Below are 144,179 nucleotides of genomic sequence, written 5' to 3'. Positions count from 1 at the left end.
AGATCGAAAGAGGTCATTGGGCCCCTCTATGCATCACTCATCAGACCCATCATAGAGTACAATGCCCCATTTGGGATGTACCTTACAAGACACCTGCAACAACTGGAAAGACCACAGACGTTCTTTACCAAGAGGATCACTGGCCTCAAGCAGATGCCCTATGCAGCTCAACTGAAGAAACTCCAGCTGTACTCGGTTGCATACCGCCTACTCAGAGGTGATCTCTGCCTAACATACAAGGCCATGTCCAGCCCAGAATTGATGGGCATGCTCCACCTAAAGAAAACCATATCCCCTTGAGCCACACACTCCAGGGATCTAAACCTCACCACAACAATAAATAGGACATGTTGGAGGGATAGATTCCTGTCCCAGAGACTTCCCATGCTCTGGAACAAGATTCCAATCTACATTAGGCAGAGCTCCTCGCTAACCCTCTTCAAGAAAAACCTTGACGAGTGGATGGGAAACAGAAAGTTTACCCCAGGGATCACTTCCATGGCTCTGCTGGACAGAGGCACAGGGAATTAATCTAAGGGGGCGGCAAAAGCCAACACATTCCGGCTAGGCTTATAAATGCTTTTGGGCAGATAGCCTAGTACCTACCTATGAACCTATGAAAACTCATTAATCCATTCATTAATTATCTCCATAATCCACTTCAGGGGGAGCCATATGCTGTCTGACCATTCACTGGGTTAAAGCAGCATACCTAATCCTTGCTGTGGTGCCAGCCCATCACAGGATCTATGTACTCACTCTGCTGTCATGTGGTATGCAAATGTGTGGCAGTTTGGAGGAAGTCCAGTTCACCTACTTACTTCATGTCTTTGGCATGTAGTAGGAAACAAGAGCACTTGGCAAAACCCCATCCAAACCTAGGGAATATGTGCAGACTCCAAACAGAAGGCACAAAGCTGAGAAATGAAGTAGTGAGCCAAGCACTGGGAGTCAGCAGCACTAACACTGTACTGCAGTGCTGCACACTTGAAACTCAGTCTGCTAAAATATATGTTTACACTGAGAAATACAGTCAAATTAACATATAGGTTAGGCAGAGCAGAAGACAGAAATTAAGTGCTAATCAATCAGAGAAATGTGTTGAATACATAAACAGACAGCTGTTTGACAACTAAACACTAAGGTCGGTATTCATAGTAATTTCTGCAAATGCGATAGGGGTATTCCTGATGTTTACGAATCAGCATAGCAAAGGCAAGATTCATAGAGGCCATTTACAGTAATGTGAAAGGCCCTAAGTATAATGAGATGCAAATGTGAAATTTTGTAATATAGCGTATGCTAATGAGGTGTTCTTGTACTTAATAGTCTAGTATCCACACAGTACCCACAACCCTTGTTAAACACTTTGCTTTACCTTTCATATCTGAGTTGCAGTCCAAGAACTTGCCTCCAGCCTTCCCTTCAGTAGTTATTCCAAGTATGCACAAATACCAAAATGAAACCGTTCCCCCACCCATCCCTTCAGCAGTATGTCCAAGTATGCACAAGCACCAAAATGAAATATTTCCCTAAGCGACCCCTTCAATAGTCTGCTCATCTATGCAGAAGAACCTCCCTGACATCAAAATTAAACATTTTCCCCAACGGCCCTTTCAGTGGTTTGCCCATGATGCACAAGCATATCCCAGGCATCAAAATGAAATATTTCCTCCGTCAACCCCTTCAGTAGTCTGCCCATGTATGCACAGCCACATCCCTGATTGCAAATGAAACCTTTTCCCTTCCCCTTGCATCTCTATATTCTTCTGTTAAATTGCTGCTTACTGCATAAATTCAGGGCCATTTACATGTTTGGCATGCAAATAAGCTCATTATTTATTTATTTATTTGCAGTTTGTTTACCAGGATAGTCCATTGGGCCTCAAGAAGCCCATTTTCAGTGGCATCCTGGGGAGTAAAGCTCCAGAAAAATACAAATACATAGTACAGAAAAAGTACAAATCTTTAGTACACATTTCTAATAAACATTACAGTGATGATAAAGAACAAATCAGCGTAATTTTGAATTACAAGAATCGCATCAGATTTTTTTTTTGTAGCATAAGGTAATTATTAGTTGTTGGTCATATACATCCCTAGTGGTGGAGAAACTAAGGAGGCAGAGGTAGGCACAAGAGTATGAAAATGTAGGAAGAAAGTGTAGTCAGGATTAGGTAGAATGGGAGTAACAGCATTTCCATTGTGAAGTAAGGTGTGAGTGCAGTGAGGTTTTGAACAAGGAGAGACTGCTAGTGGTGCAGATGGGAGAAGGGAGAAAGTTCCAAAGGTGAGCTAGAGAGAAGGACATGAGGTGGTTCCCAGCTGGACATGTGGATTTGTGCAATTTAATAAGGTTTTGACAATTTGATCTCAAGAGTCGATCTGGTTTGTGCATTTCAAAGGTGTTTGCTAGGAAGGGGCAAAGAGATGGGTTATGAATGAGTTTATGTGCTTGGGTGAGTTGAGTATAAGTTAAAAAGTTAGGTAGCTCAAGCCAACCTAATTGGTGAAGGGAATTACAGTGGTGAGAAGAGGCTCTGCGACCTGTGGCAAATTTGGATATTTTGTTATAGCAAGATGAGAGTTTTGATTTGAGGGAAGATTGTAGGTTGGTGAGGATAGTTGCTCCATATAAAAGGGATGGGATAAGGTATGTATTGGCTAGTGTAATCCTGGTGGAGGGAGAGATAAAGCGACTGTTACAGTAAAGCATGCCTAGTTTTTTGTGGGTCTTTTTGATATTTACATGTAGATGCTTGTCAAATTTTAATTGATCATCAATGGTTATTCCTAGTAATTTTGCATCAGAGGCCATTTCTAGGGGAGTATTATTTTTGCTGGTAATTACAAAGGATGGTTTATCTATGGAGGAGGTTTTGGAGGCATTGAATAGCATACGTTTTGTTTTGGTTGCATTAAGGGACAGATGGTTGTCTTGCATCCACTGCTCAGTGGAAGAGAAAGCGGCTTGTGTAAGATTGTTGAGAGTTGTGATGGAAGGGGAGGAACAGATAGTAGTAGAATTGCCCGCATGTTGAATGACGCTGGAGTTTGGAATAGCTTGGTAAATATAATTTATAAATATGTTAAATAGTAGGGGGCCTAGAATGGAACCTTAGGAGACACCTGTGGATGTATTAAGGAAGGGTGAGGTAGCTTTTTTCCAGTTTACTGTCTGTTGCCTGTTTGTGAGATAACTTGAGAACCACTAGGTAGAGGAAGGGGATAGGTTAAGTTTAGAGAGTTTGGTAAGAAGCAGGTTGTGGGAAATGGTGTCAAATGCCTTAGAGAGGTCAAGGAGAAGAGTGGATACAAAGTGGCAAGAATCATCAGCTTTGTTGATTGTTTCTAGGAAGGAGAGAAGGGCAGTGGAGATACTATGGCCTGGTCTAAAACCATGTTGTGTGGGGGTAAGAAGCTGATTATTAATAAGATAGGGTAAGAGCTGCTGGTGTACACACTATTCAAATATCTTAGAAATAGGGGATAGGATGGCAATAGGGCAGAAGTGTGTAATGTTATTATTATTGCCACCTTTGTGGAGAGGAATAATAAAGGCTTTCTTCCAGAGTTGGGGGACCTGGCATTCTAGGATGGACCAATTAATTAGTATACTGACAGGGAAGGCTATTTCTTCTGTGGCTACTTTTAGGAAGTAGGAGGGGATTTCATCAGGGGCATTGGAACCAGGTTTTAATTTTAGGAGAAGTTTTTTTTTTTATAGTAGATCTGGAAATGGGATTGATGGAGAAAGGTGGGGGTTGGGGGCAGGGGCTGTTAGGGTAGGAAGGGGTGGGTGTGGGCTGATGAGAAGCCACTGAATTGTTGGTGAAGGATGTTGTTAGTTTGCTGATAGAGTCAATGAAAAAGGAGTTAAATTGGGCAGCTAAGTCCTGGTCAGTTGCATCTGGCTTAGGGCAAGGGTTTTCTGTTTTATCAGGGTTGAGGATAGATGAAATTCCCTTCCAGAATAGTTTGGGATTGTCATTATAGATTCATCTGTATGAATCCTACTGTTACGAAAACGTGTAATGCACCTTGTCTATGTATCAGCCCCCCCCCCCCCATTGCTTATGCCTTAAGCATATTACACTTTCACAATAGATTGGTGGGTTTATAAAAAGGCCTGTGAATTTATGTATTCTTCCTGCAAGTACCAGATTTGCATATCCACTTAGAGCCACTCTTCATGGATTACTGCTATGAAAATGCGAAGTCCCAGAGTATGAATACTAGCCTACATTATAAAGAAATTGTTAAATACAGTGCTTTGCCTTTCATATCTGAGTTGCAGTATAAGAACATGCCCTCCAGCCTTCCTGCTGCATAGATCAAATCTCCATTTCTGGATAAAGTTGCTTATGTCCATGAATATTCATAATATCACTGGTTATGCAATAAAAGTTGTTGATGTTTTTGCGCAGCAAATTCACTTAAAATGCAGAATATGATAAAACTTATACATTGACCTGCAGTGTCCCAGTGAAATTATCTAGATGTTTAGGTTTTCAGAATACATTTAGAGTACTTAGACCATTTAAACAGCAACTGCAATCTTCTCTGACTTATTTCTCTTTTCTTAGATTGCTCATACCTTTTAGTCAGTAATAGTCAAAATCCAATGAACTGGATTCAACAGATGCTTTTGGGTGTGCTACTGACAACACCTTTTATAAAGTATGACATAATTGCAGTTTCTTTTACTGTTTTATTTTAATTGTTCTTAGCTGCAAGGTAAATGCAAAAGAATGTCATACCTGGGTGGTGGCAGGCTAAACAAAGGAAGGTGCTTAGGCAAAATGCCATGACAACATTAAAGAGGTGTGGGTAGTAGACCACATAATTCCTCATACAACCAATTGCAAGTATAATAGGTTGCAGTGACTGTGTCTGAATTGAATACTGTCAAAACTATCTGTGGAAAATTAGCTTAATTGCTGCACTTTGCAAGGAACACAATGTGTTCCTGTTAGAAATGTCCAGACATGTAATTGCCATCGTTGGAACAGCATGAATATGAGGAAAATAAACTACATTTGAGTGTGTGAAGAGTTTTCCTCCTATGCTGTAGTGCTGTACTCTTTAAGTTAGTGTTTGTAAGCAGCAAAGGTGTGGGGTGTGGTACTCCCCTGCAGAAATGCCGCACTACATTGCAGTATGTTTCAAGACTGTATTTCTATTGCAATCACACTTTATTTTTTGGACTTTGGACTTATATTTTTCATGACTTGCAATTCTTATTTATTTATGTATAGTACATTCGCTAATTAAACTACTCGGTATAATATAGATTACTCAGAGGTGATCTGTGTCTTACCTGCCCTACTAGAGATGCTCCATATCCGTAAGTCTAACTACTCGCGCATTACCTGCTCAAAAGGCCTGAATCTAATATGCAACATCAACAAAATCTGCTGGAGAGACAGGTTTGTCTCCTACAGGCTGTACCATCTCTAGAATAGACTTCCCATAAACGTCCAACAGAGTACCTCGCTGAAACATCTTCAAGCGAAAACCTTGATGAGTGGATGGGAAATCATACATTTGTCCCAGGGGTTCCAACCATGTCCCTCATTGACAGGGGGCAACAAGTGCTGACTGAGGTTTCTTTTTGGGATAAAAGTCTTGGCTAGGCTTGTAAGGGCCCCAGGGCCATTAGCCTAGCAACCTCTTATGATCTTATGAATAGCAGTGGCTGGCCACAGAGACCCTTTTCAGCCTTATCTCAAACTGCATGGTAGATACAACAAAGAAAATGAAAATGTTGTTACAAATGGATGTGGAATTGGTACAGTGCAGGTCAGTTTTACATCCACACAGTGTTAACAGTATAGTATGGGACAGCTCAGTAATTGATTCTCTGTTGATGGTTTAATACTGCAAACTATCCTGATAACATCAGATACACTTGGCTAAATTTTCAGACTTTAGGTAAAACACCCAGGACATGACAATTGTACATTAATAATAAAACATTTACATAGTGGTTTATAGGAATTAGCAGGAGGGGATGAAGTAAGTTACAAAAGAAAGCAGAATACAGTTTTTGTACTAGTTATAGTTTTTTTTATTCATTATATGTGCTATGTGCTATATAGCTTGGCTGACATACTAAAAGATAGTTTCAGAATCAGAAATAGAAATGTTGTAGTTTCCTGGATGGGTTCTCACTTAGAAGCCTGCAATTCCATTACATTTGATCTCTATTTTAAGTGTTTTTCAGCTTTTCATTAAAAACAATGTATTCTATTACTGTTCATAATTGAATGCCTACAGAGTTCCATACTGCTGGCATAATTTTAGAGTAGCTGTTTTCTCCTTTGATGAGGTAAAGAGGGTCTCTGTAGCAATGGTCCATCATTTGTATGATCACAGGTCATCTAGTGATAAGGTTTCAGTAGATTAGACATAGAGGGGCAGTAAATATTATTTTTCATTCTTGGATGTTAGGGATTTTAACAGAAAAGTCGCTCTGGTGGTCAACAGTAGTTGGGAGGGGGTAGCTTTGGTTATGATGTACAATGATGGTCACAATGGTGGGTTAGATGTATAAATCCAAAAAACAATCGTGGCTGCTGTAGTTGAATGCTATAATACTTTATTATGAAGCGCTTTTCATTCGAAGCCTATACTTGAACTTCTTCAGATGTTTTTACAATTTAACTGATGACATTTAAATAGTAGTACAATTAGATCAGCTGATACACTTATTTAAAGTGGCATTCGTCCATTTCAATATAAAAACTTTCATTATTAAAAAATCTTACTTATGTTCTGCCCTATAAATTAAAATGTAATCAGACAATCCTCAATAATACATAAATTAAGATTTAGAATTTAAAATTGCTATGTTAAAACAAACAAAAAGCAACGAAGAAAACAGAAAGTAACAAAGACTGACCGTATAATCCTAAGCAGCTTACATATCTATGTTAGCTTATATCTCTCACTTGAAGTGAGTTTCTATACATGTGCAAATGTATGTTTACTTACATAGGTTCATAGGTTCATAGGTTTATACTAGGCTATCTGCCCTGGGGCAATTATAAGCCTAGCCCGATTCTGTATGGCTGACGCCACCCCTTGATTTGAGTATACTGTGCCCTTTTTAAGGTTTAGTTTACTGTGCCTCTGTCTAATAGTGACATGGGAGTAATCCCTGGGACAAACCTATGATCCTCCATCCACCTATCGAGATTCTTCTTGAAGAGATTCAGTGAGGTGCTCTGCCTCACATGAACTGGAATTCTATTCCAGAGCGAAGGGAGCCTCTGGGTTATGAACCTGTCCCTCCAGCAAGTTCTATTTATTTCTGTGCTGAGGTTCAAGTCCCTTGAGCGTGTGGCTCTAAGGGATTTAGATTTACTGAGGTGGAGCATGTCCATTAATTCTGGATTTGACATAGCTTTGTATGTCAGGCATAGATCGCCTCGAAGTAGGCGGTATGCAACTGAGTAGAGCTGGAGTTTTTTTAACCGAGCAACATGGCATCTGTTTGAGACCCTTGATCCTCTTGGTGAGATTGCTGCAGGTGTCAGGTAAGGTACATCCCAAAAGGGGCATTGTATTCTATGATGGGCCTGATGAGGGATGAATAAAGGGGCACGATTACCTCTCTTGATCTAGATGTGAAACCCTTCATGATGAGGTGGGCTATGTAGAAGGTCTTCCTAACCACTTTGGCAATGCGGCTTTGAAAGGAGAGATTGCTATCAACTTGGGTCCCCAGGTCCCTAATAACTTTCTCTGTACTTAATGGGTTTCCACCTATGTGTTAATTTGTGGGCACATTGTTTTTGCCAAAGGGTATGACTATACATTTTTTGGCATTCAGCTTTAAACCATGGCGCTGGCACCAGTTATCTGTCCCTGTGAGACCTTTTTGAAGGATGTTTGTGTCAGCTGGAGAGTTGATTATGGCACCCAGTTTGCAGTCGTCTGCGAACTTGCTGAGCCATAGTCCTCCCACGTTTGCCTATACCTCGGAAAAGTATATACCAAACAAGAGTGGTCCCAGGACAGAACCCTGTGGGACGCCACTTGTGACTGGTTTCAAGTCTGACATGGCTCCAGCAACTCTCACTCTGTGGGTTCTGTTTTTGAGCCAGTTTGCGACCCATCTTGTGACATAGGGGTTTATATTTAAGCTGGATAGTTTATCTATGATGCCCGAGTGGGGTATTGTGTCAAATGCTTTTGCAAGGTCCAGATAGGCTGTGTGGACTACCTTCCCTTCATCTATGGCTTTGGTGACTGTTTCGAAGAAGTCAACCAGGTTCAAAAGACAGGATCTGCCCTTGACAAAGCTGAACTGGGTAGGATCTAGTGTCTGTAGGTCCCCAATGTCTTTGTTTATGAGCTCCATGATGATCCTCTCCATAGCCTTGCAGACTAAGCTAGTCAGGCTTATGGGGCGATAGTTTCCAGGGTCCGTAGAGGCTCCACCTTTGTGGAGTGGGACCACTGTTGCTGTACGCCATTCTTTGAGCACATATCCTGTAGTGAGGCTGAGATTGTATAGCTGTTTTATTTGAGGGATTAGTTCCTCTTGGAGTTCATGTAGGACACAACCTGGGAAGCCATCTGGTCCCATGGAAGCAGTGTTTTTTGCTTTGGAGAGGGCAGCCTTCACCTGAGCATCAGAGATGTTTGGGAGGCAGCCCTCTGCCGGGATAGATACTTGCTCTTTTGTGGGGGAGGGGTGGAGAAGTTTGCACTGAACCTGTCTGCCAGGATATTGGCGATGTCTGTGGGTTCAGTGTATTTTTTGTCATTTAGAATCAACTCAGAACAAGTCTGGGAGTTGCATCCCAGGTTTCTAACATAACTGAAAAAGCCTTATGATTGTCTTTGGTGTCCTGTGCAATTTTTCTCTCCAAGCTGGCCTTGGAGGATTTTATGAGGGATCGTAATTTTTTGCTAGTACTGATCAGAGATGCCTTCCCTATTAGGGATTTTGCTCTATCATGTAGTAGCTTCCTCCTTCTGTTGTACAGTTTATTTATGGCAAGGGTCCACCAGTCTGGATGCCTGCCTTTGGATGATTGGGTCTTGGTTTTGTTTGGGATAGCATGATCCATGCATTTCTGGAGATGTCCGTAGAATGCGTTTATATAGGATTCTGCAGTTTGGGCCGTAGTTTCCACTGGCCCTGGGGCCTTGAAGGATTCCACTTTGGTTTTGAGAAGTGAGAAGTTCGCTTTTGAGAAGTTTTTCACTGTGGTTTTCTGGGCTGGGGGTGGGGTCGGGATGTGGACATCCAGTGAAATTAATTTATGGTCTGATCTTACCAATGAGGGATATACTTCTGGTGTGGAGCATAGAGTCCCCATGTTGGTAATGATCAGGTCTAGTATGTTGTCCCCTCTTGTGGGAGTGGTGACTAGTTGTTCCATAGCATTTGAGTTTATAATTTCCAGGAACCTTTGGGCTAAGGTGCTGGGGCTTGAGTAGTGCTCCCAGTCAATGTTTGGGTAGTTGAAGTCACCCAATATAATGGTGTTCGGAGAGATCTTCATGTTCTCCAATGTTTTCAGGAAAGCCGAGTGGGATTCCTGACTTTGAGAGGGTGGTCTGTAGGATGCTATAAACTGAAAAGCAGTCTTGCCCACTGTTAGTTGCACATGGATGGTCTCCGATACTTCGTGCAATGCCACTAACCTGGAGGTGTGGATATCCTTGATAAATATGGAAACTCCCCCTCCTTTTGTGGTTTGGTCCAGGTTTTGGGGCCGAAAAGCACAATATGAGGTATAGCCTGGTAGTGCTGGGGTGCTCTCTGCAGCCTTGAACCAGGTTTCTGTCACTGCACAGATATCGATGTTCTCCATACTGAGGAGAGCTTCGAGTGTGTGCATCTTGAGGTTAAGACTTCTGGCGTTTTGCAGCATTACCCTTAGTTTCTTATTCCTTGTGCTGTCTATGGGGGTGGGTTGACTTTTGAGCCTTGCCTAAAAAAGGCACTATGGGGGTGGCAAGAGCCTTTGCCAATATCCGAAAGCCCAGTGGTGACAGGTGCAAGCCATCCCTAGCGAAGCAACGTGGCTTGTCGAGCATGTCATCCCAGGCTGACAGACACTGGATCCCCTTTGAATGACACCAAAATTTTAGCCAATTGTTAAAATTTATCATTTTGTCTTTGTACTGTGGCATCATTCTAGGTGAGGGTAAGATGCTGCTCAAGGTCAGGGTCATACCAGCCTGGGCTACATGATCAGAGAGCTCCTCTATGTCTCTTTTCATGTAGTCCAGGGAGGTACGTCTCAGATCATTCACACCAGCATGTACAATGACTGAGTCATATTTGTATTTGCTTTGGAGTGACCTGAGTGCTTGCGTTATGTGGCGGATCCTAGCACCCGACAGGCAGCTCACCGTGACCTTCTCTTTATTCAGCCTGGTGAGCAGGACGTCAGTGTGTCTGACAATAGAGTCACCTATTACAAGAGTATCAGGTGTGTTATTCAGCCTTAACGGCTGTGGCTGCTTGGCACACTGACTTTGTGGGTTATGTGTTGTGTGTGTTTTGTTTTGAGGTAGAGTTTGCTTGGATGTCTGCTTTGGAGGTCTCTGTTGCTTAGGTAGATTTAAATTTAGAGCCTCCGAGTATGTTTTTGTGTATTTATGTGTTTGGTTCGCTGATGTGGTGGGACTATGTGATACTGGAATTGTGTTGTGTGAGGTTACCTTCTCCTCCTGACTGGTTACACCAGTTTTGAGATGAGAGAGCTCAGCCTCCAGTTTGGCTAAATAGTTGCATCTCTCACATATATTTGAACCTGTTTGGAGGAGGAGAGGGTTGTCCGTGTACATGAGACAGTTGTAACATTGCCTCAAAATTCCCAGATTCACCAGCTGGACTGGAGAGGAAACTATTGACTGACCTTTGGACATGCTAGAGTAATATAGGGAAACTGAATTTAAGATGGACCAGTAGAGGACAGGGTAATCGTAGAGAGTATAAGAGTAAGTAGTGCTTATGGTTTAATAGTGCTAACTTGTAGGATTACTTAATTGGACCAGTGAAGGGCCTTAGAATGAGAATATGGTGTTTAAATTGAGAGATAGAGCAGTTCTAAGGGAAAAAGTGAAGAGCAGACTTTGTGGAGCCAGGAATAGTTTAAACCCAATTAGGCGGCGCTGCCCACTCTTGCGCTATGCACAAAAACGTGCAAAAGAGGGTTTTAAGAGAGGAAGATGAAGGAGTTTTGGAATTGACCCAAAATGGCCAATAAAACTACAGTTTCAAGTCAGTAACCACTCCCACAGGGGCAGGCAGGCTGCTCAATGTTTTTCACTGCCACTGATCAACAGAGAGACTTCCCTTTAGCCCAAGCAATAATCATTACAAACATATTACTTAAATTAATATATGCAGGATATATGTAGATGTGTATCTAAATAAGCATATACATTATTTTTATCTACATAAACTTTTAATTTTTAGAATAGGCATTATAGAACACATGTCATTCAATCCAGGTGTATTATATGCATATAATCGAATTTGCCATATTAATTCTGCTCTTTCGAGCTCTGTTTCTAATGGTCCCCCTCTGATATCGTTATCACCTGATTTAGAATCCAGAATATGAATTCATGGTTGGAGTATTCTAAAATGTGTTTAGCTAATGCATTGTCTTGTTTAAGTTTACCTATACTATATATGTGTTCATATATTCTGTCTCTTAGTCTATGTATTGCCTTGCCAACACAGAAGCAAGGGCAATATTGGCACTTAGCAAGGTAAACCTCCATTTTTGAATTACAATTATGTTTCTCTTTACTTATCAGGTCAATGTTATTGATAGATAGTGATCTTCCGACCTGGATATATTTACAATATGGGCAAGAGCCACATTGTTGCATTCCCTTCCAATTAGTGTCCCTATTGTATATACATTCAAACAGATTTTTATCCCTTCTTGTAGTAAATTTTGGTGTATTGCCTAATTTTTCCAATAGTTCTTTATTTTCTGTGAGTATGTTCCAGTTCTTACATACAATGTTCCCTATATAATGGTAGTCCACATTGAATATAAGAAAGAAACTAGACACAAAAGATGAAGTGTCACTAGTTTTCATGCTATTTGGAGATATCTCCACTGGGGCTACTGACATGTTAGAATTTATTACTTCCCCACTATAATTTTCCTCCATGACATTTCCAAGAATGGGTTTATATATACCCCTAGATCTTTTATCTATTACTTCATCCATGATGCTATCTATAAAAGTACTAGGGTATGGCCTTTTAATAAACATTTGTTTTAATAGCTGGCATTCAATATTGAAGTCCTCCTCCTTTGAAGTCATTCGTGCCACTCTTACCAATTGTCCCTTTACCACCGATTTCTTTTGGTGGTTGGGGTGGGCACTTTAAAAAATGTAGGAATGTGTTTGAATAGGAGGGCTTTCTATATATTTTTGCCTCATATTTTTTATCAGTAGTATTCTTAATTAATAACACATCCAAAAATGTATTTGCTTTTCATCAAAATTGTATGTAAATTCAAGAAATTCTGTACTTTGAATGAAGTATTGAACTAGATCCTTTGCTTGTTCTTCTCTACCTTTAAACAATATAAATATATTGTCTAAAAAGCGTGTAAAATACACTATTTGTCCATTAATTTCTTCATTATTAAATACAAAAGACCTTTCCCAATAATTCATGACTAGATTTGCAAAACTAGAGCCGCATGGAGAATCCATTGCCACTCCACTTTTTTTATGGTAAAAATTGTTTTTAAACATTATATAATTATGTGACAATACAATATTTTATAGTTCTTCCACTAGTACTATTTCTGATGGTGGTGCACCTTTTTCTGTAAGGTTCAAAACAACCCATTCAATACCTAATTCTTGTGGTATTGAGGTATATAAATCCCTTACATCCACCGTTATTAAATTGTATTGCTCATTAAATTCTATATCATTGATCTTTTCTAAAAAGGACCAGGAGTTTTTACATATACCATTTTCTGATACTACATATTTCCTGAGAATCGAATCAACCACTTTTGCGCATGCATATGTTGCACAGTTCCTGCCATCCACAATAGGTCTAAATGGTGGATCAATTAAAATTTTATGGATTTTAGGTACGCCAAATATTACAGAGGCAATGGGTGCAGGTATGATCACATAATTATACATATCAAGATCAATTCTCCCTTCAATAAACAGATCATTAATATATATTGATATTTTATGATTAGCTTGATTGTATTTATTCAAGGACACTTTAGTATATGACTCTGATGATAACATTAGTTTTATTTTATTTTCATAATCAACTGGATCCATAAAGACCAGACCGCCCCCTTTGTCTGGTTTCATAATATGAACCTTTGTATCCTTCAGGTACCTGATACATTCTTGTTCTTCCCTTGCTAGGTTCCCATTTGTTACCTTCTCCTTTTTCCATAAATCAAAATGTCTAAAATCAAGTTCACATACTTTCTCAAAAGTGTATAGGAGATTGTGCAAGGGTGGATTGTATGTTCTAGCAACTCTAAATTGATGTTTATATTCAATATGCATGTTACCAAACAATATTGCCAGATTCAGTTTTCTCACATACATATTTAAATCAATTATACAGTTAGTAACATTCAATTTTTAATTTTCAATTTTTTCAAAGGGACAAAAGTAAAGCCCTTAGCCAGAAAATTTGCTAAGTCAACAGGGACATCTACTGAGGAAAAGTTATATATGGAAAAGTCCCCTTCAGAGTTTTTGGTAACTGAAAAATTGTTATAAAAAGCACTTTCAGTCACCTCATTTATTTCCATTTGTTGTGTTTCTTTCGTTGATTGCATTTGTTCTGTGTTCTTCCCCTCTGAAAACCCTGCTGGTTATTGGCCCACTGATTATTATTATTATTTGGCCTCGTATTAATATTGGTATTATTGCTATTCTGATCCTGTAGACGTTGGCTTCTGCATAATCTGTCTTCATTTACTCCACCATTCGTGGGATTAGTCAGTTGCGGATTTAAAAGTTTATGTAGATAAAAATAACATATATGCTTATTTAGATACACATCTACATGTATCCTGCATATATTAATTTAAGTAATATTTTTGTAATGATTATGTAAGTAGGCATACATTTGCACATGTATATTAACTCACTTCAAGTGAGAGATATAAGCTAACATAGATATGTAAGCTGTTTAGGATCATACGGTCAGTCTTTGTTACTTTCTGTTTTCTTCGTTGCTTTTTGTTTGTAATACGAGGCCAAAGGACTAGCCATGGAGACCTGATCTAAGTGACAATGACAATCTCACCTTCTTTAAGGGAAAGGGAAATACTGTTCAAGTCCCACTGCCCTACTTTATGGACAACATAATTAACACAAGGGAACAGGCTCAAAAAGGTCAGAGCTCTGAGCTCTGCTCCTACAGAAATGTGAGCTGCCTGAAATCAAGGTCACTGATGCTTACCTAGATGGAGGAGGTAGGAAGGTGAACTATGAAACCAGCTCTTACCCCACAGTATGCTGGCATTTTGGAAACCTATTGACAGGGTCTCATCATAAATATGGAACAAATAACAATATATAATGCTGAAATGAGACAATTTACAGCTGAATCAGTTAGGGGGCACCAAATTCAAAGTAATACTTTACATTCATTTAAAATAACACTAGACACGGTTTACTCTAAGTGTAACTGGCAAAGTGAAATATTTTACTTTAAAAACTGGTGATTTTTTTGTCCTTGTAACAGAGTAACTGGATTATAGACAAAGAAAAAAGAAATAAGGGCATTAATTTGTCAAATGGCTGACAAACCCTTATCCAGAAATGTATTGTACATGGGTTGGCTTGTTTAATGGAATTATTCTTATTATTTTTAAACTGCATAGTTAAGGAATACAAGAAGGTAAATTATCATCGCAGGCATGGGTTGGGGGTGAAGTGTTCTGTTTTAACCTATATTTTCCTGACTGATTTCACAGCCTGATCTTATTTCCAATCCAGATATAAGCTTAAGTTCATGTATGAAACAGTGCATAAGATTTACAATCACTTATTATACATTTCAAGTCTCTCTTAATAATTTATTATTATAAATACAACTGCCAGAGTCTGTCATAAAACTGAGTTTTGTTGACCTATTTTTGATAAAATATTATAGGTAAACATGAACTAAGTATATATTCAATTCAAGATGTGAAGACCTGTCTAACAAAATTTCTAAATTTACACCCAGCATTTTCCATCAATAAACCACTTGGATAATTGATGCCATAACTTTGAATTGAAAATGGTTTATTTTGCAGTATAATCCCCCTAAGTGGAAAGGAATTTAACAAAGGTATATGGCTGTGAAGGAGAGCAGAGTGGTACAGCAATTAGTGTTGCTGCCTCAGTGCGTGTGGTTTTCCAGTTCAGTTTTCAGCTGGAGTGCCTTTTATGTAGACCCTGCATATTTGACTTGGAGCAATGGTTTACTTTCCCACCCTAAATATGTATGGTACGTGAATTTGTGGTCAATAAAATGCCCAGAGCAGCATGTGCTACATTTGGTGTGTGTGTGTCTGTGTGTATGTCTGTGTGTGTCTGTCTGTCAAGTTGCATGTGCATCCTAAGAAAGGCTGGAGTCACATCCAGGTTTAGTTTCTCTGCCATGTGTAACTGAGTAATAGTAAAGCTTTGGTTCCACATCACCCTGAAACAAATTAATCAGGAAATCAGAAAATGAATGAATCTGGTTGGAAATCAACCATATAAATTTATTTTATATGCCTGCATCATCCAGGAGTAATTTGATTAAGGCTTCATAATATAACCAGTAAACATACTAGGTTTAGAATGAAAATCTTATTTCAAGGAGGTATTTTAAGGTTTTCTGTAATTTTAAAAATAACCAGAAAGCTTTTTTTATCTGTGCAAATTATGCATACATTTTTTTTACATTTTATTTATTTAATTTATTTATTTAAATTTGTTGACCAGGAGTGTCCGACTGGACATAGGTCCATTTTCAGCAGAGGCCCAGGGAGAAAAGCTCCACAGTAAAATAAACAGACAGTAGTTACATTGGATTACATAGCGATTAACAATTTAACATAGCAATTACTTACAACATATTTACAGATGAAGAACATAGTACATCAGTAGACAACTAGAATCTTTATTTGTGAACTACATAACAGACATTAACAAATGTTACAAAGAGAAGCTCCTGCAGTATAATATGTACTAGGCTTATGAGCATCTGAGCTTGCTATAATCAAGGTAATTAGTGGAGTGGAAAGAAAGGTAGTGGTTGGATGGGGTGGATGATATTAGAGTGGGAGTTGCAAGGGCATAGCCAGCATGTTTTTAGGTGCGCTTTTAGTAAAGTTTTGAAGTGGGTGCATGATGGTACGGAGGTAATTGTGGGTGGGAGTGAGTTCCATAATTTGGCTATGGCGCAAGAAAATAGTGCTTCACCAGCAGAGTTATTGACTTTAGTGATCTGCAAGTGATTTTTGTTGCTGGATCTTAGTGGTCTGGTGGTGCGATAGGGTTGGAGTAGATTCTGGAGGGATGGGACATTTAGTGGATTGTTTACTAGTTTGTGGGCGAGTGAGAGTTGATACCACTGAAGGAGGTGAGGGAGTTCAAGCCAGCCCAGTTCAGCAAGTGAGAGACAGTGGTGACTATGGTAGGATGCCCCTGTGGCGAATTTGGCGATTTTGCTGTAGCAGGTCTCTAGCTTGTTTAGATCACATTGCCTTAGGTTTTTATATATTGGAGAGGCATTAAGTAGGGTGGAGATAAGGTGGGAATTTGCTATTGAAATTTTAAAGTGGTGGATATAGATTAATTGCTAGTAGTTTATGACTTATGGTATTCAATTTCTAAAATATTGTAGGGTCAATACTTATCTTTGGGCCTATGTCTGAAATATGTACCTCCCGGATTTCATTTAATAAAAGTTTTTAAATGTAATTTTTGACTGATTAGTAACCCAACCTGCTAAACACAAACTAAGAATTGCTGCACTCAATGCAGCTTTACTGATGGGATGCAGCTTGGAAGTGGATGACATGATGGTAAGAAGGAGGCTGGACATTCATTCTCTGTATCCAGGAGACAAGATGAATGGGCAGTGCAGCAAAGCCACTTGGCTTTGGTCCCAGAAACTACTACTCAGGAGGAGGACACGCTAGAAATGGGGTGGGAACTGTGGTGAGGGAGAAGCTTTAAAAGAGAGTGAGGGATGTCATTAGAATTAGTGACAGACTCATGGCAATCAGACTCCAGCCTAATGATAGGACAGTATTCATAATCTCAGCCTATGCCCCTCAGCAAGATTGTGATAGTGAGGAAAGAGTGCATTCAGACAGCAGTTGCAGGACCTACTAGATAAAGCAGGACAACATGAATTGGTGTTGATAATGGGTAACTTGAATGCACATATCGGGATAGACAGAATAGGATAGGTGGACTGCCTGGGCCCACATGGGTGGAGCAACAGGAATAAAGAAGGAGATGTCATTATTGTCAGTCACAAGATCACATACAAGAGTGGTCAACACGCATGTCTGGTAGACTTCCTCCTAATAATGAAAGGGCACTGTGATAGGATCAGCAATTGCAAAGCCATCCCAGTAAAACAGCTGATCCACAGCGTAAATCTCTTGTTGACACAATCAGCTGCATGCAGGTGCTAAGGTCAACAAAGACCAGGCTGAAGACCTGGAAGTTGACTAGAGAGAAAGCACAATAGTTCAAGGAATTACTCGGGGCTCAACCACCTCAAGAGGAAGAGGAGATAGGTAGAGTTGAAGAGAACGGCAGGCCTCAAAACAGCATGTGTGAAAACTACAGAACAGATATGTACTCAAGCCAGGTATGGAAATATGGTACATCAGAAAGCTGGTGGTGGAATGCAGAAGTTTAGGAAGTCATCACAAGAAATAAGTAGTGCAGGAAAAAATAGAAGATAGAAAAGATGGACCAAGCTAGGAAGGAATACTGGTTGGCTAACAAAAAGGCTAAGAAAGGAGTTGCAATATCAAACATCAAAGTATCAGTGGCACTCTACCAGCTTCTGTTAAGTGACTCAGTAGGTGACACAAAGAAACTATATCAGGTTGCAAAGCAAAGACAGAAAGGTAAAGAAGATAGTCAGACACCCTTCATAAGGGATGCCAGCAACAACCTTGTAGAACAGAGTGTGTGTGCTATGTCACAGTCAGACAGTGAGCATGTATGAATGAATGTAGCTAGTTGTATATAAGTTACCTAAGTTAAAGTTAATAATCTTCAATCAAGATGCATTTGCGCATAATAAAGCTGCTTCAACAGAACCCACAAAGACTTGTCTGTTATATCCTGACTATATGAGCGACAAACCTGCTCACCAATCCACAGGAAATCAAAGACAGATGGAAGGAGTACTTCCAGCAGCTTCTGAATGAAGAAAACCAGAAGGGAGAAACCTGCCATAGAATAAGTAAGAACAGCACTAAGGAAAATGAGGTCAGGGGAGCAGCAGGCTCAGATGAGGTCACAGGACATGACAAAGTTACTGGGTGAGAGGGGACAGATGGCTCCTGAGGGTGCTCATAGCAGTGTGGAGAGAAAGGTGTATGCCAGACATCTGGAAAATAAGCATGTTAGTGCCAGTGTTCAAGAACAAAGGGGACATACACAACTATGGGCAGTAGAGAGGGATCAAACTCCTGTCACATTGCATGAAAGTTCTGGAGAGGGTGATTGATAAATGAATATGCAGAATAGTAGAAAATAAGATGAGAGATGAGCATTCAAAATTCAGATCAGGATGCAGCACAACTGACCCAATGTTTGCAGTGAGACAGATACCTCAGAAGAAGCTAGAGATGTGGAAAGAGTCCAACTGGGCATGTCTAGACTTGGAGAAAGCATATGGCAAGGTTGCAAGACAGCTGATTTTGACAGTCTTGCAATGGTTTGAAGTCCCAGCAGCATTCATTAAATTAGGGCAAGCTATGTACAAGGACCCAGTGACTCAAGTAAAAATAGTGTTCGTCCTCACTGAAGGGTTCTCACTGGGAGTGTGTTTGCATCAGGCTTCAGCTCTGAGCCTACTGCTGTTCATACTGGTGATGGACTACATCAGCAAACAGGTCAAAGGGGACAGATGAGCAAAGTTGCTGTATGCAGACAATGTGACATTACATGCAGACTCTGAGCAAAACTTTAGTAAATGTTAGGGGAATGGAATGCAAAACTGAAGGCACATGGGTTGAAACAGAGTACAGATAAGACAGTTGTATTGACAGCAAATAAGGGAAATCAGAAGAAGCCGAGAACTAAGATAGAAGGGAAAATATCAGAACAGTTTAACAGCTTCAAGTATCTGGGATGAGTGGTTGAGGGGAAGGGAAGTCTGAATGAGGAGGTCAAAGCTATAATCAGAGGAGCTGTAGCCAAATGGCACAGGGTGTCAGGTGTAGACTATGACAGAAGAATTCCAAGGAAGCTGAAAAGTAAGGTGCACAAAACAGTGGTACAACCAGTACTACTGTATGGTACAGAAACCTGGTCAATAAAGTGAGGAAGCTAGAGGTGATGGAAATGAAGTGCCTGAGATGGGTGGTAGGATGCATACTGTAGGACACATGAAGAAATTATGGCATAAGAAGAGAGATCAAAGTTGGTTTCCCACCCCCCGTTCTTGTTGTGGTGTTAATCTTGGTGGCTTTGAAACTGCATGCCACTCTTGTAAATTTGTGTTTGGACACACCTTCTGGGCCCATCTCATTTGCTCACTCAACTGAGTACAGTGAGATCATATTTTGATTTCAGACATTCCTACTAGTCCTGTCTCTTCAGCTTTATCTACTGTGTAGAGAGAGCATTTGGGAAGGACAACCCCGTAGCCTCTTAATCCTGCTCTTTCCCCCCCAGAAAAAATATATACTTTATTCAGCTGTTCTTACTGCAACTGTCTTAGTTTGCTGTTTTGTGTCTTCTTATCTGTTCAATTGTTCTTACTTTGCACTTATTACTGCTTGTTAGTAGCCTCCTAATTTACTGCCTTCTGCACTTGTTTTTAGTCATTTGTTAATTTAATTGCAAAAAAAAACCTAATTCTACGCTTGTTTGCTGCCTTTCCTGTAACTAGTCTAGTCCAGATACAGATTTCCTGTATCCAGGACTGTTTGCAAGCTTCTAAGCTCCCCAAGCCTTTTTGTGTTGGAGGGAAGCCTTCTAGCTTATCAGTGAGAGTGGTAAGCACTAGGTAGCCTATCTACCACAAGAGTGGTTTCTGGCCCAGAAATTGTAGTTTATTGGCTGTTTGGGCAGTTTTCCTATCTCTTTCAACTTTCTGGTTTAAAAGCCCATGTTTGCGCTTGTTTCCCACCTTTCCTGTAACTAGTCTCATCAAGATACAGATTTGCTGAATCCAGGACTGTTTGTAAGCTTCTGAGGCACTCCAAGCCTTTCTTTGTTGGAGGGAAGCCTTCTAGCTTATCAGTGGGAGTGTTAAGCACTGGGTAGCCTATCTACCACAAGAGTGGTGGATTCTGGCCCAGAAATTGTAGTTGATTGGCCATTTGGGCAGTTTTTTCCATCTCTTTCAACTTTCTGATTTAAAAGCACGCATTTGCACTTGTTTCCCACCATTCCTATAACTAGTCTATTCCAGATACAGATTTGCTATATCCAGGACTGTTTGTAAGCTTCTGAGCAGTGCCAAAGTCTGCTCTTCAATTTTTCATTTAGATCTACTAGTTCTCTTCTTTCCTGCACTTTAACTAGCTTATTAGTCTAGCACTTTACCAGACTTCTTCTAGCAATTATTGAAGCACACAAAAGTGCGATCAGCACTAAACGTTTTACAAGGAAACAGCTCCAGTACTTATTATTAATGCTCACCCCTCCAGGCATGTCTAAAGGTCAGTTCCCTGTGCTTTCTCTTATTAAATCTGTTGAACTTGGGCATCCTGAGGCAATGTAGCAACTGCTTCATGTACACCAACAACCCTCTCCTCTTACCTCCCAACACTCAGACTTGTGTGAGATGCACTTATATATCCAAATTGGAAGCCACACACTCTCCAGCCAAGACTGGAATAGCTGGTCAAGAGAAGAAGGGCAACACTTGCACCACACCACATGGAACACATAGCCCTCCAGAACACACACCAGCACTGCCTTTACATAAAAACGCAAACCACACAAGCACTTTTGCTGAGGCTCTCAATAAAAATCTAACCAAACAGCAGAGACCTTCAAGACAGAAACACACTCGACCACCACAACACAACACTAATCACGAGACACATAACTCTCCTAAACAGTGTGCCACTCAACCAAAGCCCCTAAGGCAAAACAGCATGCCCAACACAGTAGTCATAGGTGACTTGATAGTGAGGCACACTGATGTCCCACTCACTAGGTTGAATAAGGAGAAAGTAACAGTCAGCTGCCTGTCAGGTGCCAGGATCTGCCACATAATACACGCACTCAAGTCCCTCAACAACAGGTACAAATATGACTTTGTCATTGTACATGTGGGTGTGAATGACCTGAGATGTAACTCCCTGGACTACATGAAAAAAGATATGGAGGAGCTCTCAGATTATGTAGCCCAGGCAGGTTTGACCTAGCCTTGAGCAGCATCCTACCATCACCCAGAATGATACCACAGTACAAGCAGAAAATTATTGATTTCAACAATTGGCTATGTTTCTGGTTTCACTAAGGGGATCCAGTATCTGTCTCTCTGGGATGACATGATTGACAGAACTCAATGCTTTGCCAGAGATGGCCTGCATATGTCACCACTGGGCTTACGGATACTGGCCAAGGCTCTTGCCACCCCTATTGTTCCTTTTTTAGGTGGTGTTCCAAAGACCAAATTACCACAGTAACAGCTACAAACAAATACAATCTGAGGGTCATGCTGCTCAGTGCTAGAAGTCTAAATCTCAAAATGCACTAGCTCGAAGCACTCCTTAAAATAAAAAACATTGACATTTGTGATGTAACAGAGACCTGGTTCAAAGCAGCAGAAAGCACCCCTGCACTACCAGGCTATAACTTTCCACACCTTTTAGCCCCAGAACTTGGACTGAAGCTCCAAAGGCAGTGGTGTTTCCATATTCATAAAGGATGCACACACCTCCAGACTGGTAGCCCAACATAACGCATCAGAGATACCTCAGGTGCAGCTAACACTGGGTAAGACAGAGATTCAGGTCATAGCCTGCTATAGCTCCCCAACCATGTCCCAAGACTCACACTCCACATTCCTAAGCACCCTGGAGAATATTAGGGTCCAACCTAACACTCTCATACTTGGCAACTTCAACTACCCCTCCATTAATTGGGAAAACTACTCATGTACCAATACACTTTCCCAAAGTTTCCTGGAGTTCATTAATTCCAATGCCCTGGATCAGCTTGTTCTTAGCCCCACTAGAGGTAGCAATATCCTTGACCTGGTCATTACTAACATGGGTGACTGTTGCTCTACACCAGTAGTCAGCTCCTCCCTAGTTAGATCCAACCACAAACTAATCACCTTGGAAATCCCCCCCCCCCCCACAAAGGTAACCACCATGAAAAACTCTCCAAAGCTAACTTTGTACTCCTAAAAACAGAGGTGGCTAACTTCACGGCACCCATGCAAATGGAGAATAGTTGCATGACTGCCGAATCATACATCAATGCGCTGTATGCTACTTAAACAAAATATAACAAAATATATGATTGGTTGTGAAACAACGGAGACAAGATATTTAAAAGGTGGTTAATTCAGTGTTCCAGTAACAGTCTGATGAAGCATTCATGTGGAATGTGAAAGCGCTTACTGGAAACTCATTATTTTTCTGTAATTTATTTTAATAAATAATAAACGGTCAACTTCTCATTCTCATGGTGTGTCCTCAACCAGTTTTGCTTTTGGGCACTGCTACAGTCATCCCTCTCCACAAAGGAGGAGCAACTACAGACCCTGGGAACTATCGCCTCATTAGCTTGATGAGTCTGATATGCAAAGCTATGGAACACATCATCATGGACCTAATAAACAAGAATATAGGGAATCTCCAAATTCTGGCTCCCACACAGTTTGGTTTTGTAAAGGGTAGATCATGCCTTCTCAACTTGGCAGACTTCTTTGAGTAAGTCACCAGAGCTGAGGATGAAGGCAAGGTGGTTCATACAGCCTACCTTGATCTGGCCAAGACCTTTGATACCATTCCCCACTCAGGAATCACAGAAAAACTCATTAAGCTGGGCATCAACCCCTATATCACTAGGTGGGTTGCAAACCGCCTCTCAGAACCCACAGTGTGGAAGTAGGTGACTCCAAGTCAGACTGCTGACTAGTCACGAGTGGAGTCCCACAGGGTTCGCTCCTGGGGCCTCTCCTGTTTGGTATCTACTTCTCTGAAGTCCAGGCCCAACACAAAGGGACTCTGGCTGACAAAGGTTGCAGACAATTGCAAGCTATTATTAACTCCCCAAGTGATGTTGACATCCTACAGGATGGCCTCACTGACACCAACGACTGGTGTCAGAACCATGGCCTTAAGCTCAATGCCAAAAATGTGTTGTTATCCCCTTTGGGAAAAACCTGGTTCCCATGAATTACCACATTGATGGTAGTCCACTGAAGGCAGAAGGCGTTATAAGAGATCTGGGAGCACAGGTTGACAGCAACCTCTCTTTTGATCACCACATTGCCACTGTGGTCAGAAAGTCCTTCTGTGTGGCATATCTCATTACTAAGGGTTTTGCATCCAGGAAGAAAGAGGTCATTGTCTCCCTCTACTCTTCTGTCATTAGGCCAATCATCGAGTACAGTGCCCCATTTGGCATGTACCTCACTAGACACTTGCAGCAACTGGAGATGCCGCAAAAGTACCTCACAAAGCGGATCCTAGGCCATAAACACTTGTCCTAAATGGACAGACTCAAAAACTCCAACTATTCTCTGTCTTATATCACATACTTAGAGGTGATCTGTGCTTGACTTACAAAGCCATATCTGACTCAGCTCTGTTAGAAATGCTACATCTAAAAAAATCCCAATCCCTCCACACCACACGCTCCAAAGACCTCAACCTCATTACCATAATCAATAGAATGTACTGGAGGGACAGGTTCATAACCCAGAGACTGCCCATGCTATGGAATAGACTTCCCATACATGTCAAGCAGAGCACCTCGCTGACCCTCTTCAAGAAAAATCTTGATGAGTGAATGGGAAATAGAAAATTCACCCCGGGGATAATTCTAGTGGCTCTACTTGACAGACGCACTGGGAGCTAAGGTTGTGTGGCATGATACCAGGGTAATCTTAAGGCTAGGCTTGTAAAGGGCCCAGGGCATTAGCCAAGGGCACACCTATGAACCTAACTTCAATTGCAGAAAAGGTCAAAGAGAACAGATTATAATGATTTGGGTACATGTACAGAAAAGCAGAAGACACAGGAGAAAACAAGGACATCCAGCAATGAGGTGGATAGATTGTTTGAGAGAAGACATGACAGTCAGGCATGAGTGTCGAAGGCAGGAGGATGGCATTGAATAGAGAGAGAGATGGATACAGTTGACTGGACACCCTGACCCCATGTAGAAAAATAGGAAAAATGGGCTTGATGATGATGATATAGATGTGTGTGTTGTACAAACACATACATATCTGTTTATTTCTCTCTCTCTCTCTCTCTACATATATATCTATACCTATATAATATATATATATATATATATATATATATATATATATATATATATATATATATATATATGTGGGTCTACCTTGTTTTATAGACGTTTTAAAACTTCGAAACCCATATGGCCGAGACCATATGATCGAAGTTTTGAAACTTCTAACACTTTGAATTGAGATCACCATACTATGCGGAACAGGAGATTTACCATTTTTATCGCTGTAGTGCGATCTCAGAGTTGGTATATTTAAGTAGTAGGGGGTTTGGGGGTGCAGGGTGGTTTGACCCCCCCCCTGCAAAAATGTAAAGGTAAAGTTTTTTTGTTTTTGTTTGGTGTTTTTGTTGTGTTTTTGAAGTTTCAAAACTTTGATCATATGATCTTGGCCATATGGTTTTCAAAGTTTTGAAATTTCGATAAACCAACATAGACCCATGCATGTGTGTGTGTGTGTGTGTGTGTGTGTGTATAGATATATATATATATATATATATATATATATATATATATATATATATATATATATATATATATATATATATATATATATATATATATACAGATATATAGATATATAGCTCCTACAACATTATCTGACTAGTAGATTAACAGATAAATAACCAATAAGCTTCTTTTTTCTTTAAAATAAATGCTCAACTTTAATGTTATAGGAGAAATTATGGATTCATTCATATTGTTGCAAAAACAAACTCTGAGTGATAAAATGATTTCTGCTATTATATTGTAGCCAAAATAGGTTTGCAATGGTTTGATCAGCTGCAGCCATGTAGGGCATGGTTGTTAATGAGGTGTTCTGCTTTGAAAAGAAGGCATGAATAACCCAAAACAAAAATCATTTAGTTAAAAATAATGCATATAAAAAGGGGATGTTGTTTTTCCTCTGAAAATGGAAAGTAAATTACTTAATCTTGGAGTAAAATCTGAGATTAATATCTAGATGAAGACCTATCTTTACTACTAGCCTCACTCTAAAACATTTGTATCACTGTAACTGATTAGCTTGTCTAACCTAAACATTATTATTGTTCAGATTTAAATTTATCACCAATGAAGTACCAATTAGATTAAGGTTCCATCCCAGCTCAGAAATGGAAACCTTTGTCTTAGCTGCAGACCATTACTTGAATCCATAAAATGTGTTTAAAAGACTTTTTATGCAGCAGTGATGGCAAGAGCTGGTATAAAGAACTGCAGGAAATTTATTTAACTTATGGTTCTTGCAAGTGAGTGGGTCTATGTTTCAATATCAGTGCTGGTTTTGGGACCATCTCATAATTCAGTATTAATGCTACAGGAGAGATTAAGGACCTCGTAAGAGGTCATTAGAAGCTGTATTCCATAATATTAATTAATTCTGACATACTTTTCCCCTTCTCCATTTGTAGACCTATTTGTCTTCCATGACTGCCTCTAGTCTCTGAGCACTACCCTTCCATTTGCTGTAATACTGTAATTTTTAGCCAGTTTTTATTTGCCAATAGTAGCAACAGTAAGGTCTTACTTTGGTATGTGCATTAACCAGTTCAGCCTGTTTCATACGGTAAGGTGCCTTCCTTATTTTAGTCCACAGATTTCATACTATTACTTAAGGTAGTCAGTAGTAGAGACAGTAGCAGATACAGATTTGGCACCCCACTGTTGTTGAAAGGGCATTTCTTTGAGACTGCTCCTCTCACATTTCCTTTGCCTTAGGAATAATAAAAAAAAAAAATAGCATCCTGTCTGGTTGGTGGGACAACAGATCATGCTCATTGGAGTACAGCCTGCCTTATTCTCCAGTCTGAATAATCTTCAACTATCAGTTGGGTTATACTTACGGCTACTTTTGTTAAGGCCAGAATAGCTACTTTATATATGATAGCAGCATATTAAAACCAAAGAAGACCAGACCAAGCCAAAAAACGAATGAAAACAAAACCGAACTGGATCCTTAGCCCACGGAACAAACTGATGCAAGCAAGTAGCTTAACGCAATTTTATTAAATGAAAAAACAAATGCGTTTTCGCTGCTGAACAATTCAGCTGCTTCTTCAGAGCAAAGAATAGCAAAACCGCGCCAAATTTTAAAATAAATGTTTAAATAGTGTTGTCATGATGACATCACAGTACAAAAGGCAATTCATTAAAGAAACACAATGCAAAATACCAGCTCCAATACATGTAAACCTATTATGTAAGAAATATATGTAAAAACAAACCAACTCCACAATGAAAGTATAGGTAAATTGTTATATCACTAATAAAAAATAATAAATAAACATTAAACATTGAAAATACCAGATAAGTTTAATTCTAAATGACATAAATTAATCTTCTAGTAAATAAAAATTCCTATGTAAGAATAAAAAATAAATCATGTATGTTGTGTTATAATTTTAAAATAAAAAGGTTATCTCAGGTAGCTTTTAAGTTTTAAAACACAGGCAATGTTGCAGCTTTCATTTAGGGCAGGTAGAGAAAAGGCATTCAGTTTAAGCTGCCATTCTAACTCTCTATTCTCCAAAAGGAGAGAAGTAGGTCCTCCCCTGATGTTGGTTGGAACATGATCAATTGCCATAAAATGGAAACGGTGGCCTGGAGCGTTCGAAATATGCTTGGCCAACGCGTTATCCATTTTATTATTCCTAATAGCTTAAATATATTGGTAGATACGCTCTTTAAATTTGCGATCAGTCTTACCAACATAAAAAGCTTGACAACAATCACACAGAGCTACATAAACTATGGACTTAGTATTACAATTGATGTTGTGATGGATATCGTACTTTTTGCTTCTGACAGAAATAGAGCTACCAGATCTCAAATAGTGACACCAATTGCATGCACCACAGGGGAATGTGCCTTTCAATCTAGAGAAAAAAACAGTTGTGCTGTTCCTTTGTAATAGCTCTTTTAGGTTGTTACCTCTTTTGTAAATAACAACAGGACTTGTGCCAAGTTTTTCCACCAAAAGAGGGTTATCCAAAATAAGTTGCCAATTCTTGCAGATAATCTGCCAGATATGTTTCGAATTCATATTAAAAGTTGTAATGAAACTCATATTGAAATTGTTTGTAAATTTAGGAGACAATGTTACTGGTGTAGTTGTAACAGTAGAGGCAGAAGGGGCGTCCATAGACTGATCAGTTAAAATGAAGTCAGGTGAATGAGGGACATTATGTTGAAGAAAAGGTTTGTAAAAGCCAACAAGTCTCTTTTGAACAATTTCCTCGATGAGGTCATCAATCAAACCAGGCGGGTACCCACGGTTGATGAATAATTTTTTGAGGAAGGAACATTCCTTATGAAAAACCTCTAAAGAGCTGCACATGCGTGCTGCTCTAACAAGCTGGCCTTTAACAATCAAGCGTCTTTGTTTATAAGGATGTTGACTACTGAATAGCAGCATATTATGTCTTGGACTTGTTTATCCCAGATTTATCTGCTATCTCCCAGCAGTTCATCAAACTGTGCCAATGTCTTCCTACAAGTCATTTTATACTCCTTGCTGAGCTAATAATGAAGCCAAACATACTAGTCATTGACGACTCAATTGTGAGACACACCGATGTCCCCATCACTAGACTCGACAAGGAGAAGATGACAGTAAGTTGTCTGTCAGGTGCCAGAATCTACCACATCACGCATGCACTCAAGTCTCACCACAACAGGTACAAGTATGACTCTGTCATTGTTCATGTTGGTGTGAATGACCTGAGACATACCTCCCTGGACTTTATGAAGAGAGACATGATTGAGCTGTCAGAGTATGTGTCCCAGGCAGGTATAACCCTAGCCCTAAGCAGCATCCCACCTTCATTAAGAATGATACCACAGTACCAACAAAAAATAATTTACTTTAACAATTGGCTTAGTTTCTGGTGTCATTCCAAGATGATCCAGTATCTGCCTGGGATGACATGGTTGACAGACCTCGATGCTTTGCCAGAGATGGCCTCCACTTGTCACCTCTGGGGTTCAGGATTCTGGCCAAGGCTCTTGCCCCCCATTGTGGCTTTTTTAGGCAATGTCCTACATACAAATCTTCCAACATAAAAGATCTGTCAGAAAGCAAATTGAAGGTCATGCTGCTTAATGCTAGGAGCCTTGAACTGAAAATGCACTCACTGGAGGCTCTCCTCGCACTTGAAGATGCCGACATCTGTGCAGTCATGGAAACTTGGTTCAAGGCTGCAGACAACACCCCTGGCTTACCAGGCTATACCTCATTCCACACATTCTGACCCAAAAATGAGGTCAGGAAGAATAAGGGTGGTGGAGTTTCTATTTTCATTAAAGACAAGCACACCTCCAGACTGGCTTGCCAGCATGATGGACTAAAGCTTCTTCAAGTACAGTTGACAATTGGCAAGACACCCATCCAAGTTATAGCCAGCTATAGACCTCCCTCCATGACTCAGAACATCCTATCTGGGCCTACTTGAGTCCATCAAGGTACCCCCAACACCCTAATCCTTGGTGACTTCAACTACCGCACCATAAACTGGGTGAAGTATTCCTGCTCTAATGCACTCACCCAATGATTCCTTGACTATATAACACACTAGACCAGCTTGTCTCATACCCCACAAGGGGAGATGGCATTCTAGACTTGGTTCTCACCAACATGGGGGCCGCAGCACCACCCCCATAGTAAGTTCTTCCCTGGTGAGATCAGACCATTGGTCTGTCTCATTTGAAGTGTCTACCCTATTCAACCCCCCCCTAAAAAACTTCTCAAAAACTGACTACAACCTTCTAAAGGAGGGTATCAGTAGCTTTACACCACCAACCTCCCTCAGAGGATGCAGACAAATATGCTGAACAGTATGACAGTGCAGTATACAAGCAGCTGTAGAATTGCATGGACTCAGCCATATCCAACAGAACTAAAACCTGCTCCTCAAGTAAACACAAACCTATGTGGTGGACATCCTCTGTCAACAGGCTTTACAACAAAAGGAAGAAACTATTGTCCAAGCGTAAAGAGTCACACATTCCCAATTGGAAAAATTCCCTGCTTAGCCTTAACAAGCAAATTAGATCACTAGTAAAAACCTCCAAAGCCAATTATGAATCGAAACTAGCTTCCAAAACAAAGGCTAACCACAGAGCCTTTTTCAGTTACGTCAGAAACTTTCATGGCACAGGTTTGTTCCGAATTAGTTCTTAACAGGACCGCTTACACTAATCCTGTTGACATAGCCAACCTGCTTGGAGACAGGTTCAGTGCAAACTTCACCTCCCTGCTCTCCCCAAAGGCCCATTCAGTATCCCTGACACTTGCTCTGCACCTCACATCTCCATAGATCAAGTGTTAAAGCCCCTATCCAAGGCAAAGAACACAGCTTCCATGGGGCCTGATAGTATCCCAGGCTGTATTCTGCAACATCTCCAGCAAGAACTAGCATCTCCATTGAGCACCCTATTCATCCATAGCCTAAGTATAGGCTTCATTCCAGCAGAGTGGAGAACTGCCATTGTCATCCCTTTGCACAAAGGTGGTGCCACTACTGACCCTGGAAACTATCACCCCATTAGCTTGACAAGTCTGATCTGTAAGGCCATGGAGCATATTATTATGGACCTCATAAACAAGGGCATAGGCAATCTCCAAGCACTTGACCCCCACCCAGTTTCGATTCATCAATGGTATATCTTGCTTGTTGAACCTGGTTTCACTTTTTTGAGACTGTCACCAAGGCACTGGATGAGTGAAAGTCAGGATATTCAGCTTACCTTGACTTGGCCAAATCCTTTGACACAATCCCCCCCGTTTGGGCATCATCGAAAGCTAACAGAACTTGGCGTAAATCCCTATCTCATCAGGTGGGTGGCCAATTGGCTCACTGATAGGACCCACAAGGTCAAAATAGGTGCCACTACCTCTGACAGCAGACTGTCACTAGTGGTGTCCCCCAGGGATCTGTCCTGGGACCCTTATTGTTTGCATCTACTTCTCAGAGGTCCAGGCAAAGACAAAAGGCCTGTGGCTGACCAAGTTTGCAGATGACTGTAAGTTGGGTGCTGTCATTGACTCCCCAAATGATGTTAACATACTTCAAGAGGGTCTCACAGCAACAAATGACTGGTGCCAAAGTCATGGCCTTAAGTTAAATGCAAAAATCTGTATTATCATACATTTTGGCAAAAACATGGCCCCTAATGATTACTACATTAGTGGCAACCCCCTAAGCACACAACCTGTGGTGACAGACCTGAGTACACAAGTTGACAACAGCCTCACATTTGACCATCATGTAGCGGCAGTGGTCAGAAAAGCCTTTTATTTGGTTCATCCCATAAGTAAAGGGATTGCATCTAGAAAAAAGGAGGTTATTACCTCTTTGTACTCCTCCCTCATTAGGCGAATAATTGGGTACAACGCCCCGTTTGGAATGTACATCTCCAAACACCTGCACCAACTGGAAAGGCCACAGAAATACCTCACAAAGAGAATCCATGGCATTCATCACCTGCGCTTTATGAACAGGCTCAAATCACTATCACTCTACTCTGTATCATACAGATTGCTCAGAGGTGATCTGTGTCTTGCCTACAAGGCAGTCTCAGACCCTGATCTACTAGAGATGCTCCATATCTGTAAGTCTAACTCCTCGCATAGTACTCAATAGAAAGGCTTAAATCTAATATGTGACATTAACAAAACCTGCTGGAGAGACAGGTTTGTCTCCTAGATGATGCCCTATCTCTGGAATGGACTCCCCATTCATGTCAAACAAAGTACATAGCTGATTCTCTTTAAGCACAACCTTGATGAGTGGATGGGCAACCACAAATATGTCCCGGGGTTCACCTGTGTCCCTCATTAACAGGGGCGACAGGTGCTGATTGAGGTTTTATTTTTGGGGATATGCTCTTGGCTATGCTTGTAAGGGCCCCAGAGCCATTAGCTTAGTAATCTCCTGTGATTCTATGAATTATATTAGTTCTCTAAGATTGATATGTTTTCTAATGTTGTCAGTACTAGGCTACATATTACAGAATTTTTTTTCTTGGTGACAATCATTTATTTACTATTCTCCAGCAGTATCTCTTGTAAGTGGTACTTATTAAATGGCAGGATTTTATTTTCCTATCAGTAGGTGTGGACATGCAGCTTAGTGTATATGTCACACTGAGATTTTTTGTTTTTTTTTAGTTATCTCCTTATGACTACAAGGCTTGAGAACTCCAACATGAAATAGTTATGCATCTTAAAATAAATACAAACAATGTTATGAACAAAATGCATTGACTTCTATTCTTATGGCTCTTGCAACCTCCCTGACTAAAATTGCTTCTACAAATGGCAGAGGATATTTACCCTAACTTATAACCTCTGCAAGCTGTCATGATCCCCTCCTGGCACAATCTAGAGTATATGCATTAAAAAAGTAAAACGGCAAGCATTCCTTTGCACATATATATATATAAAATCTCAGAGAATTTAGGTACCTCATGTTGTGACAGAAATACTCGATGCTAGCTCATAAATACTTGTGTATGACTTTCCTAATTCTATAAAAAAGCAATACTATGAGCCATTTTCATAGTGTTTGTAAAAATGAATTTCACTGGATTTGTGTTTGCTGTTTCTCAGCCATGTTCCAACACTTTGGTTACAACTCATCTCTCTGTTTTCAAAAAAAGTGCATTGAATGTGTATTCTTTACTACCTATGCAACTAACTTTGTTTCCCAGTGACTACTTTCTTTTGTCCAATAGTCTGTTAGAATCTGGATTGATAAAACAGTTTGAAAACATAATGTATGAGCACAGACTGCAAAACAAACATTTAAATGTACCACATTTCTGCACATTTATTGTTCTCTGGAAAAACACATGTAGTACCCTGAATTTGGAGTATATTCCAAAGCAACCAAATGGCATCATGATGCACTGTTAATGATTATTACAACAGCAACCTTTCAGCTGGATTCTGGTGCCAGTATTTTCCCAAAGGCTTTCTAAGTAGCGTAAACATTAAGAATGTTTACAGCATACCTGTGTCTTATAAGCTCATCAAACCCTTCAGTTCATAGATTGCTCAGTAAAGCTTTTACCTATCCTCAAGTCTATGCACAACTTTTATTAATTTACATACTTTGCTTGCATGGTTATCCAGATGAATGTACCCCATTTTCAGTGGAGACTGTTTGAAGAGATGTACAAAGATCCCATATGTTAATATTTTGAATGTTACTGTACATGTGAGTAAATATAAAGTGAGTTAATGATAGCGTGGGGTGAGACATGCAGTGATTGAAACAAGTGAAATGGTATGTAATTGTAGAAGTAAGGGGAAGGAACAAATACATTAAGTGGCTTGAATGTGCAAAAGATCAAGTGATGGGCTAAATATAATTATAGAAAAGAAACAAACACATAAATTACAGGGTGCAATTCCAATGCACAGAAGATCAAATGATGGGCTAAAATAAGTCACAGAAACTGAAATGTAATCAGCTATGTTAATTATAAGGTGTGGCTGTATATGCAAAAGAAACAAATGATGAGATGCAGCCAACAAATAACACCAAACAATATATCTATTGTTATGATTTACTGTTACAGTGACTATCATATTTCAGTTGTTATGATCATTAATGGTCAGTGTTGTGAATAGTTATGGAAAATTTTTTTTGAGAAGTCAAATATCATATTGATTGTATTGAAACAAAGTTGTTATACCACTATTACAAATTGTCTGCATAAGCAGATGATTTTCAGACAAACATTTACATTTGTGTTGTGATATTGTTTGTCTGACTTACAGATGTCAGTTGTTTGAGATTAAGGGTGTAAGATCTGTCACTGAATCTATTTTTACTTCTAGTAATTGTTACTAGCCAGAAACTGGAGGGGCTTATATTTGTACACTAGGTCATGTCATCTGAACATATTTGCACATCCGGGGCCATTTAAGTTGTACAATATTTTGTAAGCACAATGGAGATATGTCAGTTTGTCTATTATGTTTTGTTTTTCAGGACAGTTCATTTCATTTAATGATGAGGAGTTGTCGTCTCTAAAGTTGTGACAAGTAGCAAATTCTGCTATATAATACTTTGATGATTCTAATTTAGCAGTTTAGAGCTAAAGAACAGTTAAGGCAAAGTCAGCAAGCTGGATCGCTTGTCCTCAGTGTGGCTATAGAGTGTCAGACTGCAGGATGGTCTTTTGTTACAGTTTCTGTGAAAGTGTTAAATGTACACTTTTAGTTGAATAAGACTCATGGCTATTTATTATAGCTTATTACTTTTTAACCTCCTCCCCCCCATGATGTATGACACTCAAACTGCTAAAGACAAGATGGGACTGAACAATAATAGGAACAATAATAGGTCAAGTTCAGTTGGCATTATATATAAATATACAATAAAGGATACTGTGAGAAACTTCACCCCATCCACATGCTATTTATTGCATTTTATTAACCCCTAGGCATAAAAATGTACTTGCCTGAAGTTAGGTGGGTGGATGTTCATTTCCATGGAATAGAGAGAGAGAGAGAGAGAGCCCTGACTATTACTCAGATTTTTAGTTTTCAGCTTGCAGTTCTGGTTCTGGATCCAGTAGCTGACTGAATGAAGGAGTGAAAGAGTTATACCTGCATGTCAGTTCTATTGGGCAGGGATGGAGCATATGATCACTATTGTGCATTCATACAAATTCCTTGGTGGAGACCAGAGAGCCTACACTGGTATTTTTTCACAGTGGAAGGGTATCTATATTTACAAAAAGTGTCAGTCCCACACTACAGCCATTACATACTACTCTGGGAACACTAATTGGGAAATGTCAGAATTTACAGTAAAAATTCTGTTTTATGTATGGATGACAGCACTACATTTAGAGCACTCTTGCTGTAAGATGTGAGGTAGCAAATGGACTAGTAGAGTGGCAATATGGCCAGAAGGGAGACCTGATGGTCAGAGGTGGGGATTGAAAAAAAATGGTCAGATGGATCTCCCTGTGGCTGTTTGCCATATGGGCAATAATGTGTTTCCTCCTCATTGCTGACCATTAGTTACTGCCAACACCTTTCCTCATTCACTGGGTCTAGCAAACAAACCATATTCTTGCATGGGCTCAAACCAACCCTCTTCCAGGGATGATTAAGACATTGCTGATGTTATGTCATAGTGATGCTGGGAAGTGTGCCTTGACCTTACCAACCACCCTGTGGCAGTCTTGCAAGCTTCACAATGGCTGCCTTAGTGATGTGCTTGCACACCTGCACAAATGCGACCTCCTGACCACTTGTGGCATGGAGCTCGCCAGGCTCTTCATGTTGTTATTGGACCAAGCTTAAGTACCCTCCCTCCCTTCCTCCCTCCCTCCTGGATGGACTAGCTGGCATCATTCAGTCCCATTGTGTCCCAACCAGTCCCTGCAGCACTTGTGACGATAGTCAAATGGGTTGTCTGGAGCATAATCAGAGCTTTATCCCTTTATGTCATGGAGTCCAGATAGGTAATCAGTATTTATTGGAAATCTATTGAGGAGGATATGTTGGTAAAATTTCTTCCCAGAATGATATTTGGGAAAGTTTATGTTTAGCACTTTGTACCTTAGGATTGATCTATATGCAGTTAACTTTGAAGCATTAATGAGAGAAATGAATACGTTGGCAGGAATGGAGGTGAGCAGTGCTTTCTTGGCAGTAAGCTTGTGTTTTTTACCAAGTACAGTAAAGCTGAATATTTGTACTGAAGCAGCATGGAGGCACCACAGAGTGTGCATATGCTATTTATAGATATATTTAAAAATAAGAGGGGCTGTATATCAGTACCTGAGGCAGTCTTGGGATAATCACGATGGGATGAAACCTGTTTCCATGTGATGATTTGCCATTTGCCATGGAGATAACTGCATAATCAGCCAATGCATCCAGTCTAACAAAACACTGACACATTCTAATAATTTTTATTTTTTATTATCATCATCTCATTATCATAAGAAAATGGATATCAGCAGCACCAGTGACCTAAGAAAAATAAGAACGACCCTGGCTTGTATTGCATTATTTAGCTCAGTCTAAATTTATTCAGAAACAACAAATAGAGCTATATTGGCACCAAAATAATTTGTAAAGCTGTGTTTTGGATCTGTACTTGTAGAGCTATTTCTGCATTATTTTCTCAAGGAGTTTAGCTAGCAGTGGAAGCTTGACAAGAGGTCTGGCATTTGCCATATTTTTGTCTTACTGTCTTATCGCCTTTCTGAAGAACTATAACTACAGTTTAGTCCCATGTGTTAAAGAAACAGCATTTTCTGATTTTTTTTGAATAACAGAGTTATCCATGCAGAGAGCAATGACAGTCAGTTATTTATAATTTGGGGGTTTACATCTCCTGTTGGTGAACTATTCTTCAGCTTAGAAAGTGTTTGAAATGGTAACCATATAATCTTACCCACTAGTTCCACACTACAATACACATAGCTTCAATCATACCTCTCAAGTATACCTCATTATGAGGAAAGTACCTCAATTTGGGACTTAAAAATTTCATGGTCCTCGAATTTCCACATTGAAAGGGTCTGACACATTCTGTGTTAGGAATTTTTTAACTGATATCCATGGTAAATCGAAATTAATTGTGTTAATTCATTTAAAATCTTTTTTTAAGTAAAACCAGAATATTTTAACCATCCTATGACCTTCCTAGTTGAAGTTGTTAGCAAGCCGCTAGTATGTGTTCCAGATTTTGCCCATTTGTTTCACATTATGAGGGCTAGTGTTCCTCATTTTGAGATGGAAGGTTGAGAGCTATGGCTTCAATCTCTTTTTCTGGCTTGTTTTTAAAATCTACAGTTAGTATCATTACCCTGTATTGTCTTACAAAGTGAATGTAAAGGGATTAAATGGAACACATACAATTTGTTGAAAAAGAAAATTTATTGCAGACCTTATCAGTTTAGATACCCTTTAACAATGGTAATACTAGCTTTTGTCTAGCAGTTCACATTTCTCAGATTTTATTTTTAAAGAGGTAGATCATATTTTAGATGAGGCATGGAGATTGTGCATGAGCTAACTTTCAAAGACTTGATAAACAGTTATTGTAGAGTATAAACTGCCTCATACTCGCAGAAAATATGTTGCTTATAGACAAGACCTTAAAAATCTGTGAGATGTTTAAGTATACCCAGAGTACTGAGGCTATATTTTCAGCACATCCGCATCAGCCTTACGCTGTGAGTATGCAGACAAGCCTACGAGTACAAACTTAAGGTTCTGAAAAATATGTCTATAGAATGTTCACTTGTACCTCAATAAGCCATATGTTCAGCAGAACCAGAACTGGATACCCTTAATGCATTAACATGCTTCCCACTACCTGTACTAAACTACAAACACACTATCAGCTTAATGAGCTTAATGGAGAATCTAGAAGACAAAATATCTAGAGTAAAAACTGATCCAAGCAAGACTCAAAAACCAGCAATATAGTCACTGTGACCTGGCAGACTCCAGAAATATTGTATTAATTGGTGTCTCCATTTTGTTTAAAACAGATCTATACATTAGTGGATTTTGTCAAAAGTTTGTAACAGTATAATGTCTGTTTGGCAACTAATTTAATCTGGGTCATCTGGGGGAAAAGTCTGGCTTTCATCTCTCTCTGTACCTGGCAGCTGGTTGTCACCTTTGAAATGTAGCTAATTTGCACTGAACATTTCACACTGTAAGGACATCGTTTGTTTGTTTGTTTATTTACTTGCATTTGCTTACCAGGATAGTCTGATTGGGCGGTGCTCCTTTCTAGCTGAGATCCAAGCAGACAAGCTCCAAGTAACCAGTAGTATAATAGAAGACATAATTATATAAGTAAAAATAGTAACGGTAATAAAAATTTGCAGTTCCACAGAGAGGAAAAAAAATATATATTTATAGATGAGTGTGGACGGGTATTTACATGTTGGAAACAAGTATCCACGCATATATAGCTTGCACAAAATGATTTTGTACAGCAGCTTTAAAGTAAAATAAACAGAAATATGTGAGATTTGTTAGAGAGTATTTATTTTAAAATTATAATAAGGTTTTACATTTAAGAAGAGTTTTTGAAATTGTGAGTGATTACATGCTGTAAAAAAGTGTAATCGGTAAGAGGTGAAATAAAGCTTGTTTTATTATTTTACATAAACAGTTTTAGCATCATTTCTTTATACTGCTTTGTTTGGTAGTGACAGTCAAGTAAGACAGTAGTATTCGATAGGTGAAATGGTAGTAAATGAGAGGTAAGGAAGAATGGTAAATGAAGGTTAGATAGAATGGTGAGGATAAAAGCACTGTGTAATTGAGAAATTAATAATGTACATGTGATATAGTGTGGGCAGCAGAGTGGTAGAGAGGTTGCTGTAGGATTGCTACAGGAGTCAGACGTGATCTCCGAATGTGATTTCACAGGTGCAGTGTAGATTAAACACAGAGATGGATGATTGGCCCTAGATAATTGTCACTGTTGGGATGGCACCCTGACCCCATGTGCAAAAATGGGAAAATGGGGTTATGGGAGGATGGATAATGATAAGTAGATTTTATTTTGATTTTATTGCTTCAACCATATTTATCAGTGTGGAATGTTACATGAACAAGATCATTTGGTTATTAGGTAATTTAGTTGTAATTAGATTTTTTTGAGATTTGAATATTTTGTAATGTCCTTAGATATTGTGTTCCATATTTTCATACACAGATGAAGATTAAAGAGTCTCCATGTGGTTGCTTGATTAATGTGTTTGTAGAAATTTTGATTTTTATATCTCAACTGTATACTTAGAATATATGCTTGAATTAGGTGTTTAATAAGGGACATTTTCAGATTTGTATAAGATATTCAAAACCATATTTATTTGGAGAGTGTTAGGGTGTTTTGTAGTTTAAGCCAGTTTATTTTTTAATGCAATGTAGTTGTAAGTCATGTTATACAGACTTGTGACAAATTAAGCTGTTTTGTTATAAGACTGTTCAAGCTTTATTAGGATAATAGGAATAAAGAGGAAATTGGGGAAAGGGAGGGAATTAATATGTTGTTTGATCATTGAGAGCTGTATGATTTAGCTTTATATACAGTAATAGTCTGGGTATTTGGTTGGTCTTTTTAATAATGTATTGGTATGCTATTTGAATTTTAAATAGTGGTCAGTCATTATTCCCAACTTAGTCTGAGTTGCCTGTTCACCAAGAATATTCTGTAGTGACATAATTTTGATTTCATTATGATTTTTTTTCTAATATTGTTTGAACTGAAGACTGTCAGCTTTGTTTTTCTGATGTTTAGGATTAGCTGTATATTTATTACCCCCATCTTCCAAAGAGAATAAATTATTTTGTGTTAGTTTTTCATGTTGGGTAATATAGGGTACATGGCATATTAATGTTGTGATATATTTTATGGATCTCTGCATTTCATCTACTGAGATGTTAAATAGAAGTGGTCTTAGCTCCTTAGATTATGGCTACTGTTATGGGTGTACAAAAAGAAATGGATACTGTGATGCCCACCACTGCTACCAATATGTGATGGCCACCACTGCCACCAATATGTGATGTCCCCATGCTGGGCCAATAATCAAGGTGCCTGAATTCTCACCACTGACATGGGAGAGAGATGTGCACTTGGAATAGAAATGGATACACTCATTATTTCCAGATGCAGACCTCTCTGCATCAAGCACAATTTCCATTAAGAGCACATAGGAAACACAGTCAGTCCAGGGTCTGGATTTCTCTCTATCTGTCTCCCTCCAGATCCCCAGTAAGACTCCCCACTGGTACAGCTGTAGGATTAGCTCCTCAGCCGAGTGTCCAAGCCAAGTCCTCCAACACCCTCTCTGTGCATCCAGTACTTTGTGTCCCTACCCAAAGTAACTGACACATACTCTTTAATATTTAATTTTCACACACACACACACACACACACACACACACACACACACACACACACACACACACACACACACACCTGGGAAAGGCTGGCAGAGATTACCCACTCTACCAACTTTGCCCAGACTATAAGGTAGATTCACTGCCACAGTCAGTTACTATAGGGCTCTTAAAAAGGGTATCCAAGTATGCTGAGTGAAGTTAATATTAATACAAATGATAGTAGTTGACCAAGACAGCTAGACCTTCTAGAGTGGCCCACACAGTGTCACCAAATAAATATAAGTACTCTCAAAGGTTAGATACTTTCTACAATGACTAGCCACAATAAGTTTTAAATATATTTAATAATAAATAATAAATGAAAAATGTAAATATTGAATATATATTTATAGTAAACCACAGAGTTCAAATCACAGAAAATATTGAAATTAACATTGATGGACAGACTCATACAAATAAAGAAAAACACCCTCTAAACTCAACTTCACTATATTCCTGATCAAATATAAAAGAATTTACTGTTCCCTAATAACTGACTTGAGCAAGGCAAGATGAAATACATGAACAGTCTTTCTAGTCAGGCCCATAAACAGAATACTCAATACTCTGAGATTTTTTTTGTAATATCTAAAATATAATTTCCAAGAGGGCTGGCAGAATGACCTCATCTGGTCACTTGACTCTGAGTTCTCACAGTATTCCCCTTTGAAGCTGAGACAGAAATTTAGCATAGACTGCTACAATACACATCTAAATGTTTATGGCAATGCCTGGGATTTCCCCTCTTTTTACTGAGCTAATGAACAAAGGCTTTTTCCCAGACCTAGCATCTCCAGTCCTATTCAGCTCTGTGGGATGATGTTTTAATGATTTAACAGATCATTTACATTTCTCTTATTTTTCTTAAAGTAAGCCAGATGGTACATTTAATTCAGTTGCAATAATACATGTACATTTCTTTTCATTCCAGCAGGATGCACTGTTGATACATTTTAACACAGTTAACACAAGCAAAACTCACAAATACATTTTCAGCACAAACATCTGTAAAAATCAGTTTCATATACAAATGCCATACAGTTGTAATACATTTGTAACAAAAGCATCTTGTATAAATCAGTTTGCTGTTCAAAGGACATATCATTCTTTACAAAACTCCAGTTAGCTATGCCAACATTTGTCATATCATCACAGATATTATGACAGGAGATGCTCTTTGCTTGTGGAGTTAGATAGCTTTTAAAACATTGTGATATGAAATAATTCATACTTAGTTTAGCTAGTCTTATAAGAAGTATTGAGTGGGAAATAGTATAAAATGTTTACTATTTCTTCTTGGTTTATATTTTGGTTAACTGGATTAAGAAACAATGCTAAAACTGTTTCTGTGCTATGTCCTGTTCTGAAATGATGTTGTGCCGGGTCTACTTCAGAAGACTGAAAAACCAAAAGACTGAAAATTCAACATACTGAATGATGGAATTTGTCCCTTCTCCACTGTTGTGCAATCTTGGAGTTGGTATATATAGTTAGCTTGGGGTATGTGAGGGGGGTACAGGCCCCACATGAGGGGTGTAGGGAGGCTTGCCCCCTGCATTAAAAATGTGTTCAGTATTTTGAATTTTCAGTCTTTTGGGATTCAGACTTTTGGTTTATCAGTCTTCTGAAGTGAATCCACTGTGTTTGGGACAGTAGATTTGCTGGTGCTCCAGGAATTCAGAATATGTGTACATATGCATCCCTCTAGTACTTTTGATAGAGAAGGCAGAATAGCTATTGGTCTATGTTTAGTGAATTCTATAGAGAGATATAAAAAAATCATGTAGAGGCTACACCAATGCTTGGATTATAAATAATGTTTACTGTAGACAGTCTTCAATGTACTGTAGTAGAACACAGATGGTAGAAGTTCATTGTTTCATTGTTTTGACTTTAGGTAATAGATGTGTCTAAATCATTTTGCTTATTGATGTTCAGGTCATGCTTATTCCAAGTTATAGTAGAGCTGTCAAGCCTGAACAGGTGAAAGCATGGCTGGCTCAATCAGCGCCATTTGCTGTTACAAGTGTCCCATCTCCTCAGGGATTTATATCGAGTCATCAAAGGTAATTTTGGAGAACGGGGAAAAAAGAAACATTCACTGAAACAAACTTTGATGAACAACTCAACAATTATGAGTTTGCATGGGGGCAAGCCCCCCTGCACTCCCCATGTTGGGGAGAGCAGCTACATACCCCAGACTTAGATATACCAGTACCAGATCCGAGGTTCTACAACAGTGAAGTAAAAAGCAAACTTCACTGTTGGTGAAAGTAATTTCATAAAGCACCACTTGTTCTTTTGGTGTTCCCCCTCCCTCAGCAAGTGAAGACCAAACAACTGCTCAAATTCAATTGGCTGATTTCCTACAGACAGTGAAGAGCAAAAACAAAAAAAAAAAAAAGAAAAATGACTGCTCCTTCTGCACAACATGCCCACCTCCCTCCTAGCCCACCAATCAGGTCCTGTTTTGTCTTCTCTGTTCCTGACCCTCCTTCCTGTTGTTTTGCTTAAAAAAATCTTTTAAACTTTAGCAAACTGTTTGCAAGAAATTTAGCAACCAGTTGCTACAGTTTTATAGACTGGACTGAGTACTATAAGGCTCAAGTCTTAGTGTAAAAAAGACAATTGTTTGTCTTTTAAACTGTAGTAAATTGCTTGCTTTAAATGTAGCAAGCATTTATTATAGTTTATACCCCCATGAAATGCTACAGTGCTTAGCTTTCATTAAAAATATACTTTTTTAACCTTTAAACTGTAGCAAAGTGTTTTATACAGTTTAGGTCATACACACAGCACTACAGGGCTTAGGTTTGAATGCAAATGCAATACTGACTTTTAAAAGCCCATATATATTAAAGATTCATCAGGACTGGCTGATCTCACCCACCCCTAACACTTTGTGTCTTTAGCTGTTGCTTCCTTTACCCCACTCTAACTACCCTACTGTGACAGGGCTCCTAAATCTTGTGAAGTTTTTAGACAAAAAGCAATAAAAATAAGATTATAGTTGAGTTGCTGATCATAACCAGTTTTTTATGTGTTTGTGAAGTGGATTCTGATCTACTTAGTTTGAGAGTGTAGCTTGAGAGGTGAGTTTCTTGAAATCAAGTTATGAGAACATATAAATTTGTTATGATCTGAGACTCAATCATAATTCTTTGTAATATACAACCAAGTTAAAAATGTGAAAAAGGATGAAATGTCTTAACGTGTTTGTGATGCCCAACCTCTGGGACAGTAATCAAGGAGCCTCAATCCTCACCACTGGCACCGGTGGGGGATGTTCACTGGGAGGATAACAGGTACACACACGTATCTTCAGATGCAGCTCTCTGTATTAAGCACAATCTAGCACAATCTCCCTTAAGAGCATATGGGAGACACAGTCAGTCAGGAGCTGGTTTCTCCCTCTTTCTCCAGCTCCCCAGTAAGGCTTCCCACTGGCACAGCTATAGAGTTGAGATGTCTGCTGAGTGTCCAAGCAAAGACCTCCAGCACACTTTCTGTACAACCAGTGCTTCATGTCCTGCCCAATTAGCTGGCACCCACTCTCTTTGAGGTTTGATTTACACACACACACACACACACACACACACACACACACACACACACACACACACACACACACCTGGAAAAGGCTGGCACAGGTTTACTACCTATGCCCCCTTCTAGACTGTAAGGTAGTTATGACTGCCACCAGACATTCCTTCCAGCTACCTTAAGGCTCATCAAAGGATACCCAATTTACTGAGTGAAATTAATATAAATAAAAGATAGTTTCACCAAGAGCAAGGCTATTAGGAGTTGCCCACACAGTGTCACCAAATGAATATTCAAATGCTCTCAAAACTTAAATATCTCTACAACGATCAGCCACAATGAATGGTTTAAATATATTTAATAATAAATAATACAATAACAAGAAAATACTAAGTATATATTAACTGTGACATCAGAGTTCAATACCACAGGAAATACTCTTAAAACAACATTGAGGGACAGGCTCAGACAAATAAAGAAAAACAATATCTAAACAAAGCTTCACTATATTCCTGACTGAATCTAAAATAATTATTATTCCCTACTTACTTAATGGAGCAAGGCAAATTATGTGGTGAATGGTCCTTCTTGTTATCAGGTCCAAGACAGAATACTGAATGCTCAGTCTCACTAAGAGACTTCTCAAAATAATATCTAAAAAATGACTTCTGGGATAGCTTGTATAATGACATCACTTCTGATCATCTGACTTCTAGTTCTCATGCAAACACCAGTTGCTGGAACTGGCAGGATTTAGCACATACCTGTAAAAACACTCACACAAGGGCTTTTGCTCAGATCTGTGGCACGTCCTGGAAGTCATAAAACTTATGGTGTAGCCTGTAAAGTGATTTAATTTCAGATATATTTTAAAGTTTTCTGGACTGAGGTTAACCTTCCAGTTTCCTCTGTTAAAAAATATACATTTAAACAGTTACAATAGTGCATGCACATTTCTGTTCATTCCAGTAGGGCACACTCTGGATACATTTCAAACACAAGCACTTTGCAAATACCTTTTCAACACAAACATCTGTACAAATCAGTTTGATATACACATGGGATACAGTTCTAATACATTTGTAATGCAAGCATCATGCATAAATCAATTTGATATTCACAAATGACATATAATTATTTACAAAATTCCAACTAGCTGTGCTGGCATTACCTATCATCACAGTGTTTATAAGCTGTAGCATACATCATGATGCAGTGCTAACACTGATGGAGGCCTGGAGTGAAGTGCATCTCTTATTAACCAACAGCTTTAAAAGTTATTAGACATTATGCCAGGAATTTATTAAATGGCCTAACGTGAGCCATATGGTTTATGCTAGAAGGCCCTGCTGCCACAATGCAGTATTTTGTGATTCAAAGACACATTAGTTGTGACAAGTTATGACCTCACAGTTACTACCAGTACGCACAGATCATTGCTTACCTAGACATTGTGGTAGTAAACTGCTGCTAACTTAGGCATTGTCATTCCCCCAGTCACTCTTTCACAAAGAAACAACAAAACAAATTAGCACACATGCGCACTCATGCATACACACACACACACACACACACACACACACACACACACACACACACACACACACCACAGTCTCATTACTTGTCCCTGACCTGTTTTCCTTCTTAAGGTTCCTCCCAACCCTCAATCAATGTCCTGAGGTTGGTGCCATTATGGCAAATTACTGTTGAATAGTCCCTGGTGTCTAATATCCTAGACTCTCACAATCCCTGCTGGTTCATTTAAGGCAATTAAGTATAATGTATTCCTGGTGGCTAGTGTCCCGACCCCGGTCCCAATACTGACTAGATGTATCCCTGGTGCCTAGTGCCCCCCCAATGATCCCCATACTGATGCCAGAGCCGTTAAGGCAGTTAAGTTAAATGTATCATTGATGACTAGTGCTCCCCCCACCCTGATCTTCATTCTGATGCTGCTGCCATTAAGGCATTTTGTGCTTGAGTTATCTAGTGGCTACCCCCATCCCTTGCTCCCTGTCCCAAATTCATGGTAGGTAGTTGAATATGACCTTTTGGCCAAGTTTAATACTGTAATGTGGTAGAGCTGGCAATTCTGAGCTACACACCTGAGTGATTTCTTGAATCGCTTGACATGTAAATGTCTTCCTGGAGGCAGTTCAGCAGGAGGGAGCACATGGCTAATTAGCATATGCCTTTACCCTGACTGCTTCAATAGCATTTAGTACAAGCTCAGAAGCAGCCCTATGTGGTGCTGCATGTCTTCATGCTTCAGCAATATTCAGCACCAATAATGTGCAGCACCATGTTTGGGCCATTGCTGAATACCGAAAGGTGACCACAAAGTCTGCAAATCAAGGTACCTACATGAATGACACCCCCTCCCCATTTTGCCTCTCTTTTCTTTTTTTATTGTTTGTAAGGCTTTCAATGCTGTCAAAATGTTTCCTGTGCAGTTCTGTGTGGCAACAATAATGATGACTGAAAGTTAGAACCTCGCTGTAACAAATTTAGTAAGGTTCTTACAAATAAGCCTTGTATAACACTTTGTCTCACAGTTTTAGAATGTAAAACTGCATGACCCGTGTATTACAGTGATTAATGATGTGACAAAATCATATCTAGCAGGCTGACAGTCATCGACAGTATAAGCATTAACACAGCAGAGGTGTATTCAGATTTTCCATTCAGCATTTATTTATGTATACATACAAACACACACACAAAGCCCACAATACTTAAAAAAATAATTAGAGCTTATTTTAAGTGTAGTAAGCTGCAAGACAGAGTGCACTGAATGATTTTATTGCACTTTTAAGGGAAAACGATCTTCTGCCATTTGTAACTTATCTGATTAGAAAATATCAGTAATCATAGCTCTGACCTATCAAAGACCTTTATTCAAAACTGACTGATCAAATGATGTTTTACCAAAACTTTTAACCTTTTATTTATTTGGGGAAAAGAGCCCTGTGCTACCTATACAGACAGCTATGTGAGTGCACCTCTCCACTTACTATAACTAACTATAATGTTGCCAGACCTCTTAAAATATAAGTAAATGCACAACTTATATGGTTCACTGTTGCACATTTCTGTCACTGTGTTTTTTTAGCTTAGCTTAGATGTACATGTATAATATTTATTTATTATTATTTATTTTACATTTGTTGACCGGGACAGTCTGACTGGATAAATGTCCATTTTCAGCAGAGACCCGGGGAGAAAAGCTCCAAAGGAAAAACAAATACAATTTCATATAAGCAGAGATAGGAATACAATTACATAGTAAAACAGTGAAAATCAATACAATACAATATAAATATTTACAGTATATCAGAGATCAACAGTTACTTAGATCCTCAGTTGACATCTATGAGCATCAAGGACATTGAGAAACATGGGAGTAAGAACATTTCAACACAATGTGAAATTAGTCAGGTTTAGAACATGAGCAAGACCAGTGTAATTTAAAGTGTATAGTTAGATTATGCTTAAATTGTTTTGAGGAGGGTTCTAGGGAAATATTAGCTAGTAGGGAGTTCCAGATTTTTCCTACATAGTTGGTGAATAGGGAGTCGCCGGCTGAGTTGTTTGCTTTGATAGTCTGGACAAGTAGATTTTTTGTTGATCTAAGTGTGTTTAGACTGTTATAGGGGTAGATTATTGGTTTCAGTGCAGGAGTTTTGTGCGGTTGGTGTAAGATTTTATAGGCAAGTACCAGCTAGTTGAGTTGGATTAGGAAAGGTAATTTAAGCCACCCAAGCGATATTAGATTAGTGCAGTGAGGTGTCTTGTAAGGCAGGCCAGTGGCAAATCTGGCTATGTGATTATAGCAAACCGATAATCTATTAAGTTCAACTTTACCTAGGTTGGTCAGAACAGGGTAAGCATATAGTAAGGTTGAAAGTAAGTGAGAGCGAGCAATGGCCATATGAGCAGTTGCAGTGAGAAAGGACTTAATCTAGTAAAGTGATCCTAGTTTTTTGTTGACAGTTTTAATGGTATTATTGATATGAATGTCGAATTTAAGATTGTTGTCGATATTAACTCCTAATAGTTTTGTGTGGGTGTCAGGATGAATTGTGGTCCCATTGTTAGAGGAAATAGTAAAAGACAGGGGATTCAACCTGGATGTGGGGGTAAAAAGTAGCAATTTAGTTTTGTTAGGGTTTAAGATCAGACGACGGTTAGAGAGCCATTTTCAACTTTGTTAAAGGTTAGCTGGGTTTCTAAGCACAGATTCAACTGGGAGGAAGCTGAGCAAATTAGTGTGGAATCATCTGCGTACTGTATGCAGTTTGAATTTGGTATGATAGTATGGAGATCGTTAATGAATATAGGGAACAAGAGGGGACCCAGTATAGAACCCCGGGGGACACCCAGAGTATTGGATAGGAGAGAAGATATTTCATTTTGCCATCGTACTGCCTGTTGTCTGCCATTTAAGTAAGACTGAAACCAATGGAGAGAGGTTGTATCTAGGTAGTTCATTTTAAGGGTCTGAATTAGTAGGTGGTGATCTACCATATCAAATGCCTTGGATAGGTCTATGAATAGGGCTGAGGATTTATTATATTAGAGAAAGCAACCAGGGCTGAGGTGGTCAAGTGATGAGGCCTAAAACCATGCTGGTAATTGGACAGTGAATTATTTTGAATAAGGTGATGCATTAATTGCTTATGGATACATTTTTTCCAATATTTTGATGAGAGGAGATAGTATGGCAATAGGGCGGAAATTGGATAGTTCCGTAGAACTACCTCCTTTATGCAATGGAATCACATAGGATGTCTTCCAGATGGAAGGGATAGAGGTTTCAGCTATGGACCTGTTGACAAGAATGGAAATAGGATAAGCTATAGCATCAGCAGCTTTTTGCAGATACTCAGCAGGGAGGCGATCGGCTGACAAGGTTGTGGGTTTAAATTTTTTAAGAAGAGCTTGAATAAATGTGGTATCAACTGGGTGGAATCTAAAAAGGGGTTGGAATTAGAGGTAGAGAGGTTAATAGTGGGAGAACTAGGGGGTAGTTGACTAGCTAAGGATTGGATGGTCTCAGTAAAGAAGCAGTTGAATATGTTAGCAACATCCTTTGGTAGTTTGTCCAAGGTGGATACAGGGGGGGACCTTTGGCCAGGGTGCAGTAGTCTATTTAAGCCTGCCCAGAATTTTTTTGGGTTGTTATGATTTTCGTGCTGTAACTGGAAATAATGTTTTTTCTTATCAAGTAAGATTGATCTTTTGGTTTCATTTCTTAGCTGTCGATACCTAATTTGATCTAGGAGAGTTTTGTTGGTTCTCCATAGGGTCCATGCTTTGTTTCTAAGGGCCATTTTAGATTTGGTTTCAATAGTAAGCCATGGAGTGATTTTTGATTTCACCCTGATGGAGCGTATAGGAGCATGGTAGTCTTAGATTTCCAGGAATTTATTATTGAAGTGAGCAACCGCTTCTTCTAGGGGTAGCTGTTTTAAGACTGACCAGTTGCAAGATTTGAGTTCCCTTTGAAAGTCAACTAGGTTAAAGTTTTTCTTGGTTCTTATGGTTCTGAGAATTGGATTATGGTTAACTATGGCTTTATGCTTGATAATATAGATGAGGAAGTGATCACTGATATCATCCGGAAGGGTACCTGAGGTGTACATATGGAGTTCCGAGTTAATAAGTATCCAGTCCAATAAACTCTCATGATTACTAGTGTTACCTATTCTGGTTGGGGTTGTAATGGTTTGAGTAAACCCATAGAGGTTAATGTGGATGGAGGGTGATTTGGAGGAGCAGGTGGTCCAGTTTATGTTGCAATCACCAAGTACTATTGTTTCATGTGGACAGTTGTAGAACAATGAGTTGAGAATACATTCAAGGTTAGTTACATTATTCCCAGGAGGGATATATAGGCATACAATCATAATACTTTTGTTCTTATTTATATGTAGTTTGGTGGATAGTACTTCTGCATTATTTTTGGACAAGGTTGTGAGGGGTCGATAGTTACATTAAGATGAGATTTATAAAGTATGGCTACTCTGCCTCCTTTTCTAGTAGACCTGTCTAACCTGAGAATATTATATCTAGGTGGCAATATTTCATTATCAGAAGTTGAAGGTTTTAGCCATGTTTCTGATAGACAGAGTACATCAGGAGAGTGAGTTTCTAGGATGGCATGTAGTTCATGCACTTTATTGTTTATACTTCTAATGTTAAGATGACAAATCAATAGTGAGTTAGGTGGTTTATTAATGCATTTTGTATTAGGGAGGTGAGCTAAGATGAGATTGGTTGTATTAATGGTGGATGGGCCAGGGTTAGGATGGATGTCACCAGCTGTTGCTAGATTAGATTGTGTGTGTAGAAGGAGTTTCAAAAAAATTTCTATGAGTTTATAATAGTTTCTGGTTTTAGAGCTGGTATATCTACAATAAATTGGATGATGGGGATTATAGGGTGTAATGTCTACTGTTGGGCAATTTAGTATGTGGTCTATATCTTTGGAGACTATTGGGGTAGATGTTTGGTATTTTGAGTACTGGTATCCTATTCTGTAATGATTTTCATAGAGTGTTAGAAAATATGAGAAAAGCAAGAAGGAGAATAATGAGAGTAGTACTAGATTTTTAGATGAAATCATTGTGTAGATTAGTCATTTGTAAGAGTAAAACCAGTTGGTAAGAGGATAGATAGAGGGATTATAGTGAATTAGGGGGGAAGAAGCTGAGGTTGTGGAAGAGGGGGAGTGGTTAAGAATTAGTTTTAATATATAGCAGAAGGTTGGTTTAAGTGATTAGAGTGCGGTAATCTGATTGGCTGTAAAAAAGAGGGAGTGGACAAAATTAGTACAAATCTAGCACCACTGGGGTGGGTGGGAATTGGGGGTAGTATGGGGCGAGGAGCGAGTCTGAGCATAGCGAGGACAAGCGTAGCAGGGCTAAACCAGAGCACAAGCTATATACACTACTGACCAACCCAACTTGAAAGAACAAGTATTCTAAACATCTGTAGATGTCTTTTGTGTTAGGTAGAGATGGGGGATCATGGAGTCATCAAGGCATTTAATATTTCACATGACAATGCATTCAAGAATGCATTTTTCCCCATGAAAAATGCAATAAGTATCATAGGAAGTAAAAATATACCGGAAGCTAAATTTTAATTTTTAAGCAAATGAACTAGAGGAAACAGTGTTATTGGCACAACAGGTAACACACTCACATTTGGTACAGAAGACTGTGGATTCTGTTTCCACACCAGGAAGATCAATTGCAGTATAAGTGGGTGCTGAACTCCTATGTGTGTTGTCCTTTGGAATTGATGTTAAACCAAGGCCCCATCTGGCTGTGTTGGTAGTAGATTAGCTGGATGTGAAAGATCCCACAGCACATATCGAAAAGAGTAGGGATCCTGCATTTATATATATATATTTATACAGCCCCCCCACACACACATACACACACACATATGTCTATATAGGTTTACTATCAAAATGTAGAATAAAAGTTTAGCAAACATGGGAATGCCAAACAGCAGTTGGCTGAGTCCTGTGTCTCTGACCTTCAATTGAGCGAGTATACTTTGCAGCAAATGCCACTGTGCATTCCCTGATATGTGGTCCATGTTAGGAATAGAGATTGCTGTACAGTGTAGATTGGGAAATTTATACTTTTCCTCACTGTAGTGTGATCTCAGAGTTGGAATATATAATTTGCAGGGGGCTTGCCCCCCTGCAAAAACATAAAGTCAATTTTATGACTTATACCTAATTTAGCAGGTATAAGTATATGACATTCGATATTCAGTGACAATGGTGAATCTGCTGAATTCGTTCAGCAGACTCGGCATTTTCACCTAATTAGTATGCATGATTTAGATGTAGCCTTTCAGAGTTAAAGCCTTTTTTTTATTATAAACTGTGAAATTTTGATAGTAAACTGTCTATATAGGGATCTAGGACTATTGAACGAAAGTTCAATATTCTGAATCCACAGTCACTGAACACATTTTAATGAAAGTGCTTTCACCAAAAAAGCGCTTTAGTTAAAGTGTGTTTAAAAAAAAAAACAAAAAAAATATTAGTTTTACGTTTTGCAGGGGGGACATGCCCCCCTCACCCCCCTACTTAAATATTCTCACTCCGAGGTTGCACAACAGTGGGGAAAAGGGAATTTTCCCTTATCCCCACTGTAGTGCGATCTCCATAACAGGCATACTTTCGCGCAAGTATGCCTGGCCGAATTTCTTTCGGTTATGTTGTCTTTTGGTGATCTGTACAGATCCCCTATATAGATATGTACATACATACATACACATATTTCCATATTTATACAGTCATTTTTAATTAATTTTCAGACATGAAAACTTGCAATTTCTATACTTTTATATTGACCCCCACTACTTTTTCTGTAACCATACTCTAATTTTCTTTAATATTAGTGGCAATACCCATTTTCCATTAAACATGATTTCATTAATTCTTTCATTCCATATCACCTGGATTACTGTCTTCAAATTCTTGCTGATGTTTTCATAATATCCATATTCAATCTATCCATCTTTATATTTTCATTATTTTTGATATTTGCAAAAAATATATACATAATTTATTCCAGAATTGTTTAACTCTGTCACATTTTAAGAGCACTTGTTCTGTTGATGCTTCTCCTTCACAATACAAGCATATTCTTTTATTTTTCTTTTTATAAGGCTTATTTGCTTTAACGGGTAATTTTTGTATTCTAATCTCCACAAAAAATCATGACATTCAACAGTATGTCCACACCACTTATTTCTTTCTTTAATTGATTTAATCTTTACTTCTGAGATATTTTCTGCATGGATTAATACATTATTTCCTCTTAATATTATTATGCCATACCTTTCTATCTTATTCCATGTCATCAGTTTGAATTTTCCAAATTCTTATTTCTTGTTGATAATTCTCTATTCCTGTATTTAAATATTCTTTTCTTCTTTTGTTATATCTTATATTTTCCCAAATTTTCTTATCCTTATACGTCAATATGTTTGCCACTAATTTGTCATTCTTTTTTGTTTATCCATTTCAATACCTTATATAAGTTTAATGAGGCAGCATAAACTATTGGATTTACAATACCTAGTCCTCCTTTTTCCTTGCTCTTGTATAAAACACCCCTCTTAACAGTATTTAGTCTTGATCCCCATACAAAGGAAAATATATTTCTAATGAAAATTTTTCATATCCTCTACTAATCATGATAACACTGGACAAATATGCTATTTTTCTTAATAACACTGAATTAATCAAATACACTTTTTTCTTATATGTTGATTTGCACAGTCTCCATAATATACAAATATATTTGATTTCCTTTATTATTAATTCCCAACCCTTCTCATAATCTTCTTGAACAAAATTTATCCCTAAAATAGATATTTTCTTCATAGAAAATTGTATACCTGTTATTTTTATTTCATTACCCAGTCCTTTACGTTTTCTTTATTAAATGTCATACCTGTTTCCTTTATACTTTCAACTAAATAAGTAATTACCTCTCTCATCCAGTCTTTATTTTAGTTTTTATAATACTATTATCTGCAAAAGACATCATAACTGGAATTTCAACTTCTGCATGAATTTTATAATTTGTGTTCTTCATTTTCTGATTCATATGTCTAACTACTGTGTTCATGACCAAAACAAATAAAGTACTACTTATAGGACACCCTTGTCTTATACCTTTATTCATATTTATTTCTTTACTTCTCCATCCCTTAATTAAAGTACTTATTTTATTTTTCTTATAAGCATTTCTACACACTTGTTTGACTTTATTAATATTTTGCAGGTCCAATTTTTTCCACAATATTTCATGCTGTATTGAATCAAATGCCTTATTAATATCTCCTACCATAAGTGATATATATTTTCTTTTTGTTTATGTCATCTGTAATTTCTGTCACTATAATTAGTAATTATTGACATCCTTTTCCTTTTATACCATGCATACTTTTCTCCATCATGTATTGCATCTTATTTTCATAAATATCTTATAGTCTGTATTATTTAAAATTATTAGTCTCCAATTTTTTTGCATTTTGTCTTTCACCCTTTCTTTTTCCATATAATTTTAATACTCCACTACACAATTCCTTGCAGGTTAATCTTGCACTTAACCATTCACTAAATGCACATGTTAAACAGTTTTCTGCCATCTTTCTACATTTTTATACACTTCAAACCTAATAGTATCTGGGTCTGATACTGATTCTACATTTAACTGTTTAAATACATTTTTTTAATTCATATAATGTAATTTATTTTCCAAGTTCTCTGTTATTTTGCACAGAATTTTTTTTACTTCCCATTTTTTTGTATCATACTTTTTTTTTTAACTAAACATAAATTACTTTTTATTAATGTTATTTATTTATTTTGCAGGTAACTGAATTGGACCACTAGGGCCCCTTTTCAGTCATGATAATATTAAATGATAAGAAAAATGCATACATATATAGTATACAAATAAAGAGAGGTACTGCATAATTCACAGACTGTTCCACTGTTTGACTGAGTGAGGTATTACAGACCAATATAGAGATAACACACTACTGAAGTGCCAGTCAGTTATTTTTATATGACTTTTGTATAACTGGCTGTAATGGAGTAACAGGATAGTAATACAACTTAATATTATACAATACTTCACCTCAATATTTGAATAAACATCCCAGACATTCATACAATTTAAATAAATGTCACATTCTTGAACTGTACATGAGATAAAAGACTGGGATCATGTTATAGTCATATGACAGAAGGATCATAAGCACTTCATTCTTCATATTATGCGAACAAGAAAACAGAAACATGAGTAAGTTACGCAGTGAAAATATAGTAACATGTTTTAATTATGAATGCAAACTTTTAAATGTGCTCTCGGCTTGCAAGATAAATGTCCCCACAATGTATAGTACAGGTTCTCTGGGATAGTAAGATCATCAAAATTGTTAACAAAAAGTCACTCTAAGTAAATAATTATTTCAAAATTTGAGGGACCTTGTAAGCTTGCAGTGACCTTGTATGACAGTTAATATTCTCTCACTTTCATAGCTGATAACATATTGGCACATAGATGGAGGAATGCCTCAACTGTTTAATTAGCACACGCCCCATGAAAATGTCAACAAACCTTTTCATTTTAGATTTGGCATGGGTATTATGGATCAGCAGTTTTTTGCTGGAAAAAAAACTTTGAAGTGTTTTTTTCTTTCATTTCATATCTATTATAAATTTTATTATGACTAGTGGGAACTTATTACTTTGGTTTAATTCCAATATGGAGCTGCTGTTTTCTTGAACCAGGTAGGTTGAGCCTGTGCTTAGACATTAGTTTATTATAGACACCTATATTTTTTATATTTGCTTTACAGTATTATTAGATTCATTTAGCTTCCTCACAATGTCTTTGAGCAAAAAGGAATTCTTTGCAGTGCATGGGCCTTTAGCAGCTGCAGCCAAAGGTGGCTCTTTTAATCATTCTGACATAAGTCTTTTACAGGAAAAGGCAGCTGTAAAGAGAACAGCTGTTGTCATGCAAACCACAACCCTTCTTTTGTCAAACAGATGCAAGACTATTTTAATTATTACAATGTAATCATTCAGGGGACAGGTGGGACAACTGTGCTAACATTTAAGTAATATGATACAGAGTATATCAGTGGAGCAAAAGGTCACTGCTTAGATCACAGACTTAGGCACCAGTTAACTGCTTTAGATACCCAATAGAGCTGATCCTATTATGTAAAAAGAATAAACGATATAACACCTGTTACAACATTTGTGTAAAACCCATCTCAGACAAAGAGGTTATGTGAAAGAAAGGCAATCATAATAGAACTGAATGTTCAGTACTATATAAGATAGAGACATTTTAGACAAAAAAAGTTATCACACTGATACAGTCTGATGTTTGTTAGTTGCTGTTTTTGAATTAATTTTAATAACCATCTCCCAATAGTTTACTGGACTCTAAACAGGAAAACATTGAGGCAGCTACTTCAAGAGACAAAATGCTCCCTTGCAGCTTTTTTAGAATGGTTCGCTTTAATTGTGCATGCTTGTGCTGTGAACCAATAACAGTTACTTGCAGGTTTGGTCATCTTAGTTGTACCACTGGTATGGATCCATGACATCTGCCTGCACTTCCTGCATCTCCCACTCAAGTAGCAACTCAGGCAATACAGTATTATACAGGACAAAGAATGAAACTATATGCCTGCTTTCTTCCGCTGAGAAAGAAGGAGAGGGGGAGAAAGTGAGTCTTCCCTAAAGCACCCCATGTGTAATGATTCTGGTTCAGACCAAAGATGTATTAAGAAGTGTACAAAAACACCAGAGTAACTGAGGCTTGATGTAGTGGGTGCTCCTTAAATAGGAGGGAAAATGTCTGTTACACTCAGCCGTTCTGCATACTTCCCAGTAGACCAATGTGACGTGGCAGTCTCATAGGATTACAAGGGAATATGTCTCCAAAAAAAAAAAGAGAGCACAAGAGAGAGAGATGCACGAATTCCATCATGATACAGAGAGCATGTCTGCATGTATAATGGAGTGTTGGGTTAATAAACAGAAAAGGAATAGATAAGTAAATGAGTATTTTAGTTATGTTACTGCTGCAACTTTTATAAATAATAAGTAGGTATGTGTATACATACATGCAGACAGATAGGCAGATAAACTGACTAATTTTTTTTTTCATATCCACAATTTTGCTTTATGAACTATGTGATAAGCTTTCTGGTATGTTAAGAGATGAAGGATGCCTCCATTACTTTCCAGTTCTATGGCCCTATCCAAAGCTATAGAACTTTATTCAAACGTAATTTAGATTTACACTGGAGGGTAGCGAATAGTTTATTCTGCCAGGCCTAGTGAGTAGCTCTTAAGTTTCTTAGTAGGTATTGTTTTGCTTTTAATCCTGGGTTTGGCCAATGACTATGCCCAATTAGTTTAGTATTTTACCATGTATAAATAAGCAGCACACCCAGTGTTAAAAGTGGTCTTTGACGTCATGTGCTTATAAATAATATACTGAATCTGCCTATACGTATTATTTACCTCTGGGCTTCTGTTGGCATCTACAAATCTGATTAGCATACTTAATGTGTTATTTGTTTCATGTAAACTCTTTTGTATGCTCAACATGATGTGTATCAACACCGGTTGGTAAGATACTGCCTTTGTCCTGGGTTGTAGCTGAAAAAGATGTTCATTGAACCAATTCGCCTATCTGTCGAATAAATGAACAAATCAAACAAAATAGCCAGCTATAGTGACTTCCTCTCAGATGTGCTTTTATTATAGCACATGAGCATACCTCAGTATGCTAATATTAACTAACTGAGGAATGTGGTATCTTGTGAGAAAACACTCCCTGCCACATCATCTTCTTCATAATGAATGGCAGTGAAAATTCAGATGATGTGACAGGCCCCTGAGAATCAGAAAAAGTAGCCAGTTTTGAGTCACTAGACACAAATGCTTTTTTGAGGAGTTATTTAGAAGCACTACTCTGAATAAGTGACTGCCCCCAAATTGTATAATATACAAGTGGGGAGTGACAGAATCAAACCCAAGACTACATAATGAAGATTATGAGTAACACATAGCCTTAACCTTCTGTGTTGTACTACAAGATCATTTGCTTACTAGCACACACTCTTATCTTGTGTTATTCTTACATGAAGCACATTCTGTTTTTGATTAACTGGAGATATCACCTTTTTGCTGCCAGTAATTCCTGGATCTGTCTTTCTCAAATTATTTTAGGGGTCTTTACCTTCCAGTTTAGTTTTAACATACCACATTCTTCACAGAGTGGAATTAACTGTGCTGTTTGAAATTCACAAAGAACTTACCTACAGGGTCTTGCACCAGCGGGATGCTTAATTACACTCACTGAAGCAGATGCTGCTGTGCATGGATGGATGGCATTCTTCTGCACAGGGGTATTATGTTATACAGAAAGCACATGGAAATGCACTTGGAAAGCAAGCCTGAAGATTCAGAGGGCATAACCAGTACTAGGGTTAGTCTGAGATGCAGACAAAGCATTAGACGACTAGTAGAACAGTAGGGTGACAATGATATTTGGAGAAATTATCTCACAAAAATATGAAATATATTTTACAGGCTACATGCAGTACAAAAATATCATGGCTGGGACCCACTTCCCATGGCATAAATGATATTGGCTCTCAGAAGTCTAGAGGGTATAAGGAAGTAGTTGCAGAGCGCAGTGTTCTCCTGCACAAAATTCATGGCCACGTTGATCTGCGTCCATATGACAAACTCACAGACAGTAATCTGATATTGCCTAGACAAGGCATTGATTACTTGTCTCTGACAGATGTATCATTAACACATGCAGGCATATGCTGGCTATCTACATCCTAGACATAGGTATATACTGATACTGACCACAGGCATACACCATCCATCAATACTGCACATCTTGAAACAGCTTCGGAATGCAGTGGTAGCATATGCCCCAAAATATATCAGATCATAATATGTGAAACATGTCAGATATGAACAAACCACAGTTTTGTTATCTGGCTTTTGTTATAGCCATTTGTTGTACTTCAGATATAATGCCATCTGGCCCATATAATCTGCATATTTTTTATAATAAAGACTCCTATACTATTCTGTGCAGCATAAAACATCACACATCACAGGAAGTGTAATAGTTATGTGCATAACAGATCACATGATGATATATAATATATCTGCTAGGCAACTTCAGGTAGCTGAGAAATAAAGAATATTGTATCATCACTAGAGAGTTAAAAGCTACATCAGTGAGATGCCCTGTATCATTAGAGATGTACATGGTTTTGCACATGAACTTATCACAAAGCTGATAGAGCTGATGGAACTGAGACTAGTCCTAGGACAGTATTGTATAATGAAGTGATTCTACTGACTGCCATCCTGTCAACATCCCCATCTGTTTAAAGTAATCATTTCACTCTAGTTAGCTAGTCAGCATAATAAAGTACATATCAGATATTCCACTGTAATCTAATAACCTACCAGCAGTTTTATATTGTAAGAAACTCAATTAAATATTTTCTGAATATTACATTAAACTTAGAAAAATGACCACAGCACAGTCTGTTTAATTAGACTATCCCTGCTAAGTGCTCTCAAAATTAAAAAAAAAAATCTTTAATTTTCACTGCAGTTTCAAATCTCCCTTTTCATACATACCCATTTTTAAAACATGTCGTTAACCTGATGGCTAAAATCTTGAGGGTACTTGTACACAAATCACTGACTAATGGAAAGTGTTCATTAAAAGGAGTGCACTTCCAAATGTTTTCTTTGTAATGCTGCTGAAGTATATTTCTTAAACAGTAAGCTGCATATCCTAAATTCATTTTACGACATGTGCCAATAATCAGTAAATTACATAAAAGAACACTGATTAACATTTGGATTTTACACATATTACCTACAGTAACAGAATACATCTGCGGTGGTGCAGCAGTAGCACTGTTGCCTCACAGCAAGAGGTTGTCCCGTTCGATTCTCGGCTGGAGGGCGGGGAGTGCCTTCTGTGTGGAGTCTGCATGTCCTCCCCGTGGTTGGGTGGGCGTTTGAAAGACATGCGTAAATGGGCATGCCTTCATTGAAGGTTGGAAGTCGAGCTGGCACCTCAGCGTTCATGAAAATCTACTGCCAATCATTAGCGGACCGGAGTTCCACTGTGGCGACCCCTAACTGGGAAAAGCCGAAAGACAAACAACAACCTACAGTAACAAAATAATGTATTTTCTTATAAACAAAAGCATTAAGAACAGTGATCATATAGAAAAATCTACAGGCACTGTTTTTCTCAAAATACTGATACATTTCTGATATATAAAACAACAAACCCTGTCATGAATCAAAATGGTCTCTAAAAGTGTATGCCTTAACTTAATGAAAAAAAAAACAGTTCATTAACTACATTCATCTTTACAATATCCAGAATTGTTAGAACTGTTACAGAAAGGAGAGATTGCAATGTGGTAATGAAAATTAAAACTTGTGCAAGAAAAACATCTGAAGAAACTGGAAATCCAGACTCATGAAATAGAGACAATGGTGGAAAAATGTTTCTGCATTTGACCATCATCTTCAGATTTGATAAAATTACTGTGAGGTATTCTCTTATCTTTGTTGCTAACAAATATGGATGACTCAGAAGGAATTAAGTCAGTTTGATTAAGTACTGTTGAAACTCAAACATGCAGTTTTGTGAGAAATCAGTTTCATTCAGAACAAGTAGACAATAAACAATTTCAAGACTTGATGTTGTTGTGTCTTTCGGCTTTTCCCAGTTAGGGGTCGCCACAGCGGAACTCCGGTCCACTAATGATTGGCAGCAGATTTTTACGTGCCGAGTTGCCAGCTCTGACGCACAACCTTCAATGAAGGTACGCCCATTCACGCATGTCTCCAGACAGAAGACGCTCTAGATGAGAGTCGAACAGGACAACGTTGTACTGTGAGGCGACAACGCTACCGCAGCACCACCACCGCAGTTATAATTTCAAGACATGACGACATCCTAAAATTCATTCTAAATGAAAGACAAACACAATAATTATTGGTTTCAGATTTATTCTTACACTATGAAAACTAATAAATCTCTGATTTAACGTTACATTGCTGAGAAAGTTAGCTTAACACTGTAATCCTGGAAGAACTTTACAAGAAAGGCTGCAGGGAAATTTTGCAAGCACCTTAGTGTTATGGACATCAGGCTTGGTATTACAAAGTATGCCAAAGCAATCCAATCATGCTGTATGAGCTCAGGAAAAGGGCGAACAATGTCATGTCTACAGCTAGTGTGGTTTGGTTTTATTGGCCTGAACACACCAGTAAAGACTCAAACAGTAAAAGCTGAAAGTCATGGGCATTCAGAAGCCATATCGCTGAAACACTGGTATGTCCTTAAAGCATAATTTTCCTATATCACTTGGGCTTCCACTGCAGGAAGTTTAAGGTTTTATATGGTGGAGACTCGGAGAATCTAGCTTATATGTTGTGTTTAGCTGCTTTTTTGACATGCATGTATGGAATTCTTAGCAAAGTGATTTCAGATATTGCATGAGCTGCAATTTGATTAGCCAACAGGAGAGCAGCTGCTATTACAAGCTTTAGAGATACTTGGAGCTCTTATTGTATGGTTTATCTTTGTGACCTATTTCCCCTTCAGTTATGATGTTATTTGAGGTATGTTGTAATCACCTTTGTGTTTATGGACATTAGGCTTGGTCTTAAGCTCTCTGTTTCCAAAGAATAGCTAAACAATCCATTTATGCTGTACTGATGAGCTAAGAAAAAGGATAAAATGTGCGTGTTTACAGCTAGCGGGGTTTGACCTTTTTTGGCATGAATGCAACAGTAAAAACTTAAAAAGTAAAAACTGAAAAATCATAAGCATTCAGAAGCCATGTAGTTAAACCATGATAATGTCCTTAAAGGTTCATTTGCGTATATTGACGACAGGAGGTTTAAGGTATTACCCAGTGAAGACTGTAGGCTAAATGGGTCTTTACTGGAGTTTTTACTAAATAATACATAAATTCTACGTCATAATATAAGCTATTAAACAGTAGGTGAACTAAAGAAAAAAGTCGTTATCAGTGTTACAGAGATAACCGCTTTAAAACAGTACATACTTAAAAAAAGTTTTGACAGAAAAATCAATCATTAAACTGTGAAGATGAGATCAAATGAGACTTAAGTTTGAAAGTCCAAGTAACAGCGTAGATGTCATTTGGAAGATTATTCCATTTGAAGGGAATCAACATGGCTCTATCACTCATTTTAATGTTAATATTGGGTAGCAGATTTCAACTGACTGCCTGGAGTTTACCAGGTTAGATGATCATTCATATTGTGATGACAATATGTGAATATTAATGTATGAGTGAATGATAGCTGTGTATAATTTATTTAAAATTTATTTAAAATTTATGCAACCTAACATCTGATCTTTTTAAATTTATTATATATTCTTTATTTTAGATTATAGATTCATCCAATCTAGCATAACAATGATCTTTGACCTTTGTTAGAACTTTCCAGTTTGGTTAACAAAAACTGGAATGAAACTGAAGCTATTGTTCACTGTATTAGTTATAATTGTGTTAAGTATTTGTTGCCCACTCTGACTGCCAGTGAGTCTTTGTGTTAAAGTTCAGAAATTGTCAGATCTGTTGACAGTTAAGCCCCAGAAGATCATATTTGGAATTTTGTTTTTTCCTGGTGTAGTAGCCATGAGTGACATTAGTCCACAAACACAACATAAAACACACACCTTATGTTCACTACACAGTTACATATATCTTCAATGACATTTGTGTCTAGCATTTATGTTTGTGCTATTATAGGCATACAAGATTCTGTTTTAGATGGCAGAGGATGGATTTTGTCATTACTTGTAATCCATTGCTATGTTTAATTTATTAATGGTGCTTTGTTTTCATCTGAAAAATATACATTGTTCTGGATGTGTTTAGTTAAGTATTAGTGGACAATGTTTGGCAAGCAGCATTGACCAACATCCATTAAAATGAGTTGAGTTCAGGTTGTCTGTGATATTCCTTTACTGTTTGAGTATGACATTTTCTGTATACATTGCAGTGGTTTGTGTGAGTGATGGCATAAACAGCTGCATTTGTTTTGTCTGTGACACTTTGGTCTGCAGTATAGCAATGTTATTACAGCATCTTCAAAAAAGCAGTTAAAGTAAACAATCTCATCACCTCTTATAGAAAGTGAGAGAGAAGAAAACATATGGAAACATTGTCTTTGAAATGCAGTACAAGCATCTGTTATAGGATCATAGGAAGTTACTAGGCTAATGGCCCTAGGGCCTTTACAAGTCTAGCCAAGTTCTACCCTTGTTTTTACGATCAGCACCTATTGCCTCTGTCAAAGAGAGAAACACGGATGGAACCCCCAGAGTGAATTTACAGTTATCCATCCAATCATCCAAATTGCACTTGAAGAGGGCCAAATAGGTGCACTGCTTGACATGGATTGGGACTTACTGGGAATTGGGATTTACTTCATGGCTGGCACCTGAAATCATGTATTTGCATCTATTTCATCAATGATATTTGCTTCTGAGTTTATTTTTTCTCTCATTTTCTGTGAAAGGTACAGTGATGTGTTCTGCTAAGTTGCTTTTTTAATTTATTTCTAAAATTATTGATTAATGAACAATTACAATAAAGAAACATAACATGTAAACTTCACACAAAATAACTATTTACAGAAGTCCGTATTCAGTCAAAATTCATAAGTAAAGTATTTTTTTTTGTTAAAATAAAAGAAGAGAATCGACATTCAATTAATATTTTTTTAATAAACTTTCTTTCAACCAATTATTTTGCTTGGATGTATCATGACTACTTCTCATATTAATAACATGTAATTCATTACAACAGTCTTTGCAATATTTATACATTCAGTAATTGCGGGAGTAGATGAATTCTTCCAATTTTTAGTAACCACTTTTCTAGCCATTGCCAAAACATTCCAGAGGAGATGATACTGTGATTTAGGAATAACCAGAGGAATTGGAGCATTAAAAATTACTAATGATTTGCTTAACTTAATATTATCAGGCCATAATGCTTGCATAAATAAATTAACATTTCCCCAAAAAGGTTTTAAATCTTCATAGTCAAAAGTCATATGTTGCCAATCTGCTTTTGAAGTAGAATGGCATCTCCAGCATTTAATATTTTGTTTCTTGTACATAACTTGTATTTTATGTAGAGTAATAAAGGCTTTATGTAAAACATTCCATGAAAACATTTTCCAGGTTAGAGATGTTGAAGGTATGTCCAGGCGATTTTAAAATCATTTTTTTTATGTCTAAAATAGTCATTTTAGCTGCTTTGTTTTGAAGTGAATGTGTGTAATTCTCACCAAAAGGATTTGAGATATTATATGAGCAGCAATTTGATTAACCAGCTGGAGACATATCTCTCAACTGTACAGATGTTCACAGAATGTACAGATTTTTGCCTCATATTTTTACTCCATTTTTCATAAAATTGTGGTTTTCTGGCAAATCATTGGTAAGTCATTAAAGATTAAAGTCAGAAAATGATGACCGACGTTTGAGGTTCAGACTTCATACTCTTTAGAAAATTCATGCCAATGCAAATCCTGCAATTCTATCAACTTTTTAGTTTGTAAGGACACAATTTAAAAAATTGTTTCTGTTTTTGGGCCTCTGTCCCTCATTATTTATGGCTTTGTCCAGATTCCAGATTTCTTGTTCTAAAATTGTTGAGAGGTATGACTGGAGAACAGCTATTACAAACTTTGGAGTGGTTGACATGTTAGTACTAGGCTAACTGCGCTTGCAGACAATTTAAGCCTAGACATGTTCCCTTTTTGGTTAGAGATTGGCCTTACCCATCTCATAGTCAATAATTATATATTAGCCCTAATGAGAATACTGGGATTATATCATAGCCAATTTGAGGGGACACATGCATGAAATAAATAATTTAGGAGCTGCCTCTGTACATTAGTAGTACAGGGGGCAGTCCTTGGGTAAATTTTATGTTTCCTATCCATAGATCCAAGTTGCACTTGGATATGGGTAGGATGATTTTTTTTTTATGTGGATGGGGAGTCTGGTTAAAGCAGAGGTAGCCTCTTGAAAATTATCATTAAATTAATTTAACTGAAGTACATGGAGTACCACAAAAACACACTGCATTTAAGAAAAGATAACTTTGCTAAGCATAGAGGCTTAAAAATGTTTTGTAGTGCATCAAACTTCATAATAGCATTCTGAAACTGGGAACATAAACTTGATAATCATTTTTCCAATGTTAGAAAAGTGCTTAATAAGACTTTGTTAAACACCCCTAAGCACTGTTAAGATCAGGTCTTGGACTAGGGATTAACAGCAGACAGTGATGGCTGGCAAACAACAGAATCAGAAGTTAGAAAAACTTTGAAATGCATTAGATACTTTGCTCTGCCACATTTAGACACTTCATTCTGACACACATTTTGTTTATAACATTGTTTAAAGCTTTTTGTTCTTCAAAGGAATATTTTGTTTCTGCCTACCTGCTATTTGTTTGGTAGTGCCATGTATTTTACTTGCATTCAAAGGATTTGAAAGCTGATAGAAGACATCCCACTCCTACATTTTTTTCTTTTCCGTAACTGGTAACACATGGAGGAGATAAAGCTCCATGCATGACTAAGAATTATAACTGGGACTCAGTAATCATAAGTCTTATTATATGCTGTTAGCACAGATGCTAAACTTCACTGCCAAGGTGAATTTCTTAGCTTCCATGTCTCAAACATAAAGTAAGGTTGGCTGTTATCAGAGACCTGATCATAATCTCATGTATTAAGCACCTCTCAGTGCTAAGTTCTAGCCTTTTGCTAGTACATGCCAACACAGAAGAGCAGCAAGAAGTTAAACAGCTTTAAAAGCCATTATACTCCTCTCTGTCATATGCAAACAAAAAAAAAACTGTGGTAGAGTGAAGTGTCTAATGGCTTTCACTCCTCAGTGAGATACGTTTCTTACGTCCACTGTTAGTTTGTCAGTGCTGATTGAAGGCTGCAAAATATTTTGTGCTCCTATACTTTTTTCTGTAACTGGTAGTGCATGGAACAGATGATGCACCATGCACTACAAAGAATTGTGATTGCATCTGTCTGATCAAAACTTTTATTATGTATTCTCAATATGGATATCAAGATTCACCTCTCAGTCTTTGCTTTGCTCGGTTGTGGAGGAGAATTTTTGACATGCATGTCTCAAAAACTTAATAAATCAGCTATAAATGGAAACTCAGTCAAAATCCTTTATATTTAACTTATTTTATCTGCACATATTTTATATATTATATTTTCTATGCAACCTGAATGCCGCAGTGGTACGGCAGTAGCGTTGTTACCTCACAGCAAGAGGTTCTCCTGTTCGATTCTCGGCGTGGCTTGGGAGTGCCTTCTGTGTGGAGTCTGCATGTCCTCCCCGTGGTTGGGTAGTGTTCGAAAGACATGCATGTGTAAATGGGTGTGCCTTTGTTGAAGGTTGGGCGTCGAGCTGGCACCTCGGCGATTCGTAAAAATCTACTGCCAGTCATTAGCGGACCAGAGTTCCGCTGTGGTGACCCCTTACCGGGAAAAAGCCGAAAGACTAACAAACATATTTTCTATGCAACAATGATGAGTTGCATCTGTCTTACTTCTATATTCCTGTTGCTTATGCCTGTACATTTATTGTGACTTTATTGTATTGGTTTGTGTTTTTTTTTTTTTTGTACCAACTCACTGCTACAGTTTACTGTATTCACTTTTTATCTACATGTGCTCTTCAAGCTGGACTGACAGTGGACCACTTTGAGCCATCTATATCTATTTCTATAGCTATAGCTATGGATTCCTATCAGAACATCGACTTACCATAATACCAAACTGTATATAATTGAGACGGAAACACCGTAAATCCACAAAAGCTAAAGTAAACATTGCCAAAAGTGTAAAAATCTCCTCCTCCCACAAAAAAAACCAGGTAGTGAACTGAGGTCAGGACAGAACTCTGGATTCTGCAGCTATTAAGCAAAACCCTTAGAAAAAGAATCACTGTGTTGCCCAAACTGAACAGTTATGGGATATTGTTATTTCATGCTCATTGCATTTAGCATTCCCATTTATTTTTTTGCTGGTAAAGTTGCATTTATTAGTAAGTCAGCCCAGTTACCAGATGTAGCATTAGGTGACATCAGCATGGATTGTGCATTTAGAAAGACTAAAGTGCTTAAAGATAGTTAAATTCTCATTTGTCTCTATGGTGGAATAACTAGAACAGTATTTTATAGTTCAACTCTAAGCTGAGACCTATATATATAAATGTTAAAATCCTGTAAATGTGCAAAAGAAAATGCAACCATTTAAGTCATTAACTAATCAGCTACCAATATATGAAGATGGAACTACATTGTCTAGAGGAGTATGATTCTATACCTGCACTTGGTAACTGTACGCAGGGTTTGGAGTGTAAGAATTGTGTCTTAATTGAGAAGACAAGGTGGAGAGAAGTCACCAAAAATGGGTCATTTTCATTATTACAGGAAAAAAAATAGTGCTGTCTTTCTATCTTGGATATGTCATAGTAAAATGGATAACTATTTGGGATCAGTAATACAGGGCCAGAGGACCTGGCTGCAGCATTTGTGACCTGAGTTTGACTAGAAGGCCTCAGAGTTGGTAGAAGGTAGCAGAAAGAGATGGAAGTCACTCATGTTATGGGACAGGTTATGGTACGGCAGCTGGCAATTTAGATGAACATTTGCAAGTATATCTCTATGATGTACACAGATACCAGCACTGCATTTATTGCACTCTGTCGTTAAAGCTCACAAGTGGCAGAGATGTTAGCTGCATGAAGGAAATCCTCAGCAGATGCATATGATGGCTAACTGGCAATCTTGTCACAAACTGATAGAAAGATAAATTAAGATATGATTATTACCTATTTACTTATTACACAGAGTGATTCTGGGTGCTGTGACAGCTGGGAGAGAGAGAACAAATGGGTAAACATGGTGCCATAAATGCTACAGGCTAAATCTGATGAGAATAAAAAACAGGTGATTGTGGTCTTTCTTTTTCAGAGGCACAATATTGGTCAAGTTGTCATTACCAATGCCACTAACAGCATTCCTTGACATTGGAAGGTTCAGCATTCTCCCTGCCCAGTACCTTTAAAAAGAAGTATGGATTTAGGTGATGGATGGTATTTTCAACATAGGCATGTGTGTATTTGTAGGTGAGTCACTTAGTTACAGTCTTAATTTTGAGAAATTACATTTTCAGAATGTCACATTAGACTATAAATTAATCTCACTGTCATTAAAAAAGAAGTACAATAACTTATACCATAATAGCTATTCATTAGCTACCTTCATTCTCTCTCTGTTACTTATTTACCGTAATGTGCTATAAATAAATCTGTGTAGTTATGGAAATGTATGCAAGACAAGGGACCTACTTCAATTAAACATCAGTAATAGAAGGCCTTGAATGTCTTTGCCATTTTCCCATACAGACTTGTTGATATTCTGTTAATGATGCAAAAACTTTGCAGAGCTGAGCTATAACTAAAACAGGATGCAGTGGCTCATGCTTTTACTGGCTGGTTAAGAATGCACAGACTCATGTTCATATTATCCAGCAGGCCTGTCTGCTTGCTATTTCACAAAGCATATTATTCTGGCCCATTGCAATGCTGGGATGTAGAAAGCACCCCCAGAGGTAATGAAAACAAGCAGTTAATGGCCTCCTTCTACAGGAATTCTGACAATCTCTGCTGGTGAGTAATGCATTACTGTAGCGCTATTAATTGTTAAAACATTTGATATGTATGCTTTGAATGATACAAGCATTATGTAAGTTTTAATAACGTGGAATAATTCTTAAAACATTACAACTATGTTGGGAATGATCAACTTACAATTCCTCAAATCATTAAAAAATGCACATCATTGCAAGCACAATTTATTACTAGAAAGAAGAAAGTTATTAAAATGTATTAATGATGTACTATGAATGAATTGCACAGAGAATTATTAAAATGAAATGGGGTCTTAGCACAGCAGTAGAACTGCTAAGTGCACCCTATCAGGCTTTAAAAAAGTCAGGTGTAGTAGTCAGGGGGATGTGACCACTGCAAACTCAAACCACTATAGGATGCTGGGAATTCAATCAGTTTGCCAAAGTATGTATGAAGAGGGAGATAAAGTCTGAGGGTTGGTACTAGCAAGGTGTAAATGGGCACATGGCCCAGCTGCCTTGTGCATTATATAATTCTATGAGCAGTACTGTGTTACCACATCAACTCTACTCTGTTGTGATCCTTCATTAGATTAATGAATTTATGAGTCTTGTAGTTGATGCATAGGATTAAGGCTATGAGCTGTTATTGAGATTCTTTTTGTGATACAAGGTGTGGTTCCCTCAGCCTTTGTTTGCTTCTGGTGTGACCTTGAGCAAGTCACTTAACCAGAAAGTGGTGTGGAGGCAGCTGGGAATTTGGGCTGGGCTCATTCATGGTATCCTGGACTGTATGGCTATTAACAACCTATGAAGCTATGAACTAAGCACTGTGATACAGAAGCAGCTCTATTCTGACCCTTCAGTAGTTTAATACTATGTTACCACATTAGCACTGTTTAGATCCTTTGTTACATTAATACTATGTTACCTTAGCAGCTCTGTTCTGATCCATTGTTAGATTAATACTATGTTAGCAGATCAGCACCATTCTGGTCCTACATTAGATCAATACTATGTTACCACAACAGCACTGTTCTGATCCTTTGTTAGATTAATAATGTAACATCAGCAGCTTTGTTCTATTCTGTCATTGAAGTAATACTGTTATCTTCATTAGATTAATACTGTTTTAACACAACAGCACTGTTCTGATCCTTTGTTATATTAATACTATATTACCCCAGTAGCACTGTTCAGATCCTTTGTTATATTAATACTATATTACCACATTAGCACTGTTCAGATCTTTTGTTATATTAATACTGTGTTATCACATTAGCATTGTTCCAGTCCTTCGTTGCATTAATACTGTTACCACAGCAGTTCTGTTCAGATCCTTCATTATAGTAATACTATGTTACCTTATCAGTTCTGATTCATTGTTAGATAGTACCATGCTAACACAGCAACTCTCTTTAGATCCTTTATTTTCTTTATAGTTTGATACCTTAGCAGCTCTGTTCTGATCCATTGTTAGATTAATACTATGTTACCACAACAGCACTGTTCTGATCCTTTATTAAATTAATAATGTAACATCAGCAGCTTTGTTCTATTCTGTTGTTGGATTAATACTGTTATCTTCATTAGATTAATACAGTTTTAACACAGCAGCATTGTTCTGTTCCTTTGTTAAATTATTATAATGTGACCGTAGTACAGAAGCATGCCTGCAGATCAGAGGGACAGAGTCATACAGATCTGCAGACATGTGTCATGTGAAAATGTGCCTTTGAACTCTTTGAGGGAAAATACAGATATTGAGAGAATGGAACTCCCTAACCATAAAGGAAACATAACAATTGACCAAAAGAAAAGTAGACAAATTGGTTTAATATATGCATCCCATCAAGTGTGCTACTTTTTAGACCCAGAGGCTGATTTGCAATTTGGTTCGATATTTACCACAAACACGCCAAAACGTGGTGCAGTGGTGCAGAAAAAGAACTATTAACCTAAAAGGAATGCACCACCAGGGCTTCTGGAACTCCACAGAATTTTATTGTATTAAATATTAAGCGCTTTCATCAAACAAAAGTTGACTTCATCAGAACAAAGAACACACTGAAAAGAAAGTTTAAATAACATAAAACCAACTATCATTAGCTGAAAATAATCCAATCACCAACCAATGACATGTAAAGAATTAATGAAGTTTGCCTTCTCTAAAACCATATTTTTTTGGCCACCATAAGTCACATAAAAAAATGTATTAACCACATTGTTAAATTACAAATATAAATTTAAAATGTAATAAAATAAAAATGAGTTGTATACAATAAAATAGGAGATACTCCGACCGAGACAACCATTATAAAATACCCCAAAACAATAGGCTTTAAAGCCAAGTTATAATTCACAATTTTCCTGCCTTCTCCTTCAAGGCTGGTAATATAATATAGATATAAAATCATTTAGTCCAGGCGGGAGGTTGGCAGCTAACCTTAATTGCCACAAAAGCTCTTTTTTACACAAAATATTTTTCCGATCCCCACCTCTCAGGTCAATATTCAGTATATCCAAAATAGCAAACTTAAAACCTGAAAAATTCTGACAGGTCATACTATGCCTATATATTGTGCATTAGTCTCTTTCTTGTTCTTCATATCATATAAATGCTCATAAATTCTACATTTAAGTGCCCTCTCAGTTTTTCCAACATAAAGTCCAGTGCGTGTGGTGCATATTGCAAGGTATACAATTCTGTTAGTAAAACAGTTTCCTTTTTTGAAATATACTATAGTTTCTGTTCTGTTCTATAAAATAACATAGGGCACTTGTAGAATAAAACTACAATGGGGGCATTGTCCACAAGGTTTAGTACCATCTGTGTTGTTCTTAACACCCCCAACAATCTTGTTTTCTATGAGCATTTTCATGTTTGCACCCACCTTGGTAGAAAATATTGGTTTCTCACCTACTGCTTTAGATATCTCATTGTTAGTTTTGAATATACTCCAGTTTTTATGTAATATATTTTTTACCTCACTAGATAGGGGACTATGCTGCACAATACATGCTTGTACAAAATGAATAGGTGCATCCGATGATATTTTTCCAACCACTTGTTGCTTTAGAGGTCCTTTACCTAAAAGGGGGTTGTATTTCTTACCCCATTCATTAAATATCTCTTGTAATATAGTCTCAACCATGTTATTTTGGTAACCTCTATCTATAAACATTTCCCTCAGTTTTATAAATTCACACACAGCACCCTCCACTTGGGAGGTCATACGCACAATTCTTATCGCCTGTCCCTTAATAATGCTCTTTTTCTAGGGTAATGGATGGTTACTATTAAAATGGAGATATGAATTGCAAAAGATGCTCTTGCGATACACTCTGGATTTAAAACCTTCCAACCTGTGAGAAATAGTCGTGTCTAAATAACGTATCTCTTTATCATTGTACTCGTATGTAAATTTTAAAAAGGAGGTGGTGCTGTTTAATTATTCAGTAAAACCAGGTATGTTCTCTGTCTCCTTTCTACAGAATAAAAATGTTGTCCAAAAATCTATTATACAACAAAATATCAGATCTAAAACCACTATTAAAAACATGTTGTAACTCCCATCCTAACCAAACTATATTGGCATAAAAGGGGGGTGCACGCTGCCCCCATAGCCACTCCCTTGGTCTGCTGGTAATACTGTCCTTCAAAATAAATAAAATTATTATCCAATATAAGGGCCATCATTTCACATATTAAATTAACCTCTTCATGTTGTGAGTTAGAACATGTAAAAAGTGTCTCCTCAAAATACTCAAACCCCTCTTTCCTAGGAATACATAAAAACAAATCTTGAACATTAATGGTCAAAAATGTCACTTCTGTTTCAACTGACCCAAAAAGTCCCATGAATCTTTAACTAAGTGTGGTACCCCTTCCACAACATGCTTCATCATCCTATCCACAAAAATCACCAAATTGTGCATTTTAGAACCACTAGCCGCTACAATTGGCCTAAAAGGTGGTACAGAAATATTTTTGTGGATTTTAGGGATACCAGATATAACAGGTACTTTTGGGTGTGGATTTGTAAGGAACTCATAAATCTCTTAACAGATATGCTGATCCAGCACAAACTCCTCTAAATAGCTGTTAGTACGCTGGTATGCAATGTCAATTTGATTTTTGGAGACTTGTACGCAAATATCTTTATTAAATAAAATATTCTGCATTGTGTCAATATAATTTTCTGTATTAAAAACCACAATCCCACCTCCCTTATCTGGGGTCATGATACAAATCCCCTTGTCTTCCCTAAGTTGTCTCATTAAAATTCTCTCCTTGTGGTTCAAATTATTATAAAATTTCTTATTTTCTGCCCACAACTTGTATATATATCCTCTTTTACCGCTTTCACAAAAGTACTAACCAAAAAGTGCAGTGGATGGTTAAAAGTGATGCTCTTTTTTAAAAGTTGTGCAACTAGTTACGCCCATGTTCCCCTCGTTATTTTTTAAAACCTTGAAAGGTGTGTATAATCTGACTTTTTACATCCTTTAGTATCTGCCCCTGCCTCTCCCCCATTCCCATAACCTCTCTGGTATTGTACTGCTTGACTGTAGGAATAATTCCTTCCTTGGTTCCTGTTTGCTATTCTTTCCAAGCGTCTTAGTGTAGGAAAATCCTGGTGTATAGAGTGGTCTACTACATTGTCATCACCAAAAACATCATCACATATACCATTTTCCAACTACTGTAATGTCTCACCTTCATAGTGATTATTACTATAACCCCTGGTGCTAGGGCCCTTTCTATCAGTGTACAACTTGTTGGTGGGATATGCTTCCTTGTACTGATATTGTTTAAATCCCTTCCTAGTTTTCTCAAACACATTAAAGCTGGTAAAGTTTTCATTTGAAATGATACTGAATGAGTGAGTGCTTTAGTTCGTTCCCTTTATTGTAACCCACAAATTAGTTATCACATAGTACAATATGAAGAAAGATTATTGCCACCATGAAGGAGTAATTTCTAAGTCATTGTGGTGTAACAATATGAAGAGTCATATCATTGTCAAATGGTTCCCTAGGCAGGGTAATGGACCAGCGACCCCCATGTGCCTGCCCCCCAGCATTCCCACCCAGCAGCCATCCCATTACTTGCCTTCTGTCTCCGTCCATTTACCATAAAAAACTCTCTAAGCCTGTCACTGTGCATACATTTTTCTTCTTTACTTCTACAATGATTAGAGATATTTGGATTTAACTTAGAAGTTTTATTTCAATTTTTAATGCAAACTATGATAGCTATTTGCTAAAGACAACAATACTGTGCCACAATGAAGGCAAACTTAGCATGAACAGTAAGCTTTTCTATCCTTAAAACTCACATTCATTGAAACTGCCTTGAAACCCACATTCATAGAAAATGGATCTGGCCAGTGGCAGATTAAGTTTACCTTTGGGCTTTTTTCAAACAATGGGCCCGCTGCACACATTTTTAGGACCACACATACATGCATGTGTTCTTTATTCACATTCCTGAGTGTATTAAATTATATTCTTTGTATAATACAGCACTACCTGTTAGTGTATTTTAAATTTGTAGTTTTGAACATTTTATCAGTAAGCAATGAAACAAAACATATAAAGCACTATAGACAAGGTTACCTATTTCAGAACATCTTAACCATAATAGGCCACTCAAACTGCTCCAATATCAATAAATTCACAGAATATCTGCAAAAGTAAGTCGTCTGACTAATTCCACATTTAATAGAACTGTAGCTAATGAAGAGGTTGCTGCTGGAAAACAACTTTGCATTTCAGTGCTTCATGTAAAAAATCAGTGCCTGTTGCCTTTTAAGAATAAATTGCCTATGTTACAAAAAAATGGATATGCTTGTGATGTGCAATAGGGAATGGCTGGCAAACCGACAACATGTTCATAGTTACTAGGCATCTCTTCATAACCCCACCCTTTATGCTGCACAGTAGTGTCAGCAATTAATCTTCCTGGTGTGAGAATAGAATGGACAGCCTTCTGCACCAAAGGCAAGTATGGTACCTGTTGCAATGCCGACACTGAACAACAAACTATAACACTCTATAACTAAAGCAACCACAGTTTGAATGAACAACCAACTTTATTGACCACAATTAATCCATGTTGAGCGCTTTCTTCCCTCAAATCACAGGGACTTCATCAGAACAATTTCCAAAACTAAACCCAACCTTATATAATTACACACCACAAGCAGTAATGATTCCCTATTGGGTTAATTAATAATTACTTAACTAAATTAATTGTACAAGTTAACCATTTAAATACAGAAGTAAAAACTATTTGATGAGAAAATACAATGAATACATAACCATTTAATTAAAAAACATACTTATTAAAGCATGGTATTAAAAACCATCAATAAATATCTGCATAAAAAACTCATAAATAATAAATATATATAAAATTCTATGAAAGGTCTATAAGAACCAATTACTTTATTATACAGAGAAGAACCCATTCGGAATTAACCTGAAATGTTTTTTAACTTTAGGATACTGGAAATACTAATGGCTTCATTGATGCCTGGATATACTGTTGCGTTGCATCACAGCTGCCATCTCAATCACTAATATCAAGATGTATATCCAGACATCTTCCCTGTGGGTCCTTTTCCAAATGCTGTATTCCTAAAAAATTAAAAATATGGTCCTTACAGTCATTAAGGTGGAGTTTGGTTTTGCGGCAAAATTATAAAACTCTATGACTGACAGTGACAAGACAGTAATCCTCAGTAATTTACAAAAACAAAACAAAAAAATTAAAATAACAATGAACTGGCAATTGGTCTGGAGATTTAAGGCACTTGCTAATAATCAAGGCTCAGGGTTTGAATCTGAGCAAAGGCGCTTAACTAATCTGCCCCCTAACTAGGGCATTATACAGATGCATGCGAGCACACATACACACAAACCACTGCTGCTGCTGCTGCACTCACTGTTTGCGTTGTAAATCAAATCTCAAGCGATTGTTTGTAATGCGCTGAGGTTTCTGGGGCTTGCTATTCTTTGCAGAAATCTCTCATGAGATTGTAAAGCCCTGTTGTGTCTATGGAAATCTTTGGGCTTGTTTTATTTACCGAAGATATTATCTTTTATCGGCCCTCCCCCAGCAAACACTTGTCTTAGGCAACTGCCTAGGTCACCCAGTGCTTGATCTGGCTCTGATAATATGCCACTGTGTTGTCTGAAATAGTACTTTTGTATCCAGGTTAGCTGATGCTGACTCTTAATAACTTACTTTTGGCAAAATATATACAAGGGAGATAAACTATTTCATCCAGGACTAATTCCATGCCTTACACCTTTTACCTGCCAGAAGGACTACAGACTTATCAGTTTAACTTCCATTCTGGGGACATGTTTTGAGTATAGCTTACTAAGCTACCTCAAAAAGCTAAAAGTGTAGTTTGTCTAAAGACATTAACCATCATGGTGATTTTGCTATATATTCTACCCCAGCTTGTCATCATTAAATTTTTATGACATAGTTGGAAAGGCTCATGGCTTAGGTTTAACTACCCTTCTTATATATTTAGATTTGTCAGCAGCTTTTTGTTACATGACATCAGCCCATATGTTATTTAATGGCTTTGATACGTGGATACTTGGGAGATCACACTGGGTTATAATACTAGGTGAATCTTCTTAATTAATAAGTGCTACCTCCAGAATACTTTAGGGATCTGAGCTAGGTCATGTTTTATTATGTACTTTTCACATTTCCTTATACTCCAAACTGTTGAGTTGTAAGCTATGTGGATAACTGTAATACTGGGGCAGCATCCCATACCAAAGGATATGTCCTCTGTTTACTCTTGGATCAACAACTTAGGGTAAGCATTTATCTACAATAAAAGTTATGTTACGACTTTTGGTAACTTATCAGAAAAAAACTAAATCATCTTGAATAATGATTCTGTTTCTGTTTTTGAAAGTGTGAGGCGTTGGATATAATAATTAACAACAAATTATCATTTAAGGGGCATGCATTTAATATAAAGGCAAAAATAATGAGGCAGACTGGACTTCTTTTTAAGGTCATAGGATCAAGCACACAATAATGCCTGACAGGGTGGACATTATGAGGGGAATAATGGACAGGCCAGAGGTGTTCTGAGACCCAGCACCACACATTTATTAACACAAAAGGCAGGGTCATGATATTTGCACAAAATATGTATTTTAGACTGTTTTGAAGAAATTCATCATCTTTTATTGAAGTTAGAATGCTCAGTTTACAATCATCACCATATTTGCTATTTGAGAGTCCACTTTCCATATCTTTATCTGAGAAAAATAGTCCAGAACAGAATAAAACAAGTACAGATCAGTCATTTATCATAATAAAATATCGTTTTAGATCTACCCTCATATTTAGTGAACTATTGCCACTTCCTGTATTCTGGTAGTGCACCTGAATTAGAGCCTTCTATTCCCTGCACATTTTTTTGGGTTGATTCTTCGTTTTATATATAACAGACTGAAGCCTTCCAGTGGTAACAATTTGCTTTTAGATTCCATTACATAGAAACATTCCATTAGAATCATGTCTATGTCCTCATGCTCTCCTGGAGACCTGTGTGCAGTGCTTATGTAAGTAGCAGTGGCAATGTCTCTAGCATGACCTATAGTGCTTGGCTCACTTACTGTCTCCCATTTGTACTGAATGTTCTAATACCATCCATGTCATAAGATGCCATCAGTGCACCCTTTTTACTACCTCATGCTCATAATCAGAGCACATACTAGCAGCATTACATCATAGTCATGGTTTTCAGAGTAGCACAACAAGATTATATACTGTGTCCAGTTTAGTTTCTGGAATCACTCCCATCAGAAATAGACTTTTATCCCAGAAGCTGCTGACATTGATATTCTTGGCTTTCCATGTTCTTGCAATTTATCAAGAAATATATGGTTTCAGGATGGCGCAGTGGTAGCGTTGTCGCCTCACAGCAAGAGGTTCTCTGGTTCGATTCTCAGATAGAGTGCCTACTGTGTGGAGTCTGTATGTCCTCCCTGCATTTGTGTGGGTTTTCTCTGGGTACTGCGGTTTCTTCCCACGTTACAAAGATGTGCATCTGGTGTGTTTTCCCTGGGCCGCCGCAGAAAATTGGCTTCGTTCCAAGCCGGACTTTCCTGGTAAACAAATGTAAAATAAAATAAATTAATATGTGTTAGTTTTTGCAACTAGGTAAATCTCAAAACAATTTCACTTGACTGGTACAATTCAGGCAGAAATGTTCACCAGACTAGCTTTCAGATTGTTTAATATGAATACAGCTCTTTGTATATAACAAGAAAATAATAAACATGCCATGCAACTGTGTAGTATGTAGTATTCTTTATCTAAATCAATGTAAACTTAACAGTATTAGATGCAAACTGCATCTGATGCATTATTTATTTATTTATTTATTTTTTGTCCTGAGACTTTTATGATGAATAAGGTTCACAGGATTAGTGACACTGAATGTTATAAGTAATACTTACAGATAAATATAACTCAGTGTGGCATATAATCAATAAAAGTTACTGGGCTATACACTTATTTTAGGATAACTAAAGAATTAAGGCTATCTACATAAAAAATACATAGCTTTTTTCCCTGACAGCATAATTAATGCAATCAGTAACATTACATTTTTGGTCAGACAGTCCTTATGTATCTGAATGATGAAATGGTTTCAGATGCAGCAATGCTCTCAGATTTAATGATGATTAAGTTGCATCTATTATCTTTTATGGGATTTTCATGAGGGTCATGTTTTCCATTTTTTTCTGCTTTAAGCAAAGGACTAATCCTCATTAACCAGTTTTCTAGATTTGCAAACATTATCTAGAGTTTAGATCTTATTTCAAAGGTGGCCCCGAAGCAGAGGATGGTGTACTCATCAGCAATTTTCTCTTTTATTTATCATCTGCTCCTTCTTGTCTTTGATTTGTTAGTCTTGTTTTCATGAGCACATTTCTTCTCCTTGGCTGCATCAACATGTCATTTCAGCACTTACATCAATTACCTGCTGTAATGCAGAGCGAAACGCATTTGTCAAGCTGCATACCTGAAAGTTGAGTGACACAGGACACAGCTGTAGTAAGGTAAGCTGACACAGATAGCATCCCAGTGTCTACACTGGAAAACTGATGCCAGCTTTGAGGAACAGCATTAAACCATTACTAGGAACCAGTGTTCATGTTAAGCTTATATCCTTTTATGTCCTACACAGAATAAGCTGTGAGGCAAAAGGACTGCCACATTCTGTGACTGCAGGGTGTACACCCACAGAGAGGTATTTGTTGTGTGGATAAAACTGGTATGCATTCTTGCACTGCAGTAAACTCACATTTTACTGGACTTGAGCTGTTTATGAGCATAAACAACCAAATTAGTTGCTTCAAGGAATATAATTGTAATAAAAGGTCTGGTTCTTTATCTGTCTGACTAAGACATTCACTACAAACATTTGCTATGTATAGCTGTCTCTCTGCTTAAAGTATTCAAATAAATCTTAAGTAATGTAACAAGTGTCATTGTTTCCTAACCTTTCATGAAATTGCTATGCTTTTTTCTTAACCGATAGTGCAGAAAGAGGGTTTGTTTAGCCCTTTCCTATAAATGGATGTGATGGAACTGCATTTCATTTTTCCCTAAACGTCTTCTTCAAGTTGTAAGTATCCTTGGTTCCTATGGTACCCACATGCACAATGTGAAAGCCCAGTGCTTATTTATTGCAACTTTAGAATCACAAACTGCATCTATGCAATCAGCAAACCTTTCAAAAAAGACTAATATGTCATTATAGTTTAAAAGTCACTCGGAGACCAGTTTATTTATGCAGAAGAAGTCTCAAACATTTAAAACCCTAGACAACATTCCAGGAAACCAACATTTCTGACACAATAGCAAGAAAAGCAATTTCATGCAATGCATACTATCTGTCATTTTATTATTAATATTTTGCAGAAACTGGGAAGATTGTATTAATGTCAATTACATTAATGCTGCATTATGATAAAAATAGCATATGTCAGCATATCTCCATTACACACAAGGATAAAACTCTGACTGCAACATAGGTGATCCATGTTTGATTAATAGGCATAAAAGCTTAAGGAGGAGAATGGGTTTGAGTAGCCATGGAAGGGAGACAGCTTGGATTGGTGACAACTAACAGTGGGTGTAATTGCCTGCAAAAGAGACTGGCCTGTGCACAGTGACAGGGAGATCACTGTGCATGGGAGTCCACACCCCCATCCCCCAGGCAGCTATTGTGAGTCTGCCTAGTAGGAGGGAAGGGTAGGACTCTCAAAAAGACCTGCATAAAGACAACAGATGGGCAGATCAGTCTTCCCAGGTGGAAAGAATTGGTTGTAGGGGGGGCAGAGCCTGAATGGCTAACTGGTAGCAGCATTTTTTTCGAGCTCCACAAAACTAGTTCAAATAACAGGAAAATAATTAATTTCATTGAACAAAAATATCCAATTATTATTGATAAACTTATGAACTAATAGTGTACTAACTTTGAAAGCTTTTTGTCAAGTTTTCCTGTCAAATTAATCTGGAGACTACTATAGCCACTTGGAAATGAGTAACTCAAAGAACTCACACTCTGAAACAGCCTTGAAGAAGGAAAACCAATTGATGTCATCTGTACTGCAGGAGCTGTCATTGAAAATGGATAATTTTAAGGACAACCTTGAAAATCTAAAAGAAAACTGTCAAAAACAAACAGATGTCTTTAAAGAATTATTACAACAGCAACAAACAAAAATAATGGACATTGAAACATCTCTCTCTGATATAGATGGAAGGTTGAAGGAATAAGAGAACCAAAGTGAATTTCTCTTGCAACAAAATAACTGGTTAATCAACAAGATAGATGATTTAGAAAACTGAGAAAGATGCACAAATATCAGAATATTTGATCTTCCGGAGAAAGTTGAGGGTGAGGACATCATCTTATTTTTAAATTCTTGGTTGCCGGAAATCTTAGACCTAAAAGAAGGACTGTCAAATGGCATAGAGAGGGCTCACAGAGCCATAGGAAAACCTACATCATCCTCTCCTAATACTTCTAGATCCATTGTAGTAAAGTTTTTATCATACCTTGATAAAGAGCTTATACTGAAGTCAGCATGGAGGAAAAATCCTTTAAAGTATAAGCAACACCAAGTAAGATTTGATAATGACTATTCAACTAGAGTACTGGGCTTAAGGAAGAAAGCATGGCCACTTGTAAAATCTCTGAAACAAAACAAAATGAAAGCTCAACTTGCATACACTGCGAAAATCAAGATTTTTTACTCAAATGAAATGAGAACCTTCGACAACATAGAAGAGGCATCTTCCTTTATCAAGAATAATAATATAATCACAATTCCAGAAGAAATGGACTGGTCAACATCTAATTCATTGAAAAGATCCCAAGAAAAAATTTCCTGGACTGATGTAAAAAAGAAGAAACAAAAAACTGAAATAAAAAAATACAACACGCGTAAATACTCTCAAAGAATCTACTAAAAATGAAATGTACACTAAAAGGACTGAAACTAAAACATATGTACATTTATTTATTTTAATTGTTTATTAATTATTATTTAGTTTATTATTTTCTTGCTTTTCTTTTATAGTATAGTGATGTTTCTAACTCTACTTATCATAAAATGAAACTGCTTATATCAATTAATTAGCACAAAACATCCACAACAAATATAGATGTGTAATACTATAAAAATTATATCTCTTAAAGAACTAATTTTCAATAAAATTGACAGTCTTGATGGGATAGAATCATAAACAGGAAGTAGAGAGGGGAAAGAAAGGAACAGTGAATGATTTGAATGTTTCCATCAAGAAATATTGACATATAATACATATAGGTATTTATAACCATTAGGTTTCATGTAAATATAAAATGTCAGACAAAAAACTGTTATCATTAATAAAAAATATAAATATAGTAGCTATATAATTGTTCAGGATGATGACAGTAGGGTAATATTGTAAGCACAAACATTGAATGAAGAGTTATTATTTTTTTTACTTTCCCTTGATGTCGAACATTTTATTGTTTCAGTTTAAAGCATCGTTTCCTTTTCTTTTTTGTTTTTTCAAACACGAACTATCTGACGAGAATATGGAAAAATAATGGCTGTCTACAAGAAGCCGCAAGCTCATATAACTGTCAAATACACTTGCAAACACACAAACAGCATTCTTGTAGTCACTCAACATCATAGTAGTCTTAACAGCTTGTGCTTAAGCTCTGTTAGGGTATGGTGATGCAAAAAGAATGAAAGCGAACAGAATTCAGTGTAGAGCCGCAAAGGGGAAGAGAAAAAAAAAATATATATATAGTACAAGTGAAATCTGTCTTTTGTGGACTATAACAATTATAGAATGCAATGTGAAAAGAGATCTTGGTGCCTTTTCTTTAGCGGAGCGGCATTTGGGTTGGGCGATTGATGCCGACTCAGTACTTAATGGTTTTACTGCTTTTGATTTGTGTAACTACTCACATGGGACCACACCAGTAACAATGCCAGAGGGAAGGGATGAGCAAAAGTAGAAAGAAGGAAAAAAAAAAAGGCAGCACCCACATCAGATGAAGTGTATATATTAGCAGCAGCCTTATTAAGACTTTCTGACCATCTTCATTCACCCTTCTTAACGGAGGTTACTATTTGACAATGTCATTTGCCCTCATTGTCAGTGTATGCACCCTGACAGATATATACATGTTTAGGAAATTCACTATAGTGCAATGATGACCGCAGGGTAAAACTTAGTGGAGGATGGTTGACAATGGGCTTGCATCATCTGCACCTTTTCCTACTGCCTCGTAGAAGAGATCCAACATGTTGCTAGAAAATTACAATGGATTACATGCATAACAGTCTTGAAATTTTTTAGGCATACTTCAATCCAATATTCACATGTTTGTCAAGCAGTATAAACTGTCAAGAATGTCTTCCTGTTTGCCAGACTTATAGAAAGTATGACACAGCAAGCTGTCATTTAGCTCTAAATCAATATAGACTGTTTAGTGTGAAAACGGAAAGTATTGAGTTCGTTTATAAATAGTGGTCAGATTAAACAGAAATTGTATAGTCTAAAACATCTGCATGAATTTCAGTTAAATTATGATACTTTTACTCTAAGAATCTTATTTATTATTCATGATGAAGAAAGTTCATTTATAAAAGGTATAACACTTTCACAATAATCATCAGTAGTGATCAGCAAAACCACTGTTTTCTGGTAATGCCACATAGCATTTGTGCTTGATTAGATATATAGTATAGGAGGGAAATGGAAGTGATGCATTAGTCCATTATATTTTACCATTACATGCATACATTGACCGCTCATTTTGAGTACTACCCCATTAACTGAAAATATGTAATAATAGACAAGCCCAAACAATAGGAAGAAATAAGTTTATTTAGTTTAAGAAAATACAGTAAAATAACTCTGTAAGAGTTATAGAAACTCAGTTAAAGGGAAGGATGAATAAATATGTGGGTATAGTCTTTCAACTAACCTTGAATGAAAATGTAAGCACTGTGAACTACAAGGCTAGATAAAAGTTTGGAAAAGTGATGTGAGGAATGCTCTGTTAGAATTTATCATTGTTATAGAGTCTATTAAAGTAAGATAGGGAACTGTCCTTCACAGAGATATGTCATGACAAGTTTACAATGGAAATTTGCTATTACTGACACACATTGAGTTTCCTAGTATTCTAAGACATGTCTTACAAAATAAAATTTTCATTCTTACAGTTACTTCTATAATATTAGGTGATGCCTCAAGACAGTGTAGTCTCTGCACCTAAGCTTCTGCGGAAAGAAAGCACTAGTTAGGATTTGTAAATAGAATCTGTAGACAATGGTCACATGTGTGCCAGAGTGATCAAACGGGAGATAAAATCTGCAAGTACAATGACATCAAGACACTTAGAGGTATTTTGTTAAATATTTTAAATAGACACAAATCCATAATGACATATAAGAGACTTTCATCACTGACTATCTACTAACATTCATACTAAATTTGATTTTCATATCCATATGGTTTCATTACACATAGACTAATTGCTGTAAGTTGTAAACATACCTTTTTAAAACAGATAAGTGGACCTTCAACAACACAGTTATTGTTCATCAAGGTAATTCTTTAGCACCAGATCTCAGACACAAAAGAAGTTCATGGATCTTTGTATCAGACCTGTTATTGCTTCACAAATTTCAAACATGAAAATATATGCCTGTATGTGTTAACATACAAATATGCGGATAAGCACAGAAACAAACATAAATGACTACACACAAATATGTTTATAATCTACATGGCTAGATTTAACAGTGCACACATGTACGAATACAGACATATCATTTTTAATTGATACTAGTTATATTATTTATACCTTGTATTTGGAAATTTAATTCACATTCTGTCATGCATAGAAACACACTCTTCCATAACTAAACTGCACAAAAGATAAAAAAATACAATACACCTCAGTAGGAATACTGAATCTGATATATTTCAATCAATAAGCATATTCTAAATAGAAAGCTTGAAGGTTCAATAGTCTTTATTGACAGAAAATTAAATCTGTCATATTTGAATGAATAAATGAAATGAGCCTTCTATAAAATGATTATAAAATGTATCTTGAACTTATAGTAAAATCTACATATTGAATTTATGAATTATATGAAAAGACAAAGGATTTCTAATATTTGCAAGAATCTAATGTGCATTATAAACTAGAGGTTGAAGTATATAATCAAATATTCAATGAAACATTGATATAACAAGTCATTTATGAGTTTAAAATTATTTTTAGAACAATAACTAGTTTGTAGAGTTTTACCTTATGTTTACACTAGCAAAAATTGTATATTCTTTTGGTGAAAAACAATACTACAACTGTATATGTAATACAATTTTTTGGTTCATGGGAAAATTATATGCATATATCATTCAATGAATCTTTTAAATTTTGATATGTTTATGTAAAATAGATTTCACAACAATCAATATGTGTTTGGAAAATAATCCATATATATCATCTTCTTTTAAATGATTAATTTGAACATGTGATGCATATATTACCATGATAATAATGTCATGTACATATATAGAAAACATATAACTACAGCAGATTCAGAAATGCTCTTAAAGCTGACATCAGTCAGTCACTTTGAGTGGTTCAATGAAAAGAGTATATTATAAAATATATTTGTATGTCTTTGCAAATTGTTCGTATACATAAAGGAGACTGAGAAAGGGAAATAAGATGACATTAGAACAATTTGATAATAGATTCAACTTCTTTGAGATGAGGATACTAAGCAATGTGATAGTAGGTTATTATATGTTCATAATAAGGAATATCTTTACATATATGCCTTTAACTTACATCTAGTTTAGTGTTTCACTATGTACATAATACGTAGAGTCATAAATATAATTCAATATATACTAGTCTATAAACTCAAAGGTCTCTAATAATGCAAGAATGGAGCATAAGAAAATCTGTCTACCAAATATGAAAGTTAATCTGGTATATATTTTTTTATCTATCAGATTAGGAATGTAAAGCATTCCATGTGTAATGGGGGGAAGATTGAAAGTAAAGATTATATTAATCAAAATAATTTTACTTAACTTAAATTTCACTTTTTTATTATGGCCTGAAATGAACATTAATATAAAGGTATTACAAAAGAGATTGTCTATTTATGATACAGGAAATAAGGATAAATCTGTTCCAAATACAATACTATGAAATATACTCGAATATTACTATAACTATTTTCAAACATAAACATCAACAAAATATATGGACTTAACATTACATTCACTGAACATAAATGGTTTAAATAATCCAAAAAAAAGATCAAACCTACTAAAATATTTAAAATTAAACAAAGCACAAATAATATTTCTTCAAGAGACTCACTTTAAATCTGATGAAAAGCACTTATGGAATCCAAATGAATGTACAACGATAGCACACTCATCATATAAAACCAAAACAAGAGGAGTCAGGATACTATGGAGAAAAAATATTATTAATCCCCAAATTCTTTATAGCTATGAAGATAAAGAGGGACTTATAACACTAGTTATAATAAAATACAATAATAGAATCTGGACATTAGTGAATCTTTATTGGTTTCCAGGAATAGGAAAAGGTACGACAAAGAAACATCTAGACTTTATTAGTAAAACATATAAAGGTAGTTTGATAATAGGAGGTGACTTTAATTGTATTCTTGATAACTCTGAGACCACTAATAAATGAAATCTACATATAACCCCTATAGCAAAGCTACTCAAAAAGTGGATTGAAAATCATAATTTAATAGATACATTCAAATTTAAAGAGAGCAACTCACTGTTATTTTCACACCAGGATCACAGATTTGCAACCCAAACAAGAACAGATAACATTTTTGTTGCACAAGACCTTGTTGAGAAGATAAATAGTTTCACAATAATGCCATGTTCATTATCAGATCATAGAGCAATTGTTATTAATATTCAAACAAACTTTAAGAAATTAATACAAATGACAAGAACTCCAGCATATATTATGAAGCTAAAAGAATTTAAACCTTGGTTACTCTCAGAAATAAAATTCTTTTTAGACACTAATCTTGCTAATGAACTCAACATAATCATGATATGGGACGCTTTAAAAGCCTATATTTATGGTAAAATTATCACATGGTACAAAAATAAATTGAAAGAATGGGAATCAGAATGACTTAATATACAACATCAAATTATAAAAATAAATAATAATTTAACAAATGCACTTACTAATAAGAAGAAGATAAATGATTTGCATGAGAAGTTCAATGAAATTTTAACACATAAAACTAATCTGGTACTAGAAAGATTAAAATCAAACTCATATGCTGTTTCTCCTAAACATATGCACAACCTGGCGATAAGAGTCAATGTACAGTCTAAAAGAAATAACATTACATTTATCATACATGAAGGAAGGAAGAATAAGAAGGTGTCAGACATAAGTGATATACTAGATGCTTTTAAATATCATTTTACAGAACATTATAAGAAGGAAGGAAATCAAACAAAAATCTTTAATTTAGATTTAAAACCTGAACTGATTAAAACAATTCCAGAAAATCTAAAATTAGAGCTTCAAAAACAAATTACTTATAAAGAAATTTCAGAGAAAATTAAAAAAAGCAAAAATAATAAAGCCCCAGGAATGGGTGACATTATAGCCAAAATATACAGAATCTTTCCATCATCCATAATCTCAGTCTTCCAAAAAACTTTAATAGAAATACAAACACACAATAGCATTCCACCATCTTGGAGATACTCATTAATTACTCCTATAATAAAAGAAAACAAAGATGCATCAAAATGCAGCTCCTGTAGACTAATTTCATTGCTCAACAATGATTATAAAATCTCTATGGCTATTTTAGTCAATAGAATTAAGAAATCTATGACATAAATTATAAATGAAGATCAAACAGGGTTTATACATAATAGGCGTACCTATTATAATATACAAAGAATACTAACTATTATTGACTATTTAAATAGAGAAAAACAAGAAGCCTTAATAATTACATAGGATATAGAGAAAGCATTTGACTCCTTAAATTGGAATTTCTTGTTTAAGATATTAGAGTATTATGAATTTCCTAACTCCATCTCATTAATAAAGAACATATATAAAAACAATTTAGCATATGCATTAGCCATCGAAATACTTGCTATCTCAATACGAAATAATCCCAAAATAGAGAGTATAAACTTATATAATCAATATAATTCAAAAATAATGTTATTTGCAGATGATATACTTCTTACCACAACAACTTCTAAGAATTCATTAAAAGAATTAGATATACAAGTTGAAAAATTTTATTTGATTTCAGGACTACATTTTAACAAAATGAAATCAAATTTTATGATATTGAATAAAAAATGATTTTCAAATAGAGGATAATCATATAATTGGTAAACAAACTCTCACTTTAAACTATCTAGGTATAACATTGAGTACAACATTAGAAAAAATATTAAACATAAATTATAGGGAAATCATAGACACAATAAAGTCAAATATAATAAAATGGAATAAAATATATATAACATTTGAAGATAGATTGCAAGTAATAAAAATGATATTATTCCCAAAAATACTATATATAGCACAAGCCATTCCAGTAATACCAGACAAATATTTTTTAAAAGAAATAAATACATTATTATTAAGATTTCTCTGGCATCCTAATAAAAACAGAATAGCTCTTACACACCACACTAGACCTTGGATACTAGGTGGAATCAATTTCCCAGATCTTGAAACTTATATTAGAGCCTCCATTTTTAAAATAATTATAAATTGGATAGATCTGTGCTATTCTTCTAACTGGAAATCTCTCCACACTGTTATTTATTCAAATGAAAATACCATTATAAAGAATTTAATGATAGACAATCATATTAATAAACCATGGTATATCTTATACGCTAGCCTTCAATACAATCTAACAAATCCTACTAATCTAAAATACTTAAATGATATGTATAATTCATTTAGAAGATTTGTAATTTCTAATACAGATATAAAGTTATGGCTAGAACTTTTATATCCTTTCAATGTAACAAGAAATTTTCCAAACAAAATGCATAGGACGGTTTTCATTACTTGGGAAAAGAAACGATTAATTTGCTGGCAACAATGCATTAATGAACATAAGGTTTTGGATAGTCAAATTATAATAAAAACTTATAATCTCTTTACATCAGATTGGGTATTATTACAAAGTATATTACAATACTCACAAGATCTATGCAGAATAATTAACAATTCTTCTTTTAGAGATAGACCTACATTTATGACTCATTTATATGAAATAGTATATAATAATCAAAACTGGGAAAATATGACATCAAAATTATATAAAATTTTAATAAATTATCGAGTTAAAATCAATCAAAAATTTTGGAATCATATAACAAAAGTTCATTCAATAAATGTATCCTTGGAAAATAAAACCAAAATATAAATTCTGTTAAATTGACAGCCAACATGGAATTCTGGAGAATTTACACATGGAAATTCCTGCATAGATCTTTTTTTACTCCAAACAGATTAAAAAAATGTAACACCTCTAATAATGTTATATGCTGGAGATGTTTGAAAAATTGTAAAGCAGATTGGATACATGTATTCCATGACTGCATTAAAGTTAAAACATTTTGGGAAGATGTCAGCGACTTTATACAAGCCATATTTTCAGATACATTTATAGTAAGTAAATCTCTAATTTTGTTAAATGTTAATGAAAATCTAGAATTAAATAACAGCAATCTCTACTTACTTTGGAACATTCTAGCAAATGCTAGAAAATGTATTACTAGAAAATGGAAGTCAAATCTGGAACCATCATTTAAAGAATTTCTGTCAATATTGAAGGAAACTGCATTGTCGGAAACCAGAGTTAAAGAATTAAGAATAGCACCAAGACGATGGAACAAGAATCCATGGGAAAAAATACTATCACTCATCGAGACACTAAACTTGAACTGAAACTCTTAATGAAGATGAAAGAAAAAGGAACAAATGATCTCACATCAATACGATGTTACATTGAATAGGCTGATCAATATAATAATTAAATTTCAGGCCATTTGTAAATATTGTATATAGTTAATAATATTGTTCCATTTTTCAGAAAATGTATTAAGATTATTGTACAATGGAATTATTTGAAAATTAATAAAAAATATTTGAGCAAAAAAAGAAACAACATGCAGGACAAACAGAAGCACAAAATGCTCAGATGGCTCCTTGAGAAAAAAAAAAGAATTGGTTGTAGGGCTCTCACCTAACCTGGAGATGCTCAGCTTTCACCCTTGTGGAATAAATGGCCAATAGGATACAGGTATGGGATCCCAATGAGGTTGGAGATGGGGAAAACCATTAGGAATTGTGATATACATTCCAACAGGAATAAAACAGATGAGGATGTGTTCAAAGTTTAGACACCAGGTAAAGAATGTTCAAGCATACATATCCACAATTCTCTAAAATGAGCAATCTCTCCCATTGCATATTATGTATGGTAGCTGTAAAGCCACCACATGACATGCAAAAACAGGGTATGCAACAATGAAACAGAGAAAGCACAGACTCGAGGAATGTGTTTCATTGATCATATTTTTAGTCTCTCCACAATCCCCCAAAGCTTGTTTAAAGGTGGAAAGTACATATGTAATGCTAACATGCAAAACACTCATTATCTGTCTGTGGAAAAGTAACAATTTCTCAGAGTATAGGATGAAAACAATTTGATGTTCATAAAATGTATTGTGAAGGAAAAAGGAAAAAATACAGCAACCTAAATTTTTAATGAACCTGTGCAGTTCAAGGATAATCTGTTTGTATTACACAGCATCATCAGACAGCTACAATACTCTCAAATAAGTAGGTTGAATAAGAGAAGCTGTGCCACACTTTGCTATTGATTGCCTGATTATTTTTTTAGCTTTACAGACCAGCTCAGTGCACAGTACTTCTTTTTTCAAAGATCACATTACATGATGGGGTAATTGAAGCAGTTAGCCAGTAAGGGGTGTGGACATACCCATTGTGAGCATTAGAAATGCCTTTTGTTAATTTTGAAAGAAAATGTTTGAAACAAGTCAGGCTCCTTCGAGGGAGTATTATATTATTGACATGATGGAAGGAAATATTCACTCTTTATCACATTTTAGTAAGTTCCTGAGTCTCACGGAAATATTTATTAAAAAAAAGGATGATAGAAAAGAAAAAAAATGACTGGACAGAGGTCCTCTGCACCTGGGGTCTTTTAACACTGACACCTCTGCTTACTTTACTCTTCTCACTCAATAATCACTGCAACTTGGAGAAAGAGCAGTCACTGATGGTACATGTAAAGCCTATCTCATATTTTGTCTGGGAGTCTATGAGATCAGACCATGCACTAAACATTACCTTATGACTACTATAATCTCACTTTTATGTCAAGCAAGAAACCACCTATAAACAACTACCACTTTATGGTCTTATGCTTAAGCAGTTGTAACTCAAGTTCTAGTAATGACAGCAACTGGCTAGAACCCATATATATATATATATATATATATATATATATATATATATATATATATATATATATTGTATTTGTTTTATACATTATGTATTTGTGCACTAGGTAAGCTCACTGGACACAGTGTCCTTTTTCAGGGGAAGTCCATAAACACTGTCTGGTTAAGTGACTTATCAGACTGACACAGTAGGCAAAAGTAGGTAGAAGGAATCAAATCCCATACCCCTGACTCCAGGACATGACTAGCCATCACCTCCAAGCCTTAGATCTCTGCTCTAACTGCCAAATATATGGGTGTGTGTAGTTTGTAAGTTCACAAAAAAAGATGTTGGTGACCAGACATACATAAAAACGCATGTTAATTCAATAATCCATAAACAAAAATATTAGCCCACTTGGCTTTGCAGGTTCAAAATAAAGCATGCAGTACCTTCATAACAATGTCTAGTCCACACAGCCATTCCAGACTTCAGTCTGTCTTATAACCAAAAGGAAAATCCAAGGCTGTGGTCCTTTGCCAGTCCCAAATTTCACCTTCAAAATAGGTGCTTCCAGAAGGTATAGTCTACAAGTTGCAAATTACATGTTAGCCCCATTTGATCTCTCTCACTCCATGTTTGAAGGTCTTCATTCTGATTAACTTCTATGTGAGGAGCTAACTTCCTGACTTCAGCCCTCCAGGCTGCTCCTTTTGTACCATAGGAATTGCCATTCAAGACCTTGCTGTCCAGCCAATTTCTATAAGAATTTTCCTGCACTCTATACTACAGTATCCATTTTGATAACACATTTGAAAACATACATACATTTTCCATAACTGATATGTGAAAATGATCCTTCCCAGCACAAAATGAGGGGATTTTAAATCATAATGATGGATTGTAGGACCTGGGAAACCCATCAGCATTTTTTTTCTCTAGGCCAGGTCTATGGGTCACTGTGTACTGAAAGATATTCAGGGATGGTACACTGGCACAACTTGGTATGATCACAAGTTTTTGACTTGACCACTGCAAAGAGGCTTGATCTGCTCTAGCTATATCTATTAACAGATGGAGGTGCCTACATACCAAATAGTGTTTCAAGGGATAGACAGTCCACTCTATTACTGAACACTTTCTTTCTATTGCTCTTCTTCTCTTTTCTGTGTTCCTCATGACCTTGAATGTCCTGGTATAGCACTACCCCCAAACCTCTTTCTGACGTGTTAATCTTCAAGGTAAACTACAATTACAATTTACTAACATGGGTTCAGAATAAAGAATCCTTTTCGCTCATTAAATATCCTGTCTACCTGAACAGACCATTGCACCTTGATAGAAAATTTTCCACTTGCAAGATCTGCCAAAGGGCAAGCAATGGAGAAACATTTAGGAACAGTCTTCCTGTAATGCCTAGCTTCTCCAAGGAATGCTGTCATCTGTCTCTTAGTAGCAGCTACAGGCCAGTTTTGTATCATCTGTTTTTTCTAGTTGTTGTATTACTAATCCTCTTCCTATATGGTACCATAAGTACTTAGCCTCAACCATAACTTGTTTCCTTTCCTTAGCCTTTGCAGTCAAGCCTGCCTGTCTTGTGGACTCTGACACAGTCAGCACTTCAGGTGAGATCCCTGGTAATCTGAATAAACAGCCATGGCATCCAGGTATGCAGCAGCCTCTGAAATATTGCTGGAGCTTCATCTAAGCCAAATGGTGACAGCTTGGGTGAGAAAGGCGTTTTTATTTTACTTTGGGGAGGGGATAAATGGTATCTGCCAGTTTCGCTTTATCAAGTGCAGTCTTGCCAAATATCTGCCTTTTCCTAGATTCCCTGTTACTTCATCACTTCTGGGCATGGAATAATTATGAAACTTTTTTATTCAGTTTTCTAAAGTTACTACAGAATCTAATAATTTCATCAGGTTTAGGGGCTAGCACAATTGGGATACTCTCATCACTCTGTGACTGTTCTGTCATGCCTATTTTAAAAGTATTTTGAATTTCTTTTCTTATGAATTATTTCTGTCACTCTGGTGCTCTATAAGGTTTTAGCCTAACCTTCACTCTGGGTGATGTCTCTGTATTGTATTCTATGAGTTCAGCTCTCCTATGTATTTCTGAAAACTCTACTTTATTTCTCAACAAAAATTCTCTCACATCCTGCTTTTGTACATTTTGCAGGGATTCTTCTAACTGTACTTCAGGTTGAGATTCCCAGGTCTCTCCTGGAGGTACATCAGCTTTCAAGCTCTCTGTAGAATTATTTGTTTCCTACCATGGTTTCAACACATTAATGTTGTAAAGTTGCTATAACTTTCTCTTTCCTGGCTCTCTAACCTTATAGTTTACAGCATTTATCTATACTATTACATCAGATGGTCCCTGCAATTTTTCCAGATATTTATTTCCATAGAGGGCACTAAAACTATTACCTGATCTACTGGATTAAATTCCCAGAGCTGGCCATACTTATTATAAGCTTGTTGCATTTCCCGGGCTCTCTACATCTGGATCCTTATTGTTAATGTTATCAGCTTTAACCCATCCTGTAAGCTGACATAGTGGTCTATCCCTCTAAGTAATGTCTGTTCTTGTTCTTAGCAATGTTAGCTGATCTGAAGCGTGTGGTGTCTCTAGAACTGCAAACAATAAATAAGGTAATAACTCATTCCAACTGTTATTGTCCACAGCCACATTTCTCCATTTTGTGGATTTCAGTGTTTTATTTAAGGTTTCTACTAATTCATCACTCTGTGGATGTTAGACTGAGGTCTTCATCTCACTGACTTTAAAGCACTGATATAACTGGTGCAGTTCCCCTGACATAAAGATTGTACCTTGGTTAGTAACTATCACCTTAGGGATACCCACTCAAGAGAATAACAGTACCAGCTCCCCAGCAATAGCCTTAGAGTTGACTTTCTGCTTCTGAAAATTTGGTAGCATAGTCCATTATAGCTGGTATATACTGACATCCCTTGTGGATTTTACCATTAGAAGTACATTCAAAAATTGTGTACAGGAAGTACAGGTCAACATTGTTTTATTTAGTACTTTCGTCCCTCAAATATTGGAGAATTTATCAGAATAACTTCATATCATACACAGAACATTTACAACATTTTTATTTACGTTCCCATGACCCGTTTGAACCAATCAACACTTGTTTTCTGTCCCATAAGCATAGAAACAATTGGGTTACTGGGATAATTCATAAAATTCACATTAAAATATTGCCACCACACTGAAGCAATTCACAGTGTCCCACACTTTAACATAACCTCCCATGCACTAAAAATTCATGTTCAACATTCATAATAATCCCATGGATTTAAGTTTTAGGATACAATTGTAGCATTTGATTTTAGTTGCCACCATAGCTCCCGGTATTCCAACTATAAATCCACAGCTCCCCCTGTAGGGTTTATAGCTTTTTTTTTTCGATACCAAAAAATAAAAACTTATGGCCTGAAAATTCGCCGACGTTCTTTGCTAAGACATTATTCATGTTACCTCTAGTAATATGACACATGTGTTTGTATATCTAAGTTGAAGCACCTAGATGTCTTTCCAGTATAGAAACTTTGACAATTTTGACATATAGCCACATACACAATGCCTTTAGTTTTACAATTACATTTACATTTTGGCTGAATAAAATGTCCTTAATCTGGGCACACTTACTTTCCAAACTGTATTTACAATAATTACAGCTTTGACATTTAAATGTACCCCACTCAGAATGGTCTTGTGTAATTTGTCCAGTCTGCTCAATCATAGTTTTAAGGCATGCACCCTTTCTAGTCACAAACTTAGGTGTCCATCCCAAATCATTGGACATCCATAAGTGTTAGAAGATAGCCCAGTTCCTCATGATAAATTTCTTAATTTCCACATAATCGACACTAAAAGTTGTCAAAAAGACCAAAGTCAAGTTGAAAGAACCAGTGTCCATATTCCCATTGTTCACCCTATTTGATGAATCAGCTATAATCAAGTTGAATATACAAGTGGATTCCATTTTTGACATTATTTCAGCAGTTACCACATCTATTAGCTGTTCAATGTACCCTTTCTTCTTAAACATCAATTTTAAATTATTACATTTCTTTACAAAATCTCCCAACTCTGATACCATCTTAGTTGCTCTTACCAGCTGTCCTTTTACTGCTACTTTTTCTGTGCAAAATGATTACAGCTGCTAAAGTGCAGAAATGAATTGGAATATGAAGGTTTACAAAAAAACACGTGAAACAAATTTTTGCCCATGAATAACCTCAATATCTGAACAGTGTGAAATGTCTTTTGAGGCAGTAGAAGTGAACTTAAGGAAAGAAGTAGTGTTGTTTATACAGTTAATAAATTTGTTCATTTTGTATTCTTCTTCTATCCAGAAAATACATATATCGTCCAAATACCTAGTGTACAGCGACCAAGAATTGGCATAGACCAAGGAAAAAACAAATTTCTTTTCCCAAGTAGCCATTACCATAATTGCAAATAATGAGGTACAATCTGCCCCAATAGCTACACATTCTTTTTGTCTGTAATAACACCCTTCAAAATAAATAAAATTATTCTTCAGAACTAACTCCATAAACTTCAAAGTGGTGTTGATCTCCATCTCTGTTAATTCACTATTTTCAATGAGAAATTCTAAATACCACTCAATACCTAAGTTATGTGTCATCACAGAAAAGAGGTCTTTTACATCCACTGTTATAAAAAATAAATCTTTCTTGAAAAAATGGGATTTTATTCTATTTAAGAAGTCCCATGAATCATAAACTAAATGTTCCACCTGTTCTACCATCCCTTTAAGCTTAACATCTATGTATTTTGCCAAGAGGTAAGTTTTTGACATTCTAGCATCCAATATTGGTCTAAGTAGGGGGTCCCTCAAGTTTCTGTGGATCTTGGGAATCCGGAATATAGTCGGTACTGACCAAGATTCTGCTCTACAAAAGTTGTATTCATCCAGATCAATATGTTCTTGCATCAGCATGTCATATAGTACGCTATTAATTCTATTATATGCAATGTTCATTTCTAGATACTGTGTTATATGCATCATCACATAATAGAGCCATCATTTTATTAATATAGTCAATGGTGTCCATAACTATGGGGTCCCTCCCTTATCTGGCTTCATTAATCTGATTGTCTTGTCCACACAAATTAGTGGTAACAAAGTCCTCTGATCATGATTTAAATTAGACCAACCATAACTAGATTTTTTTGCAATAATATCCCTGATATCACTTTCACACGTGTTCAAAAATTTGTAATATTGAATTAAGTGAAGGATTAAAAGTGCTTGTTTTTTTAAGCCTTTTTCTCATTAAAACAAACCTCACCTTCACTAGAAAAATACAGTTTAAGATTAAACTTCCTAACAAACAGCTTTAAATCAATTTAGGTGTCAACCAGACTTGCTTATTAGCTGGAACAAAGGTAAACCCTTTTGAAAATATGTCAGCAAGCAATTAATTAACAGTTACATGACTATAATTGTATTACAATCCCCTTCTTTGTTGCACACAGTCATCTCCAATGTTTGTGAGGATATTGTCAATTTTGATTCCCATCCCTCCTCCAGGTCTGTTTTTCCCATGTGTTCCAAGGTGTTCCTTCCTCCACTGACTGTGCCATTTGTTGGGTATGGATCCTTTCGGATCTCCTCAGTTGGAATGGTTATTCTAAAGGGTCGACAGAATTTGCAGAATTCTGTGGGGACTTGAGTTCAGCCATTCCTTCCATGCTACTAACGTTGTTATATACCAGTGTCAGCCAACCAGTTTCCCCACCTCATACTTGTGACTGTGGGGGGTCAGGTTAGGCTTTTCCCTTAAGTCACCCCTTAAAGTCATTACATTCCCCTTTATCCTGTAGGCAGCTGTGTAAATCATCCCAGAAAAGGGTTGCATCATCAGAATTTACTGTACTGTACTATTCATGACCAAGCAGCATCAGTTAGCTAAGCTGCAGTACCACTGAGTTAATGTAGACTTTGATATGTAACATTTATGACTTAAAAATTATATCTGCTGTTGTAACTGCATCCTGTGTTTATTACCCTGACATTTGATCTATGAATACTAAATCTGCAGGTAACACTAGTCAATTACATAAGAAATAAATACTGTTCAGTGTAAATCATGTTATATGGTTATTGTTATCTGTAGTGGTTACATCTTACAGATGCGTATAAAAATGGCTGTACCTTTGCAGAAGCCTCCCTGATGGCTGGGAGTACTACTTGATTTTGGCATTTGTGATCTATGATGAAACCATTGTTTTTATCTGAAGCATGTTAATCATTGCAACTTACTGTCTTCCTTTAAACATAAGCTAGATGACTTGGGTATGCAGAAATGTACTCCTGGATTGATTGGTATTGCCCTCCTGAAAACAGGAGGTGCATCCTAAAGGAGGACACTGGCAAGTTGTGAAATGTCAAATTTACATTTGTACAAACTTGAACAATGCCATAATAAAATAGCCAAGTTTGCAGTAAACTATAACAACAGAAATCATCACTGCCTCAGATAATTAAATTGGTTAGAAATACCACACTAAGTAGCTCTTTCTCAGTTGACTGCAATACACAGACCTCTTTGTACACCAGAAAATACAACACTACCCCATGCAATTTTACACTCGAGGAAAAATCATTATAACCAATCATCTAATATACTGCAGGTTTTCTCTATATTTTAATAGTGTAGCTGACCTTAATAAACCACATCCCACTATCACTGAAATCCATTTACAATACAAACACATTTAACACACAACTAAAACTTCACCTATCAATGGATCTCCTCCTGTATATCTCCAAGCTAACTGCCACTGTTATCTTCATCTTGCCACATTGTCAAACCATTTCTCTTCAGAATCCTATGCCCCACAACCAATACGTGAATAGTTTTACAACAACCTCTTAGCTTTACACATAGTTTTGTGGCACTGCTCACCCCTTCCTCTATACTTCTAATATAAGACCTAACTACAATATTAACATTTTCTAAACCTAGCTAGTTCCTTGCCTCAATGAAAATAAAATAAACTCAAGACCAATAAAAATGAAATGAAAATCCAGGCCACTGACGAAGGTGAAAAATCTTTAAAAATCCACAGATGAGCGCTTTCTGAAGTTTATGGAATACTTGAATTCATGTACATCTTTTCTTTCTTTCTTTCACACACACACACACACACACACACACACACACACACACACACACAGTGATGTTAGTATAAATTATTTGGATGTCACAATTACTAAAACTACTAATGTATTTAAATCTAACATCTATAGGAAGAATACTTGGTGTAATAGCTATCTACACTATAGTAGTTACCATCCTACAACACAAAAGAGAAGTCTCAGTAAAGGTCAAGCAGTGAGAATTTCAAGGATGACCTCCGAGCAAGATGACTTAATGGGGGAATTCATATTTTTAGGTAAAAAATTTGTGGAAAGAGGGTACCCCATTGACATGATCAAAGAAATCTTGTATGAGGTTTATATGGGTTGGGGTATTAAATATAAGGCGTTGCTTGGACATTCTTTGGGTAGTGCAAATGACAAGGATAAAGACAGAAAAAACTTTCATGGAGCTTGCATTACACAATACAATATGTTTTCAGATTTATTTACACAAACAGTCAGAGTAAACTGGAATTTATTTAAAACTGATAAGGATTTACATCATATAGTGGGGAAGCAACCTTTGTTCACTTACAAAATTGGAAGAAATTTTAAAAGAATGTTTGGACAGACAGACAGAGAGGTCATACAGTATAGAGCTACTGCCCCTTTTGTAGTGTCTGTTCTTTCTTTTTTTGTGAACAAAGAATAAAGTTGAACAATGGTTTGAATAGTATAGTTAGATTTTGCAAAGGAAACTTTAAAACAAAGATGTTGGTTTATATGGCTCTTTGCATGAATTGTAGTGCATTCTACATAGGAAAAACAGAAAGAACATTCAAAGAGCGTATTTACGAACATCTGTATGATATTAGGACATATAAAGAGACTAGTGCTCTATTGAAGCATAGCTTATTATGTCCTTCTTTTGGTGGTTTTAAGCTTGGTATTATTGATTTAATTAAGGAATACCAATACAGGGGAGGGGGGAACCTGAGGAACGCTTTGCTGAACAAGGAACTTAGATGGCAGCTTAGGTTAAAATCTAATTTTCCACCTGGCCTTAATGAGTATATTAGTATAAAATATGTATTATTGACAAAAGCAGAAAGTGTTTGAATTTAGATATTTTATTCTTATTTTATTTCCATTTCTATTTTAATGACATCATAATATGTATAAGCATAGGTATTTTGCATTTATTATTTTATATCAATTTACTGTGAGAATGCATTTTATGATGTTCTTTTAAAGCTTAAGTGATGTTAATTGGTTTAAGCATATATGGTTGTAAGTAGCACTGGTGCTTTCATCTGAAGAAGTCTTGTTGTCAGACGAAAGCGCTCATCTGTGGATTTATAAAGATAGTTCCTTGCCTCACTAACACTTCTTTGAATTTATACGCAAAAATCACAAATTATTTATTAACTGCAAAATCATCTTGGCTGGAGGACTTTGATAAGACTTGATTTTGTAGTGTGGACAATCTGTTGAGTGGTAGCCTTGCTGTTAGGAAACAGTATCCAGATGAGCAATTATGAACTCCAGATGTGTGTGTGTGTGTGTGTGTGTGTGTGTGTGTGTGTGTGTGTGTGTGTGTATGTGTGTGTGTGTGTGTGTGTGTGTTACGTGACACAAATGACCCCTTAATGACATCAAGTGTTTCAGCTACATGACTTCTGAATGTGCCCATATGTTTTTACTTTTTAAGTCTTTATGGATAAATTCAGGCCAATAAAGCCAAACACCACTAGCTGTGGTTATGCATGTTTCAGCCTTCTTATTGACCTCAACAGACACCCACGGCTCCTTATTGCATCCAGACTTTTTCTGGGTCTGGCTTCTTTAACTAAACAGCTTACCAGCTAATAATAGGCAGTATTAGAAGGTGCAAGGAATCATTAATGAAATAACACTGACTGCTACTCTAGAAGTGCTGCAGTAGAGAAATTAATCACTATTTGTCACTTATTCATGCTGTTATATTTCTGTTCATATTTTATTAGCTGAGAGCCCTGTTGGTAGTGCTTAGTATTAGGAATTCCTTGGATCATGCTTCCCTATTGTCAGGATAACATGTCAGTAGTGCTGCATATTAGGGATTGCTTGGATCATGCTTTTCCATTGCTAGGATGACATGTTGGTAGTGCTTTATATTAGGGATTCTTTGGATTGTTCTTCTCTATTCCCAGGATCCACAGTGTTAGTAGCACTGTGTATTAGGGAATACTTGGAGTACATAGTCCTCTGCCTTTTATAAAATTCCAAGCTTCATTCATTCATACTGACACAAGCCTTTATGTTTAATAACTGTTAGACATTTCTTAGAAGATTTTTTTGCATTTCTTTTGTGAATATGACTATGTGTGGAACATTTCTATAAACTTTTCCCTTCTGCTAGAGACACAAACATTTCTTCAGGTCTTGGAAAATAATATTGCATAGTTTTTAGAACTGGGTTACTGGTGACCTTGAAATGTCCACAGATACATACACCTCCCATGCCTTACATTTTCAGCACTGTCACTTTTGGGGTAACTGATTCTGAAAACATCCCACCACTGTCATTCTTCAGCAGTTGTTTTTCTACCCCAGTATCAGAGCAAAAGGAACTGGCCTCATAGAATTTACTTCTGAGTCACTACCTTTTTTCATTATTATATGGCAAAATGCATACATGTGCATTACAGGTATACATTCATCTAGAAAGTTAAAAAAAAACAGGAAGTCTAGCAACCTGGTACACCCTCAGCATAATTTTATCACTGCTTTATCTTTCATTTGTCAAATTCAATAATGTAATAAATCATCCTTTAAACAGATATGCTTTACATAAGCTCAACTCAACTTAACCAATACTGACACTACAGACTCCACTTTAAGAGTGAGTTTAAAGAATTGAAACAAATTTGCTTAGTATTAAACTCTCAGTTCAAAGTTTTAGTCAGCTATACGATGCCATCATTGCTGAAAGTACAGTTTAACAGGTTGCAAGAAATAATATATGCTTTACTTTTTATTTTTGACTGCAACCAGACACAGGAGGGCATATATATATATATATATATATATATATATATATGAAAATCAGTATCCAGACAAATATGGCTTTAAGAGTTCTGGAATGTTAAATATGAGTGAAACTACATATTTCACTTTCTCAATAACCTTCATAATAAAAGGAAAGTTTGAAATTGGGTGGCAATCCAAAGAAAGCTTTTTCAGAACTGGAGTGTTTTAAATCCTCTTCTAACCTAAAAGGAAGAAACCTAGTTTTGAGAGAGGACTGAACAATTTGGAAAATCATTCGAAGCAGATACAAAATGAATATATTTATGGATAACACAGTGGTAGAAATAAATATGGTCTTTGCCATCATTGTAAATTATGACTCATTTAAGCTTCATAATTTAATTAGTGAATGTGAATAAACCACATTCTCCTTGTAGCACACACAATTTTTGAATGCTCCAGTGAGTCATATAATTAAGCAATAGTCCACAACTATGCATAGGTAAATCTTCATATACCCACAAATTGGAATAGATTATAGCTATTATACAATTACATTATTTAAGAAAGAAATCACTTACCTTTCTTAAATCTAGACCCATTATGGAATATGTCTCATTAGACATATAAAAAAAAAAAAAAAATCTCAAAAGACCATAGAGGTTCCTAACAAATAGAATCTCTGGTCTCAAACTTCTTGGCTATCAGAAAAGGCTGGAATTAGTTTCTGTGTACTCAGTCTCTTATAGACTCTTGAGGGAAGACTTGGGCCTTGCTTTCCCTGCTTTAAGTAACACATTATCTAAGAGCTCCTTTTTCCTTGATATGTTATACAGAGCAGCCGACTGTAGAACAAGAGATCTCAATCTATATCAGGGAATAAATAGAGAGAGATAGAGAGGTTCACCATCTAGGAGCACCCCCCCCCCCGCACTCTGGAACAAAATCACCTTGCATGGCAAGCAGTATAATTCCCTGCTGGCCTTCTAACATAGCAATTAGACAATTGGATGGATACTGCAAAATATACTCTAGGGCTCACAGGCCTTACCTTACTTGAAAAGGTTGGCAGAGCTTTAATGTGGATATTGGTGAGGAACAGAAGCACACTTGTTTAGTAGCCTTGTATTTCCTATGATTTTTATGATTACAGTTAACATGGGCTGAATTTTGATCACCAAGATAAGATGAAATTAATTTGATGTTATGGAAAATGCACCTGATATTATTATGGGGGCATTTTTGCAGCCATGCTCTGTTGTTTTCAGACCTAGGAGATGGAGACCATTAGGCCAATATCATATTCTTTTCAAATCTTTAAATGATATGTTACTGATGGCCACATTAATCAACCACAAGGATCTGTAGCAGCATAATCTGTCTGCTACCTATTTTACTAGCAATGACAGGCCTGGCACATGGTAACTGTGACCCACCCACATCAGATTCTTAGTAATTTAGTGGTATTTGAAAATATTTTCCCCACCATCTCAAAGAGGGTACTGCACCTCTACAGTTATTATGGCTGCTGCTGTATGGGGATAGGGAGATATCTACCTTTGAAGTGGCTATTTTGAAGAATTGTTAGTCTTGGAAATTATGCCTCAATCTTCATGCTGAACTTCCAAGTGATGGCTAATCAAGAGATACACTGTTAAACTTTTGTGATATGCCACATGCAGACCTACAGCTACAATGTCATACTCAGAAAATAGTAAGTACATTAAAAAAGAAAGGACGGGGTGGTCTCTGCTGAATGGTTTTCCAGTCAAATTTTATGAAAAAATATATATATTTTTACCCCTCTTGAAGCCATTGATGAGGATTTTTCACAAGGAACACCTCCAGCAATCACTTGGAAATACAAAATTAATCAAAATCATCTTGAATGTGAAAAAACACCCTGGCCATCAGCCTTTTACACATTAGTTTCAGTAATGCATACCAACTACAGACTGTTTGGCTCAGTACACTTGCTGATTTTATCCCTGATATGGTGTGGTTGGATCTCTGTGGAGTTTTGTATCAGGCAAACCTAGGGTAATGCCAGGAGGATGAATTTTATCCTGAAGGAGACCAGCATCTTTGATGATGTCCTCATATGCAGAGCAGGTCATCAACAGGGTAGGCCTTCTTAAGATCATTGTTCAAACTTGACTGGCATTAATGTTTTCCCCATACAAGGTTAGGAAAATATATAAAAAGTATAAAACATTTTGCTGATGATGTGAAATGGAAATACTATCTGATTGGCAACACACTTGTTTTATGAATGGAGCACATTAAAAGACTTTTGGACAGCATTTCAATTATTTACACAAACACTGGAGCCTGATAGAGCCCAATTTACTAAACATTTGGACTTGCTTAACCCATTCACTCCAATGGAGCTCAGGAAGTCTGCACTGTAGCTTCCAGTGGGCAAAGCCTAAGCCTTTTGACAGAATAAAATTATTTCCTCACATTTCAAACAAATGTTCATATCTCTGGAACCATAGCAGTTATGAAAGAAGTAATAATGGCAAACTCTTCAGCACAAACTATTTTTACAGTGGTAGTAGTATTGTTTAGGTTCTAGGTCTTAAACTGAATTTTATAAGTCACAATAAACACAGTAATGGTTACATTTGCAACATTTTATAAACAACTTACAATATCTCTGCAACTACTCAAGTTACACACATACTGTCAGCAACAATTTAATCACCTAGATGAGAGCTTTCATATGAGGCTAAGGAGTTTTGTCTGTGCTACTTGGTTGTTGAAATATTTAGGAAAATGTGACAATTATATCTATGTAAATTAATATAATAAAAACAACAGTTAATATCTATTTACCTGCACTAGGCATAGGTCAAATATTAATGCAGTTGATTTTGCCATTGTGTAAGTTTTAAGATTAAATCTTTTAAAACCTTGCACATAGAATGTTTTTAGAAGTATTTTTTTCCAAAAAGTTTTTATTATTTTCCATATATAATAATATTTAGCATTACAGTCATCTGTCTAAACAAATGTTATAACACTTTATATACACTATGTACAATTGGTCTGAACAAGTAATAATGTAAAAAGAAAAGAAAAATAAAAAAAGGAAAATATAATATAAAAACAATAAAAATGTATAAGTTACACATTAAGAGTCAGTATGGGTCCATTTTTAGTATGTCAATAAGAGCAAGAATTTTTTTCCAGGGATTGTGAATCCATGTTTTAGGGGTAATTTTCAGTTCTTTAGCCTTGAGTTCTAGTAACACTGTTTCTTCCATCAATTTCAAGAATTCCTCCAAAGTGGGTTCTTGTGTTGTCTTCCATTTTTTTGTTATACATTTTCTTACCACTGCTAGTATGGACCAAAGTAGATATAAGTCTTTTTTGCTCATTTCTGTATTGTTATTAACATTCAGAATATTTAGAGATTTGGTTAAAACAAAAGAATCTGTGAAGATAGTTTGGAGAAATTTAGTGATTTCTTCCCAAATTTTTTTAATATTAATGCATTCATAAAAAACATGTATCCAGTCTGCTTTACATATTAGTGAGTATCTCCAATAAGTGGTGTTTTTGGGTGTGTTGCAGTTGGCTAATTTATCAGGTGTGATAAATGCCCTGTGTATACATTTCCAAGTGTATATTTTCTACACTTGTAAACTGAATGTTGAATTACTAGAGTACAGGAGATTAGATTTACTTTCAGTTGATAGATTAGTTTGATATCCTCTTGTTATGAAGTTCCATAATTTTAGATTGGGGTTATTTTTATAGTTCATTACAATTTTGTATATTTTTGAAATTAGATTTGTCCAACTATAGTTGTATATAATTTCAAACATAAGACTTATAAGTTTAGGACTAGTTTTATAGGAAGAATTAATGATTATTCTGTTTAGATCTTGAGCATGTGATAGTATGCTTTGAAGTACTAACCAATCTGCATTTGATATATCAGATATGTTTTGGATTTATTGAATGTCTAGTACTTTTTGATTCTTTATACAATGTTGCCAGCAAGTAAAATTTTACATCTCCCAGTTAGAGTATTTTTATGGATTTTATTTAAAAAGTTTTTTTGTAGAACTTAATGGTATTAATAAGTCCATCCATATCTTAATGTCTATGTTGGTGTATATGAATCTTTTAAATGAATTATAGATGCTATTTATGTATTTTAAATTAGTTGGTTTTATTATACTATATTGAATGTTCACAATCAATATATGCCACAGCCTATTATTTTGTTCTTTTAACATAAGATTTTTAGTTATTTTCTTTTCATTTAGGAAGAAAATAGTATGCGGTGCTTTCAAAATTGAAGAATAATTAGGGTCAAACCAATTAATAATAGTTCTGGAAATGAAAGCTTGTATGTATGTCTCTATATCTGGAAAGTTGATTCCACCCATTTCCCATGATCTGATGTGATGTGAGTAAGCTATCTTATCTCTTTTTGGAAACCTGAGGAAATTCACTAAGATTTTATTCATTTGTTTTAAAACATTTTGTTTGGTAACATAGGGATATCATGTGCAATGTAATTTATTTTGGAAGTAATATTTTTATTATTTGCAGTCTGTCTTCAAATTTCAAATACATTTTATTCCATTTTGTTGTTAGCATTTTATATTATTCGTTATATTGTTGTAATTTATGGCTAATGTTGATTCCATATTTTCACTTAGTGTTATTCCTAAATATTTTATTGTGGGAACTTGTTTACCTATCATGCGATTTGTATTTGATGGGAAATCCCCCTTTTTATTTAAGAACATGTAATTAGACTTTGTTTTGTTAAAACAGAGTCCAGTGATAAAATAGAATCTTTCTACTATCTCATCTACTTCTTGTAAAGATTTCTCTGAAACAGATAGAGTGAGTAGAACATCATCAGTGAATAACATAATTTTTGAGTTAAGTTGACCATATACGTCAATACCTATTATTTTGAGATTGTTACATATTGATGATGCAAATAATTGTATTGCCAGTGCAAATAGGATAGGTGACATCGGGCAACCTTGTTTTGTGACTTTAGTTATTTCAATGGATTCTGAAGTAAATGGCCCAAGTTTTACATCAGATAAATACCAAAAGACAGAATGGAAAAGCAGACCAAAGCATTCCATGAGACAAAATACTGTGAAATCACAATCAGATTTATTGGTGCTTCCTTCCTGCCAAACTGCCTTCAAGCGGCAAATGGTCTGGAAGGAAGCACCAATAAATCTGATCATGATTTCACAGTAGTTTGTCTTGTGGAGTGATTTGGTCGGCTTTTCCATTCAGTCTGTTGGTATTTATCTTTGCTATTTGGGATCATTGTTATTTTTCCAAGTTTTACATAAGCAAGGTTGTCATCATATATGCTGTTTAAGAAATCTATAAGCGTTAATATTCTCTGTATGTTGTCATGAATATGTCCGTTATATATGAATCATGTTTGGTCCTCAATTATAATATGTATCAGTGATTTTTTAATTCTAACTAATATTGACATAAAGATTTTATAGTCATTGTTAAATAATGAAATTGGACTATAAGAGTTACATTGTAAAAGGATCTTTATTTTCTTTTGCGATGGTGGTAATTAGGGAGTATCTCCATGAGGGTGGTATTGTGTTTTGTGATTGTATTTCATTTAAAGTTTTATGAAATAACAATATTACTGAGGATGGAAATATCTTATACAATTCATTAATTATTACATCAATTCCCGGTGCCTTATTACTTTTGCTTTCCTTGATTTTTTCAGTAATTTCTTTTAGAGATATTTGTTTTTGAATATCCACTTTTAATTTTTTTGGTATTACTTTTAATTTTGATAGATTTACTCTAAGTTTGATAGATTAGGTTGGTGTGAGTCATCTTTGTAATGATCAGTGAAGTGGTATTTAAAGGCATCCAATATATTACTTATAGCTGAAACTTTTTTATTTTTTGTTTTCCCTTCATGTATGACATTTGTGATATTGTTTTCAATAGCTTGTCTTATAATTCTAACTGTTAGATTGTGCATGCGTTGGGATGATACAGCATATGAGTTAAGTTTTAATTTTTTTACTGCTATATTAGTTTTATGAGTTAGAATTTCATTATATTTTTGTTTAGTTCTATTGTTTTTTTTTTTTTTTTGCTTTTTATAGGTTCATTGATATTAAGTTCTGTGATTTGCTTTTGGATGTTGTGTAATTCTGATTCCCATTCCTTTGTTTTATTTTTATACCATGAAAGGATTTTTCCATTCAAGTAAGCTTTCAAGGTATCCCATAAATTTATTATATTTGATTCATTAGTATAATTTATATCTAAGAGGAGTTGTATTTCTGAATCTAGCCAAGGTTTAAATTGTTTTAATTTTGTGATATAAGCTGGAATTCTTATAATAAGGAATAATTTCTTATAATCTGTATGTATTTTAAGGATTAATGAGTTGTGATCTGAAAAAGGGCAGGTAGTTAAGGAGAAATTTCTTATTTTTGTGTTTAGTTCTTGAGATATGAATATTATATCTATTCTTGTTTGAGTACCAAATCTATGACCTTGGTGAGAGAATAATAATGAGTTACTCTCTTTATATCTGTATGGGTCAATTAGATTTAGACTTTCACATCATTTTAAGAGCTTTCCCTGTAGAATTAATAGATAAGCTTCTTTTGTAAGTGGTCTCTGAATTGTCCAAAATGCAACTGAAATCCCCTCCTACTATCAGATTTCCCTTATAGACTCTAGTAATTAGGTCTGTATGTTTTCTAACTGTCCCAACCCCAATACCTGGAAACCAGTATACAAGATTAATGCTCCCCTAGTCTTTTTCTTATATGAAGAGTGAGGCAATATTATATATTCATTAGGGTTTCATGTGTAGGTATCTTTTGATTTGAAGTGGGTTTCTTGAAGAAATACCACTTGTACTTTGTTTAATTTCATGTATCTTAATAAGCCTGATATTTTCCTTGGATTATTTAAACCATTGGTGTTTAAGGATAGTATAGTTAAGTACATTCCTATTGATTAACTTTATATAGTATTTGTGATGTAAAATATATTTGCAATGCTTTATAATATATAGATTGTGTAACATCTCTGTTGATACTATTCATTGTGATCAGATGATCTTTTTTAGATAAAAAACATAAATTATAACTTAGTTCAGGCCAATAAAGGAAAGAAAAAAATAGATATTTCAAGATTAAATACATAGTACCAAATAAGCAAACGTTTTGATAAGCCCTTTGGTAAACATGAAGTAATATATACTTCCAATCTGATAGATGAAAAAAAAATCCATCAGATTGACTTTCATATCTACCAAGTAAAAAGAGAAAATTGCCCCATTTGAGCTCCAATATGAGATTTTTTTCTTTTTTTTTAATTGAGATTTGTTGGATTCAAATAAGAGAAACACTATTCAATTATTTATGTAACATATTATCTAAAGTTAAATTTACACAAAGTATGGAAATTATATATCTTCTAAAAATATTTTTAATACATACTATTGTTTTTGTAATGCAGTTTAAACTTTGATTAAGCTTTCTTTCAGCATGTAACAATCTTTTTATGAACAGTTAAATATTCATGAGATCAAATTCTATCCGTATTTTAATACATGTTGTGCTATGCACAAGTGTAACAACTCTATTAGATTATCTGGAAATCATTTATCTAGTATTTCTTGCATCTTGTGTATGAAATATTATCAATTCTAATAGAGAATAATACCAGTCAAGCATAAACAAAGTGAAGTAATTCATTTGTTACTATTAAAGGTACAATTATGGCCCCGTGAAAAGTTTTAAATAACACAATGTTGGTTCAAAGCATTATGTGACCTAGCACCTTGTTACTTCCTTCTTATGTTATTCTTATTTTCCATTTTCTATTGAATTATGCATAACAAAACTTTAAATCAATGTGAACTTGTAGTTGTAAGTTAACCACAAATCTCTTGTAACTTAAGATAAAGTTATGACATCTTAGTAACCCTTACTATCATGTCAATCTTCACTTTATTAATAAATATTTGGTTATGAAAAGAGAGCTCATCTGTATCTGAGCCTCAATTTCTATGTATCTAGCTGTCTCCCTTTTGCCAAGTTAAATAGAAACAGAGTACACGGTACCATGGCTTTTATATTAATTTCTCAGTACATTCCTCTTCTCTTAGAGAACTATAGGTTTCTTACTGGGTAATTCTGTAATAGTTTTGATGAAAGAGTCTTCTTCTAACAATCTGTAGTTAAGACAAATGTTCATATTTATAAGTATACATTTATATTCAAAAAAGTCACCAAAGCATGAACACCCCAGGTTTCTCAATGTTTTTATCAACTTCACTGTACTTAACATAACTTTGATTATGCATCTTAATTTTAAAAAACTTCATTATTACATTGTTCAAACATTTCTGTTCAGAATGATGTAGCAGAAATTTGTTTGTAGAGTGTAAGATTAATGCAATTCCCTTTTAGATCTTTAATCTTCTTGTAATGTATACAATTATTAAACAGTGTGCTAGACATATTCTAGTCAACCCTTTATATGCTGACTTTTAAACACTTTAAGCATAAATGATAAGATAATAATCTTATGCATATATTCATTTCTGTTGAATGTAGTTTTTGAATTACTACTTGGTCTATTGTTGTAATCATGGGCATGACCAGTTATGAAATCAGACTGCATTGACATTAAACAGTAGGGTCTATCATGGTACAGATCACCATCAGTGTTTTGTCTGTTAGTGTACAAACATTCATTCATTTTTCTTATGTTTATGCATTTTATATACTTTAATGCCCTCATAGATCAAAACAATATCTGCTTCATAAAGATAATGGAGACATAGCATTAGGTTTTATAGTCTCCCTCCTTTTTAATAGATAAGCCTTGAAACTCCTTCTAATAAAGAAGATAATTTAATTAGCCTCCATTCTGTTATAGCACATAGTCAATGGATTATGTATTACTGAGTAGCTTTTTCTTTCTATTTGTTCAGGTTTGATCATTAAATCTCTAGAAAGCTGCATACACATATGATCAAGTCTCGCCTGTTGCAAGGAAACCAGTAAACATAACTTGACTTTTCAGATATACTGCCTTGTCCTATTAACCTTTGCTTAGACTAAATCTAGGAAGCAAAAATGTCCTTTGTTAGTTTATGTGATATTACTTTTGTATGTTAAATAATATGCTGGGAGTAATAAGTATTACAAAAAACATTCTATGTCAGCCTTATATTCTGCAGCTCTACACACCCTATTGTTTTAATGGTCTTGCAGTCAAAATGTTTACATTACAACTTGTAGGATGCAAGAGAATAGATATAAAGAAATGCTACAGAAAGGTGATTGTTATCTTTCTACATTTTCCGCATATAGAAATGTCAAATAATGAGAAGATATTCTTTAAAGAATTCTAGCTTCTGAGGCTAGTCTTGTAATTAGCTAGTGTCACTCTTGGTATCCATCTATTGGTATACTTCTAATACAGACAGTTACCACCTTAAATTCTTCTCTCCTATTTAGGAAGTGCGGAAAGGAAGGGGAAAGTGCATGTGAGTGTTAGTATGCTTTCCCATGCCTTTCCTCTGTTTCACTTGCTTCTTATATAGCATTGCGACCCAGTTTCTGTTGTAGCCTAACCAGGGAAATGCATTTAATAAAAAAAAACACATCGCAATTCACATCCCCTGAGGTTCGTACCTCAAATGGAGTACCTAGCGAAAATGTAATGTAAGCAATTTGTATTTAGTTGATGCAGTCTTTTTTTGTCACTGTGTTAACCTCGCATTAGATCCTGAGCATTACATTCTAATTTAAATGCTTTGAGATCAGCTGTGTGAAAGGTGTTCATGTCTTAAAGTTTTTTGAAAAAAGAGACGTTTATGTATGCACAAGGATATTTCAGTCAGAAAATTGTCAAAGTGCAGCTTCACTAATCTATTCAGTCTGGCACAAGACATTTTTTTAAGGCATGGAGGCCATTGTTTCTAACTATTATACATTTTTTTGTTATACAAAAAAAAACAACAAAGCCACTTATATATAAATCCTTTCTACTTTCTGTCACCCAGCAAACAAGTGTGTTAGTTCATATACTAGTTAATAAAAAAGACTTTATGAAGATGCAGTCATTCATGTATACCATTCACTTGTTACTAAATAAACTGCATTGTGACAGTCAAAACTTTATATTTTCTATTTCTTATAGTGCTAATGTTATATTAAACTAGCTTTCATTTTGATTTCAGAAACACCTTTCATTAACAGATGTAGAGTTTGAGCTTTTGTTAAATAATCTTATATACAGATCAGTGAAAAGCAAAAATACCACAATATATTGTAGTCAGTGAAATAAGTTAAAATACGTACTTTTTGTTGTAAGAACCAGTAGTCTATAGCTTTGTTGAATCTTTGAGAGATTCTGTGGTTTTAAGTTCAGTTCTTTGTTTCTTTTTCCTTACATCAGTCCAGGTGTTTTCATGGAATCTTTTCAAATTGGTTGTTGTAGACCAGTCCATTTCTTCAGGAATTGTGATGATGTTATTTTTGATAAATGAAGATGCTTCCTAGAAGTTATTGAAAATTCTCATGTCATTTGAGTAGAAAATTCTGATTTTAGCAGGATACACCAGTTGTGCTTTTATTTTATTTTGTTTGAGGAGTTTCACCAATGGCCATGTTTTTTTTTCCTTAGTTCTAGCACTCTTGTAGAATAGTCATTGTCAAATCTAATCTGACTTTGTATGTTAAGGGACTTTTCCTCCAGGCTGATTTTAGTATAAGTTCTATATCCAGATATGACAGGAATTTTACCACAATTGATTTGAGGTGCTTTGCTAAAGAGCAGTTTGGTTTTCCTATGGCTCTGTGAGCTCTCTCTATTCTGTTTGATAGTCCCCCTTTTAAGTCAAGTATTTCAGGTAGCCAAGAGTTTAGAAAGGTTATGATGTCCTCTCCTTTAGTTTTTTCTGGAAGACCAAAGATTCTTATGTTTGTTCTCCTTTCCCTATTCTCCAGATCATCCATTTTGTTAATTAGCCATTTATGTTGATGTAGTAAGAATTCTGTCTGATTTTCCTTTTCTTTGAGTCTCCCATCTATGTCATTCAGTGAAGTTTCCATGTTGAGGATTTTATTTTGTTGTTGCTGTAATATTTCCTTAAAGACATCAGCTTGTTATTGGCAAATTTCCTTTGAGATTTTCCAAATTGTCTATAAATCTATCCATTTTCAAGGACAGTTCATGAAGTGTGGAAGACATCAGTTGGATCACCTTCTTCAGAGTAGTTTCTATGTGAGAGTTCTTTGAGCTGGCCATTTCCATACAGTTGTAATGATCTCCAATTTATTTTGACAGGAAAAACTAACAGAATTTCTTGAAATTTGATAAGGTTGTAGTTTGGAAGTTCCTTGATAAGGTTTTGGTGTATCTATTCAATGAAGTAATTTTTTTCCTGTTTTCTAGTATAGTTTTATGGAGCTCTAAAAAAATGCTGCTATCAGTTGGCCATCTAGGCTCTGCCCCCGTTTTTTAGAAGTATTGATGCAAATATGAACAAGCAATATTTGACACCTAGAGGCATTAGTAGGAGTTTACTGCAGATGCACCTGAGGGTGTTACTCAGATGTAATGAGTTAATATTCTAGTACCACTGTGCAGTTTTAAAAGACAATTACCACTTCTCTGCTGTCGTCAGCAAGTGAGAACTTGAAAAAGCTATTCCTCCTACATTTTCAAAAATGTGGTTTAATGTCCTATTACATATGAAATAGAAATTAATAGCATTATGTCAAAAAAAGGCCAAAACAGTCTGAAAATTTGGCCTTAATTATCTCTCTTACTAAACAGGTGTAAAAATACCTGTTTACATACCAATTTTCTATATATGCAAAAGTAATTTAAACAATAAATATGCAAAATATAAACATACATATAATGCCACATCCTGTGTATATTGTAAACAGTTATTAGTGTGTGAATTTAAGTAGGTTTATCCAAAAAAATGGTTGAAACAGAATCAAGAAAGAGGTGCAGTACTTGAGATAGAAAATAAAACAAACAATATGAGTGCTTTTGTTTCTTTTATTAATAACTAAAACTTCTTCAAAAAAACTCTAAACTATTTAAACACTTTTTACCTTGCACTCAGGTGTTTTTTGTAGTCAGTTAAATATGTTTATAAATCAAGTAAGGTTATATTTGAGTTGGGATTAATAAAATCTTGTTTGACCCTCAATTATTTGTTAAAAAAGGGGTGTATATGAAATTGTATTGTGAAAATGGGTGAAAGCTGTTACTGAAGTCAGTAAAAGCTGTTACTGAAGTCAGTAAAATCAATAACATGTTTTTAAAAAGAGGGTGTGCTGGAGTTGGCTGTAATATAGTTACATGGACTTTAAAATGAAGAGTTTTTATACAAAAATAAAAGAAAAAAATTCTTACATTCAACTGTAAGCACAACAATGAAAAACATGTTATGATTTGTCTTCCAGGTACCAAATTAAATGATGGAAAACTGTTGCATTATGAATGGCTATTAGAAACAGGAAATATACCACTGTTATTATGTAGTGATACTGATGCTGCACAGGATGACCCTTATGACATCACTAGAGAAATAGTGGAAATTACGGAATTCACTTCATATACTCATGGATTACATTTAGGAAGTATGAGTATGTGCTTATAAACTATAAGATACAAAATATAAATTGTTATAGTGCTAAAGTTACTTACATAAAAACTGGAAATTTATCTGTCATCCATCTGAACAGGTGGGGTAAATGGAGTTCACCTCTTGAAAGCAGGCAAAAAGATCAAGGACACCCATTATTATTGAATACTGAGGAGAACACAAATGTTTCACAATCTATCAACAAGAGAGCACAAGACCTGACTAATCTTGCAGCTAAACAATGTGCTAATGTCAGGATCCTATATAACAAAGGCCTACCTTATTAAATATTTATTGTATATATTAGACTGACATAGTCATAGTTATAGAAACTTAGCAGAAAGAACAAGACTGGAGTCCTATCTTTTTTTTTTTTTTAAACAAGTTTACAAACATAATATAAATATCATAACAATTTTTTATAATTAAATTTATAAGATTATAGATACAAAACAAACACAAAACAAAGTTTACAAAAAGACATCCCACAATCAGATCAATTAATTAAACTAAAAAAATTAGAATGGAAGTGAAGTCATTGTAAGGTATCTACACTGCGAAAGTTTCTTGTCTGATAATTTTGTATATGTATGAAGCTTTCTTTATCAGAAACTTTATGTTGTAAAATAATATCAAGTAATGGAAATCAGTGTTAATAGATTCTTTAACTGTTTTAGTATGTAGATCTATCTCAATGAGATGTTGTCTAAAGGTCAAAAATCAACCACTCTAGATCTCTTTGTTCAAATTTTGTTTTAAGAAACTTAGAAATTATTTTTTATCTCATATATCCTTGATACCCATTATTTTTACTTTAGATCATTCTTAAATGGGTGGAGTAGAAGTAGAAGTAGATGACATACAACCCCATTATACAATATAATAAATATGAATTCCCCATATTTATATATGCATGAATATAATATAAAGATAAGATAGCTAATAATTTAATTGTAATAAGTAATCATATACTTAGTAATATAGTAGTAGTATAAAATTCCTTTAGTAACCATAACATGGAGTTATTTACAATCATATTTTTATTTTTTGAGGTTTTTTCATTTCATTATATTGTAAGCTTTAATCTTTTCCCCTTTTTATTTTGCAAATGTAATATAGTAAAATTAATAAAAATATAAGCAATAAGAGAGATAGTATAAAAATTAAAAAAAGAAAAAGAAACCCCTTGACCAGCTATTAGTATGTTTTTCTTTTAATGCAATCCTAGGTCTATTAGGTGCCCAATAGGATTAACATTAGTGTATTCAGTTTTTTTTTGATATTTATTTTGTAGGTGGGTTATTATTTGATTGTATTAGTATAAAAATCTGGGGAATATTATCATTTTAATAATTGTAAGTCTCTCTTCCATAGTAAAATATTAATGAATATGTAATTTTTTTATATCTCTGGTGTAATGCCATCATTACCCGCGGCTTTGTTTGATTTAAGCTTGTTTATTTGGGTAATAACCGCTGTGTATGAAATACTTTTGTCCATTAGTTTTAATCTGTTGTTTATTGCTTTTTATTCATGTTTGTGGTTATAACTTCGTTCTAATATTCATTTAAACCTATAATATGGTTCAGACATTACATATATATATATATTAAGATCTTCCTTTTTTGTCATGTAATGCAGTGCTAAAAAAAAAAAAAAAACTTGAATTATTTGTATCTGAGCTTTTATCCATACTTATTATTTATAATAGAATATTATATATATATAAATTGTTATAAATCATACTGCATAGTTATGTAAATTCAGAAACACTTTTATTATTGTAAAAGAAAGCCATCTGTTTTGTATATCTATACTGCTTGCTTAAAAATATATCATATGACAACTTTCCACAACTCGAGGAAATCTCCTTCAATATTTTAAGGGAATCCCATATTAAAATAGTGACAAAACAGTATTTCGCAAGGGTTTAATAAATAGTTACAGCCTCTATGCAAGTGAAATTACAGGTTATTACATTTATATAGTAAAAAAAAAATATTTTTGCCTTATTAAGTAATAAACAAATATTTATTTAGTTTGTGCCTGTATGTGATCAATTATATTATTTCAATATATTATGAAGAAAATAATTTCAAAATATTAATATAAGAAGAAAGAAAAGAAAAGAAAAGTCCTATCTTTGAGGGCTGTACTTCCAATTAATGTCAAAGACACTTTAGATTGGAATGTGAAAGAAGAGTAATAATATTATAAAGGGCTAATATTAGGGTCTACAAGTATCATATCTTTGAGAATTCATACAATTTGACAGACTGTGTCTCTGTCATTAAGTATGAACAGAGGTAAATACTATTACATGTATTTATAAACCAACAAAGTCAAGAAAATGTGACATATTAGAAGTTATTAGTTTGTCCTACCTTAGTCTTATGCAAAACAACATCTTGGCAAGAAACATCAATCTACCTGGAAACATATGGGCATGATAGTTGCAATAAACTGTAGAAGGCATTCACTACCTTTTTTTGTAAGAATGTATTATGGATGATGGCAAAAAATAAGCTAACACTATATATAACCTTTTGGATATATTGTGCATTTTACATTTTTTAGAAATCAGTTCTTGTAAGATCTGTCCATTACTACCAGGTTGTGATCATTACATGATCATTGCATTTCTATAATATGGAACTCAAGAATGGCTTAAAAGAAACAAACTAAGCCAGATTGTGGTAACAAACTGCAAGAAAGCACATGTACTTCATGAAAATACACTGGCATTAAGGCTTCAGAGATCTAAATGTTAAAGGTATCTGGAACATAAGATAGTATAAAATCAATTAAAATGGTTGTACACCAATCTAAGGGCAACACAATGAATCTTCAAACCCATGATGATATTAGCAGAAGTATTTTTAAACTAATGAAGTTAAGACAAAGAAGTTAAGAAAAGGAAAACTAAGCAAAAACATGATACTAAAAAGGAAATAAACTAGAAATGGTAATAAAGAGAAGTGTTAAAAACATTGCAGCAACAGGAAATGTTTTAAAGTATATTAGGAAAGTAAAGAATCCAAATGTTAATAAAGCTTACATTATAGTGAAACGAGCACAGATTAAAGACAATACAAAATAGTTAACCTCTTCCTAGACTATGGTGTATCCTTATTTGGCAGTTCAAGTAACTTGAGTGAAGGAAAACAGCAGACATGACATTAGATGCATCAGAAAGTGATGTACATTAGATTTAGCAAAAACTTCTGGAATTAAAAGAATTACAAACCCAAAAATTAAAATAGTTTAAAAGGTATTAAAAAAAGAAACAATGAGTCATATTCAAGCAGTACATCTATACTCATGGACTGGAAGGGAGTAATAGTAGCACCTTTATTTAAATGGAAGGGTTCTAGAAATAAAGCAAAAAACACAAAACTAACAACCTCTCCTAAAACTTTGGCAGGATCATGGATGGGATAGTTTTGAGAGAGTTACTGAGTGAGATTGTTAAATCACAAATTTGTAGCACCCATCAACTTGCATACATAAATATTTGTTGGTTATGACTTGGAACCCGTTGTCTTTTAATCACAACATCTACTGTATTTGTTTATTGGTGTAGTGCTCAGGTAAATACTGACCAACTTCAGGCTCATCCTAGGTATATAAAGATATATACATACTCTTTGACAGAGGATTTTAGCTCTTACATTTAAATTAAGGTATACTGCAAATATTGACATTACTGGAGATGTTTTCCGGGAATTTGGGCACCTTGAGTATAAATTAAATACAGTATTAGTGCAGTGGTGAATTGATGTTATCTGCATCTCAAACTATGAATAATAACAGAGTTAATAAAGGGTTAGTAATAGAGCTTCCAGTGACATTACTTTGTGGCATATCTATCAAGTGCCCCTGATTTTGCATAATATTTTCTCTCTGTTCTCCATAAAAGTTTTGATTCTCTGGTAAATCAGTGTCAGTAATGCCAGATGTTGTTGTTTCATAATTCAGATTGTTCACAAATGAATGCTGACATAAAATCTGTTATTCTGTTAAGTGTTCAAGTAAAACGAAGTAACATTTAAAAACTGTCCCTGATTTTGTCCTCCGTAATTTTGGCTTTGTCCAGAATGTTTGGGCAAAAAAGTATGCTTAGTGGTAGCAATAATTTTTGTTTATTTTACATTGTTTTCAAATTAAGTATTAAATTAGAAAAATTAAAATTATATTTGACTTGACATACAGTAAGCATAGAAAGGTGGAGGGATTCAATCCCTGAAGCATAGAAAGCAGCTTGTTAACAGCTCATAACCTTCCTCTTTTACATTAAGTGGGATGTAGAAAGAAAGAAAAAACAATGAACCAAACAACAAAAGAAGAGCCACTGTTGCCAAGAAGTAAGTCACTCAAAAACCATAAAAAAGTCAGAAACAATAAGCGAGCAGGAGACCCAAATTAATATATATATATATATATATATATATATATATATATATATATATATATATATATATATTTAAACATTTAATCACACAAAAAAAAACAGTTAAGCACATTCATTTCATGTATCGAGAACTCATCAGAACTGTAATAAAATGCCTATGACCCAAATTTAAAACCGCTAGTCTTATCCCATTGGCAAAGTCATCACCCCTTAATTAATTATAGCAAACTTAATTCATTAATTCACAATTACTTATATTACTGATTAAAGCCATAAACAATAATCAATTGTTGAAAGTCATACAACCAGTTTACAGTTTACTTTAAAAATATTTGTTTTGGGTGTATTGTACTTTAAAAATAGTATTTGATATTTAACATATTGTAATAAAAAGTTATAATGATAATAAAAATGATGTACCTATAGAACATCTTTAATATCTCCTTATGGGAATCTGGAAACACTCACATTTTGCAAATAAAAAATATTAGTTAACAGAAATATTAACAATTCATAATTTGGCAACTCAACTTTAAAACAGGGATCAAATAAACCTGATCATTAAGTCCAGGGGAGACACTGGCATTCAGTCTGAACTGCCACAGTAACTCATGGTACTCTAAATATGATTCCTATTGACCCACCCAGGACTTTAGTCAACCTGTTCAAGTACCAAAAATAAAAAGCTACTCCCCTGTTTCACTAAAGCATTGGTGGATACCCCCTTTTTATATCATTGTTATGTTCATGTATTCTCACATGCAGGGTTCTCTCTTTTTTCCCCATGTAATATGAGAAACAGTTCTTACAGTATGCTAAGTGCACTACACCCTTGGAAAAGCAGTTGAAATATTTGTATGCTTTGAAATTCCACCTAATACCTGGAATAAGTGATACCAGGTGTGCAACTTGTGAACACTGCTTACAAGCCCCACATCTGTACGTCCCCTTTAGATTCTTGCTACTTTATCTTTCTTATTGCCACTCTCAGAAATATCCTTTATGTTGGATCCTCCTTTATATATAAATGTAAGGGGCTTAGAAAAAAAAAACATATGTATTGGGCATCTTAGAAAAAATGTCCCAATATCTCTTGACAATTCTCTGTATTTCCTTGGAGTCATGGTTATATTTTAAACTAAAAGCCTTCCTGTAACTTGTTTTATTAGCTCCACTGAGTCCAAACATTTTGGGGGTTACATCTTTGGCTCCAAGCAGGGACTTGTGTTTAGTCTTCCATTCTTTTATAACCTCACAAGCTACATTTTGATAATAGTAATTGGATAATTTCTTTTCAGAAAAAAAGTTTTTAATCTTTGTTATTTCATTCATAAAGTCTTCATAGCAGGAGGTCATGCACTCTACTCTAACCATTTGCCCTTTAATTATATTTTTCTTTAGGTGTGTTGGATGTTCACTACCATAATATAGGTATGAATTTGAACTGGTGTCTTTCCTGTATATTCATGAAATAAATTTAGAATTCTGCATATCTTTTGTAATAGTCACATCTAAATAATTAATAGCTTTAAGATCATAAGTATATGTGAACTTTAAAAATCTGCAGTCCCATTGATGTAAGCCAAAACTTCCTCAAGTTCCTTTGTAGAGGCATACCATATCAGAAAATATCATCCAGGAACCTAAAATAAAGGGAAACAATGTTGTGAATTAAGGACATAGGTTCTTAGGTTGGGACTAGGCTATCAGCCCTAGGGCCTATACAAGCCTAGCCATAACAATTCCCTGGCTATTTCTTCCCACACTATTTATTTCTCTGGACCTCTGAGTAGCAGGGTGACTGATGTGATCCCCAGGGTGAATTTCCTTTCTCCCATCTAATCGTCAAGGTTCCTTTTGAAGAGGGCCAAAGAGGCACTCTGCTTGAAATGTATGGGCAATCTATTCCCGTTTCTGGGGAGTCTCTGGGTCAGGAACCTATCCCTCCAGCATGTTTTGTTTATTGTGATGACAAGGTTTAGATCCCTGGAGCGTGTGGCTGTGAGGGATTGGGATTTCTTTAAGTGTAGCATGTCCAACAGCTCTGGGTTTGACATGGCCTTGTATGTTAAGCAGAGATCACCTCTGAGTAGACGATATGTGGCAGAGTATAGCTGGAGTTTTTTAAGGAGGTCAGCGTAGGGCATCTGCTTTAGGCCTGTGATTCTTTTAGTGAGGTATTTCTGTGGCCTTTCCAGTTGTTGCAGATGTCTTGAGAGGTACATACCAAATGGGCCATTGTATTCTATAATGTGTCTAATGAGGGATGAGTACAGTGGGACAATGACCTCCTTTTTTCTGGATGAAAAGCCCTTCGTGATGAGGTGTGCCACATAGAAGGATTTCCTGACTGTTGTGGTGATGTGGTTATCAAAGGTGAGACCACTGTCCACCTGTGTCCCTAAGTCTCTTATAACACTTTCGATGTTTAATATACTGCCACCTATATGGTAATTCACGTGTACATGTTTTCTCCCAAAGGGGATAACTATACATTTCTTGGCATTGAGCTTGAGCCCATGGCTCTGGCACCAAGCAATTGTTTCTGTAAGGCCCTTTTGTAGAGTATCCACATAATTTGGGGATTCAATAATGGCTCCCAGTTTGCAGTCATCTGCGAACTTTGTTAGCCAGAGTCACTTAGTGTTGGCCTGTACTTCAGAGAAGTAGATACCAAACAGGAGCGGTCCCAGGACTGAACCCTGAGGTACTCCACTTGTCACTTGTCTGGAGCTGGACTTGGAGTCAGTTACTTTTACAGTGTGGGTTCTATCAGTAAGCCAGTTAGCAACCCATTGGGTGATGTAGGGATTAATGTCCTGCTTAGTAAGTTTATCTATGTTTCCAGAGTGGGGGATGGTGTCAAAGGCCTTGGCAAGGTCTAGATAGGCTGTGTGGACCATCTTACCCTTGTCCGTGGTTCTGGAGACTGATTCGAAGAAGTCAGTCAGGTTCAGGAGACAAGATCGGCCCTTCATGAACCCAAACTGGGTGGGGTCCAGGGTTTGAAGGTTGCCAATGTCTTTGTTTATAAGTTCCATGATAATACACTTCATGGCCTTGCAGATAAGGCTTGTCAGACTGATGGGACGGTAGTTTCTGTGATCCAAGGTGGATCCCCCCTTGTGGAGTGAGATAACTGTAGCTCTGTGCTACTCAGTGGACACGAAACCTGAGGTGAGGCTATGATTAAACATGACACTTAGGTGAGGTGCCAGTTCATATTGTATTTCATGTAGTACACAGCCCGGGATGTTATCTGGTCCCATGGATGCTGTATTCTTAGCTTTGGAGAGTGCGTTTTTTTACCTGTGTGGCCGTTATTACCAGAATTTGGCAATCTTCCGGTATTGAGATGGGCCATTTAGAGGGTGAGAGGGGGGGGTGAAGTTGGCACTGAATCGATCTGCCAGGATATTGGCAATATCCTTGGGATCAGTATATTTAATACCATTCTGTTTTAGCTCAGAGCAGATCTGAGCATTGCCATTTAGATTCTTGACATAGTTATAGAATGCCTTGTGGTTGTCTTTGGAATCTTTGGCAATTTTATTTTTGTAACTAGCTTTGGAGGATTTTATGAGGGATCTCAGTTTATTACTGAGGCTGGTAAGGGAGTTTTTTGCATCCTGGGATTTTCCTCTTTTCTGCAACAGTTTCTTCCTTTTGTTGTAAAGTTTGTTTATGGTAGGGGACCACCAGATTGCCTTCCTTTTTTTGGATGAGAGCATCTTGGTTCTATTTGGGATGGCATGATTCATGCATGAGTGGATGTGCTTGTACAGTGCCTTAGTGTAGGACTCAGCAGCCGAACTTTCAGTTCCCATCTGCATGGGTGTCATGAAGTTTGTCACTTCTGACTTGAGTAGCATGAAGTTGGCTTTGGAGAAGTTTTTTATGGAGGTTTCCTTACTGGGGGGTGGGGTTGGGATGTGGATGTTAAGGTTGATTAGCTTATGGTAAGACCTGACTAACGAGGGGGTGACCATAGGTGTGGAGCATCGATTTCCCATGTTGGTAATGACCAGGTATAGGATATTGGAGCCCCTGTTGGGACTATGGATGAGTTGATCCAGGGCATTGGAATTTATGAATTCCAAGAACCGTTGGGCAAAGTTGTTGGTACATGAGTAGTTTTCCCAGTTAATGGCAGGGTAGTTAAAATCACCCAGTATTAGGGTGTTTGGTTCTATCTTAATATTTTCCAATATGTTTAGAAAGGTGTAGTGAGAATCTTGGGGTATGGTGGGGGATCTGTAGCAAGCTACAATTTGGATTGCAGTCTTACGCATTGTATTGGGCAACTAGCCTGGTGGTGTGAATATCCTTCGTGAATATTGACACTCTTCCACCAAGGAGCACAATACTATTTTAGCAAACAAGGGGGCACTGGCAGCACCCATTTCTACCTCATCCAACTGTTTGTAAAATTACCCCTCAAAATAAAGTCATTCACAAGTACTATTTCCACATATTCTACTAGGAGCCTTACTTTAGTTACATTCACAAAATCATAATCTTTTCAAACCACTCTATTCCCAATTCATGGGGAATTACAGAAAACAAGTCTGCAATATCTATAACATAATTATATTTTATTATATACAAACAGTGTGGTAGCAGAATATAAATTGTTAGTGATTTTTGTCAAGAAATCCCAGGAGTCCATCAAAATATGGTTGTGTAATTTGAGAAATAATTTAATTTTCTTGTCTACATACACTGTCAATGGATATGTTTTTGAACCTGCAGCTGCTACTATTGGCCTAAGGGTGGGGGTGGGGGGGTCCTGTATGTTTTTGTGGACCTTTGGTATTCCATAAATGGACGAAACTACCAGTTTGGGAATCTTTAAAACTCTAGCAGGTTCCTATCTGTCAGTCCTTGAAGATGTTGTTCCTAAAGGGTAAACTCAATGTTCCTGTATGCCACATTGATTTTGTTTCTAGATACCTGGATATATCTGTCATTACTATTCATTAGGTCCACCATTTTCTCCATATATCCATTGGTCCATAGTTATAATTCCTTTTCACTTATCAGGTTTCATGATTCTAATATTTGGATTGTTACTTAGTTCTTTCAATACCATCTGTTCTTCCTTAGTTAAATTGTGAACTTTTCTTTTCTTCTGCTGATTCATTTTGTTAACATACTGACTTAATTCACTCTCCACCTGAGCATCAAAATGATGTAACATTGAGTGCAAAGGGGTGTTAAACACACTTTTTTATGCATATTACTATACTCAGAATGAATGTCACTGTCAAAGTATGCAACTTCAAATTCAATTTACGAGTAAAACATTTTGGATCAGTCACAATATCACTAATGTCGTTTGTAGTGGGAACAAACATAAATCCTTTTCTAAAAATAGAAAGGTATATATGTTTTATGTCTGGTCCACTATAATTAAAATATTATTACCTGAAGAGGGGAGTACCCCTTTTTTGTTTTCAGTCATAGCAAAACCTAACATATTTATCTCTGTCTCCCCTTTCTCCAGCATTTATCCTGTTTCCCCCTGTAGTTGTAACATAACTTTGCCAATCTGTTAACTGGTTGGAGCTTCTTAAAGGGGGAAATTCCAAAGAGTCATTCACATCAGCTTCATCCTGTTCATGACCAATATAATTGTAATTATTCACATAATGAAATTCTTTTTCACCTCCACTTGATTCCTGTCTACTTTCTTCATCTCCTCTAAACTTAGTATTCAACCCATTAGGTTTTACCTTCTTTTTCATCTACTTGGGGAGTGGGTACCCTTTCTTTTACATGTATTCTTTACAATTTATTTTCAGCTTCCCTAATTTATGTTTCCTAATATTATTTGTCATAGTATCCACATGTTTTAAAACAACATAGTATTTATTTTTATAGTCCTGAACGGTAAACATTAAGTCATTTTGTATTGAATTATTCAGTCTTGAAACCTCGGCATGCAGTCTTTCTCATTATTTTAATTATTGCCCTCATAATTTCTAAACCACGGTTGTTGAAAATATCTAAAAGTTCTAAGTGAAAGTCTGACCCTTCCTCAACATTATTGTGATATTTAAAACATCTCAAACCTCTAGGTACCTTCTTCCTTTTGATACTCTCATGCAAAAATGAATTATCCATTAATAAGGATGGTACCTTGAAAGGCAACGTTTCAATTGGTTTAACATGGCATAGAAAGAGGGGCTATTCCCATTATTAACATTGTTAATATCCCATTCTAGTGTCTGTTAATCAGCCACCCACCAAAGTTGATATTTGAATATTTTAAGACATCACCCTCACAATCTCTTTGCATGTTCCCTTCAGAGGCATCTGGTTGATGTGTAGTCTGTGCTCTCACGTCATCTTCCAGTATTTAGTGGAAGACCAGGCTAAACACTCCTGCTCCCTGAAAAACAGTTCCACAGTTAGTTGTTTGCTCTTTTGCAGAAAATACACTGGAGCTAAGTGATCACTGTTGTTGAAAACTAGGAATGTCATCTCCTCCAGTATTAACAATTGGAGAGCTAATATCATCCATTTGAGAAAACATCTGTATTTAATTAGTAAGTTCACCAAGCAACTGTGACTCATGTCCATTGACACACAAAGCTCAGATTTCCATTACACCAAGCAGCTCCATAATAAAAGCAACGAACCAAACAACAAAAGAAGACCCAGTGAGTTACTCAAAAACGTTAAAAACTCAGAAAGAATAAGTGAGCAGGAGACCTAAATTAAAATGTATAAAAGAAATATTTAATCACAAAAAAAAAAAAAAAAACAGTTAAGCAATTTCATCTCACGTGTCGAGAGTTCATCAGAACTAATAAAATGCCCAGGACCAAAATTTAAAACATCAAGTCTTATCCCATTGGTAAAATCATTGTCCCTTAATTAATTATAACAAAATTCGTTAATTCACCATTACTTATAGTATTGATTAAAACCATAAACACTAATCAATTGTTGAAAAGCATACAACCAGTTTACAGTTTACTTTAAAAATAATAAAGCAATAACCAACAATGTGGTGTGGTATATTGAAGATTTACCCATGGTTGGTGTGTTTTAATCATGAGGGTGAAGCTCGAGTGATTAAATAAAGCCAACCATGGGTAAATTTCAATATACCACAACCACGGAGTCAGTTATTGCTATTATACAATGACATTATTTAAGAAAAAAAATACTTACTTTTCTTAAACAATGTCTTTGTATAATGGTGCTTTACTGTTCTTCCGCTGGTTGTGGTACACAGCTTCCTTGTTTTGATATACTGATCATGCGTATGAGACTTGCATCTCATGCATACCCAGCACATCAATGCTTTGAAATGGAAGCAACGGAGAAAAGAAAGTCTCAGTTGCTCCATTTTTTTTCTTTTCTTTTTTATTTGTTTAAAAAGAAATGTTTTGAGGACTTTATACCAACAGAAAAAAGTCTGGGCGACCAGACCTTTTTCCATTGGTATATTGTGGGATTTACAATAGGCATGCTGGCCAATCAGCGTGTGCATTTTGGAATATTAATGGGGGGGTCATTGTATAATATTTAATATTTAACACGCTGTAATAAAAAAGTTATGACACTAAAAATTATGTACCTATAGGTCATCTTTAATATGTCCTTATGGGAAGTTGGAAGCACTCAGAATAAATATTAATCAAAAGGAATATTAAAAATTCCTAATTTGGCTGCTCTAAACTTTAAAACAGGGTCCAAAGAAGCCTGATCATTAAGTCCAAGGGGCACTCTAAATATGATTCCCATTCACACCCCCTAAGACTTTGGTCAACCTGTTCAAGTACCAAAAATAAAAGCTACTCCCCTTACCTTCCATGCAGTGTCTCAGTAAAACATTGATGGATACCCCTTTTTTATATCATTGTTATGACCATATATTCTCACCTGCAGGGTTCTCTTCATTTTCCCCATGTAATATGAGAAACAGATCTTACATTTGAAATATTTATATGCTTTGAAATCCCATCAAATTCCTTGAATAATAATTGATTCCAGGTGTGCAACTTGTGAACACTGCTTACAAGCCGCACATTTGTACGTCCACTTTAGATTCTTATTAACAACTATTTTATTTTCCTTTTTACCCCTCTCCAAAATGCACTTTATGTTGGATCCTCCTTTATATATAAATGTAGGGGGCTTAGAAAGAAACCCAAGTGTATGTAGAAAGAGAAACCACACTGGAAAAGACTGCCTATAGGAAAGAACAGTTGTGGAGTTGCATATTGTCAAACTGGCAACTGACCATTTTGAGCTTAACTAATTTATAATTGTCTATGTATAAGGGCTGCTTTATCTTGGAGTTAAAACATACATGTGGGATGTGTGTGGTGATGATTGTCCCTCCAAAATAGAATGTTGGTGGTGTTTCCCTTTTAATAACAGCAATAATAAGTAATTTTATACAGATGGTACATTTAAAATAAGATATTTTTATAGCTTTGTGGTGTCTTAGTTTCCTGTTTTATGATGCATTTCTCCACTGCACCATAGTTTAGGAAGAATAACATTTTCTTTAAATTTCCAGCTTAATGAGTTACTGATGGGAGCCGTCTGGGCCAAGAAGTTGACAGCACAATGTTTATTATTCTATATGCTGGCCATCCAACCAAACTAATTCTGTGGTAATAAAATGTACTGGGAAGTTCATGCTGTTAGCCTTTTAAAGTGCAGGACAATTACCTTGAGTCGCTAGTTCTCTAAAGTAATAAGTATAGTCCAGATTTGGAATTACAAGGGTGAGACTTTTACATTTAGTTTATTATTGATTTTCTTTTCCATTTATTACAATTCAAGTAAATACATTCAATATTAAGCACTGGAAACTACAATATAATTGTTGTTCCTTAATCCATTTTAAAGAACTGAGGTCAAAATCTGCTCCTTCGTATGGAACAAACAAACAAATAAAACACTTATTTATATTTGTGTATTTTGAAGGGTGGTTGGTGTAGTGTTGTAGCACTGAATCTTGCTGACTCACTGCTCTAGGATTTGTGGTTCAGTTTCTCTTAGTGTATCTTTTGTGCAGAGTTTACATGTCATTTCTCTGCCCATGTGATTTATCACTGGATGCTCCAGTTTTCTCTAGCATCCCAAAGACGTGTAGTTAAGGTGAATAGCATTCCTGTAAAACTACCATTCATATAAGTGGTTCAAAATTCTATTTGTGCTGGTGGGGGTGGGGGTGGAGAGACCACTATTTGGATTTAAAAGGAACAAAAATCAAAAATATTATGTCACAAAGGGAAGATACATAAAATCAGGAACAGGAGTATCATTACACAGTGTACAGGTACACGAAAATGTAAAAGCTGCAAAGCATGTGAATATATTGAGGAAGGAGGATCATATAGACATCCTATATTTATTTATTTATTTATTTATTTATGTTTGTTGACCGGGAGTGTCCGACTGGACGTAGGTCCATTTTCAGCGGAGGCCCAGGGAGAAAAGCTTCACAGTTAAAATAAACAGACAGTAGTTACACTGGATTACATAGCGATTAACAATTTACATAGCAATTACTTACAACATATTTACAGATGAAGAACATAGTACATCAGTAGACAACTGGAATCTTTATTTGTGAAGTACATAACAGACATTAACAAATGTTACAATAAGAAGTTCCTGCTGTATAATAAGTACTAGACTTATGAGCATCTGAGCTTGCTATAATCAAGGTAGTAGTATTGTTTTGATCTAGTTTCAGATCATAAGACAAAGAATGTTGTTTATCTGGCAGTCTGCCAGGACTGCAACTCATTCTATGTAGAAAAACAAACTGCATGTTGAAAAATAGAATTTTGAACCATTTGTCATGAATTAGGCTAAGACATGAACATAATGCATTTTGCCAGCATATTTCTAAGCATGAGAATCATAAATGTATGGTTCTACAATGTATAAATAAGAACAAAAGGGGAGGTGACTTAGTTAATGAGACAGAACTAAATGAGACAAAATGGATCACTGAACTAGCAGCACATAAAACTCCAGGTTTACATGGGGTTATCCCTTTAAAACCTGTACTGAAAAACAGGAGGGTGCAGTACTGATTAGTAGCCAAAGAGCTATGAAAACTGGAGTGTTACTTGAGCATGTTATCTGAAGAAGGGCTTGTGCCAGAAGTGCTCTTTTTATCTGTTTTTAATTGTGTTTTATATAAAAGTTTTGTAGCTGTTCAGCGTGGTGGCTACTGCCTGTTTTCTTCTTCTTCTTCTGGCTTACATATCTATATAATATAATGGACAGATATGAACTATCTTGTAGCTACAGCTTGCCTATGTTCTCCCTACAGAAAGATACACTATCTTCCTGGTAATGTCCATGGTAGAGTGCCAAGAACAGTTACTGTATGGGTGCTATCCAGTCCAAGCAGCTGAGTCTATTTTCTCTTAATGGCAGGACACCAGTACCTACAGTAACTGTAACACATATTAGGAAATATATAGATCTATATGTATTCTACTTGTCAGATAAAGATCCTACAGCCTGCTTACTAAAATGTCCATTAATACATTGTGGGGAAATAGGAGAATAGAAAAAAAATAATAGAAGAAAATAACTAGGGGAGAGGGAAAGCCATGGAGAAAGAGAGGACAGCATCCAGAAAAGTTCTCTGCTAAATACTCAACTTACAGTAAAAAGAAACAAGTTGAAGTGAACTGCAAAGTCAGATACTGCCTGATACCAGTCCATATGCACTGCCCTTTTATAGTAAACTATTGCATCAATACTCCCTTTACATGTTTCCTCCTTTAGTCAGATCACATGAAAAAAAAGTATCATACAATAGGTGAGAAAAATAGCATTTTATCATAATGGCTATGGTATCCATATTATTTTGAAATGTAAATGGCCTTACAAATATAGACATAAAGTTAAGACTACTGTGTTATATTATGAAATGCAGAGTACAAATAGCAATGCTACAGGGGACACGAAATGATCATGTGAATTTGACAAAGAAAGGATTTTAGGATAAATACTCAGCAGAATACCAGGCTTTCTCTTAACTGTTTTTGCTTATCACACTTTAAAAAGCCATTTTTACTGTGGTTCTGTTGTATTTCTGTTGCATTTTACTATTAAATCATTTTACTGTGTGTGCACTTGATTTATCTGCTTAAAAGTTAAAATTTAAACTGCATTTAGTACTGTAGGCGTCGCACTCAAGTGCAACAGCATTTTCTGTGCATTTTTACTGTTTAAATTGCTTTTTTCTGCTTAATTTCTTAAAAAAACAAACAAAAAATAAATAAATATATCTGTATTGCTCATTTCCCACTCTTTCCTATACTAGAATAGTCCGGATCCCAGATCTGCTGGTTTCAGGACTTTAGTCTGTGTTTCTGAGTGGTCCAGACCTTGTTGTGGTAGTGGGAGGTCTTTGCGCTTATCAGTGAGAGTGGTAAGCATTAGAGCAGCCTATCTGTCACAAGAGGAGTGGTTTCCAGCTCTGAAATTAACCTTATTGGCTGTTTTGGGTTGATTTCTACCCTTTTCAACTTTCTGAGTTAAAAACTCGTGTTTGCACGTGTTTTAGCTCAGCGGATCCTGTTTGGGCATCTTGCAGACTACTACAGCACCAGAAATGAAAAGGTGAGACTTTTTACTGATCTAAGTACCTTTTTTGGCTTTCTCTTAACTGTTTTTGCTTATCGCACTTTAAAAAGCTGTTTTTACTGTGGTTCTGTTGTATTTCTGCTGCATTTTACTGTTAAATTGTTTTACTGTGTGCACTTGATTTATCTGCTTAAAAGTTAAAACTTAAACTGCATTTAGTACCGTAGGCCTCACACTCAAGTGTGACAGCCTTTTCTGTGCATTTTTACTGTTTAAATTGCTTTTTGCTGCTTAATTTCTTAAAAACAAAAAATACTATCTGTACTGCTCGTTTCCCACCCTTTCCTATACTAGAATAGTCTGGATTCCAGATCTGCTGGTTTCAAGACTTTAGTCTGTGTATCTGAGTGGTCCAGACCTTGTTGTGGTAGTGGGAAGTCTTTCTGCTTATCAGTGAGAGTGGTAAGCATTAGAGCAGTCTATCTGTCGCAAGAGGAGTGGTTTCCAGTTCTGAAATTAACCTTATTGGCCATTTTGGGCTGATTTATATCCCTTTCAACTTTCTGAGTTAAAAAAAAACGTGTTTGCGTGGGTTTGCACCAGTTTGCGCACCATGCAGCACCACTTAGCTAGGGTTCAACTATTCCCAGTGCCATAACATCTGCTGTTCAGTTTTTCCCTTAGAACTAGCCAGATTCTTAATTTTAGCACTTGAATCTGCTTCTTCGTGCTCAGCACTGGTTCAGAACTGTTGTGAGCACTAAATAAACAACAAATTACTACAGCACTCAACCTTCCTCATTTCCTAGTGGTTAACAGTTTTTTGTACTTACTTTCCTCGGTTGCCTCCTACCACCCAACACTACAACCTGTGGGAGATGCATTTATCTAGCCAAACTGGAGGCAAAGCACTCTCAAACCAAGACTGAACTTGTCAGTCAAAAGGAGATGATAAACACCAGCACTACACCACACTCATCACATAGTCCCACTAAACCCACACCACCAAAACCCACACATAGATACACAAAAACATTCACAGAGGCTCTCAATAATAATCTGCCCAAGCAACAGAGACCTCCAAAGCAGAAACACAAGCAACCTCCACCCCTCAACACAACCCAAACAACACAAAACCCACAGACTCAGTGTGCCACTCAACCACAGACTATAAGGCAAAACAATATACCCAACACATTAATCATAGTGACTCTATAGTCAGGCACACTGATGTTCCACTCACCAGACTAGACAAGGAGAAAGTTACTGTTAGCTGCCTGTCAGGTGCCAGGATCTGCCACATAAGTCACACACTCAGGTCACTCCACAACAAGTACAAATATGACTCAGTCATTCTCCATGTTGGTGTGAATGACCAGAGATGTATCTCCCTGGACTACATGAAAAGAGACATAGAAGAGCTCCCTGATCTTGTAATCCAGGCAGGTATGACCCTAGCCCTGAGTAGCATCCTACCTTCGTCCAGAATGATACCGCAGTACAAGGACAAAATGATTGACTTCAACAATTGGCTAAGCTTCTGATGTTATTCTAAGGGGATCCAGTATCTGTCTGCCTGGGACAAGATGGTCAACAGGCCACGATGCTTTGCCAGAGATGGCTGAACCTGTCACCCTTGGGATTCCAGATATTGGCAAAGGCTCTTGCTTCCCCTATAGTGCCTTTTTTAGGCAAGGTTCAAATGACAAACCCACCACCATAACAGGTACAGGCAAGCAAAAACTGAGGGTAATGCTAGTCAATGGTAGACGTCTAGGCTTCAAAATGCACTCACTTGAGGCACTCCTTAAAATGTAGAACATCGATATTTGTGCAGTGACTGGTTCAAGGCTCCAGAGAGCACCCCTGCATTACCAGGTTATAACTCATACCATACCTTTCGGCCATCTAACCTGGACCAAAACACCAAAGGTGGAGGTGTGGCCATATTCATTAAGGTTATCTACACCTTCAGGCTAGTTGCCCAACATAATGCATCCGAAATTATCCAAGTGCAACTAACTTTGGGCAAAGCTACAATCCAAATTGTAGCTTACTACAGATCCCCCACCATGCCCCAGGATTTCCACTCCTCTTTTCTTAATATACTGGAAAAAATTACGATTCAACCAAACACCCTAACAATAGGCAATTTCAACTACCCCACCATTAACTGGGAAAACCACTCATGTACCAACTCCTTCACTCAACACTTTCTAGAATTCATAAACTCCAATGCCCTGGATCAACTTATCCACACCCCCACCAGGGGCAACAATATCCTAGACCTAGTCATTACCAACATGAGTGACCGGTGTTACACACCTGAAGTCAACTCTTCATTGGTCAGAAAAAAAACATAAGCTAATCACCTTAGATATCCACATCCTGCCCCCACCCCACCCCCATTAAGGAAACCACTGTAAAAAATTTCTCCAAAGCCAACTTCATGCTTCTTAAGACAGAAGTGGCAAACTTCACAACACCCATGCAAATGGACAATACAGTTATGACTGCCGAATCCTACACAAATGCACTCTGTAAGCACTTACACGAGTGCATGGATCATGCTATCCCTAACAGAACCAAGACACTATCCTCCAAAAAAAGGAAGCCAATCTGGTGGTCCCCTGCTATAAACCAACTGTAAAACAGAGGGAAAAAACTGTTGCAGAAGAGAGTAAAATCCCATGAGTGGAGGAGCTCCCTGGACAGCCTTAGCAAGAAGCTAAGATCCCCTCATAAAATCCTCCAAAGCTAGTTATGAAAACAAGATTGCCACTGATTCTAAAGACAACCACAAAGCTTTCTATAGCTATGTCAAGACTCTCAATGGCAACACCCAGATCTGCTCTGAGTTACAGCACAAAGGCACAAAAATTACAGAACCAATTGATATCACCAACATCCTGGCTGATAGGTTCAGTGCTACCTTTACCCCCCTCTCACCCCAAAGGGCCCATATCTATACCAGAAGACTACAAAGCTCCTGCAATCACAACTGCACAGGTAAAAACTGCACTCTCCAAAGCTAAGAACACAGCTTCTATGGGACTGGACAACATCCCAGGTTGCGTTCTACATGAACTTCAGAGTGAACTGCCCCCCCCCCACACACACACCTAACACCATGTTCAGTCATAGCCTCATGTCAGGCTTTGTACCCACTGAATGGCACACAGCAGCAGTTATACCAATCCACAAAGGGGAGCCACCATGGACCCTGGGAACTATCACCCTATAAGCCTGACGAGCCCGGTCTGCAAGGCCATGGAACATATCATCATGGAACTCATAAACAAAGACATTGGTAACCTCCAAACTCTGGACCCCACCCAGTTCATGTTTGTGAAAAGCAGATCATGCCTCCTGAACCTGATAGACATCTTTGAAACAGTCACCAAAGCCGTAGACGAGGGTGCAGCAGTTCACACAGCCTATATTGACCTCGCCAAGGCTTTTGACACCATCCCCCATTCTGGAATTATAGATAAACCCACTAAACTAGGTATAAATCCATACATTACAAGATGGGTTGTCAACTGGCTCACTGACAGAACCCACACTGTAAAAGTTGCAGACTCCAAATTTGACTTCAAACCAGTGACAAGTGGAGTACTACATGGTTCAGTCCTGGGTCCTCTCCTGTTTGGTATCTACTTCTCTGAAGTATGAGCTAACACAGAGGGCCTCTGGCTGATGACGTTCACACATAACTGCAAATTAGGTGCCATAGTCAAGTCCCCAAACAATGTGGACATCCTACAGAAGGGTCTCACTGAGACAGATGCCTGATGTCAGAGCCATGGCCTCAAGCTCAATGCCAAAAAGTGCATTGTCATCCCCTTTGGTAAAAACCTCTGTACCCATGAACTACCACATAGGCGGCAGTCCACTTAACACCAAAGGTGTGATAAGAGACCTTGGTACTCAGGTGGACAGTTGTCTCTCCTTTGATAATAACATTGCCACAGTAGTCAGGAAATCCTTCTACGTGGCACACCTTATCACAAAAGGGTTCTCATCCAGGAAAAAGAGGTCCTTGTTCCCCTCTACGTGGCTGTCATTAGATCCATTATTGAGTACAATGCCCCTTTTGGAATGTACCTCACAAGACATCTGCAACAGATGGAAAGGCCACAGAAGTAACTCACAAAGAGGATTATGGGCCTCAAGCAGATGCCCTACGCTGACCATCTCAAAAAACTCTAGCTTTACTCTGTCGCATATTGCCTACTCTGAGGTGATCTCTGCCACACATACAAAGCTATGTAAAACCCAGAGCTGCTGAACATGCTACACCTAAAGAAATCCCAATCCCTCCGAGATACATGTTCTAGGGACCTAAACCTTGTCACCAAAATAAACAGAAAATACTGGAGGGATAGATTCCTGTCCCAGAGACTTCCCATACTCTGGAACAAGCTACCTATCTATGTCAAACAGAGTTCCTCATTAGCACTATTCAAGAGAAATCTTGATGAGTGGATGGGAAATAGGAAATTCACCCCAGGGATCACTTCTGTGGCTCTGCTCAACAGGGGCACAGGAAAATAACTTTCTTAGATGGTGAAAGCCAGGGAACTTGTTTGGCCAGGCTTACATAGGCCCTTGGGCCGATAGCCTAGTACCTACCTATGAACCTATGAATATTACCTATAGGTGGGGAATGGAACTTGCTTTGCAATATGGTGGATGTGTTGGGGAACCTAAAAAGAAAATATTGCAAAAGAAGGTAGACTTCTGAAGAACTTTATAAAAATATTGGTGTAAAAGATGTGAATTTAGTAGTTGATCTCCAACAGAATTTACATATTATTCCCAAGGTACAGATAACTGGTCTAGGTGAGAGAGAAATTATATTTCACAGGAGCATGTGTATTTAATTGAAAGCTCTGACACACATCCAATAACTATTTCAGAGCATACACCAATATAAACTAACTAAAGAATTACTAGGAATTAGTTAGAGAATCTGATGAAGGTTAACGTTTTTCAGAAAAAGGGCGATCTCACAGAACAAAAAGAGTCATAAATGCAAAGTGCTAAAGAGAAAATGAGAGAGTATCTTTATAATATGCATGAATTTAGAAAGATTGCTGTTAAGCAATTATTTTTGATAACTCCAGAGCATAAAACTTTTAGCACAATGATTTTGGCAATAGAAAGTAGAAAGGGATGTTGCCAGACTAAGGAAGCACATAAGAAAAATAACCAGAGATTCTGTAGATGTATTAGAGATATTTCAGAAATTTTATGAAAAATTTTATAAAGCAGAGAAATGTGGAAATACAGAAAAGAGCACAAATGGAAATATCAGAGCTTTGGCTGGCTAACATCTACCTGAAATCAGCTGGACATATAAGTGAATTTAAGTACACTTTTATCTGCTCTTTTGCATATAGTACTGTGTCTCTCTACAGAGTACTTTTTAGTAATTTCTATGTAGCCATTAATAGCAGTGGAGGGTAGTTTCAGCTATCACTGACATTCTGTCTTGCCTTATATAAGTGGTACATTTTGAGTTATCTCTGCTTAATATCAGAGCTTTGGCCGGCTAACATCTACCTGAAATCAGCTGGAAGTATAAGTGAATTTAAGTAGACTTTTATCTGCTCTTTTGCATATAGTACTGTATTTAATTTATTTATTTGTGTTTTCACTGAATATTAACTCAACTGAAGTAGTGGCTGTCTCTCTACAGAGTACTTTTTAGAATTTCTGTGTAGCCATTGATTGCAGTGGGGGATAGTTTCAGCTCATCACTGACATTCTGCCTTGCCTTATATAAGTGATACGTTTTGAGTTATCTCTGCTTAATATCAGAGCTTTGGTTGGCTAACGTACCTAAAATCAGCTGGACGTATAAGTGAATTTAAGTACACTTTTATTTGCCCTTTTGCATATAGTACTGTATTTAATTTATGTATTTGTGTTTTTCACTGAATATTAACTCAGCTGAAGTTGTGGCTGTCTCTCTACAGAGTACTTTTTAGAATTTCTGTGTAAGCATTGATAGCAGTGGGGGGGGTAGTTTCAGCTCATCACTGACATTCTGTCTTGTGTTATATAAGTGGTACATTTTTAGTTATCTCTGCTTAATATCAGAGCTTTGGCCTGCTAACATCTACCTGAAATCAGCTAGACGTATAAGTGAATTTAAGTACACTTTTATCTGCTCTTTTGCATATAGTACTGTACTTAATTTATTTATTTGTGTTTTCCACTGAATATTAACTCAACTAAAGTTGTGGCTGTCTCTCTCTACAGTGTACTTTTTAGAATTTCTGTGTAAGGATTGATAGCAGTGGGGGGGGGGTAGTTTCAGCTCATCACTGACATTCTGTCTTGCCTTATATAAGTGGTACATTTTGAGTTATCTCTGCTTAATATCAGAGCTTTGGCCAGCTAACATCTACCTGAAATCAGCTGGATGTATAAGTAAATGTATGTACGGTTGTATCAGCTTTTTTGCATATAGTACTGTATTTAATTTATTTATTTGTGTTTTTCACTGAATAAAAAATTCTAAAAAAAAATTCTAAAAAAAACTGAAGTTGTGGCTGTCTCTCTGCAGAGTACTTTTTAGAATTTCTGTGTAGCCATTGATAGCAGTGGGGGTAGTTTCAGCTCATCACTGACATTCTGTCTTGCCTTATATAAGTGGTACATTTTGAGTTATCTCTGCTTAATATCAGAGATTTAGCCTGCTAACGTCTACCTGAAATCAATAAGTGAATTTAAGTACACTTGTATCTGCTTTTTTGCATATACTACTGCATTTAATTTATTTATTTGTGTTTTTCACCAAATATTAACTCAACTGAAGTTGTGGCTGTCTCTCTACCGTTAGTTTCCCACCAACCCTCCCTGTTCTTGTTTTGGTGTTAATGTTGGTGGCTTTGAAATTGCCCGCCTCACTTGTAGATTTGTATTTGGATACTCCTTCTGGGCCTATCTCATTTGCTCACTCAACTAAATGCAGTGAGATCATATTCTGATTTCCGGCACTCCTACTATGTACAAATAGAGCATTTGGGAAGGACAACCCCTGTAGCCTCTTAATCCTGCTCTGTTCCCTCCCTCAACAACAACAAAGAAAAAAAATATATATATATATATATATATATATATATATATATATATATATTTTTTTTTTTTTTTTAAATTCAGCTGCTCTTACTGTAACTGTCTTAGTTGCTCTTCTGCGTGCTATCTGTTCAGTCGCTCTTACTCTGCACTTATTACTGCTTGTTAGTAGCCTTCTAATTTACTGCCTTCTGCACTTGTTTTTTAGTCACTTGTTAATTTAATTGCATTTATTTGAACTGTATTTGCTGTAGTGTTGCTACACTCAGGTGTGCTGGCCTGCAATACAATTTGAATTGTATTTACTGCTGTTTTAGCTGCTTTTCTGTAACAAATAAAATTCTAAACTTGTTTCCTGCCTTTCCTGTAACTAGTCAAGTCCAGATACAGAATTGCTGTATCCAGGACTGCTGTTAAGCTTCTGAGCCCCCCAAGCCTTTCTGTGTTGGAGGGAAGCCTTCTAGCTTATCAGTGGGAGTGGTAAGAACTAGGTAGCCTATCTACCATGGGAAGAGTGGATTTTGGCCCTGAAATTGTAGTTCATTGGCCGTTTGGACAGTTTTTCCATCTCTTTCTACTTTCTGGTTAAAAGCCCGTTTTGCATTTGGTCCCTGCTTTTCCTATAACTAGTGTAGTCCAGGTACAGATTTGCTGTATCCAGGACTGTTGGTAAGCTTCTGAGCCCCCCCCCCCAGCCCTTCTGTGTTGGAGAGAAGCCTTCTAGCTTATCAGTGGGAATGGTAAGCACTAGGTAACCTATCTACCACAGGAGGAGTGGTTTATGGCCCAGAAATGCTAGTTTATTGGCCGTTTGGGAAGCTTTTCCATCTCTTTCAACCTTCTGATTCAAAAGCCTGTGTTTGTGCTTGTTTCCTGCCATTCCTGTTACTAGTCTAGTCCAGGTACAGATTTGCAGTATCCAGGACTTTTTGTAAGCTTCTGAGCCCCCCAAGCCTTTCCGTATTGGTGGGAAGCCTTCTAGCTTAACAGTGGGAGTGGTAAGGATCAGGTAGCCTATCTACCACAAGAGGAGTGGTCCCTGGCCCAGAAATTGTACCTATTGGCTGTTTGAGCAGTTTTTTCCCATCTCTTTCAACTTTCTGGATTGAAAGCCGCACTTGTGCCTGTTTCTCGCCTTTCTTATAACTAGCCTAGTCCGGTTACAGAGTTGCTGTATCCAGGATTGTTAGTAAGCTTCTGAGCCCCCCAAGCCTTTCTGTGTTGGAGGGAAGCCTTCTAGCTTATCAGTGGGAGTGGTAAGCACTAGGTAGCCTATCCTCCATGGGAAGACTAAGTTTTGGCCCAGAAATTGTAGTTTATTTGGCTGTTTGGGCAGTTTTCCATCTCTTTCAACTTGCTGGCTTAAAAGCCTGCATTTGTACTTGTTCCTTGCCTTTCCTGTAACTAGTCTAGTCCAGGTACAGATTTGCTGTATCCAGGACTCTTTATAAGCTTCTGAGCCCCCCAAGCCTTTCTGTGTTGGAGGGAAGCCTTCTAGCTTATCAGTGGGAGTGGTAAGCATTAGGTAGCCTATCTACCACAAGAGGAGTGGTTCCTGGCCCAGAAATTGTAGCTATTGGCCGTTTGGGCAGTTTTTTTTCCATCTCTTTCAATGTTCTGGTTTAAAAGCCACACTTGCGCTTGTTTCCCACCTTTCCTGTAACTAGCCTAGTCCAGATACAGAGTTGCTGTATCCAGGACTGTTGGTAAGCTTCTGAGCCCTGCAAGCCTTTCTGTGTTGAAAGAAAGCCTTCTAGCTTATCAGTGGGTGTGGTAAGCTCAAGGTAGCCTGTCTACCATGAGAGGAGAGGTTCTTGGCCCAGAAATTTTAGTTTATTGACCATTTGGACAGTTTGTCCGTCTCTTTCAACTTTCTGGTTTAAAAGACCACATCTGTGCTTGTTTCCCATCTTTCCTGTAACTAACGTACTGGGTAGCACTAGAAAGCCTTAAACTAATACAAGCCTTCTAGCTTAGAAAAGAGACTTTGGAGTGATTAAGTATCAGTTTTCTGGGGGTGAAATAGTTAAAAGGGTAATTTGTACTTGGATTAATTAATGAATTGTGTCTTAATTAGTATATAAGGAACACTTGATGGGTTAGTTGTATTTCTGAAGAAATTCTGACTTTACAGGATGAAAACGCAGTATTTGTATTTGTGGTGCATTAAAAATAAAACAATATTTTCACTTGTGGAGCCGTGGATACTTTTCTCCTTGAAGTGCACTGTTTGCTGTTTAGTAGTGACTTTTAGCACTTTTACTCCATCTTCTTTTTGTTTTAAGTATCAGTTTTCTGTACTTTCTTGCTGTACTTAACAATTTTCCACCTAAACGCAGATTTTCCAGCATTTATTGTAATTTAAAAGCTTGTTTTTTCATATATTGTACTTATTTGACTGCCTGCAATTTAAAACATTTTTTTTTGTTTAAATAATTTGTTTAACTGTTGCAGGCTACACACTAAAGTGTGATAGCCTTTTCTGATCGTTTGTAGTTGTTTAAAGCTGTTTTAAGTGTATTTTTTACTGTTTTTGTCTTATGCTTTCAAAAAAAAGAAAAAAATTCCTTGTTTCCCACCTTTCTAAGCTAGTATAGTCCAGTTTTCAGGCTAGTGCTGAATTCAGGGCTGTGATACTATTTTCTGAGTTGCCCATACCTTACTTGGATAGAAGGAAGTTTCTCTGTTCACCTGTGAGAGAGGGGAGCTTTGAGCAACCTATCTGTCCCTGGAGGAGTGGTTCCAGCCCAGTAGTTTATTGGTCATTTTGGGCCAATTTCTATCGCTTTCCTTTCCCTACTATAAAAACTGTGTTTGCACAGTTTTGCACACCGGGCAGTGCCGGTTAGCTATGATTAAATTATTCCTGGCTCCACTAAGTCTCCTCTTCAGTTTTTCCCCTTGAAACTAGTCTAACTCTCAACCTAAGAACTCAAAAAGCACCTTACAGCCCAGCATTTGTTCAGACCTAATAGCAAGCACTAATATACCCTGACACTGATTGCCCAGCAGGGAAAGGCTCTTTATTTACCCCTCACCAACCAAGCGACTACGCAGCTCGTTCTATATTCAGGCATGACCAAAGGGCAACTTCAGGTGCACTCTCCAGTCCAGCTGGTGAATCTCGGTATCCTGAGGCAATGTTGCAACTGCCTCATGTACACAGACAACCCTCTCCTCCTACCACAAAACACTAACATATGCAAGAGATGCAATTATACAGCCAAACTGGAAGCTAAGCTGTCTCCACCCAAGATTTGAACAGACAGTCAGGAGGAGAAGGTTAACACTTGCACCACACCTCCAGCTGCACACAGGCCTACTAAAACAGCAATGGCAAAAAATACACATAAATACACAAAATCATACTCAGAGGCTCTAAACAAAAACCTGCAAAAGCACCAGAGACCTCCAAAGCAGACACCCAAACAACCTGCACTTCTCGTCACAAACCAGACAACACATAAAACACAAAATCAGTGTGCCATACAATCACAGCCCTTAAGGTGAAATAACATACCTAACACACTAGTAATAGGTGACTCTATAGTCAAGCACAATGACATCCCTCTCACAAGGCTGGACAAGCAGAAGGCTACTGTTAGCTGCCTGTCGGGATCCAGAATCCACCACAGAACACAAGCACTCAGGTCACTCCAGAACAAGTACAAATATGACTTTGTCATTGTTCATGTTGGTGTGAATGACCTGAGACATACCTGCCTGGACTACATGAAAAGAGACATGGAAGAGCTCTCTGATCATGCAGCCCAGGCTGGTATGACACTGACCCTTAGTAGCATCCTGCCCTCACCAAGAATGATACCTCAGTATAAAGAAAAAATGATCAATTTCAATAATTGGCTAAGCTACTGGTGTCATTCAAAGGGGATCCAGTGTCTGTCAGCCTGTGACGACATGCTTGACAAGCCGCATAGCTTCACAAGAGATGGCTTGCACCTGTCATCCTTAGGCTTTCGAATACTGGCCAAGGCTCTTGCTGCCCCTATAGTGCATTTTTTAGGCAAGGCTCAAAAGTCAAACCCACCTCCATAAACAGCACAATTAACAAAAAACTGAGGGTTATGCTACTCAACGCCAGGAGTTTAAATCTCAAAATGCACGTGCTTGAAGCACTCCTCAGTATGGAGAGCGTTGACATCTGTGCAGTAACTGAAACCTGGTTCAAGGCTCCAGAGAGCACCCCAGCAGGCTACAACTCATACCACACGTTTTGGCCACAGAACATGGACCAAAACACAAAAGGAAGGGGTGTATCCATATTCCTCAAGGATACCTACACCTCCAGGTTAGTGGCGCAGCATGATACCAATCATGAGATCATCCATGTGCAACTAACATCAGGCAAATCTGAAATGCAAATTGTGGCCTGCTACAGATCACCCGCCATGACCCAGGACCACCACTCTACCTTTCTGGAGACACTGGAAAACATGAAGGTCCTACTGAACACCCTGATATTGGGCAATTTCAATTACCCTACATTCACTGGGAAAACTACTCGAGTACAAATTCCCAGGCCCAGCGCTTCCTGGAATTCATCAGCGCAAATGCCCTGGATCAGCTGGTAAACTCCCCTACCAGAGGTGAAAACATATTGGACCTGGTCATCACCAACATGGGCAACAGGTGTTCCACACTGGAGGTCAACCAGTCACTGGTTAGATCAGATCATAAACTAATCACTCTGGATGTCCACACCCCACCACCACCCCCAACTAAGGAAACCACAGTAAAAACTTTTCTAAAGTAAACTTCACCTTACTTAAGACAAAGGTGGCAAGTTTCACAGCCCCCACGCTAAAGGATAATGCTGCCCAATATGCAGAAACCTTTACAAATTGACTCTATGAGCACCTACAAGGATGCATGGATTGTGCCATCCCTAGCAAAACCAAGACTCGCTCCTCTAAGAGAAGGAAACCAGTTTGGTGGACCCCTGCAATAAACAGGCTATACAATAGAATGAGGAAACTAGTTCAGAAAAAAAGCAAATCCCCAAGAAGGAAAGACATCCCTGATCAGTATCAGTAAGAAACTAAGGTCCCTCATGAAATCATCCAAGGCTAACTTCGAAAGAAAAATAGCCAAGGATTCAAAAGATAACCACAAAGCCTTCTTTAGCTATGTTAAGAATCTAAGTGGCAACTCGTTGATATGCACTGAACTAGTGCAAAATAGCACAAAATATACTGAACCTACTGATATTGCCAACATCCTGGCAGATAAATTCAGTGCAAGCTTCACCCCCCTCTCACCTCCATAAGGGCCCAGAACAATACCGGAAAAGTGAAGCATCCCAAAAATCACAGACGCACAGGTGAAAACAGCCCTTTCAAAAGCCAAAAGCACAGTGTCAATGGGACCAGTGGTGTTCCAGGCTGTGTTTTGCATGAACTACAGAACGAACTAACCCCCCACCTAAACATGCTGTTCAGCCTCAACCTGTCCACAGGCTACGTGCCCATAGGATGGCACACAGCAATGGTTATTCCTCTCCACAAAGGAGGGGCCACAATTGCCGATGGTAACTATCTCCCCATAAGCCTGACTAGCCTGGTCTGCAAGGCTATGGAGCGCATCATCATGGAACTCATTAGCAAAGACATTGGGAACTTCCAAACATTTGACCCAACCCAGTTCGGCTTTGTTAAGGGCAGATCATGCCTACTAAACCTGGTTGACTTCTTCGAGACAGTCACCAAGGCCATAGATAAGGGAAAAGTTGTTCACACAGCCTACTTTGACCTCGCCAAGGCTTTTGACACCATTCCCCACTTGGGTATTACAGAAAAACTCACCAGCCTGAACATAAACCCCTACGTCATGAGATGGGTTGCCAACTGGCTTACAGACAGAACTCACACGGTAAGAATAGCAGGCTCCAGGTCTAACTCTAAACCAGTCAGAAGTGGTGTCCCACAAGGCTCGGTCCTGGGGCCCCTACTGTTCTGCATATACTTCTCAGAAGTACAGGCAAACACAGGAGGACTATGGCTAACCAAGTTCGCCGATGACTGCAAACTGGGAGCCATAATTGACTCTCCGGCTGACACGGAAATCCTCCAAAAGAGCCTTACTGAGACAGACACCTGGTGTCAAAGTCATGGCCTGAAGCTAAATACCAAAAAATGCATAGTCATCCCATTTGGGAAAAACAGAACACCCATGAATTACCACATATGTGGCAGCCCCCTTAATACAGAAGAGGTAATAAGAGATCTGGGGACCCAGGTAGATAGTAATCTCTCATTTATCAATCTTATTGCCAAAGTAGTTAGTAAATCCTTCTATGTGGCCCATCTAATTACTTAAAGGGTTCACATCTAGAAATAAAGAGGTTATAGTGCCGCTCTACTCATCACTCATTAGACCCATCATAGAGTACAATGCTCTATTTGGGATGTACCTCACAAAACACTTCCAACAGCTGGAAAGACCACAAAAGTACCTCAACAAGAGGATTACTGGCCTCAAACATATGTCCTATGCAGCCCGACTGAAAAACCTCCGGCTGTACTCAGTGGCATATCGCTTACACAGAGGTGATCTCTGCCTGTCTTACAAAGCCATGTCCAACTCAGAATTGATGGACATGCTCCACCTAAAGAAATCCAAGTCACTGCAAGCCACGCGCTCTAGTGAGCTAAACCTCGCCACAACAATAAATAGAACATGCTGGAGGGATAGATTCCTGTCACAGAGACTCCCCATGCTTTGGAACAAAATTCCAAATTACATCAGGCAGAGCCCCTCACTAACACTCTTTAAGAGAAACCTTGGCGAGTGGATGGGTAACAGGCAATACACCCCTGGGATCACTTCATTGGCTCTGCTTGACAGAGGATCAGTTAATTAATCAATGAGGTGGCGAAAGCCAACGCACTCTGTCTAGGCTTATAAATGCCCTCAGGCAGATAGCCTAGTACCTACCTATAAACCTATGAAATACTTAATTATGCCAAGGTCGAATGAAGATTAATAACTAACAATTAAGATAGAAGGAGATGAAATAAAAATGGTAATGTATAATCAATTTTCAGGAAACTCTCTGGAAACGGATGGTATTCCTGAGGAAGTTTGGAAATTAGAAGAAAGAAAGTGATAAAGAGCTAGAAGATTTTGTTTAAAAGCATTTTAAAAGGAGGGAAGCACCAGCATCTTGGAAGAATGCTGTTGGTCTGTAATACCTAAGGATGGTAGAAACCCATCAGACTCAGCTACATATAGACCCATTTCAATTTTAAGCCATTATTTTATGAAGTCCTTATGTCTAAATGAGTGAAAAAATGGCAAATAGTTGTGATTTTGTGGAGGGGAGGCAGGCATTTGACAATATTTATAGAGCAATGATGACCCAGAGGAAAGCAAAAGGTAAGAAAATACCAATGATGAGGCAGAGAAAGCATTCAACAGAGTAAACTAGGATTTTATGAGTAGGGCAATGGAAGCATCTACAGTAATAAAGTGAATTTTTAGGACATATGAAGGATAAGAGGAATGATTTAAAGTGGGAGAGTTCATCCCGAGTAAGTTGTGTTTGAACAGAAATAAACAGGCAGATGTATCCACTTTCCCCTTTGTTATTTGCTTGCTTTATAGTTAAATCAACTGGAAAAGAAAAAAAAGGGACCCAGAAATGTAAGGATATAACTGATATGATAAATAAGAAAAGTTGGCTTTATTAGCAGATTATATTATTTTGTACCTGATAAATCCAGAAAAGGACATTTTAGTGTGTGTAACATTTTGAAAAGTTTCAAGTCTTTTTTGGATATAAAACTAGTGAAGATAAAATAAAGGCTATAGCCATAAATTATATACCCACACACAAATAATTTGGCAATACTCCTATTTATGGGGATACAATAAGGTGAAGTACTAAGGATTATTGATGGCCACTCGGCACGTAAAAAATTTACTGCCAATCATTAGCGGACTGGAGTTCCGCTGTGGTGACCCCTTACCGGGAAAAGCCAAAAGACACAACAACTAAGGATTATTGATTAAAAAGCCTTCTGTTATGGCAGATAGGGTTGTGTGGGAAGAGACTAAACAAACGATTAAAAAAAACCCCTGAGAAACTGGAAACTCTTGTTTATGGATATTGATAGTAAGATGCAAGCAATGAAAATGTTTTAGCCCTTCTAGTTTTATATATGGGCCAGGCACATTTTTATCGACCAGTGGAGAAGCTGTGGATAATAATGAATAAAGAGTTGAAGGAATTGGTAGGAGGGGAAGAAGGTAAGAGTTAAGTGGGATAAGCTGATCCTTCCAATAGAACAAGGTGGTTTATGATCACCTGATTTGAAGGGATATTTTAGAGCTACTCAGTTAATGTTCATACACACAACATAAGCAGCAGGAAGGGGATAAGGATGATGATTACGTGGAAGAAGTTCAAGAAATAAAGACATAGTGGGATTTTTGATGAAGGTCGTTAAGGAAAATAATAACCATACAGAATATTATGTTAATAAAATAATACAAATTATTCTAAAAACTAAGCCAACACAAGAATGGAAAACAGAGATTTTGCCAGGAGGGATAACTG

Source organism: Protopterus annectens, chromosome 15.part0 (assembly GCF_019279795.1).
Source record: "Protopterus annectens isolate FY-2018-M chromosome 15.part0, PAN1.0, whole genome shotgun sequence".
Taxonomy (NCBI): domain Eukaryota; kingdom Metazoa; phylum Chordata; order Ceratodontiformes; family Protopteridae; genus Protopterus; species Protopterus annectens.
The sequence above is the reverse complement of the archived record's forward strand: the minus strand, read 5'-3'. Positions refer to the sequence as shown.